At 37.2% G+C, this 144,179-nt stretch overlaps 1 protein-coding gene across 1 annotated transcript; it reads right to left on the bottom strand.

The window, feature by feature from the left end:
* Positions 1–36,352: 36,352 nt before the first annotated feature.
* Positions 36,353–95,992, bottom strand: PPP1R3A (protein phosphatase 1 regulatory subunit 3A). The gene is made up of 4 exons (XM_019743230.2): positions 95,136–95,992; positions 44,491–44,549; positions 44,267–44,391; positions 36,353–42,367 (listed from the first exon to the last, which is right to left on the bottom strand). Exons 1-4 carry the CDS (start codon positions 95,921–95,923, stop codon positions 39,998–40,000), a joined length of 3,342 nt encoding a protein of 1,113 aa, XP_019598789.2. The 5' UTR covers positions 95,924–95,992; the 3' UTR covers positions 36,353–39,997.
* Positions 95,993–144,179: the final 48,187 nt, after the last annotated feature.

Raw genomic sequence — 144,179 nt, 5'->3', positions numbered from 1 at the left:
GCACGAGACTCTGAAGAGACAACGATGGGTACTAGCAAATCAAAATTGTGCTTGAAAGAGCTGAACAGGCAAGGGAGGATTTATTCAAGACTATTGCAACAGGGGCCACTGCTATTGCAATGCAGAAGAGAGACTGAACTCCACTCAGGAGAAGCCAAGTGTGGGAGAGACTTTATCACTGGGGTGAGCTAGTGGGGCGCACTGGCGTATATTAGGGAGAGGCTGTTGAGTAGGACTAGGCCGTCTGTGTTTGCTAATGACTGAATGTAAACTCGTCCCCTCCTACAGACACAGGGAAGGAGGGGCCCAGTTTTCCTTGATGATTACATTTTAAAGGGATGGCTCCCAGTGCTAGAAAAAGACATTTTGGAGTTGTACAACTGGCAAGAGGCTGGGAGATTTACATCTCAAAGGGGCAGAGGAAGAATTTACAAGTCAATGCTCCAAGAGAGGTCTGAGGTTTATAGACTGGAAGAAAACTGTGCAGCAGCCAAGCTGGGGGGGGGGGGGGGGGGGGCACACTAAGGCCATCTTTGTTACCACCTTTCAGAAGAACAGAAGAGAGAAAATGGCAACATCACAGAAGACATGGGCAGCTATGGGTTAGCTGAAGACAGCAAATCTTCAGAGGTCCAGAAATGATTTATTTGATCTATCCATCTGTCTAAGTAGGCACTTAAAAACATGTTTGAATGAATGAAGGAAAACAGTATGAATGAATGAATTTGTCCCTAGAAGTAGATGACACATTTTTTTAGGATTTATCCTGGATGGTTTCTTGCTTCTCTCCTTCCCTTCAGTGAATTATGAAAAGTTCCAGACTGACAAAAGATTTCTGAACGCGTAGACCAATACCTTGCAGAGTGAAGACCACTCAATGCATTTTCTTATGGCGAATGTTCATTGGGCCTACTCTAGCCCCACTGTATCCTAATCACTGAGATGAATAAGGCAGTTTCTGTCCTTTAGCATTAGTGTAGTGGGGAAAAGAGGCAACCAAGCAGAGATTGTCATAACGCAGCATGGCCCTCTGATTGTAATGCCTGCAGAGACTATAGTTTATTGTGGTAAGTGCCATTTACTCATTAAGAATATATTTATTGAGCACCTATTACGTGTCACACACACTTCTATGTGCTGGAATTTAGAAGTTAACAAATCAGACAAGCTTTCATACATTTTACATTATAGTGCATGAGACAGACAGTAAACAACCAAATATGTAATATACTACTAGGATAATGGTAAACACCATGAAGAAATTAAAAAGCCTGGAAAGAAGAAAGAGAGTAATAGGAAAGTCCTATTTTAGATAAGGTGTTTAGGGAAGGCTTTTCAAAGAGGCAAATTTTGAGCAGATACTAGAATGAAGTAAGGAAGTAAGTCATGCCAGTATATAAAAAAAAACATTTCAAGTTGAGACAACAGCAAGTGCAGAGGTCCTGGGGCAGCATATTTGGCATGTGTCAAAACATCAAGTCCAGTGTAACTGGAACAGAAGGAGGAACAAAACTGGAAGGAAATGAACTAGGAAAGTTAGCTAATGGCTGGCTTATACAAAATCCCGTAGAAGCTATGGGAAGTACTCTGGATTTTATTCTGAGCATGATGGATGCCAGTGGAAGATTTTCAGCAAGGAATCAATATAATATATTGTATTAGATTTGCTCAGGACTTGGTGGGGCTGGTGGGTTAGATAGGGAAGGCTTTCTGGTAACAGAAGAGTCTGAATTTCCTCTGCAAACGCACAGAAGAGTTAGTCAGGTGAGTGAGTTCAGTTGGGTTTCAGGGAGTAGGGAATGGGGTAGAAAGTGCGGCAGAGGGGGCAGCATGTGTGTCATTGGGGCACAGGAGTGACACTGTGGGACTGGACTGCTTTACCCAGCAGATAGGACCAGGGCACTGTGACAAGGGCCTATGGCCTTCAAAGGCCAGCAAAAATATATGTGACCTAAAAAAACTAATTTTCTTGGTTTTGAAATTTTAAAAGGGGAAATTTTAAATTCAAATTAACCAATAACTAATTATATTAAAATACAGTTAAAACTAGATTATAGACTCCACAAAAGAAGGAACTTATCTGTTTGGTTCACTGACAAGTTTTAATCCCTAAAATAAGGTAAGCCCTGTAATAGCCACCTAATGAGCATTGAATTCATGAATGAATTTAATTCAGTTTATTAAATGTGGCATTATGTCAACCAGTCAACTACAACTGCTCAAATTTTATATAGTTATCTGTAAACTATTTTTCATGTGGAATGTAGGTTTACTGTAATATGTCTGATAGAATGTGGATCTTCAGAAGGAATTATTTCCAGGTCCTGTGAAAGTCTGTTAAAAAAAGTCTGTGTCCTGGAAACCAGCAAGTAGTTAGAGGCTCTGGCATGAGCAGGTGGAATTGTAAGAAATGAATCTGGAGGCGTCAGCAGGAGCCAGGCTATGAAGGGTTTTGTAATGCCATAACAAGAAGCATCAAATTCATCCTGGAGGGAATATGGAACCATTAAAAAATATTAGGAATGTAAGTCAGAGTCACATGTTAAAAGGGCACTCTGGTTTTCACTTTGACAATGGATTTGATTGAAATAAAACTGTAGTAATTGACTGGAGACAAGGTGAGAAGGTGGTTGTCTCAATCTGATGTAAAATGAAGATGGATTGATCTATAAGATTAGGCCCATGGAATAATGAGGAAGGAATTTACTTAAATCTATTAAGGAGATCATATTAGTAGGAACTGGTAAATAATTAGTTATAGAAGTAAAGAGATAGAGAGGGAAGCATTATGAATGATTCTCAGGTTTGCAGCTGAACCACTCACTAGATGGGCCTCAGTGCCTATCCCAGAGAGGAGGAGGGATGGAAAAAATGTTTACTGAATTAATTAAATGACTGATTGATTAATGAAAAGAAGTTTCTAGTACATCTCCGTAATTTACCATCAATTAGGTCCTGGGTAAATTACATCTCATTTACCTCATCTGTGAAACAAGGGCAACCGTATACCCTCAGCCAGCCTCACAGAGTTGATTTGAAGAACAAATGTAACAATATATACTTTTTTTAATTTTGAAAATATTTCAAATTTTATACATACAAAACACTGCATAAGTTATAAAGCATGGTTTTTAAAATGGACCTTCTTGGTCCTCCATAAACATATTTTCAAAAGGATATTACAAATGCTATTGAATCAGTGTGCTTCTCACCATCCAGTCCTCATCAATAATAGCTATCACGAATTTTATGTTTAACATTTCTTTATTTTAAAATAGTTCTATTTACATATGCATATGTCGTGCGGGAGACCCTGCTCGCTGCGCCATTTGTCGTGCGGGGCAGCCTGCGGGGTCTCTGCTCCCGCTCCCCACACAAGAACGCAGGATATGGTGAGGCCAAAAAGGAACACCCACGGAGCCATAGGTAGGGGAGTCATACCACTATAGGCTCACTGGAGGCTGGGCCCACTGGACGCGCGACCTGCCGTCCACCTTTCCGACAACCGACCGACGACTCCTCCACTCTCCTCCACTCTCTGGACTCTGTTCCTCTCCTCTCTTCCGCTCTCCTCGGCTCTCCTCTTCCACTCTGCTCGGCTCTGCTCGGCTCCTCGGCAATCCTCGGTAGTCCTTGGCTCTCCTCCATAGCCGCAGCAGTTATACCAGCGGCCAATCGGCTAACCGGCCACAGCGGACGGCCAATCAGCCACAGCCGACGGCCATTCACCACCCGAGCCAGCACCCCTCCACGTGAGGCCGAGAGCCTGTAAACTACTCTCTGGGGCTCTGTCCCCACACATATGTCCCAAAAAAAGGTATAACAGAATTTTTAAACTTTATTAAAGTGATATTATCTACTTGTATTTTACGCACCTTGCTTTTATTCATTCAATATTATTTTTTATTATAGTTATAGAAAAATTATTTGTAAAAGCAAAAAAACTATAAACAAAATTAATCTAAAAACAACTCAAATGTTTACCTACAAAATGATAAACTAAACTGTGATATATTCTCCCAAAGGAATATTATATAGTAGGAAAAAGTATAGCCGAGTATAGCAATAGAGAATATGTATTATTACCTATTTTGAAAAACTGCAAATATAATAAGTAGTACTTTTATGAATTCTATGCAGGTAAAAATAAGTAAAAGTAAAATAAAAGTTTACTAAAGACAGTCTTTCTTACTAAAACAGAATGCAACACTCGATAAGGTTTTAGCAGTTATGAACCAGGGAGGAGATTCTTCAGTGATAAGAATTTTGGATGCTTTCCTTCGAAGCTTTTTGTTTAGCCTTTCTGTTGTCCTACTTAGAGTTGCTTGGTTACCAACACCACTAGCTGCCAGGGGTGCCTGCTTTTCTTTTTCTGAGGCCTAACCACGTATTAAGAACTATTTCTGTATGTAGCAGTATTCAGGAGCAGCCAATCTGTTTATTTTGTCCCACTCAAAGACAAAGGCCAATTCCATTAAAATTAAAACATTACCTGACTCAAATTATAAGGGTGACACTGTATATCCTATTTTCAAGATTTAACAGTATAGTTTAGTTTGATTTAACAATATAATTTAGTTTAAAACTAAATTTCTTTGCTTTGCTTCTCTCCCCTCCTACCGGGTTTAATGACCCTGTTTTTTTCAAGGCTGCATGCATATCTCGTCAATCTGTTTAATTGGAAATAACTGTTTCAACCCTCAGACATCAGCTTCAGGATGAGATTCACTCCGACAACAGGATCGGAGATACCTTTATCTCAGAAGGAACCGGACTCTGGGAAGCATTTTTTTTTTCCTCCCAGACATCAGCCCCCAGGAATCGCGTAATTTGCCCTTTCCTTTGTTCTGCCTCTTCTTATGTGCCTATAAAACCTTCTGGCCATTCTAGGAAAGGGGAAAGTGGCCTTTGAGACAGGAGTTCGCCATCTTCCTAGAATGTCAGCATTTTGAATAAATCTCCTTTTCTTTCCACCAACCTTTGTGTCTCCAACATTGGCTCACAAGCGGCAAGCAGCTGAACCTGAGTTCAGTAAAAAAATCCTGGGAGATTTAGTAGTTTATTTCAATAGAATAGGCTGCTCTATTTCTCTGAGGTTTTCTAAAACGTTAAGAATTTTAATGTCTCCTAATTTAGATCCAGAGCTGTAGAACTTATTTTTAAGCTCTGTAGACAGTTCTCAGTGTTGCATCTAAATCCTATAGAGTATAAAATTAATTATATATATATATATATATATATATTAAAAAAAGAAAAAGAGTGTTATAAAACATATATATATATATATATATATATATATATATATATATATATATATATATATATACAAGTTATGGCTAGGAGTTATTCTATGTGATTTAAATCTTTCCTTCCTGTATCCTCAGTCTGGAAGGAGTAGAACATTGCTTATTAAGGCATGCTGACCAAGACAACACAACTTCACTTTAACCCATGTCTGTTATAAAAAGGTAAAGTTCACATTTGGGGTAGAACGACAAAGGGGGAGTCTTGTACATGTCTCTATCTCCACATAAGCAGCCTATTACTCATCTGAGATGTAAGCTTCAGTTTATAAGTAGGACATTGTTCCATTCATCATCTCTATGTATATGTAGATACATAGGTCATCTATATAATATGTGCAATTATCATGTGTTACATTATAAGCATTATAATTACAATTATCACTGTTCATTTAAATAAATACTTTATTCCTGCTGGTAATACTTACCACTTCTATAACTTACACTCTGTCAGGCACTATTCTGAATGCTTTGCTATTAAACCTTACAAACTGTGAGGTGATTACTCTTATTAGCCACATTTTGCAGATGAGAAAACTGAGACCCAAGGAGATGAAGGGATGAGATCAAGGTCACACAGTTCATAGGCATCAGACCTAGTACTGACAGCCACGCGTCTGGCCCCAGGGTCCGTGCTCTCACACCTTACCCTAGATTGCTGTCATTAAGCAGCTCTCTGAAATGAAGTGTCATGTGGGAGACCCTGCTTGCTGCACCATTTGTCATGCGGGGCGGCCTGCTGGGTCTCTGGTCCCGCTCCCCATACAAGAACGCAGGATATGGTGAGGCCAAAAAGGAACACCCACGGAGCCATAAGTAGGGGAGTCATACCACTATATTCTCTCTGGCGGCACTATACTCTCACTGGAGGCTGGATTCACACTGTCCGCAAACCGCCATCCATGCTTGCCAGCCCAGCCGCCATCTCCTTGCTAGCCCCCATCCTTCTCCTCCTCTCTTCTCCTCCGTAGCCACAGCAGTTATATTGGCGGCTAATTGGCTAACTGGCTACAGCTGACGGCCAATCAGCCACAGCTGACGGCCATCTACTACCCGAGCCAGCACTCCTCCACGTGAGGCCGAGAGCCTGTAAACTACTTTCTGGGACTCTGCCCCCACCCACGTAAAATATCAGTGTAAAGAGTTAAGCTAGCAACCCAACCCAAAGAAGATATTGTGATTTAGGCTAGTTACTTAGAAAATTAATCTTTACAGTGTGTGGGAACAGAGTCCCAGAGAGCAGTTTCCAGGCTCTCGGCCTCACATGGAAATGTACTGGCTTGGTTAGTAGATGGCCATCAGCTGTGGCTAGTTGGCTGTCAGCTGTAATCAGTGAGCCATTTGCGACTAATATAACTGCCGTGGCTATGCTACCGGGTTGGTTGGTTGGTTGGTTGGCAGAGAAGCGGACAGTGGATTGCCACTAGCAAGTGGGGTTAGCAAGCGGATTGTGGCTCGCAGATCATGTTGATCCTACTTCCTGTGTCTTGCCTGGCCGCCAGCGAGACTGGGGTGCAGGAAGATCCCCTGTTGGGGTACTGGCGGATGTTTGCTTTTGTGTCTCGACAAGCTACCATCCAGAATATAGTGATATGACTCCCCTATCTATGGCTCGGTTGTTGTTCCTTTTTGGCTTCACCATATCCTGCATTCGTGTGCGGGGAGCAGGACCAGAGACCCTGCATGACACAATGTTTTTGTCTGTGTTAAGTAGGTACATTTTTTTCCCATTAGCACTGCATATGAGGCTGTTTGACTTGTTCCAGCATAAGGACCACTTCTAACTATTTCTACTCTCCTGAACCTGATGTATTGCTGGTCACACACTGGAAAAATTGTTGAAAAGGTAAATGAAGGAGTGATCAATGGAACAAATTGGCAAATTAAAGGAACGGTTTAGGGTAACTGGATGCTTCTGATTGAAATTTTGTTCATGAGGAAGAGTCAAATACTTTGGCCTGAATTAATCAGATGGGTACCCTATATTACTCTATTTCATTGGCTTAAAAAAAAGTGACTAATTATCTTAGGCAATTACTTGTGCCCTTGCATTATAAACTACCAGAGATTATTCTTGTGATTTTTTTAACAGGGTCCAAAATTTGAACTTGAAAATTTGAGTACATAACATACTAATAACACCATAATGTTGTCTAATAGTGCAAACAGCAGTTATATTCAAATATGAACATTTCAGCAAATATTATAGTATATTAAAATATTATAATATATTTTTAAATGTACTAAATTAGTCATTCCCATTGAAAATGAGCTTAAAGGATATAAAGTATTCAAATGAAGAAAAATTGAAACATTTGCTACGTGTACCAAAAAACCCCAAATCTTTGCATTGGTGAAATACAGCCAAATTTTAATGCTCAAAACATTTTAATGGAGGAAAGTATGAGTAAGCATGTGCAGGTTTCCTATCTTTATCACCTGGCACTATCACTACATGTAAGGGCAGTAAGTCAGATTCTTGCCCCATCAGTCTCTGTAAGAAGGCTGGTTCTGTTCATTCAGTTAATGTTTACTGAACACCTGTTACGCAAAAGGCGCTGCACTATGCGCTCTGAAACGGCACGTTATATGCTCATGATACTCTAAAGTACTGCCAGCATTCCCAGTACTGTCTTGTTTGGAATTAAGAGGTATGCAACTTTGGTGTCCTTCTTTCATATTACAAACTGAGGTTCAGCATGTTTCATTATACTACCCAAAGTCAGAGAAGTGGTGGTGAAACTGAGGCTATAGAAGCAGTAAGAATAATAATGAAAAGGAGAGAGGAAACAGAAATAGCCTATCAAAAGGTTCCGCTTCATAAAAGTCTCGATTTGAAAGCAATGTTAAATGGTGTGGCCATACATGGAATACACAGCAAACTTGTTTTGTCATTAAGGGTTGTTTCTTTTGATTAATACAGACCAACTTCCTATAACAATACCGTTTTTAATAGAGTTGGTATATTTTTATATCGTGCTTTCTTCTCTTTTTGCTTAAACTTAATTGAAAAACCAAGCTTAAAAAAAGATACCCTAAGACTCAATATGGTATGTAATGAGCAACCATTATACATGATTTCTTCACTCATGTGGAACCCCTATAACCCACTAATGAGTTCACCACTTGTGAGGTACTAAGGTCTTTTGTTTCAACGAGGTTAATCATACTTTATGACCAACCATTATGTCTCTTCCACTCATGGATACTATTTCATCGCTAGGTACAGTATTCATACTTTATGGTCCGATTTATTATTTGACTGCATATGAAAACCAAGTCTATGTGAATATTTTATTTGACGTGCAAAATACACTAACGTTACTGTTACCTTTATAAACATATAATAAATTGTTTAAAAATATATTTTAGAAAAATAAGAAAATTGAATAAAGTGAATTTAAGCTTTCCATCCTCACTGTCAACAGAGTAAGCATGCAAAAATTCATGTGGCCCATTATTGATGGTAATAATGGCTATAATTTACTGAGCATCTTCTCTGCACCTTACTCTTCATGTACACATTAATATATTCATTATCTCACTTAACTGGATTTTTGAATTGGACACATAAAATAGTTAACTTCATTTTACAGCTTTGAAAACTAACATTCAGCAAGCGTGAGTAAATTTCCAGGTTACAGAATGGCAAATTTGAGCTTTTATTCCATCCTGGTCACACTGTTTACTGTGTCGTAGCTTTTTCCTATCCCAGTTCTCCCACCCTCTTAGAAGAGCAGGCTGAAGGTTCTGTCTTAATTCTTATGCCATCATCTCTGCAACTCATTCTTTTAGTTTATTCATTCAATATACATTTATATTGAACACCTACCTAAGATCAGGCATGGGTTTTAGGAACTGAGGACACATATTTAACAAGACAAAGTCCCTGTTCTCAAGCATTTATAGACTCAGGGCCAAGTCGGGCATAAACAAATAAACAAAACATAAATAAAGAAGATAATTTCAGGAAGTGATAAGTGTTGGTAAAATAAACAAAGTGAAGAGATAGAGAATGCAGGAAGTGGGGCTGGTGGAAATGAAGAGTGTCTATTTTAAATTAGAAGACCTTTCTGAGGAGGTGACATCTTACCTGAACCATGAATGATATGAAAAAGACACCAGGTGATCTGGGGTTGGGCATACCTGTCAGAGGAGGGCACTCTGAGTGCGAATGCTTAAGGCACGAACAAGTTTAGTAGGTTGTAGGAATAGCTAGAATGTCAGTGTGACTGAAATTTAGCTGAGAAGAAAGGGGGAGGAGGAGAGGAGGGTGAAGAAATAAGCAAATTCCTGACCCTGCAGAGCCTTATAGGTCCTGATGAAGGGTTCGGTTTTATTTTCAGGGAAGTGGGAGGTCACTGGAGTATGTGGAACTGTCCCATTCTTAGTGAGGATTGCAGTACAGCCTCCCATCACAGCCAGTTTTCCTCACGGTTCCCTCCAGCCACTGTCTGTAATCCTATTGTTATGGAGCAGCTGCCCCAACATCATCACCCTACTGGAATCTCCTCTATTTCCTTTAGTTTACCTGACAAATTTCACCTCCTGACACCCCCGCTGGACATATATTAGCTTGACACACATTTCTGGACACCTTGGCACTGCTTTCAATCTATTGTACCATTTACTAGAATTGTCTTCACCTTTTGTGTCCCAGTGAAGATCATCCCAGTTAGGTGTTAGAGAAACACCAAGGGGGTAACAGTAGGGAATAACTCACTTTAAAGTATGGCAAACTGATAGTGCTTATTAAACTATATAAGAAAAAAACTCACATTTTTAAAGGATAATTTATGTTAACCCAAATGAAGTTTTAATCTGTAGAGTATTATAGCTTTAACAAAGTGACCTTAATTATAATAAGGTGATTTGGAATCACCACATATACAGGTGTCCCCAGGATTAGCCATTCTAAATTAATGCTGCTTTTCAAAGTTTCTTAACTTTCTTACTTTCTGAACAGTTCTTTAAAAGCTCCAAAATTTTTCCTACCCTCATTTTCATGGCAGTAGAACTGGGGAGGAGGGAATCAATGGGGAGAAGAGAATGAGTCAGAGGCAATTATTTTTAAGTGAAAGTTTGTTTTAAGTTCATGATTTGTTTTGTAGGTGTATACATATAAGTATATATTTATGCTTAGTATGTATACCAAACATTTCTAGACAGAATAAATTTTAATTAAAAAAAGAGCTTTGATATTAATTAAAAGTTGAATCCCAAAACTGTTAATAAAAAAAAGATCCTAAGTAATTTCTATGGTCTTGAAACGTAATTATAATCATTACTCTAGTATTTCGCCCATGATTCAGTTGAATTAGCCAATGGAAAAGAGGTGGGGAAAGCAATTATTCTATTACACATATATTTGAATGTGGTGGCCTAGTAATTACTTCATTATGTTATGTAAAGATTATCATTTAGAAATGTTCATATATGTAAGACTTCAGAAATTTTACTTCTCTTACACCTAACATTAGGAAGTAGCATCAGTGACACCAAAAATCAAGTGTAAATTAAAAGAGAGAGAAAGAGAGAGAGAGAGCTAGGACCCAGGAGAAGTGGACCTAGCCCAGACGAACGATGAAAGGAACTTCCAGGATAATTGCTGGGCAAGAGACCTGGAAAGCAACTAGTCCCAACTGAAACAGAAAAACTGGAAATAAATTTTTTGGGGAAATGTTCATTTGATAGAATTTCTGATATGATATAAAGTTTGAAAAGAGTATATATGACAAAGGCAAATAGTATAAAAAAAAAAAAAAAAAGAAATGCAAGAAGAAATACCATGAAAACCAAAAGACAAAGCAACAAATGAAAAAAATCAAACTGAAAAGATTGGCTCCACAGTGTACGTTTGCAGACTTAATTGTGTAAATATTCTTCATTGATTCAGTTAAAAACAGCTATGTAACTCTATAGGAGAACAGATGATGGAAAACATCATCTCTAACATCTGGTGAGCACAGCTGCTTGGGAACCGTAGACAAAACACCTACTTTAGGGTAGACAAACCTGCATGTGACCCCCTGTCTGCCACTTTTCAGTTATGTGATCTTCGGCAAGTCAGTTAACCTCTGTGGTTCTCAGATACCTCACCTATTAAAAGGAATAATATCATTATGTCCATAGGTTTATTATGGGGGTTAGAGGGAAATATTAAATGAAGAGCTTAGCATTCTTCTTGGACTAGTGCAAGGGCTTAGAAGGTGATGGCTAGTTTCATTATCCCTTGAGTTTAGATACTCTAGCTAATAGGCTATCACCTTGTTATAATTTATCAATCAATGAATACACTAGAATAAATATTTGAAAGTATGAAACAGTACAATCCTACTTCTGAAAAATCCAATGGGATTTTTTATCTATAAAAATGTTGCATTTTTGATTATAGATTTTGTTTTCAATTTGGCCATTTTCCAAATCAGATATATTTACAAGTTAATTAGTTGTGTAAGAGGAAAGAGAATTGGACATTTTGTACATATTAAGCACCTTCACTGGTTTTGACAAGATGAGAGGTATATTGTGCTTAGTTCTTAGGATCCTTTTCTTACTTTCCAGACAAAAGGTTTTCTGCTGCTAATCTGTCAGCCTTAAACCTCATGGGATATGCTCTCTTCAACCCTCCTCTCTCTTGTTTTTTGAGTAAATAATTATATGATGCTTTCTCCCTAATGCATACATTGCTCTAAATCAAAGCTCTCTAAAAGAAAAATTTACATGAAAATGAATCACATAGTAAGTATTAATGGTATTTTGAAATAATAAACAGCAGCTATAATGGCTTTTAGCCAAGTCAAACTGAAAAAAATAAAATTAAATAAAGTAGAGGTTACCGAGTTCAGGCTGATGTTATTTTTCACATCACTTTTAGAGTTACAAAATCCATGAGGAATAACAATAAAGTCACCCAAACTGGAGGCAACAAAAGAATTAGGAGAGTAAACCCAAGACATCACACTTCTAACTTGAAGGTCAAGGAGAAGGACAAACGTAAGCGTAGAGATCAATTTGCATCTATCTTTGTTTGCTTTCCTTTAACCCCCAACATTGCCTGTGAATGTCCATGGTGTTGGTGTCCACATTCCTCAAGGGAAGTGCTGAAGGAGTTCCTGCATGGCATCCCGCCTCCAGGACTCACTCTGAACAAGTCAACAATCACTGTTCACTCTTCTGAGCTGGAAGAACTTTCCTTTAATGTGCTCTGGAAGTGTTGTATAACATTGGAAATTTCCAGGATGTTTATGTTCAAGCACAGATGTAAACAATGAAGAGACATCAGGCTTGGCAGAGTCTCTGAAAACAAAGACAACCTATATCCTGTATGAAGAAAAAACACTATTTGGGAAATGCTGTGAGTGGATGAACCTCAGAACACACACCTCCCTGTAATTATCACTGGCTGGTCCTCCCCGGGCCGTTCGCCTGACTCCTGGGTCTTGAACAGTGCTCACGAGCTGCACTCTGCACTGTGGCTTTCAGGCTGCACCTAACAAGCCACCCATATTTTGGAGACAGTGAGCAGGAGGATTAATGAGTTGCCTGGCCCCCTTGGAATGAGTACTTATTGATTCTGACAGAGGCACGGGGGAGTGAATGAGCAAGGGTAGAGATGCATACCTCGTCTAGCTCTCTGCCTTAATTTGTTTGTGAAAATGGCAAATAAGACTGCGAAGGAAAGACAAGACACAGAAAACTATAATGGCCACAGAAAGAGAGAGCATCCACTAGAAAATCCAGTTTTTAGCAAGATGCTATTTTTATAATCTAGGATTTTAGGCACACATAAGCTATTTTAATATCATGCATATGAATACATTCACAAAGTTATATGCAGTTTACAGCCTTAAAAATGAGGTTTTCCTAACTTGCAGTACTGTAAGCTCAATTTCATGTACCTGGGTCTGAAAAAAAATCAGATTGTGTTCTTTCAGTCTCGTACATCATCACCAATAAAAGATATTTCTGGTGTTCAGCTACAATGGAGACTTTATTAAAGATGCATGAAGTCAAGGAAAATACTTTATACCTCTACAGCTGTGGTGGCGCTGAAGGTCCGGCAGTGATAAATGTGGTCACTGAAATGAGGCGTAAGTGACTCAGGAGAGAACACGCAATTAATGTGGGAGTTGGGGGTGTTTGTCTGTTTACTTTCTTTTTTTTCTTTTTGCTAAGACATGCTGTTGGCCAGAATTAAGGTTGAGAATGAAACACTGTTGGTATCCTCTCATTCCATGTGGTTTTAGCTTCTCCTATTTTGATGGGCTAAAAACTGTAGATTGAAGACTAGGTCTCCATGTGGTTTCACGCTTGTATTACTTTTCTAGGACTGCCTTAACAATGTAGCACAAACTGAGCAGCTTAAAACCACAGAGATTTATGGTGTTATAGTTCTGGAGGCTAGAAGTTAAAATCACGCTGTCAGCAGGGCCATCCTTCCACAGAATCCTGTCCTGCTCTTCTTGCTCTGGGAGTTTCCCAGCAATCCTTGCTGTCCAAATGGCTTGCAGATACATTGTTGCAATCTCTGCCTCTGCTGTTTTCCCTGAGTCTCTCTGTCTGTGTCCGCCTCTTCTTAAAAGGAAACTAGTCATATTGTATTGAGGGCTCATTCTACTCCAGTATGACCTCTTCTCAAATTAATTATATCTGAAAAGACTGTATTTCCAAATAAGTTCACATTCTGAGGTACTAGGGGTTAAGACTTCAACATATCTTTTAGAAGGACACAATTCCACCTATATAATTCTCAGTTGTTGTTTTCCTAAACCTAAATGTTGTATTTACATTTAAGAGGTTGAGAAGCCCATCTCAGCAAGGAACAAAATTGTAAGAGTTCAGTACTTAATTATGTTTGCATTTCAGACTGTGTTACCTTCTCAGTCTAATTACAGCATTCTTCTGACTTTGCTATAATCAAAAAACAAAAACATAATACAAAACAAAACAAAACTGTAGAAGCCATGTTTGAAGAACAGCTTTCTAGTTTATAATTTGTATGATGAAATTTTACAAAATACCCTGAAATTAATGATTCTGTTTACCCACTAACTGCTAATGAATCAGCATAGCTTCCAAGCCCCTAATTCTAGCTGTGATTCACATTCTCCTTAGATGGGCCTGCAACCCTTGCTATAAACCAAATGCCTACTATATGCCAGGCTCTGGGCAAGAAGTGTTCCATACAACTCTCCCTAAAATCTTACTATGTTGGCATTTTTCATTTAACATATAAGTGAACAAAGTAATTGTAGTTATATGAGGTCAACCACTTCTTATAAAGTGTTAAATGCGGAAAAGCCACTCTTTTGATTTGTCCCTTAAGCCAAATACCTGGTGTCGTGTGGGAGATCCTGCTCACTGTGTCATTTGTCATGCGGGGCGGCCTGCAGGGCCTCTGGTCCCACTCCCCACATAAGAATGCAGGTCATGGTGAGGCCAAACAGGAACACCCACGGAGCCATAGGTAGGGGAGTCATACCACTATATTCTCTCTGGCAGCCGGGGGAGACACATGCAGTAGGATCCACAAGATCCGCAGTCCTCCATTCACTTCTCTGCCTTGACGGCCAACCAATCACACTTGATGGTCATTCTCTACCCCAGCCAGCACCTCCCCACACCAGGACGAGAGCCTGGAAACTGCTGTCTGGGACTCTGTCCCCACACCTGGCTTAACTAATTTTTTCCTCATTGACTTGAATGGTTGTTTTAGCATTATGTACAGACTTATTACGGTTTTATACTTGGGCTATGAGAAAAATATCACCCTTACTTTATTTTTTGGGAGATTTGTTTCTCTACCAGTCATTTTGAAAACTGATAAACAAAATTTTTCTGCCTTTTTTTTTTTAATTAAAAGGGATATAATTTTATTTTACTTATTTCTAAAGCACAGTCAGGATTTAAAACCATTAAAATATGACCATGTATTTGTTTAGTTGTTATAACCAATATTCAATTCAATCTACACCAATCTTTTATTTTAGCATTAATGTAACAAGTTGGTATTTTAAAGACAAAATCCCTTGACTTGGTTCATTTACAGGACCCTGAGGAAATAATTGGCTTTGTTCTTAGGGTAAGACTTAGCTTTCATCTATTATAATACCTCCTTTCTTATCTCCGATTCTAGTCGTCTCCCTTCATGATTTATCACTACATAGCAGCAAGACAAGGCCCCCTTAGTCACTATAGTATCTGATGCCCATTACACTTAGATGACATGCAGACTCCCTGTCATGGTTTGTTAAGAGGCTGCAGATCTGAACTCAGTCCCTTTGTCCTGCTGCGCCCCCCCACAGTTGCCCCGCACCCCCCACTATGGCACCTGAGCCCCCACCGACACACCCGCCTCTCGGCAGTTAGGTTCTTAACCAGGGCAGGTTGTTTTCCTCCCTGGATCCTCTACTCCCTGCTCCCTCTTCCCTTTCAGGATGGCCCCGTCCCTTCCTTCACAGGCCTGAGCTCAGATCTGAAACACTTCTCACAAATGCCTGCCCTGGCTTACTCCAATTTGAGTAGATTTCCCATATCTTTCTCTAACCTCTGCACTGCTGATTTCCTTAAGAGCACTTAATGCCCTTCATTACATGTTTATTTGTTCACCTGCTGTTACTGGTTTCCCCTCTAGACTACAAGCTCTGTGAATGCAGAGAATACGTCTGTATTGTTGAACACAATACACCCAATTTGTTATCTCATTGCCTGGCACATACTAGGTGTCCATTAAATATTGATGGGGAAAAATGAATAAGCATTTAATATTTGACTTCTTTGTGAAGTCTTGGTATATTTTTAATATTATTTTTGCTTTTGGGAATGTGCTTACTACCATATGACAGAAATCAAAGAAATACCGAGATATTGGATGTTCTGCTTTTATTTTTGCTTTTTGTTAAGTGGTCTTTGAGTGATAACTTTAAGCTTTTAAGAGTTTTATAGCTAATCGACAGTTTTTTTAAAGACAGTATTTGACAACAATGTGTTGCCATCATTATATTCTAAGAATAACAAAAATCATGATTTTCTTATTTGTGCCTCAAAATTTACATGAGTTAACTAAGTACTTATATCAATTATATATAAATGAAATGGTTCAATTGATGGCTACTGTTTTTATTATCACCAGTTAGAGTATCAAAACTGCATCTGTTTAAACCATTCACATGACACATTGTTCTTTCAAAAAATTCCCCATGCTAATTGCTGGCTATTTTTCATTCTTTTCCGAAGACCTAGGCCATAGTGAAGTATTAAGTAAGCACTCTACATACATTAAATGAGTGAACGGTTGTTAAACACATGCCCTTTAGTTGACAATAAAGTATATGTACTAGTTTTGTGGCCTTTCCCAAACATCACCTTCTCCTTGTAGTAAAAGGCCCAGGAGCAGACTCTTTGGGGCTAATTGCTACTTAACCATCTTTTTCTACAATATGTGGATAATATTACTTACCTTTGTCCAATTACAGTGTCCTTTTTTCTTTAATTTTACCTGTAGAGGTCACTGGTGTCACAGGGCACTCTTTCTCTTTGTTTAGGTTTTGATGGGTTTAGGTCTCTTTGTTTAGGTCTCTGCTGACAGGTAATGCATTACAGGAATAAGGTAATATATTCTTACGATTTACTATTCAGTGAGGAATTCATTAACATAAAGATTATGACCTAGAATATACCCTTGGGAAACTTTCATGTTGATATGCTTTTATTTGGAAGGTGAGTTACTATGTTTGCTGGTGGAAAATAGTTGACAGAAACTTCATTTTTAACTTACTTCTTATTGGATGTAACTGTGGGGTTCAGTCTAATGACAATGAATAAACAAAAAAAGTGAGTCATTCATTTAAAATTTATTAAATGGATATATCCTTGAATGTCATAAGAGGTATGATTGTCATAATAAAAATGCATTATGTAAACTTAGTTAATGGAACTAAATTTACACATTTTATTAAATATGTTAGTAAGTTCTAAACAGTAGCCTTCATTCCACTCAGGTTGTTAATATAATAGCGTCTACAAGAGATGTTTTCCATGAATTATTTAGTTAAAATGGTGACAATAAACCTTAGCATTTTACAATCTAATGCAAATTCAATTTTTGTATTGATATAACTAATTCTTGTATATATGGTATTTACCTACGTATCAAATGTTGATTTTTAAATAACAAGTTTTCTAATTGGTGAAAATGGCTTGATTAGACTTATTGTTGACTCTGATCCTTCTCTTTGAACAAATATTAAGATACGGAGATTAGAGACAAATTGGACTACATCCAATCTACTTCCTTATCTAGAGCAAAAGCAATGTCAGCCCGAGAGACACCTTAAGTACAGGACGTCTGCAGCCTCTCCTGCCTGATGAGACTTCATCATCCACAGCCAGTTGCACTTGGCTGTGTTGGTCAGAGAACAGTTTCCTGTGGAGGAAAAAAACAATAAGTGTGATCAAAATATAAAGGATGTTAGGTAATTTTTCACTAAAACTTAGTGTTAGACCGGCAATACAATCAATTCAGAGTTTATTTGTAAAATTATGATTTTTTTTTCTTTAAAGCCCAATTTGGCAATGGGAGCATCATAAATCTATTAGATAATTGTGTAACTCTAATTGTTAGGACTGGGCTCATTAAGCTTTTGCAAAATTAAAATTGAATATTAAGAGTTAATTTTTTAATTCCTTGGAAATCTCTTCATAACCTTTCTCTGTTTCACAATGAAAGGCAAACACTATTTTGAAGTTGAGATGCAAGTGAATTAATTCTGAAAAAAAAAATGTATTTGTGTTAGAACTGCAAATGTTTGACAGAACTTGGAAAGTGGCTCTTAAAGAAACTCACAGCAGGAAAACCATAATTAGTTTTAAGATTTACTTCTAGTTGCTTCTCAGACAAACAGGAGTTTATTTGCTGTAGCATCTTAAAGTACCTAGGGGGACATTCAGGCTTCAAATATCAAGGCATGAAAATATAGTGTGAAAGTCACAACAAAGGTTACCAAATAGAAGCCACTTAACCTGAGGTCACCTCTCCTTACTCAGAACATAACACTTTTAGACCTCTCATAATATTAAAAATGATCTTTGTATAATTGTCTCTTACTCTAGGATTTGTATATTTATTTTGAGGAAAAAAATATTATCTTCTGCTCTTTTTTGTGGAGGTAAAATATAAAAATACACACAATAAAAATTAATGCTTTTTTTAGTTTACATAAGCAGTGATGATAAAACAAATTATAATTATAATTTTACATATCAAATTTATTCTAAAAGCTGCTAAATTTTCAACTCACTGGAAAAGGACCATAATCAAAGCACAGAACTTCATATTGCCATTAATCAATTTAATAAGTAAATATTATTCGGAGTCTTTATGATATAGCAATCTCTGTTCAGATATAAATATAAAATATGATCTTTCAATTAATTTAAAGTTAATTGAGATCAAATAAAGTAAAAACAATGATCAATAATATAGCATTATGAGCCAAATGAATGTAAATATTAAGTAAAAATAATTATTTACTATGAAAGGGAAGATATTTATATCTATGAACCAACCATCATGAACAAAAATTATTTGTGAAAGAATTTAAGCACTAAGTCAAGTACCGCATGTCTTCCAGAAGCAGGTGATCACATTAAACTCCTTTATTAGGTAAATAAGGAAACAGAAGGAAAATAGTATGTGGCTTGTATGTACAGTGGCTCAATAAATTAATGATAGAGTGTGCTCTTAGAATTATGACGGTGGAACTAGTCGATGTAAGAACATCTGAACCTGTAGTGAATTTGTATAAAAATGTATTTGAGCCAAACAGAGAATGCACCTAGAAAAAGATCTGAACAGACTGAGATAAATTGTTCAGAGAATAAATTTACAGTTTCTTTTATGCATTGAGATTAAGGAGGGAATGTAAGGAAGATTGTATGAAGGTGGTAGAAAGTAAGGGGAAAATCAGATATCAGGACAGTTAAAATTATGTGCTCTCTTTGGAGTGACCATGATGTGCTCTATTGAGGGTCCTAAAGGAGGTGAAGTATTAGAAGGAGGCTCTATCAGGGGGTGTGTCAAAGGTCCTAAAGGAGGTCAAGTATTAGAAGGAGGCTCTATCAGGAGGTGTGTCAGAGGTGTGCTAATCTACATGCACAGAAACAATGGGCAGGCTTGTTTAAGGCAAAGACAGTCATTTTAGTAAAGAAGGCATATACCCACCAAGACCTGCCCAGTTAGGAATTTATGATCAGACACCCTGTGAGGTTACTTTCCATAGCACCCTAGTTTGTCTTCCACAAACTAAACTATGGCAGCAAGTCTGAATTTGTTTTCATGTCTGTAGTCAAAGCCCTGCCTTCCCTCCTCCAGTCTATGCCCTGTTAACCAAAATGATCTTCAAAACATACCTTTGATCTGTGACTGACTTTTTAAAGGCTTCTTCAAGTGTCCATGAGACCTGCTTGCAAACTAAATACAAGCCAAGCAATCTTCCCAACACATTCTGAGTGTTTTTAAAACATCATGCCTTTGTGAACGCTGTCCTTTCACCCCATATGCCTTCGCTTTTAACCCTTCAACTGCAAGCTTAACCATCCTATGTTCTTCTCAAAAAACACTCTGGGCTCTTCCTTAATTTCTTCCAGTTAAAATTAATCTATCCCATATTTAGCCTATTATGTCTCTGGGGTATATATCTATTGTTTCTAAAAATCTGAAAGTTCATTGAGAACTGCGACTTTTCTACTGAACACATTTGTATCATCTGCAGCACATTGAATAACTTACACATAGCCACAGAGAAGCAGAGAAACAGTGATGACATAGCAGTGTATTAGTAATAATAATACACATGATTAAAATGGTTATCATTCACTGGTCCCTTACCAGGTGGCAGGCACTAATCTAACTGCTGTAGAGGGAGTCAGGATTTGGAGCCAGGCTGTCGACTCCAGGATCCTTGCTTTTAGTAGTGTGGGCTCTGAAGTCGGCTGCTCTGGACTGAATTCTAATTCTACCACTTAATAGCTGAGTGATCTCTCTATGGCTCACAGCTACATCTATAAAATGAAAATGTTCATAGTGTCTAACATAATCTATTAAAAACCTACCATAGGTTTTTAATAGATTATGTTAGCTAATTCATGTTAAATATTTAGAGTATTGCCTAACACATAGTTCTGATTATCATTTCTTCTAAGTATTTGTTGAGTTAAATGAATTCAACCCTTTTGGGTAAAACTCTTCTTACTTTCTCACCTTTTACCAAAATCCTATTCTAGCTTTAAGAATACCTTGAAATAACTCCTCTGGGAAATCATTCCCAATGCCATTAGGGTTACTTTTTCACAGTGTTGTGTACTTCTAACCTTACACAGTAGCTAACCACAACATCTGTTAGCTTTTGGAAATAGTTATGGTCCACTATAGTTATTAGGTTGGTGCAAAAGTAATTGAGGTTTAAAAGGTTAAAAATAATTGCAAAAACCGCAAATACTTTTGCACCAACCTAATAGCAATAATGTGGGAAATAACTATAATGAATGATCAACTTTTTCTCATGGTAACAAAAAAATGATTGTCTAAACTTCTGTGCTTTAATCTTTCCACTGACTTGCATAAATATGTAAAAACTTTTCTCATAGTATGCAGGATACTTTAAAAGACTTGAGTGGAAACATAAAACTCTATACTTGGTCACAACTACAGTAAAATTCTAATTTATAAATTGGAAGGAAGAAAAATTTATCAAGGTCCCCAGGTAGTGTTAACATACCAAAGATAAAGTGTTTACTCAATATGCCAGTAAAACCCCAATTTAATTCCATTTTTTCCCTTACAGGAATTGTTTTGGTATCTGAGGAAACTAGTCAATTTCCTAGGTTATATTAAAGCATATTTTCGATAATGTAATCCATATAGATGTATTTTCCTATAATGAAAAGTAAATATATACCAATTATTTCCCCTGAGTAAGATGAAAGGGATTTTACAGTTGTCAGGACTTGATAGCTTGTTAGGTCAGCCATACTCCGTGATGTCGTTCAGGAGAGTGACACGGATAACTAGAAGAGAGGTTGCAATGAGATATTTTGATGTTGTTGTATTTTGGTCATGCATTCTGAAACTGAAACATGAAGTCAATCATTGGCTAATATTTTCAGTGCTGAAATCGTTTTTCATCACTTTTCTCTAGTTATTTGATGGGAACAATCTATATAATATTAGATTTTATTTCATATTTTAGTGGGATCATAGCAAACACTAATCTGCCTCGATTCAATCCTAAAATCTCATGAGACAGTATATATACTGTCTGAAGACTGCTTCAAAGTAATATGAAGAAAAAAGGGGAGAGTGGGATAGAAAAGGAAAGTGGAGAAGAAGAGCTGAGAAATCCAAAGCTGAATTTCCCTCATGTTTCTCAATGGAATTGTGTTCTCTTGTATAGATTACTTTTAGTTTCCCTGCTACAAGTGTGAGGAATAGGAGAAAAATAATATCAACTACTTCAAATGCATGTTCCTTGATGTCATGACAAAGAGAGCTTGATTCTATGAGTCATGTAAACATATAACCTTCACGCCCTAGGGAATCCTTGGATTACAGTGAAACAAGCATTTTATCAAATGTCTAGGAATGTCTAATAATGGATATTTTCCTTCTCTTTGAAACATAATGATTTTCAAACGTAAGTTCTACGTATTTTGAATTCCATAGAAGGACATATGGTAGTGTAATATATGGTTACCGCATAAATATTTGAGAAATTAATTTCACACAGTATCTCTGAACTAAATTCTTATTCATTTTTAAATACTCTTAGCATGTATCAAAGAGAACAAAAGATAACATACTCAACCAATATCTTTTTGTATGGTTAAAATTGGCATTGATCAATTAAGCCTTTTAAATAAAGCCTTTCTTTGGAGTAAACTGAGCTATAAAATAATTCTAACTATGCACTATTAAAACAGAGCCAGTGCACATAATATCTTCCTTCTTCCTTTAACACCTTTTTTTAGCTATTCTGCAGGACTGTTTCCACCTCCAACTCTCATGCCTGCCATTTCCTAGGACATGATATATACAACTCCAGTGTAACTACAAACAACATTTGATAATGTGACTCAAGGCATGTGCACAATTTGAAACCAAGGATTAGAGTGGGGCTCCTCTTCCCATGAAGAAACACAAATTAAAACCTAGAATGCAACTTTAACAAACTCCAGGCCTAAGGAGAGTGCAGACATAGCTTCCCTATTACAAATAGCACAAAAACAATTGACTTTGCAGTTGACAGAATTTGCAATATTTCTATTATTTCCATAGCACAGAAGCCCCCAAATCCGATGATATAATGAGGTTCTTCATGTGAGGATCAAGAAACCAGGTGAAGACAAACACAAAACAGAGTTGAGACAGGGAGAAATAAGCTCAGAAAAAGAGAGAGAGAATAAACTTATAAACAAAAATTCTGAAACACATGAAGAAATCAACTATCGAATATAAGCATACCTAGCAGATATTGTGGGTTCTGTTCCAGACCATCACAATAAAGCAAATACCACAATAAAGCAAATATCACAATAAAGCAAATCCCATGAATTTTTTAGTTTCCCAGTGCATATAAAATTTATGTTTACACTACTACATTGTAGTCTATTAAGTGTGTAATAGCATTATGTCTAAAAAAGTGTACATACCTTAATTAAAACACACCTTATTGCAAAACAATTCTAACCATCAGTGAGTTGTAATCTTTTTGCTGGTAGAGGGTTTTGCTTTGGTGTTGATGAAAATGTATGATGAAAATATATGTGAAGCACAATAAAACAAAGCACAATAAAATGTGGTGTGCCTGTGTGATTAAACCAAATTCTAAAACACATGAAGAAATCAAGTACCAAATACAGCTAAAGAAATAAAAAATTGTCACATTCATTCCAAACTGCATTAGTTTTATGAAATATTCCAGTAAAGACTTTAAACTTCTATATTTAAAATGGTCAATTTGATAAATGGAAGAATAACTTTTACTTTTTAAATAGGAAGAAATTATTTTTTAAAAAGAAGAAAATATGAAAATGATCAGGTATAAAATATAACACATTTTATATCTTTAAATAAAAATAATGGTCATTAAAATTTGAAAAATAATTCTACATTAGACAGAGTAGAAGATATTTAGTGTATTGGAAGGATAATTCAAAGAATCTATTAAGAATGCAGTACAGGGGCCGGCCGGTGGCTCGGGCAGTTGGAGCTCCATGTTCCTAACTCTGAAGGCTGCCGGTTCGATTCCCACATGGGCCAGTGGGCTCTCAACCACAAGGTTGCCGGTTCAACTCCTGGAGTCCCATAAGGGATGGTGGGCAGCGCCCCCTGCAACTAAGATTGAACACGGCACCTTGAGCTGAGCTGCCACTGAGCTCCCAGATGGCTCAGTTGGTTGGAGCACAGGCTCTCAACCACAAGGTTGCCAGTTCGACTCCCGCAAGGGATGGTGGGCTGTGCCCCCTGCAACTAGAAATAGCAACTGGACCTGTAGCTGAGCTGCGCCCTCCACAACTAAGACTGAAAGGACAACAACTTGACTTGAAAAACAGGCCTGGAAGTACACACTGTTCCCAATAAAGTCCTGTTCCCCTTCCCCAATAAAATCTTAAAAAAAAAAAAAAAAAAGAGAATGCAGTACAGATAAAAATGAGATAGAAAAATATAAAACTCAAAATAACATAGTAAAAATAAGTTCAAATATATTAGCTAACCAAAACTGCAAAGGGCTCAAACTCACCTATTGAAAGACAGATTACAGATTGGATTTTTAAAAATATAGCTATAAGTTGCTGGAAAGAGGAATGATTAAATGATGGGGAAAAATATATTATGTGAATACTAACCATAAGAAAATTAATGTAGCAAAATCAACATCAGATGGCATACAATTTAAGGCCAAAATATTAATAAGGATATGATGCACTAATAAAGGGAAAAATTCACAAAAAAATGGTAGTAATATTGACATTATTTGCCACTTAGACCTAAGAGTCTTGAAATATTAAAAGTAAAACTGCACTTACAAGAAGAAATGAATACCTCCATAATACTGTATTTCAAGTAATGATGACTGAACACATTAAATATTAAAATATGGTTTTGAACAACAAACTTAGGAAGCTTGACCTAATAAATACTCATATATACCAACATTGTACCCCCAAAAATAATAGGTATACATGGAATAATAATCAAATTGACAATGTAGTCCATCACAAAGTAAGTGTTATCATATTTCAAATAATTGGCAATAAGTCATATTTTATAATAATTAATGAAATTTGACACTGATAATACAATATCATAAAAACAATTAAATATTCCATTAAATATCTTGTGTTAAATTATAACACGAATTACAGTGGTAAGTAAAAAATAGAAGAGAATAAAAATTAAAAATTTATTATATATGTAAGTTTTGAGGTACAAATAATTTTTTCAAAACAAATTGAATGCAGTTAAAAATGTTAGGTTCATTTGATAGTATTGCATGTTGTTGTGGTTTTTTTTAACAGAAAGGATTAAAAAATAAATGAGCTATGCATTTACCACAAGAAGTCAAGGAAAAGAAAGAAATAAGTGGATTAAAAATACTACAAACTATATAGTTATACTAATGAGTTTATTAATCTGCATAACAGAACATACAACAGTAGAGTACTTATACATTATTAAGTATGGAATAATTACCAAAATATTAAACTAATAACTATCAGAACTAATGAGAAAGTTCAGCAAAATAGTTGAATAAATGACACATAAAAATCAACAACAACAAAAAAATCAAGTGTTACAATAGATCAATAATTTCCCAAAATAAAATATAATAGGAAAATAATGTTTTATTTACAATAGCAACAAAATTCATAAAGCACCTAAAAATAAATCTATTTAGTAAATGTACAATGTATTCATAGAGAATATTATAAATAATAATAGAAGGAACAAACTATTCTCATGGATCGAAAGGCTAAATATTTAATTTTCAACAAAGGAGCCAAAAACATGCAATGGAGAGAAGATAACTTCTTCAATAAATGGTGGGAATAAATGCTGGGAAAATTGGAAAGCCACATGCAAAAGAATGAAAGTAGGCTGCTATCTGTCACCATGTACCAAAATTAATTCAAAATGGATCAAAGACTTAAGCATAAGACCTGACACAATAAACTGCATAGAAGAAAACATAGGTACTAAACTTACGGACCTTGGGTTCAAAGAGGATTTTATGAATTTGACCTCAAACGCAAGGGAAGTGTTTTAAGTGAATGGGACCATGTATATATATACATATATACATATACATATACATATACATATACATATACATATACATATACATATACATATACATATACATATACATATACATATACATATATATATATATATATATATATATATATATATATATATATTTCTGCACAGCAAAAGAAACCATCGACAAAATAAAGAGGCCACCAACTGAATGGGAGAAGATTTTTGCAAACAGTGCCTCCCATAAGGGGCTAATATCCAGAATATACAAGGAACTCATGAAACTCAACAACAAAAAAAACAAACAACCTAATTGAAAAATGGGCAGAGGACCTGAAGAGACATTTCTCCAAACAGGACATACAAATGGCAAATAGACACATGAAAAAATGCTCAACATCACTAATCATCAGACAAATGCAAATAAAAACCACAATGAGATATCACCTCACCCCAGTCAGAATGGTTATCATCAACAAGACAAATAGTAACAAGCGTTAGAGAGGCTGTGGAGAAAAAGGAACCCTCATACACTGTTGGTGAGAATGCAGATTGGTGCAGCCGCTATGGAAGGCAGTGTGGAGGTTTCTCAAAAAAATTAAGAATAGAATTACCATATGACTCAGCAATCCCTCTCCTAGCTATTTACCCAAAAAGTCTGAAAACATTTATCTGTAGAGATATATGTGCTCTGATGTTCATTGTAACGTTATTTACGGATGACTAACTGAATGTATCCTCATAATACAGTTTCCAGCAACATACACCACTAGGATTTTGAGTAACACACAGTGGCCTCCACAACTTTTGCAAGTTTCTTTCATTTTGCTCCACCTTGGCTATCCTGGATAATGGAATTATCATGTCCCAAGTCTTCTGAAGAAGTTATAGGCTATAGTATCCGGTTCCACAATGATATAATTACCTCACATCAGTATGTAAATGACATCTTTCTAATGGATTTTGACCAGTGCATTCTTTACAAAATATCCCTACTTTTTTTTTTCCTTTTTTAACTTTTCCCCTTTTCATTACTGAATCTGCAAAAAAATGTTGCTTTACTGTATCTAGGCTGACCAGGGGCTGGTATATCTGAATTATATTCTATGACTCTAAGGAAAAGAATTCTGTCTGTAAGTTATAGATGACATTCATATTGGAAGCTGCCTCTTTTATTCATGTGACATAGAGTGATTTACACCTACTGGCTAGGATATTTTCTTGAAGTTTTAAGCTGACCTTATCATTTTCATCCAAATCAAGTTACTTTTGAAAGTGAAAGGAGTGCTATTAATAATTACACTGGGACATCAGGCATAAGTAAGCCCTATGCCAATCACATCAAGATGTGTCCTTGTTGCAGTTATTATCTTTGTAAAACTTAATTATAATGAGGCATTTGGAGAGTTTTACTGTGAATTCCTTGATACTTAAAATTATAGTATTAAACATATGGCAAATCTCTGAAATGTAAGTAGCACAGTGCTTACAGGACCAAACAGGTTTTCCTTTGTGCCACTTCTGTTCCTAAATCTTACCCCTATTATTGAACTGGTCACAAGATATTGCAATTATTGGTTTATGTCTTCATCTCCTGGGATGAGGGTATTGTTTTGGCCTGGAAGGGAAACAATGTGTATTTTTAGAATTTAGTTTATTTGAATAAATTGAAAAGAACAGAATATTTTTAGAAACTTTCTTTTTTTAGGTGCATTAATGAAGACAGGATTATCTGCACAAGAGATATGGTGCATTACATGTATGTACTTATATATTAACATAGCTGCATGTGGCATGCTAACACATCACTGTACCATTCATAAGATAACTTGGTATATCTGGATTGAAAGAGCACCATGTTACAATGATTAATAGGATCAACTCTGGAGAAAGACAGTTGGAGTCTGAATCTAGAATTTGCCACTTAACAGCTGTGTGATCTTGGAAAAACTAGCCTTTCTACCTGTAAAATGAGAAAGTAATAGTACTTCTCTCATGGAATTGTAATACATAAGTGAGTTGTTCAACATGAAGAGCTTAAAACAGTGTCAAATTATTGTAAACACACATAAGTAGGCTCTGGTTTTGTTGTTATAATAATAATTAATACTACTAGTATTACAAAAGATTGAGCCTCACATACACAGGTCAGTAGAGATACAGATGTAGAATCAGGGATTCAGACTATAGGTATGTTCTTTGCTTATTCATGTAGTAAAAAATCAAATCAATCTGTTGCACTTAAATACTAATTTAAGAATGGCAATTAGAGCAGGTAGTCAAAGAATTCACATGGCAGATGACGACTGACTTAAATTAAAATCTATAAGACTGACCCCAAATATTAAAGACTACGAAATAAATATGGAGGATATTTATAATCTCTTACTTTCTATTTTCCTATTCAACTTTCAAAGAGTAGATATGTATTTAAAGTATTTCCACTGATATCTGTGAAAGTAGAAAATAAATTATTTTTTTAAAATAACTTCATTTCCTTTCATAAGTAGGATGCAGAACTATTTCTCTTTAACATGATGAAAGTTTATGTGCATAATGAAAAATGATAATTGCAAATGAGCCAAGATTGTGGAGTAGATAAACGCTGTGCTTGCCTCATCTCGTGAACATATCAAAATTACAACTAAATTATAGAAAAACCAACCTGCACAATAATCTCAAGTATAGCTGAATATAAGTTTTATGACTAAGGATATAAAGAAGAAGCCACGTTGAGACTGGTAGGAGGGGTGAAGACATGAAAGGGGCTGGCCCAAATCTCCCTATGACAGATGAAAATTGGGAGGGTATCTCAGCCACAGAGATTCTCCACAGAGAAGCAAGGGACCCCAGCCCCACACCAGGTTCTCCAGCCTGGAGTACTGTAGCCAGAAAGAGGAGCCCCTGCAACATATGGCTGTGAAAAACAGTGGAGATTCAAACTATTTGAGTGAGATGGAAGGCTGTGGGAAACCCAGACATCCTTTTAAAAGGGATTGCACATACTCGCTCACAAGCACTTAGCCTGGGCTCTGGTGAGGGACAGTGACTCGGGGGGCATTGGAAACATGTGGGGGTCAGACTGAGGTGTGTGGCTTCAGGCGAGAGCTGGAAGATAGTTGCCATTTTCCTTGTGTGGGGTCATTCTCCAGTACAGCTGGCAGGCAGGTGCCATCTTTCCTGTGTTGAGCTCGTCCCCCATGCCATGGCCAATTGGTCTGAATTGGTCTGGTGAGCTCTGCTTGCTCCACCCTACTGACTCACTGAGACCTCTCCTCACCCAACTCTGTACTGCACAAGGCTTTATCAGTGGCTGAACCTTATGGGAGCTCGCAGACAGCAGCAGGCTTCAGTGTGTCCTGGCTTTCTGTGGAGCTAACCCAGATTTGGTACTGGTGGCACCTGTCTTGGGTTCACTGTGTAGCCTCTCCAACACGTCTCCAGGTCAAACACAGGCAGCGATCAACTGTGGATAGCTTTTTATCTTCTACCAGGTACTCCCCAGCTGGTCACAGGCAGTGGCTGATCATGGCCTGCACTAGAGCCCCTCCCAAGAGGCCCCAGAAACAACATACTTGGAGGTTGGCTTCAGACCAGAGCAGAGCACTGCTCAATTAGTCCCATAAGTGGCACACCCAAAAGGTAGTCTCAAAAGGCACCAGAGTCCACTGGGGTAAATTCTGCTCCATAGGATAAGTCCCCTCATACAACAGCTCGTAAGCTTTGGATGTAACCAAACCTCACAGCCAGTCAGCCTGAGGGGCAATCCCACCCAGTGACATGTCAAAAGCAATCAAGGCTCAACTGTAACAGGAGGACACATACATCCCACACAAGGGACACTCCTGAAGCAACCAGCACAGGTGACCAGGGAGACTGTGCCAGTAGGCTCTACAGGGCACCCACTGTATTGGCATAGAATTAACCCCTGGACATTTGCAGAACGTGAAAGCATTCATGAGACTCCTCAAAGTGGAAGAGCAAAAAGATTTATTGAAGGTCAGACTGAGAGAGAGAGTTATGTTGGGAACTGGCAAAGGAGTTTTGTCAGGGCAGTCTAATGGACAGAGCTGCCGAGACAGAGGGGTAAGAGAAATACTGACAGAAGAAGTTTGCCAGGACAGAGTCTGATGAAGACAGCTGCAATGGGTTTCTGTTTAGCTCGAGTTTTATATTTTTCAGCTTGCAGGGGACTGCCATTACAATTGTCTTCTCCTGGGAACTGTCCTGTTCCCTTCTATGATGGATGTCAGCTTGCGGGGGGGTTGTTGTTTTGATGGGAACTGTTTTGTTCTGACCTATGATGGACGTAAGTTTCTTGTCAGCTTGCAGGTGCAGTGCTAGCCAGGGGATTCAGAGCCAAGCATTTAAAGTTTAAGTTCGTTCCTGCCAGCTCACCAGCACACTCCTGTTAACTCTGTTTGTCTTATCACCTACTACATAAGGCTGCCTGGCAAGACTGGGAGATACAGCAGATCTACCTAATACATAGAAACAAGTACAAAGAGCCTGCTACAATGAGGAAATAAAGAAATATGTCCCAAATGGAAGAAAAGGAGAAAACTCCAGAAAAAGAACTAAATGAAATTAAGGCAAGCAACCTACTAGATAAAGTTCAAAACAATGGTTATAAAGATGCTAAGGAACTTAGTGAGTACTTCAACAAAGAGATAGCAACCATAAAGCAAGACAGAACCTATAAAAAAGAACCAGTCAAAAGTGAAGACTACAATGACTGAAATGAAGAATTACCATTAGAGGGAATCACCAGCAGACTAGATGAAGCAGAGGATTGAATCAATATTTGGAAGACAGGTAGCAGAAAACAACCAATCATAACAGCAAAGAGAATCCAAAAAAAATGAGGATGGTTTAAGAGACCTCTGGGACAACATCAAGCACAACAATATTCGCTCGTAGGGCTTCCAGGAGGAGAAGAGGGAGAGCAAGGAACTAAAACCCTATCTGAAGAAATAATGACTGAAAATTTTCCTAACCTGGCAAAGGAAATAGATATACAAGCCCAGAAAGTGCAGAAAGTCCCAAAGAAGATGAACCCAAACAGGCCCACACCAAGACACAGAGTAATTAAAATAGCAAAGGTTAAAGAGAAAGAGGGAATCCTAACAGCAGCAAGAGAAAGGCAATTAGTTAATTGTAAAGGAGCTCCCATAAGACTGCCAGCTGATTTCTCAACAGAAACTTTGCAGACTAGAAAGGACTGGCACAAAATATTCAAAGTGATGAAAAGCAAGGATCTACAACCAAGATTACCCATCATTTAAAATTGAAGGACCGATAAAGAGCTTCCCAGACAAGAAAGAGCTAAAGGAGTTCATTAGCACCAAATCAGTATTATAAGGAATGTTAGGACTTCTTTAAGATGGAAAAAAAAAAAAGAAGAAGAAAGAAGAAAGATTAAGAATATGAATAATAAAATGCAACAGTTACTTTCAATATAAATGGATTAAGTGTTGCAATCAAAAACATTGATTGGATAAGAAAAACAATGACCCTTACATATGAAGTGAACCAAGAGATTCACTTAAGATTGAAAGACACACAGAGACTTAAAGTAAAGGGATAGAAAAAGATATTTCATGAGAATGGGGGAAAATAAAAAAAGCTGGGGTAGCTATGCTTATACCAGACAAAATAGACTTTAAAACAAAGGCTATAGCAAGCAACAAAGAAGGACCCAGTAATCCTACTTTTGGGTATTTATCTGAAGAAACCCAAAACACTACTTGAAGGGAACATGTGCATCCATATGTTCATTGAAGCATTGTTTACAATGACCAAGATGTGGAGGCAGCCTCTGTGTCCGTCAATGGATGAATGGATAAAGAGGAGGCGGTACATATATACAATGGAATATTGCTCGGCCAGGGAGGCGAATGAGTTCTTGCCATCTGTGGCAGCATGGATGGACCTGGAGGGTATTGTTCTGAGTGGAGTAGTCAGACAGAGAAAGACAGATACAATGTGATTTTGCTTATATGTGCAATCTAAAGAAAAAAATAAACAAGCAAAACAGAAAAACACATAGATACAGAGAACATGTTAAGGGTTGCCTGATGGGAGGGGAGTTGAGGGGGTGGATGAAAACCAGCAAAGGATTAAGAAGTACAAATTGGTTGTTACATAGTAGTCACAGGGATGTAGGGTATAGCACAGGAATATAGTCAATAATATTGTAATAACTATGTACGGTGTCAGATGGGTACTAGATTTTTAAGGGTGATAGGTAGGAGGGGATTTGGGGAACAGGGTGAAAAAAATGAAGGGATTAAGAGTACAAATTGGTAGTTACAAAACAGCCATGGGGATACAAAGTAAAGCATAGGGAATATAGTCAAAGATATGGTAATAACTGTGTATAGTGTCAGGTGGGAATCACTAGTCAGAGGGAATCACTCCTTAAATTACACAGATGTAACTTTACTAAAAATTGTCACCCCAATAAACTTTAATTTTTAAAAAATTACAAATGTCTAACCACTATGTTGTACAACTGAAATTAATACAAAATAATATTGAATGTTAACTGTAACTGAAAAATTTTAAATGGGCAGAAAAAAGTGCAGGGGAATAAGAAGTTCATATTTCCGAGTATAAAACAAATAAGTCATAGGGCTGTAATGTACAGCATAGAGAATATAGTCAATAATATTGTGATAGCTGGTATGGTGTCAGATGGTTGCTGGACTTATGGTGATCACTTCTTTAGGTATATAAATGTTGAACAACTATGGTGTACACCTGGAACTGATATAATACTGTATTTTAGCTACATTTTTTAAATAAAAATATTTTTAAAAGATCAGAAAAAATAAAATAAAATATTAAAAAAAGAAAAACGACAATTGCATTTCCCAAAGATTTATGAATTAATTGGGAAGAGTCACTACACTTAATGTGTAGAAACAAAATATCCATATCATTTTTAGAGTTTATAAAAATGATTTAAATGTGTAACATTTTCATAAATCTTCCATGCTAAAATATTTTATCAACTGTATATATTGAAAGCCTCTTACATAGAATTATTAAAAGTAGATTATGGGTTAAGTGTTTACAAAGATAATTTTTTACCTCTTCTAGTGGTTTTTAAGCACCATTTCTGCTGTTTGGTATTATGTTTTATAGAGTGTGTCTTTAGGAAATTCTAAATCCGTTTCCACTCAGAGCCAAGTCAACCGATACATGACACTGATGAACCCTACAATATAGCAGACGTGTATCTGGCTTTTCTTTAAGTCTTGAGAGACTAATTGCTAATGGACTTAAGCTGTTATATGACATGCTACTACATTTCCAGGTCATATACTGCTTTCCTTTAGACTCTGCATCAAAAATAGGCATCTTTGTGTTATCAATTTAATTTCACATCTAAATATGATAGAATGAGTCTCTTCAAGGAAAATATAGTTTTAGATATTTTATACATCACTACACATTATATTAATAGACTATGCTCAATGCCATTACTGTCATCCAATGCTGGAATACCATGTCTGCGTGTGTGTACATGCGTGTGTGTGTGTGTGTGTGTGTGTGTGTGTGTTTGTAAATTACATACCTACTTTCTTATATGTTAACCATGCAAATGTTTCCTTTAAAAAAAGTCCACTGACTTTCTGCTAGTTGTTCTATTTGCTTGCCCTAAAAGTTGACATGCAGAACAGGTGCGAAATTAAGAGGTCAGCCATTTTCAAAGGGCATAGCAGCAGTTGGGAAGATTGAGTTTCCTACACTTTATACCTTGTGATGTTTGTTGGTTTTTAAGCTACTGAGCTACTTTTTCTGAAGACACGTCTTGTTCTATTAACTATCACATGAACCAGTGATTTGAGATACGAATTAGTTTTCTTTTCATGTATAATCTGCATATTATTCCCCATGAAATAAAATGAAGAGAATATTTTCTGTGCTAGGAAGAATTAATAAATACAGAAAATCAATTTAATTGTTAAGAGGAATGCAGAGAAAGAATTCTCTCTCTCTCTCTCTCTCTCTCTCTCTCCCCAACACATCCTAAATCCACTCTGTTTTGTTTCCATCTTCTCTTTGCCTTTTGTCTACCTTGTATTTGGTGGCTTACTAAAACATCCTAGCTTTGTTTTGGTTAAGTTTATTCATTATAAAATCAGACCACTGAGTATCCTGTCCACATTTCAGGGATAGGATAGGAAGGACACACACTGCAATTCAATTCTATCTACAAGTATTGACTGACGATTCCTACAAACGAGACCTTGTGAGATTCTAGGAGGGAAGAAGAAATCACTGTCCCTGTCCTAAAGAGGCAGGCTGTCCACTTAAGATAATTAGTCCAATGTCTAGTGCACACAAGAAAATTAGTGTCATAAGAGATCTGAAAACAGAGCAATCCCACCAACTGAAATAGTAGAGACTCTGAGAGGATGCTGTCATGTGGGGAGTCCGGCGGGGTCTCTGCTCCCGCTCCCCACAAGAGAACGCAGGATATGGTGAGGCCAAAAAGGAACACCCACGGAGCCATAGACGGGGGAGTTACACCACTGTAGTCTCGCTGGCGGCTGGACGAGACACAGGAAGCAGGAGCCACACTGTTCTCAACCTCACTGCGCCGCTTGCAGGCTCAGCTACCATCTTCTTGCTAGCCCCATTTTTTTGCTAGTGTAGCCACAGCAGTTATATTAGTGGCCAATGGCTCACTGGTTACAGCTGACAGCCAACTAGCCACAGCTGATGGCCATCTAATCACAGTTGATGGCCATTTACTACCTGAGCCAGCACCTTTCTATGTGAGGCTGAGAGCCTGGAAACTACTTTCTGGGGCTCTGCCCCCACACTCTACCCCTACAGGCTCTCGCCTCACAATCTACGCGACAAGCCTCTTCCGCGAGGGGCCCTGTGCGAGGAGCCTGGAGGTGAATGCAATATCCTGGACACAGCCAGGCTCTCTGGGCACAGCCAGGGTTTCTCAGGGCACCACCAGTGCTTCTGGGCACGGCCAGACTTCCTGGACTTCTTAGGGTACCACCTGTCTTCCCGGACACAGCCAGGGTTTCTCAGGGCACCACCAGTGCTTCTGGGCACAGCCAGACTTCCTGGACTTAGCCAGTGCTCTCAGGGCACTGCCACTCTGTGGGCACAGCCACACTTCGTGGACACAGCCAGGGCTCTCAGGGCACTGCCACTCTCTCTGGGCCTCTCAGGGTACCCTGCTGGAACAACAGCGACTCACAGTCAAGGTGCTTACATATTCTCAATGGCGGCCAGTCAAGACACAAAAGCAAACATCCGCCAGTTCCACTACATGGAGGTATGTTCCCAAACAGTCAAGTGGTCCATTAAATTAGGGATAGAAGGCAATTCCCCATAGTCCATAGTCATTCGCCAGGGCTGTCCTGGGGGTGAGGGACAACCTTGACCTCACCCTCATCTCCCATGGAGGACTCAGCAAGTGTTTCCTCCTGGGACTATAAGTCCTGCATCCGGGCTGCCTGAGCAGGAACTTCCCCGCCCACAGGGCCGCAACGACCTTTGCTTTCTCTGGCCTGTGCTGGTTGGGGAACCGTCCACATCTTTCCAACTCTCCACGGGGCTCCATCTCTCCAGCAGCTGCATGGCTTTGCCTGTGCTGGTGGGAGAACCGTCCACGTCTCCCACCCCTCCACGGGGGTCCAGCTCTCCGGCAGCTGCTCCTCCTGGTCTTCCTGAGACTGAGTGTTCATACACACAAACTGCTCCACCGTCCTTTGGTGAGCTTTGGCCGGCACCATATCCTGCTGACTACGCCATGTGTCGTGGGGGGCATCCGGTGGGGTCTCTGCTCCCGCTTCCCACAAGAGAACTCAGGATATGGTGAGGCCAAAAAGGAACACCCACAGAGCCATAGATAGGGGAGTGAAACAACTGTAGTCTCTCTGGCAGCTGGGCAAGACACAGGAAGCAGGAGCCACACTGTTCTCAACCTCACTGCGCTGCTTGCTAGCTCAGCCACCATTTTCTTGCTAGCCCCATTTTTCTGCTAGCGTAGCCACAGCAGTTATATTAGTGGCCAATGGCTCACTGGTTACAGCTGACGGCCAACTAGCCACAGCTGATGGCCATCCAATCACAGTTGATGGCCATTTACTACCTGAGCCAGCACCTTTCTATGTGAGGCTGAGAGCCTTGAAACTACTTTCTGGGGCTCTGCCCCCACAGATGCAGACTTGAGCTGTACATAGAAAGTGTGCGGAGTTGGATGGGGAGAAAGAAATAAAGATCATTGAAAGTAACCTGTAGACAGAGTGGAGTGTGTGAGCAGTCACGGAGGAACTGATGAGCATGGCATATTCTAGGGACAATGTCACTAGCTGGACTGGCAGAGGACTCAAGGCAGAGAGCAGTGGGACCTAAGCCTGCATGGTTCAGCAGGGTGATAAGAAAGAAAGGATGATGCAAATGCACTATATCCAATCCAGACCAGTAACTTAATTAGGCATTGAAATGTGCTACAGAATCAGATCTTGGAGGCATCTCAGCCAAATAAAAATAAGTTCTCTGTAATCCATTATTGATTTTCCCATGCCCCTCTTCACTTTACCATCACAAATATAAAGAATTGGATATATTGGAAAAAGACTCAGGAAATATTTTCTTAAATTTTCACATATTATATGATTTCACATTTGAAAAATGAAGGCAATATGTATGTATTTAACAAATACAGAAATGAAACAAAATGAAAATGCTAAACTTTTTAGAGTTGTTTAATAAGGTTTTAACACGCTACAATGACATTTCTTGTAAAACATATGATCACTCAAAGCTAGGCTGAAAATCTAGCGAAAATTTAATTTGCTGTTTAAAGAGCTTTGGGTAAAGTTATGGAAACACATTGGATAAATAAATCTACTTTTAAAGATGAAAACTAAATTATGTTGCCATGATTTGTATCATAAATTATTTCTGAAAATAGAAAAAATAATTAGCTTAATCAAATAAATAAAAGTAACTTGTTAGCTGTTCTGTTCATATAGGTGCACAACTGAGGAGCTCCTGGAAGGGCATGGCCCCTCATATTTTTTCGTACGTTGTTGACAATTAGAGTCAATTCTATTCTTCAGTTCCACAAGAACTGGCTAAGACAGGATTCAAGTAACCAAAGACAAGCCTTATTGCACAGTTCAGTTTCTATATTCACTCGGTGAAAATTTCAAAGAAAGGTCAGAGTTCATGATAACAGAAATCAGCAGATGACTTGGCCCCGGAGACAGCCAGGACTCCTGCCTGCATCTTTACTAGTTCTCCGCTAGCTTTTTTTTGTTTTGTTTTATTTTCAGTTTTGATTTATTTATATGCAAAAAGTGAGCCTAACAAATAAGATAATAGGCCCAGTTATACAAAATAATATTAATGACTAAAAAAATTATTAAGAACATACCATGAATGTTATGTGTGAAAAATTAAGTATTTTATTTATTTCTCCAAATTTGGTGTGGATATATTAAAATTTTCCATTTAACCAACAGACTGGTTTAAGGTGACAAATAAAAGATAATCCTGTTTCTCTCACAAAATTGTGAACATATGTATATATATATATATACATATATATGTATATATATATAATATGAAATAATTCACTATCAAAATATTGGAGCTCAGCTGGGAAACACGACTGTATTAATCCAATGTTCTTGAACGTTGAGGGGTAAATGCATTTCAATGATTCATTTCCTCTTACACTGAAAAACATACTGAGATATTGATGGCTTATACAGATTGATTTTTTAAGATAGTTGATTTTACTACTTACACTTGCTTCACTTGCCAATTAATTTTTAGAATTTTGCTTCTAACAGTCAGAAACCCAGCAAGATAAAAGGCGATGGTTATTATATCACATTTCTTACCCACTGTAAGAAGCAAATGCGTAACGCATTTCCCTTGGCTTATCCTCATGCCACGCCCTCTTGTGGTTCTGAATCGATACTTGGGAAGACGATGAAGGCAGCTATGTTTATGGAGATCGTCCTGATGATTCAGCCAAATCTTTATTAACCAGGTGTTGCCAGTTCTTCCTGAGATCTACTTTTCTTGTTCAACATAATGATGTGACTAAAACATGTTTCAAAACTCTATCTCTGTACCTAACAGTAGTTTCCTAAGTTCTTATGACTATTTCAAATTCTTAATAAGTAATGTTTGAAACAGTCAGTTAAATCACCATTTTTTTTCTCATTGCATGCGGATTCATACACATTTGAGTATTTAAATCCTTTGAAACTTCTATCATCATAGTATAAGTATGCATGAGAATGTTTATTAAGTTAATGTTACCAAAAGTCAAATAAAAGAGATAAAAGAAGTTACATTCTTTAATGTATAAGGGAATAACCGCAGTTTGTGCACCTGTGTTCATAAAGTAATGTAGTGTTCTTGGCATTAATAAGATATGGCATATTGACTGAAACTCTTAGAGGTAGAATGAAAAAACCAAGCTATTAAGAACTGAAGAAATGCTAACCTTAACTCCATTGTAATTTAGACCTGTCAACAAAGTTATCAGGACAGCAATTTTAGAGATAATATTCTAGGCCTACAGTATTCCACTTGTATTTAATTAAAATGTGCTTTCTCAATCAAATATTTGCCCTAAGTTCTACTTCAGGATGTTTGTATTTGTTCAACTAAAATGTTAAAGTTCAATTTCAATGGGACTTGAGACAAGCATGCAATTAGGAGATTTGGAAATAGTTCTGTACCTAATGAAAATTAAAGGAATCATTTAGTACCACATGAAAGTCAGTTAAAATTCTTCATTCTCATTTTGTCTTTCCATAAATGCATACTTCTTAGAAGTACGGGATGAAAATGCAAGCTTTAATTGGATTTACCTTTACAGGTAAATAAACAGATTAGTTTTTCTCTCTGAAGAGCAATGCTACATGCTCTGTGAAAGTAGTTCCTATGAAAAAGAAATTGCCCAAATGAGCTCCCTTGATGTGATTCTTTTCCGTATTCCTGGCCAAGTCAAAAGTGTCAAACTGCATACCTATGCTTCCTCCCTGAGGACTACCCATTGGGATATCAAAGGAAGTGTTCTGGCAAAGAACAGAGCTCATGCAGGGTTTTGCGTAAATGGTCATTGAAATCAATTGTATAAGAATCTTTGCATTGCCTGTGTGTGACTAAAATCATGTTTCATTATTTCACAGAGTTAGCTGTAGATAGTAACAGCAGCCAAAATCAATTTTATACTGGATATTTACTTCTCCTTCAGTAGATTTCCATATCGACTTACTTGCCTACTTTAAAATTTGAGGTATCATCTAAAAACCTGATAATTGTATACTAAATACCACCAATGATTGTTTGTTGTCTAAATGCGCCTTGAGGAATAATTCATTGTCTTATGATGAGAAAAAATTAAAAAATTGTTTGAGGTCAAAAAATACGACCAAGTAGAATAGTTCATTTGGAAGTCTTTTTATTATTATTATTATTATTATTATTAATAATTATTAATGCTTTGTAGGTACAAATTCATTGTAATGTAATGCTAGTAGAACTTTTAAAATTTGAACTCTGAATAACAGTTGACATTGAAAATGTCACACAGTCTTACACAGTCTCCCTTTATAAGAGAAAAACTGCTTAAAGACAGGCCACCAACAAAATTTTGTAGAATTGAAAGGTCATCTCCCAATTGTTTTAGTCTTTGTCAGATTTGGCTCATGAATGCCTTGACTTTGTAGGTATAAAGGAGGTAAAAGGTGTATGTGTTTGTGTGTGGATAAAGTATTATTCAAGCAAACAACATGTTTCTTCAGTTTAAGTCTACACATTTTAATATACATGTGCGTTCTTAAAAATATTAAATTGAAACTGAAAGACTTGATCTATCAAAATATGCTGATAAATGATACAGTGGTAAATGCAAAATTCATGGACAATACTAAAAGGCCAAAAAAAGTCCTCTGCCATTGTCCATGTTTTATCTGTTTTTAAAAATGATAGAGGGAAAAATACTCTCAGGGGAAAAAATGAAGCTTTACTGCAAAAGAAATGAATGCAAGCAATGGCACTTAAGCGGTGAGGAGACGTGAAGCATTGCGCCTTCATAGCCTGCTAAGGAGCAACAGCTGTGCCTAATTTCAACCTGACGTGCTTCAGATCTCATATTCATATAGGTATTTAATGATCCAAACATAATGGTCCTATATAGAATAATTACTTATATGAAGGCGCAAACTTCATACGCATTCCTTTTTAAATGATCCTTCAAGAGAAAAACTGCACTGGATCTTTGAACAATGAATAGTCTTTTTCACCAATCCAAATGTTTGGGGCTAAATAGCTTATCTTTGAAGAGAGAATAATAGTAGTGCTGAGGTTACTTCTTTTTGACAGACTCTTTTTGTCTCCCCCCTTCCCAGGATAGCCAGTACAATGAAAAAAGGTAGAATGCCAAGCCGATCATTAAGTCGTATTGGTAGATGGTTACAAGAAATATCAGAAACAAAATGACATAAGGTATTTTAGAGTTGGTGTATTTCAAAAGCAGAGATTCACTGCTTTGAGCTTGACTTTCCTGGCCAGGGAGATTAGCAGAAGTAGAGCTCTCAGATTCTTTGTCACCTGAAAAGCACTGTGATTGTCTGGAGTTGATTAATCCTTCATGTTTATGCTTTTCTTCTTCCATATTCTCAGTAGCTTCGCTGATTAAAATCGTTGGCCCTAGAGATTTTCCTACATTACTGCCTTCTCCTTGCTGGAAAATCTGGTCTCCACGCCTTTCTCTCCTGCTGCCTGACGTCTCTGTTCCTGAACTTGTGGAAACTTCTTCAGGTATAGACCCAGGATGTGGGCACTTCTCAGTCTGATGGGTTTCACTTGCGGGATTACAGTTATGCTCTGATTTAGCAGGACTAGATTGGAGAGTCGTGGTAGTAATTGTATTCTCTCCCGCAATTGCCTGTTCATAGGATGACACTGAAGTTTTAACGTGGTGACTGGAAATGTGAGAGCCTTTCTGAGACGCTCTCTTTGTGTCTGAGTTTAAAGCAGAATGAGTGACAGTATCAATGTCCATTTCCTTTGATAATTCTTGGACTTGCCCATGATCTCTGTTTTCTGGGAATATTTTTTTGTCTGTTGGTAACATTCCCAAGTGCAAATCCAGTTCTGAGGCTGCTGTTTTATTGCTTGTAATGACCTGCAAGGATTCTTCTACAGATGTTCTGTTTCCAATGCCATGTTTCTTCCTGTCATGTGTCTTCCCGGGATTACACATAGATATAGTTTCTTCCTTCTCCATTTCATCTACAGGTACATTACAAATACCTAAACATGATTCCTTTTCAAAATTGTTGTCATAGATTACACCTGCTGTGTCTCCTTGACAAAGGCTATAATGTGAGTCATCATTTCTCCCTTCATGGGGATCAAACACAGTTTCCTTTACCTCGATGGGCCTGTCAGTGCATGCTGTCTCTTGAGGTAGCTTAGCAATTATTGCTTTTTCTCTAGCAGACATGCTTTCTAGAGTATTTTCTGATGTTGTCTTAATTATATAAGCTGTACCTGCTTCTGCTTTCTCAGCAAGACCATGATCAGCTAGAGAAGACAGTTCACAGCTCACTGTATCTTGGCAGGTAAACAATTCTGCAGGCTTAGCTTTCAGACTCTTTGTGTTATTTCTTTTTTCCTGCATGTCTTCACAATCTGTTTGTCCTTTTGTCTTCTCTGTTTTATTTGTCTTATTCTCTCTTGCTTTTGCCTGACTTTCCCAAAAATTCCAGTATTGTTTACTCTGTTTGTTTTTATTGTGATCTTCAGGATTAATCCGATCTAAATTCGTTTCTTCAACTTGGAAAAGATAATCATTCCTCGAAACATTTCCATTTCTTGATGAACAAACTTGACCTCCTAAAGTAGTGCCTTTATTAGTCAAGAGCGCATGCTCTGGGGTTAACACAGCTTCTTCCCAACTTGGATTTCGCTTTGGGGAATGAAATGAATCTGCTCGGATGACCTGTTCAGGAGTCATGCTATCTTGACTCAACGGAATACTTAGTTCTCTACTACTCACTCCTACCCCTTCCACACTTATTTCAGAGTGGCTCGTCTTTTCTTGGTCATGGAGGATTGATTGAAAATTTTTGCTTTGTTTTTCATTATCACCTAAGTATATTCTTTGCTTCTCCTTCTCATTCTTACCATTCCCATAATCTTTCTTGGAAGGTCCCTTTGCTATTGATTCTTCCGAATGGAAATCTCTTCTTGAACAGTCCCAATCTTTTATTTTAATTTTCTCTGCTCCTCCTTCCTGTTTTTTAATAAGGTTGCCTGCCATTAGCTGATCTGAGGAGGGACAAGCTGTCTGCACTCTGCCTCTCGCTTGGGCTGGATTAGCATTATCATCCAATGCTTCTCTGTTGCTGATATGTAGTTGCATGAATTCATCACCACTAGTATTTCCCAATGATGGCTTGAGTTCTCTATTATCTGAAGTAATTTCCTCTGAAGGTTGATGACTACACTCATTTCCCGAGGAATATTTTTCATTGCAGTGAAAATCCCCCTTTAAAGAGCTTTCTGCTGATGAACCTGGAAACAAAGTCCTTTTAAACAAATCAGTGCATACTTCATCATGGGCATGCTTCTTTAACCCCTCTGTTTTCTTTGGAAAATTGACTGAATCTCTTGCAAACATATTCTTTTCATCTCCGGAAGCAGTACTTCTTTTTAAGTGTTGCTTTATCTTAAATAAAAATAACAAAACATAATGACCAAATGATTTACAATATACAAAGTGAATTAGATAGGTTTCACGAACTTGGCTACTAATTATCTTGGCTACTAAGATTTCCTTGACTCATTTCATTTGTGGTTTTAGTACAAATTCTGGAAGCCAGATGTTTTTGGGGGGATCCTTGTAGGCTATGACTTGGGAATGAGATTAATAAGAAAAGGGGCCAAAATTAATCACTCTCCTTCCCAGCTTCCAAATATCACATTGTATTATTCAACTATTCCTGCTTGTCATTGCACTTTTTCCTCACTTAGGATATACACATTGATAGCTCCATGCTAATCAATTAGAGAGCAGCTTCCTGGGTGCCCCTTGCTGCATTCATACTTGCTGTAGGTGTCCCTATTACAGTTTCTCTTATTAATATGTTTTCTGCAAAGCCTCTGCAAACTATTAATAGCAAAACGTCACTCAAAGAAAAGTGAGGGAGTTAATGTCTCTGCAAATTCTGTTTTAATGACCCTCTGCCAACTGGTACTCAAATGTATTTGAGCTCTTCAGTGATGCCAACTGTCAGGATTTAACAGTGTGATGCCTGTGTTTTTTTTTCCTCCTCATAACTGACATTTGCATGATCTCAATAATTATATGCAAATCTTACGTTTTCCCCTTCTTCTCACATAAGGCTCATGTTACTTGTCAACTGCACAGCTGTCTTGTAAGCCAATGCCTGTGGGTTCCACAGATTTGGTTGTATTTCCATCTATTATGGAGCTTCATTGTTTTATGCATTAACGTCAGCATGGAGCAAATTAGCATCTAAATTACAGCTCCCTGTTCATTTATTGGATGTACGATCTCAGTAACTTCTAAACAAACTTTTATTTTTGAAGCTGCTCATTGTAATGAGGTGTATTGGTGAAGTATGTGATTTTTCAGGGCCCTTTCATTATATTCTGTGGTCTGAAAAAAATGGTGATGTTAACTTGCAGCTGGTGAAAATTCTCACAATGGGTGACAACTTTGTAGTTTCTTAAAGGTGGAGCGAAGTAAATTGCATCCTTTAGTGACGCAGCTTCCATATCACTATAGAAAAGGGGGAATGTGTGGGGAAAGAGATGAGCTCTATTTCTTTTCTGTTTCTGCACTGACACTTGAAAAGGAAAATTCCATTTTAATCTTAGATGATTAGGAATCCATACATTCTAATGATGAGAGCTCCAACCAAATACAGTAAAGAATAAATTGCATTATGTGACTCATTTACTCCTATTTCTCCCTTTGTAATAAAAATGCTATCTAAACCATCCCCCCCAAATTCCAAATAGATTGAATGTTCACCAAGTGTGAAATTTATAATAAATTCAATACTAAATTGTACAGTGCTGAACTTGTTTCCTATTTAAAAATATGACATAGGCTATTTTCTCCTCATTTGGTAATTTAATACTTTCCAATGATATAGAACTTCAAGATTCTCATGAAGGTGGAAGTAAAAATAATGCTGGTAAATGCAATATACTCTAGAGCTCGACAGAACCCTAACACTCATCTAGTTCAGGCCTCTCATTTTACAGACAAGTTTATGCTATGTGTGCACTTGTCACAAAGATTAGAAATGCACATCAGGATCGTGCTACCTCTTCTGCAATTCCTACAAACTGTTACTCAGAAGTACTGGTAACAAGATGAGAAATGAATGTCATTAATTTACCACCACAGAGACCAGCAGCAGCATATGAAATCAAAGTGCCTTGTTGATCAAGCTAGAGATGCAAGGACAAAATAGGCTGTGCATTCACATTTGCAAATTATATTAGTCAAAGCTATTGAAAGGCTGGCATTGCAACATCTTTGAAGCATAAATGGATTCATCTTCCCTAATATAGTGGCAACCAGAACACTTACCATCAATTCTAACTCTTTTTCATCATGTTTTTCATGTTTCCTGTTTACGGCTTTTACATTTTGATTACTGGTTTCCAAGTCTTCCTTCTCCTCATGAGTACAAACAATTGTTGGTATATAGGTATCTGGAAAGTTAATATAATTGTACCGATGTAAGATTGTTATAATTGTAAGCTTCAACAAAAGAGACAGATTTTGTTTAAAAATTAAATAAGAAAGATTACCTGTAATCTTTGAATTCTCAAAGTTATTCTCATATGATATTACTGATGATTCTTCTTTACTGTTAAATTTAAAACAAAATGTTATACATTTTTCTGGGACTATATTTTCTAAGTATTTTTACACAGGGGAATTTCAAACCAATAACAAGCCAAATAAATATTATATCAACTTATGTATTTTCTTGTATTACTTTGTATATTTTTTAAACAAAATTAATCTTTTAGTGATACAAAAGTATATATTAGTCATAGAAAAATTTTTAAATAATTTATACAATTTATATAATCTTATTCTAAGATTATGTTACTCATATTAAAACATACATAACCAAAATAAAAATATATGCAAATGTAGATTATTTCATCATTCATGAATTTAAACTTTACAAGTGAGAACATTTTTCTCTTGGTTTAAATGATAAAATTTTATGAACTAACAGTTTACTTGTGGTCATGAAAATTGCTTTCTAACATCCTAATTATTAATTTTTGTGTGTTCCATCTTACTCAAAATTCTTTCAGTTGGACTGATATAACATTAGCTCTCTCTCTGCAGGAAAGAAGAAAAAACCAAACTTACTAAAAACTGAAAGGCAGCTAAATTTATATTCAGTTAAAAGACTTTATGTGTGTATTGCCACAGGCCAATTTTATAAGCAATACTTAAGATTGCTCATATGGAAGCATATATTTTCTTTCTTGAAAATGATTCGGTTACACTCCTTTTTCAACGGTATTCTGCATACTGATTGAGAAAGATAAATACCTTTGCTTTCAAATGTAACCTGTTTGTAGGTATATTTGTGGAATCATTAGAATTTAGATTTGTCCATAACACTCAGCAAGAAAAATGTTAGTGAAAAAGCCGACTTTGTGTATAGTTATGTCACAAGTCAATCTATCAGTAATGATTGCCCCAGTACCCACATTTTTTTTTTGTTTTATTTCAGCTGAATTTTCTTCTAGTGACTTGTCTCAATGATATTTTCTGCAATAAAAGAAACCTAAAGAGTTGGCAACAGCTGATAAATTTGCGTAATAGAGTCTATTCTTCATTGTCTGAACAGTGTTGATCCAAATTTCAGGAAGGCTAATTTTATTTCAACAAATCATGAGAAAACTGCAAATTCTTCATCCTGACTATGTAAGAAAGTAATTCACTACTGTATATATTTATGATGCTTAATGTTAACTTAACCCAAAGTGTTTGGTACCTTCTAGTGGGCCCATGAATGAAAACAATGCTTCTACATAAATATGATTTTGTTAGAAAAACATAGTATTTACACAATTGATACTGACTTAATCTATAAATCTATATTATTTAATGAGGCCAATAATTATGTAAAGATCCATTTTGTGGAATGACACAGTTTTCATTCTCCATGTATATAATATCTATGGGCTTAAAAATATATAAACCCATTAAACATCATTTAATTATTCCTGCTTCCTCTTTATTCCTATAATGATTCAGAAAAAAAATCTCCTTTGTAGAGGGAAAATAATAGCCATTTAAAGCCTTTTGTTTTTGCCTACCAAAATGCTATCAGTCATTTTTCTAATTCAATTCTCTAAAATACTTCCATTTAAAAATTCTATCAAAAGGTAAGGAATATGCTTTAACTCATTTTGGGGAGAAATAATTAAGTACTAAGCTCTGTACTAGTATATTAATATCTTATGAAAACATGCAAATGCAGAAATATAGGGGGGAAATCTTAGATTCAGTGATAAATACAAGAAAGAGAAGCTGAAATAGATAAAATTTAAATATCGTATCAACTGTCTATGGAAAAAAACTAATAAAAGATATGTAGTAAGACTCCTATAGGGAAAAGAATAAAATTGTATCAAGACCTAGAAATGAGAAATATACAATGTTCATAGATAAAAAGAAGGTATTATGAGATATTAATTCTCTCCCAAATTGATCTACAAGTTCAATTCAATTCTAATCAAAATTCCAATGCAGTTTTTCACAAAATTTGAAAATATGATTCTAAAGAGAAGAATAAAAGGCTAAAATATTTCTGAGAAATAACAGGGGGGAGGCAACTGCTCTACCTGATTTCAAGAGTTCTTATGAAGATTTAGTTAAGACAGTTACTTTGGTACAGAGACAGACAAGGATTGAGAACTTGGTAACCAATCCACATATATCCAGCGCTTTGGCATATGACAAACTCAACATGTGAGACGGCAGGGAAATAAGGGACTTTTCCATGAATGAAGATAGGGAAAATGGCTCTCTTATGGAAAAAGATGAAATTAGCACCACATATATTTAAAATATCAACTCCAGGTCATTTATGATCTTAAATGTCAGAAACCTTGAAATTGTTACTAGAAAATATATGTAAATATCTTTCAGATCTCAGAGTAGGACATGTTTTCTTAAATTAGAAATAAAAACAGTGACTATAAAAAAAATATTGTCAATTTACCTCTATTAAAATTTAAAACTTTTGTTCATTAAAATATATCACTGTAATAAAAAAATAAATTACCAACTGGGAGAAGATGCTTGCATTACACAAAATCAACACAAATAAATATCAAGAATATATAAAGGACTCCTACAAATCAGTAAGAAAGCACAAAGATTTCAATTGAATCAGGGGAGAGAGGCAGACATTGCACAGAAAACAAAACACACATAGCCAATAAAAAAATAAAGGAATGCTCAACATTAATTGAGAACGGAGAATTACAAATCAAGACCACAAGGATTTACCATTTTATGCCTATTTAATTGATAAAAATTGCTATCAACTGCATAAACTTGAACCAACACAAATGCCCATCAACAGAACAGTAGACACAGAACTATGGCATAACACAAAAGGAATATTATATAGTACTCAAAAGTAATAAACCACAGAGACCTACAATAATATGGATAAATCTTACCAAAATAATATTAAATGAAGAGTTCGAAAACATTACATCAGAGGATTTTTTAAATTAAACTAAAAATGACTAAAGTAATTTAAAAATATATAACAAGGAATGCACAGAATATTTTTTAAAGTTATACAAACAAGAAAGCTTGATTTTCAAGATTATGGTTTCCTCAGTTGGGGCAAGTTTCAGGAAAGGAGTGAGGAAAGGAAATGGTTAGAAGTCAATTACTGTTTTGAGTGGTAGTTTTACAGGTGCTTATTACATTACTTAAAATACCTAATAGATAAATTCCAGTTTTACATAATTAATTAAGACAAATGGGTTGCTCTCTGGCCTAGATTAGAAGGTATTTATAAATAAAATCCCACTCTGAAAGTGTCCCTCATATGACCAATTACATCTAAAGAGTATAATTAAAACAACTTTAAAAAACTTGAGGGGAAAGATGAACTTGATGTTTGATGATAGGGCCCAGACCATATACAATTGTGATATAAATGATACACATTATTGAATGTTTCTAGTCTCCCCTTTACATTCCCTGGGTCTTTTTTGAGAAAGGGAGTTTCTTATTTATCCGTGTTCCCAGTGACTAGCTCAGTGCTTGACACATAGGAGTGACATAATGAATGCTACTAAGTAAATGCACGGCACACTTCTACACTTCCCTTCTCTCCACCTCTTGTAACATCATCATAACATTGTTCTTCCCTTCCTCCTCATTAAAGTTTAATTTCAGAAAAAGTTATAATAATTTAAATTATGCATATTTTTGTATGTCTTATAATGCTTAAAGTAGCATCCCTTCTAAAGTCCAGGACAATACTTTTAATTATGGGTTCAAACGTCAAACTAATTTTTTAAAATCTAATATAAATTTAGAAATTAAAAAGTAAAAAAAGTATGTGCTTTGTGGAGAAGCAATTAATTTCCAGTGCACTTTAAATCATACAGGGTCAGACAATTAAATTCATGAACTCACCCTAGAAAAAGTGCTACATACCTCATTGCTGAATATCACTATAATCACCTTTGAAGTACTCCCCTTAGGAAGTTATGCACTAGTGCCAGCACCTACTCCACCCTTCAAAGCAATTTTGGAACTCTTATTCTGGAAGGGCCATCAGACCTCTCATTGTATTACCCTTTATGTCCTGAATGTCATCAAAATGTCTTCCTTTCAATATTTCCTTTATCTTCGGGTAAAGAAAGAAGTCATTGGGGGTCAGATCAGGTGAGTAGGGAGGGTGTTCCTATACAGTTATTTGTTTACTGGCTAAAAACTCCCTCACAGACAGTGCTGTGTGAGCTGGTGCATTGTGATGCAAGAGCCATGAATTGGTGACAAGTTCAGGTCATCTAACTTTTTCACACAGCCCCTCTCAGCACTTCCAAATAGTCAACTTGGTTAACTGCTTTTCCAGTTCATACAAATTCATAATGAATAATCCCTCTGATAGCAAAGAAGGTTAGCAACATTATTTTGACTCTTGATTTGGACTGACGAAAATTTTGGTTGTGGACAGTTGGCTGACTTCCATTGTGCACTTTGCTGCTTTGTTTCAGGGTTCTATTTGTACACTCATGTTTCATCACCAGTGATAACATGGCCCAAAACATCATCTTGCCTCTCCAAAAGGTCTTGGCAAACTTTGACTCTTCTTTGCTTTTGTTCACCGGCGAGCTCCTTTGGGACCATTTTTGCACATACCTTTGTCATGCCAAGATATTCAGTTAAGATTTTCCTAACTGTTTCTCTATTGATGTTTACTTGGTCTGATATGCTTCTCACAGTTAGCCGATGATTTTTACACACAATTCAACAAACTTTTGCAATGTTTTCATCAGTTCTGCTCATTACGAGCTGCCCTGACCTCTCTTCATCAATGACACGTTCTCTCCCCTCAGAAAAATGTTTAATCCATTTGTACACTGCCGTTTTCTTCATGGCATTCTCCCTATAAACTTGGACTAACATGTCCCTCTTTTCACTTCCACTCTTGCCAAATTTAACAAGAAATTTAATGTTTGTTCATTGTTCTAATTCAAGCTCAGATGTTCTCGCAATGACACACAAAAACACACAATGAACACCACTCAGCAAGACATCATCACATGTCGGCGTGAACACAGCTGTGAGACATTGATAGACCAAGGTTATGAAACCTTACTAAGCTGTTTCTACAGTGGTGCTAATGTAAGCACATAGTGGCAAGTTCGCGAACTTAATTGTCACACTTCGTAGAATGTAGTCACTTGTGTTATTTAATCATAAGAGGGTCATTCATTCTTCTAATAGAAATTTGAACATACACTATGTGCTATAAATTATAATAAGCACTGGGAAATCACAGATGACGAACCTATAGCCTCTTACCTCAAGGAAGCTATAATATAATGATGGAAATAAACACATCAACAGGCAATAATTATAATAAATGATAAATATTATGATGAACAATTAGATATTATAGATATTCTCTTAGGAAAAAGAGAGGACAGAAATGAGGGGGGACAGACACTCTTTTGAGGGACTCATGGAATTTTTCACAAACAGAGTAACATTCTGAATTAAATTTTAGGGAAAGTAGGAGTTCCCCAATTAGAAAAGAGTGGTAAGGTCATTTCAGTCAGAGGCAATAATGAGTGGACAAAGATTCAAGGGTTAGAAAGCCCAAAAGAAAATGACACAGTTAGGAACAATGAGGTTAAAGGTGACAGCAATGAGGAAAGAGAAAAGGAATAAAATTTGAATGACAATTCTTGATGTAGCATCAATATGATTTGTTGATCAATTTCCTATAAATAGACTTTAAAAACACCTCTCTCTGCCTGACCTTGGTTGCAGTCATGAGAGTTAGAAATCTAGTATTTTCCCTTCCAAGATCTAAGCCAGGGAGTTAAGTCTGGTGGTTAACTGGGGCTCCTGCACTACAAGTCAGCAAGGTCTTAAATTAGTCTGCTTTCTGATGTCTTGTGGGCTGTGTGATCTGCTTCTCAGGTGCCCAGGAAAAGCACCTTCCTCCCTAATCTACTGTGACTGCAGAGTGTAATAAATGTGGGCTTTATGAGGTGCAGGGCGGGGCAGGAAAAACTCCCAGGAGAACATGCCCTCTAAGTTAAAACCTAAGCAAAAAATAACATTAGTTAGAGAAGAGGGGAGCAGCAATTCCAAGATTAAGGCATCGTTAGCAAATATCTTATCAGTAAAAAAGAATTATTTTTAACATATCAAGTAACTGAAGATACAATTTAGGAAGAATGAAAGACCAAAAGCCAGGGCACCACATGGTAGTTGGCGAGCTTCAAGAGGCACAAACTTAGATCCTAATACTGCCTCTTAAAACGTGGCTCACAGACCTTTTAGGTACTTTTTATGCATCATGCTGCTTCAGGGAACTGAATCCACATCTCTAGAGTGGAGAGTGGGAATCTGCATTTTTACTGTAAGCTCAGGGGTATCTCAGTGCACTAGTGTTTAGAAACACTGGGATCTAACTGCACATATAAAAGGGCAACAGGCAGATACTTTGACTCCAGGAAAGTGGTGCCCTTTGTATGGCTCAGACTTTTTAGCCAGTCACATCCAGTTATGTAAAACCAGCTGCAACTCTATGCACAGAAGAAAATAGTTATGTATTACATATATATACCCAGAGAAAAAGAAATACGTTGAAGACTAGACCAGTCTATACTTACCACAGAATGAAATGATGAAACATTGATGAAGTAGGAATTGAAAGGTATTTGCAAACTATCAAATTAATAAGCAAACAATAATTCGTGTTTCTGAGTCAGCTGTTAATCACCAAAAAATTGAATCTTAGAGACTCTATCTCTGAGCCTCACATAACTTACAGAAAGTTTATTTTACTTTTTAATGTCAAATTCCTCCAATTCGTCAGATCTGTAAGGAACTTTATGCTTGAATAGTTCTATTCCGTCATCATATTATAGAGAAAGAAATTAAACCTAGTTAATCAATATGGCAGAAGTTGCACAAGCTAATTAGTAGCCAGGTTAGAACTAGATTCACATTTCTTGAGCACCATGTCAGTGTTTGTTCCATAGCGGGTCAATCCATAGTGAAAAAAGGGCAGAGAGACCTGGACACAAATCTCAGTTTTTCCTGTTATTTACCGCTTACTAAGCCATTTACTAGCCATGTGACCACATACAAGATACTTAACCTTTCTGTCTCCTTTTTCTCCAAATATTGCCTACTACTTACAGAGGACAATTGTTTAGCACAATTCTCAATATGTGGAAGTGCTTAATAAATATATTGTTATTATCACTATGGTAAGTATCATTATCATTACAGACATGTGGTAAATACCACACTGATCGTTAGTTCTAAACTACCACAGTACCCAATCCCCATGCTCCTCCTTTTACTTGGAATTATCTATATTTTTAATGTTTATTCTATTCTCAGATATCTTTAATTCACAAGCTACTTTGAGGATTAAAATTTGCAACCCATAATAGCATACTTGGTTAGTCTTTTAAAATATGCCATTATTATCAGAGGATCACTCTCTGAAGAAAAATCACTAGATCTTCAGTAAAAGTAACTTCTGATTTAAAGTGTCCTCTCCAAATGCAGCATGCCCAGGAATGCTAATTTACACTTTCTGTCATTATGCAACTGATTTATTCAGTGTCCGAATTTAGGCAGCATGTTAATATAACTGTAGTCTCTGGGTACATGGCACTTCTTCTTCTGAAGTTATGGTTAATTTTAACACTGTCAACATGTAGTAAATACAAAATGTAGTCGTGGGACAACTAAGATAGTATAGTAGGTAAACGCTGAACTTACCTTATCTCACAACCACATCAAAATTACAATGAATCTACAAAACAACAATTATTGAGAATCGGCTAAAATGAAGTTGAACTGAAGCCTTTCAACTAAGGACGCACAGGAGAAGCCACCTCCAGACTGGTAGGAAGGGCAGAGATGCGTAACGGGCTGGTCCCACACCCGCGTGTGTCCATTAAAGATCGGGAGGGATATTTCAGCTGTGGGGGTCCTCCGCACCCCCATAGGAGTGAGAGGTCCCAGCCCCATCCCAACCCAGGGTTCCAGTGGCAGGGAGAGAAGTTCCTGTAATTTCTGGTTGTGAAAACTAGCAGAGATTGTGACTCAGTGAGACTGTGTGTAGCTGCACTCCCAGGCACTTCCCTTAAAGGGACCACGCACGGAATTACCCACCAATGGAATCACTCACTCTGAGCTCCGGCCGAGAGGTGGCAGGGACAACTGGTGGGGAACTGAGTTGTCTGGCAGGGGATGACGGCTGGAGAGGCAGTTTTCTCCTGGACAGGAGAGCTGGCAGAGGCCGTTGTTTCTTTGCTGAGCCCTCCCCCTTACCAGTGTGTGAACACAGGTGGCTGCCATATCTGAGTCTCCACCTTTAGTTCTTTAGTTCCCCACACCCTGGTGATTGGAGACCTAGCCCCGCCCAACTTTCAGGCACACCCAAGCCGCTTCCAGGGGCTTTTTCAAACAAACTGCTTGCCTTGGCTTAAGCTGCACTTTCCTAGGGTCTCTCAAAGGTTCATGAAACCCAGACAATCAGCATCTGGTTTGAGCATGTCCTGTATCTCTGGCTGAGCAGCCCTAAGCTGGCACTAGTGGCAGCCGGCCTTAGTTTGCAGCTTGGCCTCTCAAGGCACTTCTAAGCACAGCATGGGTGGCAGCCATCTGCAGATTTATTTCTGGCTCCCCCTGGGTGGCCCCAGATGGGGCACAGGCTGTGACTGAAGTAGACCTACAGTGATCCCCTCCGAGGTGGTTCTGGGGCTGGCGCTCCCCGTGGCCAGCTTCAAAACAAGTTGGAGCATCACCCATCAGCTCCAAGTATAACAAACCCAAGGGATGGACTGGGCAGACACCAGAGCCCTGCTGAGGCTGATCCTGCTCTGTAGGGTCAGCCCTGCACAACAACTCTTCCACTGTAGTCACGGCCAGTCCTCACAACCAGTGAGCCCAAAGGTCAGTTCCTTACAGTGATGTGCAGTTATCAACCAAGGCTCAACTACAAGAAGAGGGCACACACAACCCACACAAGGGACACATCTGTGCCACTGAACCCCACAGCATACTTACTACATAATGCCATTCTACTAAGACCAGGAGACACAGCAGCCTTACCTAATACATAGAAACAAACACAGGGAGGCAGCCAAAATGGGGAGACAAAGTAACATGTCCCAAATGAAAGAACAGACTAAAGCTCCAGAAAAAGAACTAAGCAAAATGGAGATAAGCAATCTATTAGATGCAGAGTTCCAAACACTGGTTATAAGAATGCTCACTGATCTCAGGGAGAACTTCAACAGAGAGCTAGGAAACATAAAACTGGAGATGGAAACTATGAAAAAGAACCAGTCATAACTAAAGGATACATTAATGGAAATGAAAAATATATTACATGGAATTAACAGTAGATTAGGTGAAGCAGAGGATACAACCAGCAATGTAAAAAATAAGGTAGCAGAAAACACCCAACCAGAACAGAAAAAAGAAAAAAGAATCCAAAAATTTGAGGAGAGTTTAAGGGGCCTCCAGGACAATATCAAGCGTACCAATATTCACATTATAGGGGTAACAGAAGGAGAAGAGAGAGAGTAAGGAATTGAAAACCTATTTGAAGAAATAATGGAGACGTCATCAAAATGGCGGCATGAGGTGAGCCTCTGTAAAGCTCCCTTGGAATTTACAACTAATTGAACAACAATAACTCCACAAAGGACTCCCTGCACAGCAGACAGGCAAAATGAAGAGGTCCACTACTGTATTCACCTACAGGTGGGTGAATCGTGGGAGCCTGGGAGGGGGGGAAGGAAGAAGTGGGGTGATAGCGCAACGTGGGCGCAGGACGCAGACCTAGCTCAGTGCTCCGAGTTCGCTGCATCCCAGAATTACCACAGCTGCAGGAGAGGGAAGAACTCGGACTGCTAGGGCTCCGCTTATGGCCCACAGGGCTGAGGGGGCAGCATATAACACGGCTGAACCCAACGCTCACAGCAGAGACCTTGGACAAAAGACTGAGGGAAAAAGCCTGAAAACGGTGGTTTAAGCCCTCACTGATGAGTAGACAATGGAAGACTTAGGTATTGAGACTAGCCGCACCCTCCCTACAGTCCCAGAGCTTGCCCCGCCCCTGCCTGCTGGGAGATAGAAGCAGAACAGTAGCAGTGTCAGATCAAAAGAACAGAATATTTGCTGTTCTGAGAACTGTGGACTGCAGACACAGATTCGCAGCTCAACTAGTTCTGACAAAGGGGAGGGAGCTGTGGAAGCAGGACCGGCTGTGGTGGTGGTCGCCGCCATTGCTCTGGGCCAACTCTCACAACTCACCCTGCCCCCGGCCCCACCTATCTGGGTGGGTCCCTGCAGGAGTAAACAGAACAGCTGAAACATACGGGCTCTAAATCTGGTGCGGGAAGAGCTTTGGAACTTCAAAACCTCTCCACATACCCACACGGACACTGCGCCCCGTGACCCTGGTGAACTACTAACAGAGGAGAAGCCCGTCTCCCAGGGAATCCCCCCATTGTGTGAGAAGCTGGAATAGTGCAGAGAAAACATAGCACTACCGTGTGAGAGGGAAAAAAAAGGCTGCAGTCGGAGAGAAAATAAAACATTCTACCGACAAGTACTGGAAAACAAAAGAAAGACCCCTTCCTATCAACCTGTTGCAGAAGCCACTCCTGTAGATGTCTAGGAAGAGAAATAATAAATCAGTAATTGCCATGAATAACCAAGGCAACAAGACAGCTCAGAAAGAAAGTGAAAAGTCTCCAGAAAAGGAACTTAAAGATATGGAAATATGTGACTTAAATGACAGAGCATTCAAGATTGCAGTTCTGAAAAAACTCAATGAGATGCAAGAAAACACAGAAAGGCAGTTTAATGAACTCAGAAACACAATCAAAGAACAACATGAGCATTTTATGAAAGAGATTGAAATTTTAAAAAAGAACCAAATAGAATTTCTGGAGATTAAGAACTCAATAGAAGAAATTAAGAATGAAATAACCAGCTTAGGTAGTAGAGTTGACCAGATGGAGGAAAGAATCAGTGACATCGAAGATAGAAACCTGGAAATGACACAGATGGAAGAAGAAAGAGACTTGAGACTTAAAAGAAATGAAAGAACTCTACAAGAACTTTCTGACTCCATCAGAAAGAGCAATATAAGAATAATGGGCATACCAGAAGAAGAAGAAAAAGAAGTAAACAGAGAATATATTCAAACAAATGGTTGATGAGAACTTCCCAAACTTGTGGACAGAACTGGACCCTCAAATCCAAGAAGCAAATAGAACACCTAATTAGCTCAATCCCATCAGGCCTTCTCCAAGGCACCTTGTATTGAAGCTGTCTAAAATCAACGACAAAGGAAGAATCTTCAAGGCAGCCAGGGAAAAGAAGACGGTAACCTACAAAGGAAAGCCCATTAGATTATCATCAGATTTTTCAGCAGAAACTCTACAAGCCAGGAGGGAGTGGAACCAAATATTTAAACTATTGAAAGAGAGAAATTGTGAGCCAAGAATAACATATCCAGCAAAGATATCCTTTAGATATAAAGGAGGAATAAAGACCTTTCCAGACATACAGAAGCTGAGGGAATTTTCTAATACACGACCTGCACTACAAGAAATACTAAAGGAGGCTATTCGACCACCATCAACAGGGACAATTTGTGGCAACCGAAACATAAAAAGAGGGAGAGTAAAGGCCTGAACCAGAATATGGGAATGGAGAAAGTAAGCGTGCTGAAGAAAATGGAATACTCTAAATATCAAACTGTCTTTTACATAAGCTTAAGGGTAACGACTCAAAAAAATCCAGAACTGAAATACATACTGTAATAAAGAAGAAACAGAGGGAAACATCATAGAATACTACCGCAGAAATTATACACAACAACAAAAAGGCAAAGAAACAATGGAGACACAGCCTTACTGGAAAACTAAAGATAGAATGACAGAAAATCCTCACATAATAATAATCACCCTAAATGTAAATGGACTGAACTCACCAATAAAAAGGCACAGAGTAGCAGATGAAGGAATATATGCCACCAAATTCAATAACCTAGAAGAAATGGACAAGTTCTTAGAAACATATAGCCTGCCAAGGCTCAACCATGAAGAAGTGGAAAATCTAAACAGACCGATAACCAATAACGAAATTGAATCAGTCATCCAAAACCTTCCCAAAGCAAAAGTCCGGGACCAGATGGCTTTACTAGTGAATTCTACCAACCCTTCAAAGAGGATCTAATACCAATCCTGCTCAAACTCTTCCAAAAAATTGAAAAAGAGACAGCACTCCCTAACTCATTTTATGAGGCCAACATTACCCTGATACCAAAACCTCGTAAGGACAACACAAAAAGAAAACTACAGACCAATATCTCTGATGAATACAGATGCAAAAATCCTAAACAAAATTCTAGCAAATCGAATACAACAATGCATTAAAAAGATTATTCATCATGACCAAGTGGGGTTCATCCCCGGGGCACAAGGATGGTTCAACATCCGCAAATCCATCAATGTGATATATCACATAAACAAAATAAAGGACAAAAATCATATAATTATATCAATTGATGCAGAAAAAGCATTTAACAAGATACAACATCCGTTTATGATTAAAACACTTAATAGGTATAGAAGAAAAATAACTTAACATAATAAAGGCCGTATATGACAAGTCCAGAGCTAATGTTATACTTAATGGTGAAAAACTGAAGCCCTTTGCTCTACGTTCAGGAACACAACAGGGCTGTCCCCTATCACCTCTGCTTTTCAACATCGTGTTGGAAGTCCTAGCCAGAGCAATCAGGCAAGAGAAAGAAATAAAAGGCATCCAAATTGGGAATGAAGTAGTTAAATTATAACTCTTTGCAGATGACATGATGCTATATATAGAAAATCCTAAAGATTCCACCAAAAAGCTATTAGAAACAATCCACGAATACAGTAAAGTTGCTGGCTACAAAATCAACATACAAAAGTCCATTGCATTCCTATATACTAACAATGAAATCTCAGAGAAAGAAATACAAAAAACAATTCCTTTTGCAATTGCAGCAAAAAGAATAAAATACCTAGGAATAAACTTAACCAAGGATGTGAAGGGCCTATATGCTTAAAACTGGAAGACATTTTTGAAAGAAATTGAAGAAGACACAAAGAAATGGAAAGACATTCTGTGCTCATGGATTGGAAGAATCAACATAGTTTAAATGGCCATATTACCCAAAGCAATATACAGATTTAATGCAATCCCCATCCAAATCCCAATGGCATTTTTTAAAGAAATAGAACAAAAATCATCAGATTTGTTTGGAACCACAAAAGACTCCGAATACCCAAAGCAATCTTAAGAAAAAGAACAATACTGGAGGTATCACACTCACTGACTTTAGCTTGTACTACAGGGTTACAATAATCAAAACAGCATGGTACTGGCAGAAAAACAGACACATAGACCAATGGAATAGAATTGAGAACCCAGAAATAAAACCACATAAATATGGACAGATAATTTTTGACAAAGAAGCTAAAAACATACAATGGAGGAAAGACAGCCTCTTCAAGAAATGGTGCTGGGAGAATTGGATAGCCACGTGCAAAAGAATGAAACTGGACTGCTATTTGTCACCATGTACCAAAATTAATTCAAAATGGATCAAAGACTTAAGCATAAGACCTGACACAATAAACTGTATAGAAGAAAACATAGGTACTAAATAAATATATGGACCTTGGGTTCAAAGAACATTTTATGAATTTGACTCCAACGGCAATGGAAGTAAAAACTAAAATAAACGAACGGGACTATATGAAACTTAAAAGCTTCTGCACAGCAAAAGAAACCATCAATAAAATAAAGAGGCAACCAACTGAATGGGAGATTTTTGCAAACAGTGCCTCTGATAAGGGGCTGATATCGAAAATATACAAGGAACTCATGCAACTCAACAACAAAAAAACAAACAACCCAATTGAAAAATGGGCACAGGACCTGCAGAGACATTTCTCCAAAGAGGACATACAAATGGGAACTAGACATATGAAAAAATGCTCAACATCACTAATCATCAGAGAAATGCAAATAAAAACCACAATGAGATATCACCTCACCCCAGTCAGAATGTCGATCATCAACAAGACAAATAGTAACAAGTGTTGGAGAGGCTGTGGAGAAAAAGGAACCCTCATACACTGTTGGTGGGAATGCAGACTGGTGCAGCCATTATGGAAGGCAATGTGGAGGTTCCGCAAAAAATTACGAATAGAATTACCATATGACCCAGCAATCCCTCTCCTGGGTATCTACCCAAAAAATCTGAAAACTTTTATCCATAAAGACACGTGTGCTCCAATGTTCATTGCAGCTTTGTTTACGGTAGCCAAGACATGGAAACAACCAAAATGTCCTTCGATAGATGAATGGATAAAGAAGTTGTGGTATATATACACAATGGAATACTATTCAGTGGTAAGAGAAGATGATATAGGACCATTTGTGACAACATGGATGGATCTTGAGAGAGTAATGCTGAGCGAAATAAGTCAGACAGAAAAAGCAGAGAACCATGTGATTTCACTGATATGTGGTATATAAACCAAAAACAACAAAAGAACAAGACAAACAAATGAGAAACAAAAACTCACAGACACAGACAATAGTTTAGTGGTTATCCGAGAGTAAGGGGGTGGGGGGTGGGAGATGAGGGTAAGGGGGATAAATATATGGTGATGGAAGGAGAACTGACTCTGGGTGGTAAACACACAGTGGGATTTATAGATACTGTAATACAGAATTGTACACCTAAAATCTATGTAATTTTACTAACAATTGTCACCCCAATAAATTTAAAAAGAAAGAAAGAAAGAAAGAAAGAAAGAAAGAAAGAAAGAAAGAAAGAAAGAAAGAAAGAAAGAAAGAAAGAAAGAAAGACAGAAAACTTTCCTAACCTGATGAAGGAAATAGACATACAAGCCCAGGTAGCACAGAGATTCCCAAACAAGATAAATCCAAACAGGCCAACACCAAGACACATCATAATTAAAATGCCAAAGATTAAAGACAAAGAGAGAATCTTAAAAGCAGCAAGAGAAAAGCAGTTAGTTATCTACAAGGGAGCCCCCATAAGACTGGCAGCTGATTTCTCAAAAAAACTTGCAGGCAAGAAGACAGTGGCAGGAAATATTCTAAGTGAATGAAAAGCAACGACATACAACCAAGACTGCTGTACCCAGCAAGGCCATCATTTAGAATTGAAGAATAGATAAAGAGCTTCCCAGACAAGAAAAATTTGAAGGAGTTCATCACCACCAAACCAAAATTACAAGGATTCTTAGAGAGAGTTGTTTAAGATGGGAGGGGGTTAAGGATGGGTGAAAGGGGAAGGGATTAAGTACAAATTGGTTGTTACACAATAGTCATGGGGATGTAGGGTATAGCATAAGGCATACAGTCAATAATATTGTAATAACTAGGTATGTGCCAGATAGGTATTAGATCTATCAGGGTGATAGAAGGGAATGAGGCTGGGGGCAGGGTGGAAAAGATGAAGGTATAAAGGAATACAAATTGGTAGTTAATACAGTATGGGGAATATAATCAACAATGTTGTAAAGATCACGTAAGGTGTCAGATGGGCACTGGACATATCAGGGGATCACGTCATAGACTGTGTAGATGCCTGACCAATGCACTATACACCTGAAGCTGAAGTAGAATAACATTGAATGTCAACTATCACTAAATACATAGGTGTATATATAGTCACGGGATGTGGGGTACAACATAGAGAAGATAGTCAATGGTATTGTAACAGCTATATGTCAGAGGATTAGTAGCTTGGGGGTGGGTTATCACTTTATGAGGGGTTTAAATGTCTAAATATTACATTGCTTTGTTCACCTGAAACTAATTTTTTAAAAATGGAAAAAATGTAGTAGTTTTCGTATAAGAAAAAATATGTTTTTTTCTAAGGTCCTATAACGCCATTGTGCTAAAAACCCATGATCTTCTTAAAATATGAGTGAAACCTCTCAGAAACTAGGTCCAAACAATCTAAGTGTGATGTGATGTAATTACCCAGCCAGTCAGGATAAATGTCAGGATTAGGTTGTAGGCAGCAAAAATGTCACTCTATTTTAAGAGGAATCAAAAAGTTGGCATAAAAAAAGGTATTTCCAAAGTGAGTCATGACTGCTGTATTTGTGAATGCTTAGCATTCTGCTTGAAAGCACTCAGCACTGCCTAAGGGGAATCAAAGTCATAGTTCTTGGGTATCACCTCCCACTCTATCATAAACAACTAAAAAGTGAATGTGGAACTCCTCAAGAAGTTTGGGTTTGTTGTCTTTGTTCATACTGTGGTCTCATTTGATATCTTCTATCCTCCTCCCCTAAAGAAAAAAGGAAAATAAATGAATGGAGAGCTTTTAAATTAGAAACAATATGCACCTCATTGGAGAATTTTTTTAAAGACACTAAGAAGAATATATTAGCATTGACACTAATAAGTAGATACTTAAAAAGTATCAAAAAGGTTTTCCTAAGGGAAATAATTACATATTGTGTATTATTTTCAAAAGTTTATGGAGCTATTTCTCTAAAAATTGACTTTCTAGTATTCTGACATTTTATATCCACTTATAAATTGGAGGATGGAGAAAAGCAGAAACTTGTACTTAACGAGAGGAAAAGTTCATAGTACATTAACCAACTACTAGAGCTTAATATCTAACCCTTTGGTGTTACAATCCTTAGTCTTCTCTTGATCAGGAATAAAACCGAAAACCAAAGAGAAATATTTGATCAAAAGAGAGACAAAGAGATAAATGTTTACTTGTGAACAGAAGTGTCTAAGGAAAAAAATTTGAAGGCACAATACGGAAATAATTTAGGATGAAAAGATGAATTATCCTTGATGATAATTCCAGGAAGGAAAACAAAAAGAAGACAGTTCTGTATTACTAATGGGTGTTGTAAGAAGGAAGAAATAATCTTAAATAAAAAAAATATCAAAAATTTTAAATGACTTTATAGTTCTCTTACATGCTGAGTATGGAGGCTAAATAACGACCATGGAAAGGAACGTGGCGATTGCGGCACCACATTTCTCCTTTTCAAGGTGAAAGCTCTGGTTTAGATTGGGGATATCCAATGCAAGACCTTCATGCTGATCTCCTTCTCTAGCACCCCTGGCAAGCACTGATAACAGGTCAAGGGAGTTCCTTGCTGAAACCAGACTGAGCCTGCTGACCCTTCTCTGAACAGACAGGCAGCCCCTACATGTCTATCGCCACTGTGGCTCAAAAACACCAAGGTGCTCTTCTCAGTTCTGATATTAAATAGCACGCCTTCCAGTTTTGGAGTTCTATATCTATATAACTGATAGGAGTATTCTATAAATATAATTTTGAAATGTTTAATTACAAATTTCTTGAAATTTTTTTCAGATGAAAATGTAAATGCTGCTAGGATCAATAGAAATAAATGTTAAAATTGCAATATAGTCAAAGATGAATTCAAAATTGAACTTTATGATCAGCATTATCAGTTCAGATTGGTAGAAATCTTACCTGCATGCTTTGTGAGCTAATCTTACATCGTTTGTAATACAGATTATGGAATAATTTATTCCCACGTTATTTTACTTATGTCCAGGTAAAACTTTTCAAATAGTGGAACGTTATATATATATATCAGCAACTGCTTGGGATAAACAAATGTATTGGATAATACATATTATGTAAGATGATTTATTCCTTTTAGAATGCAATCATATACCACGGCAAACCATAAGTCCCCTGAGAAAACTTTAGTGAACTGTTCAGCATTCATGTTTTTCCATGTATAATGTCCACCCACGTTTTTGGCCCAAACTTTCAGGGAAAAAAATCTTTTGTTTTAATTTTTTAATTCAAAATTTTATTTGTTTACATTTAGGTACTTGTTTTTTGAATTATAAAGGAATTTCAGCATTAATTTTTTAACACATTATGGTACAAAAAATTTTGTGTAACAAATAATTACAAAACACAAGAATAGATACAAGGTACAAGAAACTTTATGTACTGGTAACACATTTATGATATTTAGGCATCATAGAACGCCAAGAACTCTTCATCTTTGCTAGTTTGTTGTAAGTTCAATAAAACCAATTATTTTATTCCAGGGTATTATTTTGCATACGGATATCGTTATTCATTTCTAGAGTTACACTTTTAACTCATAAGCATAAATAAAAGAATTAAAAACATTTATATAGATATGGAATTATTACTACCCATGTATAACGTGCATCCTTATTTTACCCTCACAAATTTGGGCAAAATAGTGCCCTTTATACATGGCAAAATATGGTAAGAACATTACCATCATGTTAGTGACCAGATTATTTTATTGAGCCATTTTCTTGTTTTCCATGAAGCTGAATTTCTATGTCCCTAAAAATCCTCTCTATTTCTATTTCAAAATTAGAACATTGCACATTACCTTGGCACTTGATCCTGAAAATGTACTGGAAATGATGATACTATGCCTTCTTGATGCAGGAAATTTCGATAACAGAAGAAGAAGCAACGGAAATCAAATCTTGTTTAAGAATTCTTTGGTGTTTTTTCCAAAGTCTCTTCATTTCTTAACTCTTTGTTTCCTACCAAGGATTGCCCATTCATATCTGCTTTGTCATGTCAAAGTGGTAGGTGCATTTTTTCTTGTTCATCCCACAGGGACCAGAAGACTACTTAAATTTAATTTTGTGATTGAATCTGGGTACCATGTGTAATTTTGTAGAGATGTATATTTTCTCAAGAAGCACTAAATTGTGAGAATCTAGTACATAATTAAGTAGAATCTTGATGGTTCAAGTGTGAACCAAAAAAAAAAAAAAAAGTACTTTGCTTTGGAATGAGATGTAATTACTAACAGAATCCATCAATGTTAAGTGGAAGAAGATTTATATGTAAACATGGCCCAGGAGACTCCTCTGACACAACCTGCCAATTATATTCTATTGAGAGAGAAATGTAAATATTTGTAAGTGATTGGTACTGGGGGAGGGGGGAAATGAAGAATATACATCAGAGAGATATCAGAAACAAATTCTTAAATTTATTGGCCTCAAGTTCTTATTTTACCTGAGTTCTTAAAGGAAGTAATTGTCACCCATAGAGCAGGTGGGTGACAAGGAACTAGTGATTCTTGCTACCTTAGAAAGCTGACATTCCTATTCCTCACAATTCCTCTAAAAAGTGATTGCTGAGAGGTTTACACTCTCTTCATCTTTTGAAAATTATCAGAGTATCATTATGTCTACTTTTTTCCTAAGGATACTAAATTTCAGGCTTTATTTCTTCACAACGATATTGATGTGTTTGTGGTTGTGTAAAAGTCATTATCACAGAGCCATGAACTACTGATCTGTTAATTGCAGATAAAGATCCTGATTAAAAATGTTTTCTTTGTAGAATCTACATTAAGGCTCATCTAAGTTATTTGGTTTGTTAAATACTGAAATTTGACATTCAAGCTCTAAAGTATCTGTGTTATACATTATCTTGAAAACTATTTTAAGAAAAAGGTAATTTAAAATGTAAATTGATAGTCCTAGTGTATGTTTGGAAGGGTAAGAAAATGGAGAGAATGCAAAGGAGCATGAGACTTCCAGATCCTGGAATCAAGTCATTCAGAAGTGACGCCTCTCAGAAGATGAATCTGTTGCCCAATGAGGGTGCAGGGTGTGAGGCCAGAGGGCCAACCTGCAGCCATTCACCTGAGCATCTGTGCCCTCAATCGTTTCTTAGTAGGGTAATGTTTACCTGTGCTTGTTTATTTTGTTATTTTTTATGGGGAACAAAGCACCAAACATCTCCAACTTTTTCTCCAGCTTCTGTCCCATTCCTGTCTTTTGACAAAGAATTTCAAGCATGTGTCAGTACTTCTCCCTTTATCTGGAGAGTAAATCAGGTGAAATATTGTACAATTCAATACAAATACTGGAAGAGCAACTCTTCAGTATTTGTTATAGAAGATCATAGATTTTATGTTTATAAAAAATCATCTTAAATATAATAGTTGGGACTAATAAAAGTCAGAGCATGTTAGAAATGTTAAGATACTCAATGCTATCCTGGGACTACTTTTAATTAAATATTACATTTAGAAGTTATAAAGGCTTTCTTTTTCATCCTGGGACCATTTGTTTATTGCTATGCAATCAATATATATCTAGTATCTCCTCTATATTCTTAAATTGACTAATATTAGTTACTGCCTTTTAGCTTTAATAAGTATTTAGTAACTTCTATAATATGAAATTGGTTGGAATACATTTCCATTTTCAAGTAATTCAGTTTCAAAAACCTATGTTAAAACTCGCTGTTCTACTTATGTTAATCAAGCATAAATTGATTTATCAAGGGAAAGAGAAATATGGTAAATTGGCTAGGATGTTTCTGTTAACATCCAAATAAGAACGCTATTACCAAACTGGATTTATATTTCACTGCATTTGAAAAGTTTTCTAGGCAGACCCAGTAAGACTTAAAGGATTATTTCTAAATTTAATTCTTTTGTGAATTTAACATTAAAATCATCTGACTGCACCTTTTTGTCAAGTCTTCACAATAGTGTTATAAAAGGAGGGGGGAAGGATACATTTAAAAAGCAAATGAAAAAGAACTCAATGGAAGCCTCTTAGGCTACCTGTTGATGTGCCTGTAAGAGTCATTAATCCAGGATCACTGACAGGATGGGCCCTAATGACTCCTCCAGGGACAGTTCAGTCTATTGTGTCAGAGCTGGTTAGGGACTCATTAACATGAAGACTTGGAACTCCTTAATATGCAAATTACTCCTGCAAGGCACTGAGGCACACCTCACAAACATCCACATTTTGTTACACACTTTCTTTGCCACCCTTCATCCACACCTTTTGTGTACTTTTTTCTTTCTTCCATTCTCTGTTACAAATTTCTTCACAAGAGATTCAAGACCCCTGTAATCGACCACTTCACAATCAGAGACTCGTCCCCTTCAGCCCCATTTCTTTAAGGTTTATATATGCAAACCACTTGAACATTCTGACTAAACCAGTCAAAATTTAGCAAAAATCCTGATAGGATATATTTCTCCAGTGTCAAACTGGCTTTTAGCTAAAGGCAGAGCATTGTGAACAAAGTACTTATTTTTAAAAGGCTCTGAAACATGGATGTTATGATCATGTATGGACTGAAGGTGGGTGAGGAAAGAGTATTGGAGTAAAGAAAAATGGAGCAGAGAATGGCTCAAAAGAGAGAACATAAGAAAAAAAGTGCAATTAAACCAAGTAAGAAAAGAGTAAGTAGTCGTATCTGTATAACACATTAAATGAGGAAATTTAAACCACTCAATGTCTGACATACAGCAAGTAATCAAGAAGTATTAGCTATCTTTATTGTGTTGACATTGTGCACTTAGGCAAAAGTTGAAGTTCATACCCACATACCCTATTCATAGGGGCCAAGCGAAAAGCTTTTAAGTTTTCTTTCCTATAGGGATTTTAAGTTTCCCTGTCCTTAAGTTTCCTTTCCCCTAGTTTCTTCACCTTTCAAATCAGCTTTTTAATCTTAAACAGAATATTGTTCCTAGCCTGAATCATAGGAAGTCCCCTGCCCCCTGCTCCAGGCCATTCCAGGCCCAGCTCCTGGGTGAACACCGCCACCTGAATGACCAGATTAACCAGAGGAAAAGACCACAGGCTCCACGAAGCTAAACGGAATTTCTATCACACGGCCACCTTGCGTCAATGGCTTTGGGTCCTGCTTTTTGGGCCAACACTTTGAACTCTGTTTAGCTAAAATCTATGTTTCCTCATTTAGGGGCCTTCAGGATACATATGATACCCCAGCAAGATTACCAGTTCCAACCAAAGAAGCCAATATGGCCTTCCAAGCAGATCTTGAGACCCTGTCATTTGAGATCAGATAGGATGAGAGTTCCATGAATCTCCCAATAGGTAGGAACAGTCTACGTCCCTGCCCAGCAGGAAGCAGATACAGAAGAAAAGACCTTCTGTCCTTCAACTTCCCATAGAGATTTTATGGGGATCACATCTTTCAAGGTGAATACAAAGCAGGCAGTTAGAGACAGGCATCAGATCTCTGCATTCCTGCATAATCCACAGAATGCAACCGCCCAAAAGACCTCCCTCTCTGCCCCAAAAACTTCCCCTTTTCACTATAATTATCTATCCCTATGAGGAACAAATGAGTACAAAATACCCAACTACATTAAACCGGCCACTCACACCTGTGCAGTAAAGTCCTCAACAACCTTCATTTCACCTGGGCCTCATTATACCATTATTATGATATCATATATATGCACAGAAGTTCATTAATATTATTATAACAGACTGTATTCTGGGAAGGAACATTCCACAGTTTACAAAGATGAGGTAATAGCCTCTTGTCAATCACAGGTGTCAATCATGTGGTCCCACACCCAGAAAGGAATAGCCCATTCTAGAGAAAAAAAAGGGATAAAAACGCCAAGTCTTCCCAATCAGTCTCTCTTGAGCTTTCCCTTTGCTTGGGGCCCACTCCAAACCCTTTGGAGTGTATTTTTTCTTTTAATAATGAGCCCTTGAGCCATTCTCTACTGCTGGGGTCCTCTCCTATTTCTTTGAAGTGTACTATCTTTTGTAATAAACTATTCTTTCACCACTTTATTTCCGTGTCTTGTTCAATTCTTTGCTCAAGACACCAAGAACCTGGACATTGCACAGAGAAGGGCCCGCTCTCTGGTAATATTATTGAAATAATAAAAAAAAATGTTACGGAGTGAAAGTTGTTAAGTCTTTGAATCAATATACTATGAAGAAGGGAACCAAACTTATATTCCTTATTCCTGCAGTAGAATTAGCTATAGAATTCATGGAAAGTTACTCAAGCATCATTTGAAGCTTATCCACATACCAGGTATGTAAAATATGTTATAGTACAACTTTTCATTTGGGACTTTATATGCTACCTGTATTTATTTTTTTGCCACTTTATTATTCTAGCCTCATCTGAAATACAATACAATCTTTTATTACTATTTCTTTACAAAATTTCAGAAAAAACAGAGCCATATTTCTAAACTTATAAACTCCATGGACCCTAAATTCTGTAGTAGTTCTACAGAAGTCTGTATCTATTTATCATAAATATTTATATCCTCATACAAAATCCGTAATGTAATTTTTTTAAGTTAACAGCTTTATTGAGGTATAACTTACTGTCATGCAGGGTCTCTGGTCAAAAAAAATAACACCAATGGAGCCATAGATAGGGGAGTCATACCACTATATTCTCGCTGGCGGCTGGATTGAAGACAGAGGAAGCAGGAGCCACACGATCTGCAATCTGCCGGCCGCTTCTCTGCCAACCAACCAACCAACCCCCTAGCATAGCCATGGCAATTATATTAGTGGCTAATGGCTAACCAGTAACAGCTGATAGCCAACCAGCCACAGCAGATGGCCATCTGATTACAACTGTTAGCCATCTAATAACCGAGCTAGCACATTTCCATGTGAGGCTGAGAGCCTGGAAACTGTTCTCTGGTACTCTGTCCCCACACTTCCATACCAAAAAATCCACCCATTTCAGTGTTCAAAGATTTTTAGTATATGTATTCACAGAGTTGTACAACCATCACCAAAATCTAAGTTTAGAACATTTCCAACTCCCCAAAAAGAAACCTCGTGCCCATTAGACCCATTCCTCATTCCCACCTTTAGTCCTAGGCAACCACCAATCTTTTTTCTGTCTCTATATTTGCCTATTCTGGAAATTTGATATAAAGGGAATGATCCAATATGTGTGTTTTGTGTCTGGCATCTTGTGAGGAGCATAATGTTTTTCAGGTTAATCAATGTTGTAGATTGTATCAGTACTGCCTTTATTTGACTGAATAGTATTCCACACTTTGTTTTTTCATTCACTAGTTGACGGGCATTTGCATTTTTTCCACCTTTTGGCTCTTGGGGATAGTACTTGGTAAACATTTACATACAAGTATTTGTGTGGACATGTATTTAATTTTTCCTGTGTAGATACCTAAGGAGTTGATTTGCTAGATTTATGATGATTCTATAACTTTGATTTCTCCACATCCTCGCTAACACTTATTATCTGTCTTATTGATTATAGTCATTCCAGTTGGTGTGAAGTGATACCTACTGTGGTTTTGAATTGCATTTTCCTAGTTACTAATGTTGCTGAATAATTTTATATGGGCTTATTGGTCATTAATGTATCTTCTTTGGAGAAATGTCTATTTAAACCCTTCAGCCATTTTAAAATTGCGTTATTTGTCTTTTTATTATTGAGCTGTGAGGGTTCTTCTGACACAAGTCACTTATTAAATGTGTAATTTGAAAATATTTTCTCCCATTCTATGGGTTGTCTTTTAACTTTCTTGATTGTATGTTTTGAAGTACAAGAGATTTTAATTTGGATGCTGCCCAAGTAATATAATTTTTTAATTGGCTTTAAGGTCTTTGTTACCTTGAGGAGATCCTACATAGATTTATTTGATTAAAACACTTTAAATAGGGGGCAATATTCTTTTTAACATAAATATTCTTTATTAATATAATTATCACAAACCACTAATTACATTTCACAGTCTTGCTCATGTTAGTTTCAATACTAAATGCTAGAAAACACCCACCAGGTGTTGGTCCTACGAAGTTCTAAGCTGGAGTAGCTTAAACAGATTCAGAGATGACACAAATGAACACACAGATTCAGGAGAAGAAGTCCAAATGACGTAGGATGCTTACAGTGCAAACACTATCTTATTTTCTCTGGAGCCTACCACTGGTAAAGGGGGAAGGCAGGGAGGAGCTCATCAGTGCCAAGATGGCTCTCTCGGATGAAGGCTTTCAGACCCCTGATTAAAAATAGCGAATTTCATTACGAGGAAAACCTAAGAAGATAAAGTGAGAAGGGCTCACTGAGATAGACTATGGTTGGAGATTAGTACAAGAGCAATATAGTGCTTGGGAAGGACAACCAGAGAACCAAATATGAACTAAATGCAAGAAGCAGGTGACTGAAGAAGGTGGGCCACAGACTGGGATTGATGAAGCAGTCAGGTGCGAGAGCCAAATTCTGCTGAGTTGCAGGTACACTGTTGAAGGTGGGGTCTCTCCCCCGCTTAACAAGGCAGCACTCTGGAGAATACTTCTACCAACACATTCAAAGGGACTCAGTCCTTATACTGGACAGCATACTAATTCTGAATAACATTGAACAAAATGCTCTGTGTATTCATTCAACAAATATTTAATATGTGCTACGCATCACGTTAGAAGTTAAACGATAGCACAAGCTCAGACTAAACAAACTCTGCCTTCATAAAGTGTACAGTCTAAAGAAGGATAAATGCAAACGGGCAGTTTAAAATTACAATTGTATCTTTCATGGTTGGGGAAGTAGGGGTCCTATAGAAGAAAATAATGAGAGTGCTAACTCACACTCAGGGAAGCGATAGCACCTGCATGTACATGCACAGGCTTGTGGAGAGGTCACAGGAGGGGGAGGTCAGATCTGGTCATGTGACTGCAGATCGTAGTAAAACGTTCCATTTTCTGAATCAAAATATACAGTTTTCAAAAAGAAAAATGAATACTTTCTAAAGGTTTACGTCATTCTAAATGGAAATTAGCTTCACCATGCTCTTTAATGTCCTCCTTGTCTCTTCCCCAAGTCAACAGAAGCAAAAGGCCTTCCATACATATTTTTGAGAAGCTTACCTTTTGTATCCCAGTACCCCACAGTCCTTAATGCTGCTGTTGTTTTCTAAAAAACTCTCATGCCATATTTGCAAAAGCGTTATTTTGTTTAGATTTAATAATTTTCCTTTATTTAGTATTATTTTTCTGGTAGATACTGCGACTAGATGACTTTCAATTTAAAAAATAACTATAACTCTGTTTATACCAGTCATTCTCAGCCCTTGTGCACTTCTGAATCACCTGGGAAGCTTTTTTAAAAATACCTGTGCCTTGGTGTATATATATATATATATATATACATATACATGTGCATGTATATGTATATATATACATATACATATACATGTATATATATGTATATATACATATACATACATATATATCAAGGGTGCCAAAAAAAAATGTGTACACATTTTAAGAAAGGAAAAAACTATTAAAATTGTAATACTCAATATATATCAATAACAAAAGATGAATTCAAGTCACCCTTGACTTCTGCAATTACAAGAGGTGCTCAAAGTGGTTACCATCAGCGTCCAGACACTTCTGGTTATGGCGAACTACTGCTTGAGCAACATTGACCAAAGTGTCCACTTGTATATACATTTTTTGGCACCGCCACTGTGTGTATATATATATATATATATATATATGACTGGGATCTGCTCCAGACTAATTAAATTAGTCTTTGTACAGGGATGTGGGTATGGGTGCCTTATTTTCCCTCTCCTATATACACCAAATTTTGAGAAACCCTGGTTACACTACTATTCTACACTGGCTTTTACTATATGAAGGAAGGCATGTTGGTGCGAAATTAAGTCCTGCAGTAAAAATACTCTGCTATTAATATTTTCCATAGGGAGTGGGAAGGAGAGCGTACACATAATCAAACAGACTAGCATTAATGTAAATTTTATATGGATTGTACTTCTGCTATTGTTAGGTCTATAAAACAATTAATTCTCATACATCATGGGGATTACATGTCCATACCTCAGTAAATTTAAATTTGTTATTTTTTAATTTTACTTTTTAAAAATTTATTGGGTAACGATGATTAGTAAAATTACATGGGTTTCAAGTGTACAATTCTGTAATACATCATCTATATATCACATTGTGTGTTCACCACCCAGAGTCAGTTCTCCTTCCATCAACATATATTTGATCCCAGTTATCATCATATATCACCCCCCACCCCCCTTACCCTCTGGTAACCATTAAACTATTGTCTGTATCTATGAGTTTTTGTTTCTTTATTTGTTTGTTTTATTCCTTTGTTGCTTTCAGTTTTATATCCCACATATCAGTGAAGTCATATGGTTCTCGACTTTTTCTGTGTGACTTATTTCCCTTAGCATAATAATCGCAAGATCCATCCATTTTGTCACAAATGGCACTATTTCATGTTTTTTTCTCTCATGAATTTTTAACTGAAAGGAAACCCAGTGTTGTTTGGGGTAAGAGACAGTCATCATTTCTACATTAACAATTATATTGCTCATCATAAAAATGATCATGTTTGTGAATATTTAGACCTGCACTAGTAACATGTTGTCCAGGAGCACTACTTGGCAAATTGCTCAAACAATTATTGTAAGTGCGAGCAACATAAAGTATATTGTCAAGGACACTAGTAGGTTAGATCCCATAAAAGAAGCAATTAGAGTCTTGAGAGGTGAAAATAATACATATGAGGAGACAGTTACTGAAAAAGGAAGAATATGCAATTTAATGGTTAAAATGTAAGTTCATGAATAATGTTGATAATTTAATGTATTTGGAGTTTATCATATGTAAAAGAATGTTTTATATAAAAATACCATGACCACATATATTATGGTCTTCTTTTTTCCTGATTTGGTAAGTGAAGGCACTTGCAAAATTACACTTACTATCTTTCAGAATTATCATTTTACAATATTTTGCTTGATTTATATGAATACGGTGTTGATTTTATGGCAAAAATTTTTCTTCTCACAAGTACCAATTTACATAAACTTATCTGACATGTACAATACTAGTAGTCTATATTCAGAATAATCAAAACATTTTTAAAATAAAAATAATGATAGGTACAATTATCTGGTGCTCATTAAGATAACTCAAATGTGGCATTTTTTTTTTAGATTAACTAAAACTCAACTCTACCTTCACTAAAACAAAATTGCAACTGGGTCATTCATTGGAAAAGATGATCCTGGAAGATAGCATATGGGGATCTGAGCAGCCAGAGAATGGAGAAAGGGATCCTAAAAGATATTGGTGTCAAAGACAAACTGGTGATTGCATGTTTTTCTTTTTTTTTTGTTTAGAATTTTTTTTTAATTAAAATTTATTGGGTGACAATGGTTAGTAAAATTACATAGGTTTCAAGTGTACAGTTCTGTAATACATTATCTATATATCACATTGTTTGTCCACCACCCAGAGTCAGTTCTCTTTCCATCACCATATATTTGATACCACTTACCCTCATCTCCCACCCCTCACCCCCCTTACCCTCTGGTAACCACTAAACTATTATCTGTGTCTATGAGTTTTTGTTTCTTTGTCTTATTTCTTCATTGCTTTTAGTTTTATATCCTATATATCACTGAAATCATATAGTCAAAATGGCCATATTACCCAAAATGATATACAGATTTAATGCAATCCTCATCAGAATTCCAATAGCATTTTTTAAAGAAATAGAACAAAAAATCATCAGCTATGTATGGAACAACAAAAGACCCTGAATAACTAAAGCAATTCTAAGAAAAAAGAACAATGCTGGAGGTATCACACTCCCTGACTTTAGCTTGTCTACGGGGCAACAATAATCAAAACAGCATGGTGTTGGCAGAAAAACAGACACACAGTCCAATGGAATAGAATTGACACAGAAATAAACCCACATAAAAATGAACAGATAATTTTTAACAAAGGAGCCAAAAACATGCAATGGAGAAAAAGAAAGCCTCTTTAATTAGTGGTCCTGAGAGAATTGGAAAGCCATGTGCAAAAGAATGAAACTAGACGGCTATTTGTCACAGTGTACCAAACTTAACTCAAAATGGATCAAAGACCTAAACATAAGGCCTGAAACGATAAACTTCATAGAAGAAAACATAGGTACTAAATTTATGGACCTTGGGTTCAAAGAGGATTTTTATGAATTTGACCTCAAAGGTAAGGGAAGTAAAAGCTAAAATAAATGAATGGGAAAAGCTAAAATAAATGATGGAATTACATTCCATCAAACTAAACAGCTGCTGCACAGCAAAAGAAACCATCGACTAAATAATAAGGCAACCAACTGAATGGGAAAAGATATTTGCAAACAACACCCCTCATAAGGGGCTAATGTTCAAAATATATAAGGAACTCATGCAACTCAACAACAAAAAAACAAACAACCCAATTAAAAAACAGGCAAAGAATCTGAATAGACATTTCTCCAAAGAGGACATACAAATGGCCAATAGATATATGAAAAGATGCTCAACATCACTAATCATCAAAGAAATGCAAATACAAACCACAATGAGATATCACCTCACCCCAGTCAGAATGGCTATCATCAACAAGACAAATAGTAACAAGTGTTGGAGAGGCTGTGGAGGAAAAGGAACCCTCATACACTGTTGGTGGGAATGCAGACTGGTGCAGCCGCTATAGAAGGCAGTGTGGAGGTTCCTCAAAAAATTACGAATAGAATTACCATATGGTCCAGCAATCCCTCTTCTGGGTATTTACCAAAAAAATAAAAAAAAATAAAAACATTTATCCATAAAGATGTATGTGCTCTGAGGTTCATTGCAGCTTTATTTACGGTGGCCAAGACATGGAAACAACCAAAGTGTCCTTCGATAGATGATTGGATAAAGAAGTTGTGGTATATATACACCATGGAATACTATTCTGCTATAAGAAACAATGAAATAGTACCATTTCCGACAACATGGTTGAATCTTGAGATTATTATGCTAAGTGAAATAAGTCAGACAGAAAAAGTCAAGAACCACATGATTTCACTGATATATGGGATTTCATGTTTTTATCTATGCCTTTCCTGCACTCCCCCTTTTTCTCAAGGACACTGTGAGTAGTGACTTGTCCTATGGGAGTCTGTAGGAGACTTAAGGAGCAGGAGAAGCCCCTGTAAACAGAAGGAACTTGCTTAGTGTATTTGCACTGGTTGCTTCATTCAGCATGGAACTCTCATCCCCCAAATTTCTTCATGACTGATTCTCTTCAAGTCTCTGATCAATTGTCTTCTTCTAATGAAATACAGTCTTTACTCCTCTCTCTTTTTATGCTGCTCTGCATTTTATAGTCTCACTTCCATGTATCATCTTCTAACATAAATTATGTCTTCTTTATGTTTATTACTTATTAGTCTTCTCTCCATTACAATGTGAGCTACAGGAGAACAGGGATTGTCATTTTTCCACAAATTTATACCTAGTCCTTAGAACAGTACCCGGCACATAGTATGTGTTCAATAAATATTTGTTGAATGCATAAAGATTCTACATTCATTTCTTCAAGTCATTGATTTTTCTTTTACTTCCCATCAATGAACAAGCAAAAGAGCATAGTAACAGTTTTTTCATTGATATTTTGATTATTTTTATTTTATGTCAACCAAGACCCATACCTTCTCAATCTTGAAGTCATTGGTATTATAGAAGAAAACATACTAGTGTAATTTTTATGTATCCATCCAAGAGGAAAAAGATTCAGATATCTGGGCTAATCTTTTTCACTAAATTGAAATATAAACCTTAGATTTTTAGAGGAATATTAGGATCAAAAATAAATACAAACGTAAATTCTTCTAAGCATGATGAAAGTAGTAGAATGAATCACCCATGAAATAAGTATAGAAATATATAAAAATCTGTGGCATAATTCATATCTACTTATTTATGTTAAAGATGACCGATAGCAGAATTTAATAATTAATATTGATAATGAACAAAAGATAAAATCTGTGTTTTAAACATTCCAGAGGCAATAAATAAAAAATCATTATGAACATAGAACAGATTATTTAATCCATGATACACCCAAAATAGAGCCATAAATATGGTGGTATTCACAAATGTCATAAGCGGTTTTTCAAGGTAATGAGAATCTTTAATTTAACATAATTAATGGAACAAATAAAGAAAAAAACAATAGGAAAATAATACTCAACATTTACAATTACATTCAATTTCCCTTTTTACAGTTAGCAACCTAATTCATATCTTTATCTCCACTCTAACTTACCCTGCATACGTTTTCTGGATTAAAATAACTAGAGTACTACTTTGTCCTTGAGCATAGAGACCAAAGTTCAAAATTCTCAGCCTAGCAAGACTATACAATTCTTTTCCAACTTTGCTTTTCAAGTTTGAGTTCCACAGTTCTTTACATTCCAAGCAGTGGATGAGTGACACCAAGGGGGCTGGATCCCAGGCATTCCTCTTAAAGGGCCACCCATGGACTAACTCATGGTTGGACTTACTTGCTTTGAGCTCCAGCACTGCAGCAGCTTGAAAGGCACCAAGGACAGATGGGGAGGAACTGAGTTGTCTGGGTTCAGGGTGAGGTGGGGGAGGAGCATCATTCTCCCAGACAGAGGAGCCAGCGAAGCCATTGTTTCTTTGTTGAGCCCTCATCCTTCCTGACATGCAGATGCAGGCAGCTGTTTGCCATATCTGAGTCTCCATCAACCTGACTAACTCGTTAGGTACTGCCTTGGTGATTCCCTGAGACACCCCTCTACCTCCAACACTCAGGCCCACCTAAGCAACTTCCAGTGACTCTTCCATACAAATGGCCTGACTTGGCACATACTGCAGATTTTCCTAATATCTCTCAAAGGTTCACAAACCCCAAACAAGCAGCATCTGGCTTCAGCATATCCTGTACCTCTTGCTGAGCAGTCCCAAGTCAGCTAGGCTTTGTTCTCAGCCTGGCATCGTAAGGCACCTCAAATCCCAGTTTGGGTGGCAGCCATCTGCTGATTGCTTTGTGGCTTATGCCAGGGACCCCTGAGCAGGGCATAGGCTGTGGCTGAAATTTGCCTATGGTGGGACCCTCCCCAGGAGGCCCTAGAGTGTAGTTTGGTGGCCAGCTTTGGACAGCACCTGAGCACCACCTGGCCACCCACACAGATGACACACTCAAAGGGCCACCTGGACAGGCACCAGAGCCCTGCTAAAGTGAATCCTGCTCTGAAGTGTCAGACCCTACACAACTGCTTCCCAACTATAGTCATGGTCAGTCCTCACAAATAATCAGTCCAAGAGTCACTACCTCCCATTGATGTGCAAACAGCAACCAAGGTTCAACTACAACAGGAGGACACCCACAACCCATCAAGAGACACCTGGAGGACCCAGCTCTGTTGACCAGGGAGACTGTCATTAGGCCTCACAGGACACCTGTTACATAAGGCCATTCTATTAAAGACCCAGAGACATAGCAGCCCTACCTAATACATAGAAACACAAACAGAGAGGCAGCCAAAATGGAGAGACAAATAAACATGTCCCAAATGAAAAAAACAGACCAAAGCTCTGAAATGAACTAAACAAAATGGAGAAAAGCAATCTAACAGACATAGAATTCAGAACACTGGTTATAAAGATACTAAGTGATTCCAGGGAGAACTTCAACAAAAAGATAGGAAGCATAAAAATGGAGATAGAAAACGTAAAAAAAAAGAACCAGTCAGAAAAGAAGAACACAATAACAGAAATAAAGAATATATTGATTTATTGGGAGAGAGTAGATGAAGCAGAGAATCAAATCAGCAATTTAGAAGATAGGGTAGCAGAAAATCAGAACAAAGAAAAAAAATCTAAAACAATGTAAATAGTTTAAGGGCCCCCTGGGACAATATCAAGGGTACCAACATTCTCATCATAGTGGTACCCGAAGGAGAAGAGAGGGAGCAAGGAATTGAACACCTATTTGAAGGAATAATGATGGAAAACTTCCCTAATCTGGTGAAGGAAACATATGTACAAGCCCACGAGGTGCAGAGAGTCCCCAGCAACATGAGCCCAAAGAGCCCACAGCAAGAAGCATCGTGATTAAAACGCCAAAAGTTAATGACAAAGAGAGAATCTTAAAAGCAGCAAAAGAAGAGCACTTAGTTACCTACAAGGGAGCTCTCATAAGACTGTCAGCTGATTTCTCAACAGAAACTGTGCAGGCCAGAAGAGACAGGCAGGAAATATTCAAAGTGATGAAAAGCAAGCAAGGACCTACAGTCAAGATTACTCTGTCCAGCAAAGCTGTCGTTTAAAATTGAAGGACAGATTAAAAAGCTTTCCAGACAAGAAAAAGCTAAAGGAGTTTATCACTACCAAGCTAGTATTACAAAAAAATGTTAGACTGACTTCTTTGAGAAGAAAAAGGGAAAAAAAAGATCAGAAATATGAATAATAAAATGGCAATAATTACATGTCTATCAACAATTACTTTCAATGTAAATGGATTAAATGCTCCAATCAAAAGATAGGGTGGCTGAATGGATAAGAAAACAAGACCCTTCGATATGCTTCTTACAAGAGACTCACTTCAGATCGAAAGACCCACACAGACTGAAAGTAAGAGGATGGAAGAAGATATTTCCTGTAAATTGAAACAAACAAACAAGAATGCTGAGGTAACAATACTTATACTAGACAAAATAGACTTAAAACAAAGGTTATAACGAGACAAAGAAGGACCCAGGATTTCCACTTGTGGGTATTTATCCAAAGAAACCCAAAATGCTACTTCAAAAGGACCTGTGCATCCATATGTTCATTGCAGCATTATTTACAATAACCAAGACATAGAGGCAACCTGAGTGTCCATCAATGGATGAATGGATAAAAAGGAGGTGGTACATATATACAAATAGAATATTACTCAGCCATAAGAAAGAATGAAATCTTGCCATCTGTGGCAGCATGGAAGGACCTGAAGGGTATTGTGCTGAGTAGAGTATCAGACAGAGAAAGACAGATGCAATGTGGTTTTGCTTATATGTGGAATCTAAAAAACAAAATAAACAAACAAACAAAGCAGAAAGAAATTCATAGATACAGAGAATATTTTGATGGTTGCCAGATGTGAGAGGGGTGGGGAGCAGTGGGTGAAAAAGGTGAAGGGAATAAGAAGTAGAAATTGGTAATTACAAAATTATCATGGGGATGTAAAGTATAGCATAAGGACTTTAGTCAATAATATTGTAATAACTCTGTATGATATCAGATGGGTACTAGATTTATTGGGGTGATCACTCTGTAAGTTATATAAATGTCTAATCACTATGTTGTACACCTGAAACTAATATAAACTAATATATGTCATCTGTAACTGAAAGCTTAAAAATAATATTTTAAGAAATGAATTAATGGATCATTATAGATAGAATGTATTATTTTTACCATGTGAAATATATAATTATTTTGCTAATTTCTTAAAATATATATTTGTTTTCCAAATCTTATCATCATAAAAAACTAATATAATTTTAAAAGTTTTAAAAGCATTATATGTCTGATGTTAGAGCTATTTCTATTTGAGTTTGTTAATATTTTCAGAAAACATTTTAAATGTGTTTTATATTGTGCAAAATAGGCAATTAGCAGCAAATTAGTAACTTACCACTTCTTAAAGTTTTCAAAAGTAAAAGCTTTTGCCTACATGCATCAATGCAACTGGATCCCTCTGTTATATGATTTTAAAACATTTGTATACAGGAATATGGGAAGTCTTCATATTCTTCATATTCTTCCTGTTATTTTCTTTAAATATAAAATTATATCAAAATAAACAAGATTGTAGCAGATTGATCACACTACCTTTTTTTTAGATTTTAGGGTTAAACATTTAGATGCATTGCAGTGCTCCCCTTTGTTTTTGTTGTTTGGTTTCACGTAAGGGAAAACCAAGACTGCAATCTGAAGAGAGAGATGACAGTGTATACAAGTTAATAGTGCTTAGGTACACAGGAGGAATCTGGTAGAGGCAAAATGCAAGTCAAGGGAAGTCAGGAAGGTAAGGAAAGCAGATAGGACAACAGCCAGGCCCAGATCCACTGGTGTCAGAATCTGTGAGTACCACCAGAGCAGGGCACTAACAGGAGTACTGCCCCTGGTGCTGGCCCTGGTGGTACTGACCCTGGTGCTGGCCCTGGTGCTGGCCCTGGTGGTACTGGCCCTAGTGGTGCTGGCCCTGGTGGTACTGACCCTAGTGGTGCTGGCCCTGGTGGTACTGACCCTGGTACTGACCCTGGTGCTGGCCCTGGTGCTGGCCCTGGTGGTACTGGCCCTAGTGGTGCTGGCCCTGGTGGTACTGACCCTGGTGCTGGCCCTGGTGGTACTGACCCGGGTGGTGGACCTGGTGCTGGCCCTGGTGGTGCTGGCCCTGGTGGTACTGACCCTGGTGCTGGCCCTGGTGGTACTGACCCGGGTGGTGGACCTGGTGCTGGCCCTGGTGGTACTGGCCCTAGTGGTGCTGGCTCTGGTGGTACTGACCCTGGTGCTGGCCCTGGTGCTGGCCCTGGTGGTGCTGGCCCTGGTGGTGCTGGCCCTGGTGCTGGCCCTGGTACTGGCCCTGGTGGTGCTGGCCCTGGTGGTGCTGGCCCTAGTGGTGCTGGCCCTGGTGGTACTGGTCCTAGTGCTGGCCCTGGTGGTGCTGGCCCTAGTGGTGCTGGCCCTGGTGGTACTGACCCTGGTGCTGGCCCTGGTACTGGCCCTGGTGGTGCTGGCCCTGGTGGTGCTGGCCCTGGTGCTGGTCCTGGTGGTGCTGGCCCTGGTGGTGCTGGCCCTGGTGCTGGTCCTGGTGGTGCTGGCCCTGGTGGTGCTGGCTCTGGTACTGGTCCTGGTGGTACTGGCCCTGGTGGTACTGGCCCTGGTGGTGCTGGCCCTGGTGGTACTGACCCTGGTGCTGGCCCTGGTACTGGCCCTGGTGGTGCTGGCCCTGGTGGTGCTGGCCCTGATGCTGGCCCTGGTGCTACTGGCCCTGGTGGTGCTGGCCCTGGTGGTGCTGGCCCTGGTGCTACTGGCCCTGGTGCTGGCTCTGGTGGTACTGACCCAGGTGGTGGCCCTGGTGCTGGCCCTGGTGGTGCTGGCCCTGGTGGTGCTGGCCCTAGTGGTGCTGGCCCTGGTGGTACTGACCCTGGTGCTGGCCCTGGTACTGGCCCTGGTGGTGCTGGCCCTGGTGGTGCTGGCCCTGGTGCTGGTCCTGGTGGTGCTGGCCCTGGTGCTACTGGCCCTGGTGCTGGCTCTGGTGGTACTGACCCTGGTGCTGGCCCTGGTGCTGGCCCTGGTGGTACTGGCCCTGGTGGTGGCCCTGGTACTGGCCCTGGTGGTGCTGGCCCTGGTGGTGCTGGCCCTGGTGCTGGTCCTGGTGGTGCTGGCCCTGGTGGTGCTGGCTCTGGTACTGGTCCTGGTGGTACTGGCCCTGGTGGTACTGGCCCTGGTGGTGCTGGCCCTGGTGGTACTGACCCTGGTGCTGGCCCTGGTACTGGCCCTGGTGGTGCTGGCCCTGGTGGTGCTGGCCCTGGTGCTGGCCCTGGTGCTACTGGCCCTGGTGGTGCTGGCCCTGGTGCTACTGGCCCTGGTGCTGGCTCTGGTGGTACTGACCCGGGTGGTGGCCCTGGTGCTGGCCCTGGTGGTGCTGGCCCTGGTGGTGCTGGTCCTGGTGATGCTGGTCCTGATGGTGCTGTCCCTGGTGGTGCTGGCCCTGGTGGTACTGGCCCTGGTGCTGGCCCTGGTGGTGCTGGCCCTGGTGGTACTGGCCCTGGTGCTGGCCCTGGTGGTGCTGGCCCTGTTGGTGCTGGTCCTGGTGCTGGCCCTGGTGGTGCTGGCCCTGGTGGTGCTGGCCCTGGTGGTACTGGCCCTGGTGCTGGCCCTGGTGGTGCTGGCCCTGGTGGTGCTGGCCCTGGTGGTGCTGGCCCTGGTGCTGGCCCTTGCAAGAAGAAAGAATGAATGACTCAGTTCTGATCAGTGGATACACAATATTTGCTTTTGGTCTTATATCACTCAGCCTGTTGGTTTTTTCTGGCTCTGGTCCCATTGATCTGGACCACAGTATAAAGGATGTCAAAGGCTGAGTAATGAGTATTTCTTTTATGTGAGATGTTAAGATTACCTGACATTACCTAACAGTAAAATTATAGTGACTCAATTTATTAGCTCTTTAGAAGACACTGGAAAGGAGGAAAGACAATAATGAGAGTATCGTATAGTAGACTATATTAATTTATTTCTCAATTTGATCCTTCATTGATACCTTGGTAACTGAAAGCAACATCTAAATTCAGACTGTCTACAAGATGTCACATGGTTAATGTGTTGAGTTCTATATTTAATTTTGAGTCAATTTAAAGAACAAATATGTGGTTATTGCAGTGAAAATTTTCCCTTTTATCTGTTCTTATAATATGTAAATATAGTCTTTGTACATTCTGTTCTATTCTTGATTTTTTAAATAATTTTTATTTTTCATCAAATGAACAATCGTTACCTTCACAGAATGGTGGCTGTAGAATGGATAGGAATTGGCAAAGGAGAATCCATTTTTATGCCGAAGTTTCTTATTTGCATGACAGGAAGGATGACTATGACTTGAACAAAAGATGAAGAGAAGGCAGAAGAACTAAGATTGGAGGAGAAATGCAACTTTGTTTGGGGACATTAAGGGAGTTAATTTGCCACTTGGATATCTAGACGGCGATGTCCAGAAGGCATCTGATTTTAAAGATTTTGAAAACAATAAAAGTACTCATTATTAAAACTATAATAAACATAATTCATTCTTTAATTATTCAGAAGTTACTTTTACGTTTTACCAGGCCTCAGCATTATCAATGAGAAAAACGAGTTGCCTTTAATGTTTTTTCAGAGCTTTTCATGTGCAAAACTGTGTATGGGTCACTGTGGGGAATGATCTTAGAGTAATATACCGTTTTCACCTCAAGGAGCTTGCAGTCCACTTAGGAAGATCGCACATACATAAAAGTTATGCAAAAGTGCAGGAAAAGGCCACCATATTGTAAATACCACCATTGTAAATATTTTGACTAACCAGATACAGAGGGCTGTATGGCAAAAGTCCTTTTCTTTCCAGACAGAAAAATATCTTATAAACATTCAGTCTTTTGCTAATAAATTAATTATATCAGATGCAAATATGGCAAACAGCAACCTTTGTTTAGGGAAAGCTTTTTTTTTTTTTTTTTGTACCCTAGGAGTAGCCACTCCATGGATGGGAAAATATTGCTAGAAATACTGGTAATTTAAAGAAAGTATAACAAAGATTGAAAGGGCAAAAGCAAGTCCTACAATATGGGTAAATCACCAATAGGAATCGGGGTCCTGTTGAACTACATGAGTTGTATGGGATTTATAAACCAATGCTTTGTATGTTCATTGAACTAGATTGTCTAAAAACTTAAGTTGGTTTGCCAAAGTTAGCTTTGAGTGAGATACTACTAACAGAAAATATAAAATACTAGGAAAACATGAACTAACTGAAGAATGTCTTTTTTATATTTATTACATACACATATATACTAATTTTAAGTAAAGCTCATGTATACATGTGTGTATTTTTTTCACAAGAAAATCAATGCATCAGGGATAATTTGAATGTAGATGGGCCGTATTAATTATACTGCTCCCTATGTTCAATTTACTAAATTGGTTGCGGTACCAGTCCTCTGCACGTATTCATTGACAAGAACACAGAGCTCTTAGTTCAAATTGTACACATGCTCACACAATGACACACACACTCACGCACTCACATACACACATGCACACTCACACACACACATACACACATCAAGAAATTTAGCATATAGTCAAGTGCATTCTCCTTATAGACACAGCATTAACCTTTCTACAATAGTATACATTTGTAACCAATTTTCAACTGGTCTACATTATATTTGAATTTTACAAATCGATTCGAGATTTAAAAGATACTCATACAATTACATTCTTGAGTGAAATTAGATATCTAGAAAATGGTGTAACTAGTATTTTTAATTATTCATTATTAGTCTGAGAGGGTTTCAAAAATTCTAACACAGCTATCTTTTTAGTTGGAATTGAGAAATAAACTGAGTGATATTCTGAAGTACTTTAAATTTTGTAATTTTTGTAAAGGAGTCTGCTTCCGTTCTCTGACTCACATAGGAGGTACAGCGACAATATTAATACTGCCAATACTCAGACCTAAAGCCAAAGACGTAGAGCTCCTTAGCTGGCCTGCCATTAACCTACTGCCCTGCCCCTGATAGATCAGTGCCGGCAAAGCACAGGCCTCATAATAGCGATATAATTCACCCCTTAAGAGAATTCAGTCGGTGATGAGCTTTTCCTTCTCTGAATTTTGCATTAAAATACTACAGATTATTTTATTAGTTTACTAGTTAGGATCTCAGGGGAAAAAATTAAAGTTATTGGGGTCATTTGACATAGAAAATAGAAATCAGTGACAGAAACAAAATAATTCTACTTAGCTTTAAAGTATAAGGAAAGGGACTCCAACATTTAACTCAAGTGAGAATCAGAGTAAACAAATGACAAGGCTAAGACATAGAATAATATGGATGGCTACATAAAGACATAGAATTTCCTACAGAATACATTCCCGAAGAACACAATTTTCCCAGGATATGATTAAGAAGAGAATTTATAGCCATTTGGCTTGAGTAATTTTCAGAATCATCTGCCTGAAAGCAAAGGATAAAATTAGATGGTCTCTTCTACAACAATACAATTTAGTGAAAATTGTTCAGAAACCATCGGAAACAATGATTAAAACTTTATTTACAATAAATGCAACAGTTTTATACACCTACTTAAGATTATATGTGAAGATTATATTCTTTTTCTGCTGTACCTGATGTGATTTTTTAAAATCTGTGCAATTTTTCTATTGGTAAGTACTCAGAAAATTTAAGTTGTAACAATATATCATGAAATTATAATTATAAACATTAATTCTCAAAAGAAGATATTAGCGAACTATGACCATTTTGCTCAGCTTCATTTTACATATGGCTTATGAAGCTGAAATTTACCTAAGCAATTCTATGTGATTTGTAATTGTGTGAAGACATCCACAGTACTTTTTAAGAATGAAAATCAGCTTGGAATTTTTCTTATAGATTTAGAACGTTTAGGTTTGCATCATGGTATTATCCTGTTAAACAAATCAGAATACCATCAGTATTGAATGGGCTATAAAATCTTTTTCACATAGTTAAGAAAAGCATCTACTGTTCGGCATGCTTTACAAATATAAATTTTAGGGTGGGGTGTATTTTGATCATTTTGACTACCGCAAATTTCAAAAGGACTAAGTAAAATTCAAATCCACAACCAAACATAGGATAGTCCTTGTCTTATAATGTTAAAATTCCATTTCTGGTTGTGCTTTGAATAGCACTGAACACAGACAGACCATTTTCAGAGTAACTTGAGGGGAAGAGAATAGTAAAATCTACTAAGACAGGTTTGTTTAATGTACAATTAGTCTCTCACTAAACAATGAAGTAGAACAGTCCAATTTAGCTATTTATCATAAAATCTTTAAACAGCAGAACAGTATGATGAAGTTTCAAAACCAGTTATTATTTATAAAATAGATAATAACACGACCATGCCAATTACCAAGTAAAGCTATTAGAGAAGCAGAATACAAATGTGAAAAGATTTGAGAGATATGTTCTGAGAAGCCTTTTCATTTTCATATAGTTGTGGGGTACAGAAAATGGTTTAAAGCAAAGGAACGGCAGAAATACAATAGTATGTAATATATTTCCTTGGAGGAAAAGAATTATATAATATTCAATTTTATCTTTTATTCATAGATATACAGGGATGATAAAGTGAAATTGTGTGTAGCCAACTCAATTATTTAATGAAAAGGATCATCCTTAGAAGAACTATCTTAAGAAAAAACATGTTGTAGTTTATTAAGAAAAAGTACCTAGTGTCCAACTCATGAATAGTTGATATTCCAAAATCTTTTTGTAACCTAGAGGTTGCTAGAATTTGGAAATAATTTCCCCCATAGAAGCAATGCCATAAATATTAGTTAGTTTCCCTGGTTAGTGACCAAAAGCTTATTGAACCTGTAACATAACTAATTTTGAAACTATTTGTATTAGCCTGGGTTCTCACAGCAGGAATGATATTGAGGGGGAAAAAGCATTTCTTTCTCCATTAGTCTTGGGCATAGGACTGGCCACACACAAGATTTTAAAATGTGGAATTTATCACCTATGCAGTCTACAAAGTGTCAGCAACTGGAATAGATGCTTATATATGTTAGCTAATGTATTTCTTATAGCAATTCTGCCAAGTAGAAATTGCTATCCCTATTTTATGCCTGAATAAAATGGATACAAAATATAAGTTATCCAAGCTTACATAGTTAGTAATTAGAATGAAAGCTCAAATTTGCCCTATTTAAAAGCCGGTGCTGTTTCCATTATGCCTCATTGTTTTAGCAATCCGCCACGCTCCCAAATACACCAAACGCTCACACACACACACACACACACACACACACACACACACACATGCACACACACTCCAGACCCTCAGGGTCCTCACTCTTCTGCAGAGGCCTTACCACATCTATGCACTCAAATCTGCCTCCAGCCTCCTACTGGTTTCTGCTCTGAAATTATCCATTTCCATTGTCTCAATCCGCAGACAAAGTAAATTCGTAAAGCTGATATTAATCTGTGTAAGACAGAGATAGCCCCTGACATCCTAAAGGTGTCTGCATTTAAAGAGGGGATTTTATGTGTATGTGTGTGTTACACGTGAGTGTGCATACACATAAACACACATATATACACACACATATATAAACACACACATATATATCTATACACACACACATATATGTGTGTGTGTATAGATATATATACATTTTTTTTTTCAGGCAGTTTCTAAGTGAGGTGTCAGAGTAGAGAGGATCTTCTAAGTCTGATAGGGCATGGGCACTTGGGCTCGCCTCAGGTGTGTGCCCTGAGGTCACTCTCCTTGTTATTCCTGTTGGGTGTTAAGTAAAAACTTAGAACAGGGACAAGAGTCACAGTCAGCAGAATTGGAAGAAGGTGGAAACCTGTCCCACTTCACAATCACTTTTTTGCCCAGAGCTTTGTGGGCTCAGAGTTCTTGCGCCCTGCTCCATGGTTTACAGGCTGCAGATGGGCTTAGGTGGACAGTTAGGTTCAGACGATCCCAGACGATGCATGAGGCATGGCATCCATACTGACTCCTGTCAGCTAGAGCTTGAGAGAAACCCTGAATGACGAGACCCTGTTCTCTCAGAAAAATTTCAAAACTCCTCCAGGGAAAGTCTAGGCTGAACGGTATGGATTTTCAGAAAACCAGGAAGCCAGGAAGCCCTGGTAGACCTCCAAGGAAACTCTAAGCTATTTGGCTCTTTGCTGTCAACCAGCTGGCAGCTTCCAAAGTCTTCCTGACGGGTCCTGTGCAGCTGTGTTTTTTATTTCCATATGGCCTTGCCAGAGCTCTCTTCCTTAAACAGACCCAGCTTCCACAATTAGTGTGGACTCAAAACAAGTTAGCTATGGAATACATTAAGTCGGAAAGGCCTCATGGTGCTATTTACACCTCTTTGGACTATTTCCAGGACCCCAGATTATACTGTAAGTGTAAATGAAGGACTCTCACAGCCCAGTCAGTGGCTGTCACCAGAACATGCAGCACAACCATACCTCATGCCCCATTTTCCAGTGCTTTTCTTGGCCACATATTTACGATTTTGCCACCCTGAAAGATAAACTCTGTGTAATCTCAAAATCATGTCTTAGAAGGTATTTCTCTCTTTCCCTAGTTCTAATCCACTAGTACAAAAATTGACCACTCATCAATTTTCTCCTTTGACATTAAAATCTTTCAGGAATTTATCTGCGTTCACCTGGCCAAGTTATAAATACCACGCAACACCTACACCATGTCGTGTCTTTACTTAAAATAATAACTTGATTTCACTTAATAAAATACAAAACCAGATGAAGTCAGTCTGTGGACCCAGTGGTTGGGAATGTACATTTAGCTGCTGTTGCGGGTAAAAAAAACAGATGCTGAAAAGCTAACTCCCCTACCCAATACACAAGATCAGTTATAGATCCCATATTCTGGAAAACCCAAAATGTAAATGGTCCTTATTTCCTTTTCGCTATTGCTTCCCTTGTGCTCCCTAGGAATCAGCACTGGGCTGTGGTACTCTCTCTCCCTGCTCTGCTCTCAGCCCCTGAGAGGCGCGTCCCCTCAGGTCCTCTCGGGTCTTCTCAGGGTCATGTTTCCAGCTCTGTTTCCCAGGGCGTACTGGTGCCTAACAACATAGCACCTGACACACAAGCCCTTAATAAACACTTGTAAAATGAGTTTTAGAACCTGAACAAGAGTAACTGTGATGTCTGGGAAGTGATGCAAGTTCAAGAACCAGGAAATTAGCTGAACAAGATTTGATAATGAATATGATGAAAATTATAGTTGGGTTTTGATGACTACTGTATATGCCCAACACTGTACCAAAAACTTTAAAATATAATCCCACTTACTTTAATTTAACCATCACAACATCAGGCATACATCATTACCCCATTTTACAGATGAATAAACTGAGGCTTTGAGAAATAAAGTAATATACATGGACACGTAGCTACTAAGTTTATATTTCCTGGAAATAATGCACATCTGTCCCAGTAAATTTTGCCAAAAAAGGCAAAATTGATGCCTTTTTTACTGCTTCTGATCTGGACCTCCACTTTTTCATCTATTAAATACGGAAATTTTAACAGTCATTAAGATTTCTTCCATTGAAATCATACCAAGCATATTCTCTGATCACAAGGCTTTGAAATTGGATATCAACTGCAAAAACAAAGCAGGAAAAAACACAAATACATGGAGATTAAACAACATACTTTTAAAGAACGACTGGGTCAAAGAAGAAGTTAGAGGAGAAATCAAAAGATACATAGAAACAAATGACAATGAAAATACATCCTACCAAAATTTTTGGGATGCAGCGAAAGCAGTTTTAAGAGGGAAATTTATCTCATTACAGGCCTATCTCAAGAAACAAGAAAACTCCCAAATAAATAGCTTCATGTTACACCTTAAAGAACTAGAAAAAGAAGAACAAGTGAAACCCAAGGTCAGCAGAAGAAAGGAAATAACAAAAATTAGAGCAGAACTAAATGAAATAGAAAACAAAAAGACAATAGAAAAAAATGTAACAAACAGCTGGTTCTTTGAAAAGATTAACAAAATTGACAAACCCTTGGCTAGACTCAGTAAGATAAAAAAAGAGAATACATTAATTAACAAAATCAGAAACGAAAAAGGGGAAGTTATCACGGACACCACAGAAATACAAAGGATCATCCAAGAATACTATGAAGGACTATATGCCACCAAATTCAATAACCTAGAAGAAATGGACAAGTTCTTAGAAACATATAGCCTCCCAAGGCTGAACCATGAAGAACTGGAAAATCTAAACAGACTGATCACCAGTAACGAAATTGAATCAGTCATCCAAAACCTTCCCAAAAGCAAAAGTCCAGGACCAGATGGCTTCACTAGTGAATTCTACCAAACCTTCAAAGAGGATCTAATACCAATCCTGCTCAAACTCTTCCAAAAAATTGAAGAAGAGACAGTACTCCCTAACTCATTTTATGAGGCCAACATTACCCTGATACCAAAACCTGGTAAGGACAGCACAAAAAAAGAAAACTACAGACCAATATCTCTGATGAATACCGATGCAAAAATCCTAAATAAAATTCTAGCAAATCGAATACAACAATGCATTAAAAAGATTATTCATCACGACCAAGTTGGGTTCATCCCCGGGGCACAAGGATGGTTCAACATCCGCAAATCCATCAATGTGATACATTACATAAGCAAAATAAAGGACAAAAATCATATGATTATATCAATTGATGCAGAAAAGGCATTTGACAAGATACAACATCCATTTATGATTAAAACACTTAATAAAATAGGTATAGAAGGAAAATACCTTAACATAATAAAGGCCATATATGACAAGCCCTCTGCTAATCTCATAATTAATGGTGAAAAACTGAAGCCCTTTGCTCTACGTTCAGGAACACGACAGGGCTGTCCCCTATCACCTCTGCTTTTCAACATAGTGTTGGAAGTCCTTGCCAGAGCAATCAGGCAAGAGAAAGAAATAAAAGGCATCCAAATTGGGAATGAAGAAGTTAAATTATCACTCTTTGCAGATGACATGATGCTATATATAGAAAATCCTAAAGATTCCACCAAAAAGCTATTAGAAACAATCAACGAATACAGTAAAGTTGCTGGCTACAAAATCAACGTACAAAAGTCCATTGCATTCCTATATACTAACAATGAAATCTCAGAAAAAGAAATACATAAAACAATTCCTTTTGCAATTGCAGCAAAAAAAATAAAATACCTAGGAATAAACTTAACCAAGGATGTGAAAGACCTATATGCTGAAAACTATAAGACATTCTGAAAGAAATTGAAGAAGACACAAAGAAATGGAAAGACATTCCGTGCTCATGGATTGGAAGAATCAACATAGTTAAAATGGCCATATTACCCAAAGCAATATACAGATTCAATGCAATCCCCATCAAAATCCCAATGGCATTTTTTAAAGAAATAGAACAAAAAATCATCAGATTTGTTTGGAACCACAAAAGACCCCGAATAGCCAAAGCAATCTTAAGAAAAAAGAACAATAATGAGGTATCACACTTCCTGACTTTAGCTTGTACTACAGGGCTACAATAATCAAAACAGCATGGTGTTGGCAGAAAAACAGACACATAGACCAATGGAATAGAATTGAGAACCCAGAAATAAAACCACATAAATATGGACAGATAATTTTTGACAAAGAAGCTAAAAACTTACAATGGAGGAAAGACAGCCTCTTCAATAAATGGTGCTGGGAAAATTGGATAACCACGTGCAAAAGAATGAAACTGGACTGCTATTTGTCACCATGTACCAAAGTTAATTCAAAATGGATCAAAGACTTAAGCATAAGACCTGACACAATAAACTGCATAGAAGAAAACATAGGTACTAAACTTATGGACCTTGGGTTCAAAGAGCATTTTATGAATTTGACTCCAAAGGCAATGGAAGTAAAAGCTAAAATAAATGAATGGGACTATATGAAACTTAAAAGCTTCTGCACAGCAAAAGAAACCATCGACAAAATAAAGAGGCCACCAACTGAATGGGAGAAGATTTTTGCAAACAGTGCCTCTGATAAGGGGCTAATATCCAGAATATATAAGGAACTCATGAAACTCAACAACAAAAAAACAAACAACCCAATTGAAAAATGGGCAGAGGACCTGAAGAGACATTTCTCCAAAGAGACATACAAATGGCAAATAGACATATGAAAAAATGCTCAACATCACTAATCGTCAGACAAATGCAAATAAAAACCACAATGAGATATCACCTCACCCCAGTCAGAATGGCTATCACCAACAAGACAAATAGTAACAAGTGTTGGAGAGGCTGTGGAGAAAAAGGAACCCTCATACACTGTTGGTGGGAATGCAGACTGGTGCAGCCATTATGGAAGGCAGTGTGGAGGTTCCTCAAAAAATTACGAATAGAATTACCATATGACCAAGCAATCTCTCTCCTGGGTATCTACCCAAAGAATCTGAAAATATTTATACATAAAGACACGTGTGCTCACTGCAGCTTTGTTTATGGTGGCCAAGACATGGAAACAACCAAAATGCCCTTCGATAGATGAATGGATAAAGAAGTTGTGGTATATATACACAATGGAATACTATTCGGCAGTAAGAAAAGATGATATAGGAACATTTGTGACAACATGGATGGATCTTGAGAGTGTAATGCTGAGCGAAATAAGTCAGACAGAAAAAGCAGAGAACCATGTGATTTCACTGATATGTGGTATATAAACCAAAAACAACAAAAGAACAAGACAAACAAATGAGAAACAAAAACTCATAGACACAGACAATAGTTTAGTGGTTACCAGAGGGTAAGGGGGGTGGGGAGGTGGAAGATGAGGGTAAGGGGGATCAAATATATGGTGATGGAAGGAGAACTGAATCTGGGTGGTGAACACACAATGGGATTTATAGATGCTGTAATACAGAATTGTACACCTGAAATCTATGTAATTTTACTAACAATTGTCACCCCAATAAATTTTTAAAATAAATAAAAAAAATATTTCTTCCAAATTTAAGATTCTCCAGATTAAGACACACATATCAGAAAATCTGCAATTCAATTGGTTTTACTTATTAAAATCCTGCAAAAGACAGAGAAATGGCTCTCCAAAGATAAAAATTTAGGAACGCTGAAAGAGGAGAGGAATTTTGGGCCTGGTTGAACCTTTCTAGGGTTTTTCAGATCCACTTAAATTAAGCTAGATATAGTGTTGTATTTTTACAACAGTTAACATTTACTGACAACTTACTATGTGCCAGACACTGTTAAAAGTTTATGTGCATTAGCTCATGTAAATCTCAAACAACCCCCATGAGGTAGTACTATTATTATTCCCAATTAACAGATGAGGAAACAAAATTTAACTTGCTCAAGGCTGTAGAGCTAGCATGTATGAAGCTTGGACTCAGATCCAGATATATTAAACTGAAACCCATAATTTTAACTTTGAGATTATACTGCTCCTGCATGCTACTTTTAGCTTCTTTATCTATGTACACTTAATGTTAATTATATCAACATCATTTCTTTTGGGTCATTTCTTTTGAAATAAAGCCCACAGGATGCAGATCAGAAATCTGCTTAGTTTGCTAACACATACCCCAGTGCCATATATGTGGTGACCCTTATTAAGTATCTCATGATCATGCCTTATTGGTTAATTAAATACCTCTGGTCACTCAGTCACATGTCTATGAGTTACAAACTCTTTTTCTTCTCCCTCTAGATATTTCTTTTTGTTCAAAGTAAATAGATTAACAAACATCAAAGAAAATAGATGACCACGTCAACATGGGTGGAGGTTTGCGATCTCTGACCTGAAAAACAATCTCCATAGAAAAAAACACAGTGCCTAGGGAGATTGACATAACTGAAGTCCCACATTACTGAGTGTGTCTTCACAGTTCGTTCTGTCCTTATTAGAAGGGATTATTGACACTTTCAGAACATATGATCTCCAGGAATCAGATAGCAAATTAATTTTGGTATCAAGAATTAAGTTAAATGTTACTCTCTACTTTAAGACTTTATTTTCATTTTAACTCTGACAAATTATATTCTATTTTAATCTACTTGCATGTATGAAGCAAAAATTCACATAAATTTCTGTTCTGTATTTATCTTCCGAAAGAAGTGATCTCCAAATTAAGCTACCCAGGAAATATGAAAATGCTCATCAAAACCCCGTTTAGATTCTGTAAGTCTTTAGAGGGAGGAGGAAATTTAGGAAGCTGAAATTTTTTGTAAAATAAGTATTAGTCCATTTTTATTTTAGCCAAGTACACATTTTGTAAAATAACACTAATAAGGTGTGTTATTTTTCCCTAACCAAATTCTTCACAATGAAATTCAACTGCAATATTCATTTAGAAATTTGATAATGCTCTCTTGTGTGAGTTTTGGGAATATGTGAAACCCCATTGCATATAAATTATACGATGGAAAAGCTGTATAAATATTCTATTATGGCACATGCTGTTCTAAGTATCTGTCAGGATTTCCTTTATACACTCCATTTTGAGTGGTATATAAATCAGATGTAAAAATTCAAGTTGGACTGAAACTCAACACAAAAGGCCTCCTCCAGAGGCAAATGCTTTTTGCAAAATGTGGTTTGAATTATGTTGGTCATTTTTAACTTATAGAAGTGCAGAAAATGTATTTGTGGTTTTGAAGGAGAGAGATTTTTTCCATTTTTATAACTCATTAGGAAACTTTACAGGCTTTTAGCCCATTTCGTGGTTTAGTTCTCAGGTTTTTTTCCCCAAAGCAATATTAAAACTTGAATGGTGTCCGCTATTAGTCCAATGATTACTGTTCTGAATACAAATGTGTGTATGGTTATATATATAGTCATAAGTTATCTTCGACTGAAAGTTCCAGTGATATCTTAACTGGGGCAGATTAGGCCTATTAGTTGCCCATGTTGTTCTTGATATCTGGTCAACTTTGGTCCATCAAAGGAATCCCCTATCTATAGTATAGTTCAGTACGATTGCTTGTAATTTTAAAACTGCATCTTTAACTTGCAGAAAAATCCCGAGTTAAACACTGCTTCTTTTATGAGCTCTTTGATAATAAGGTTGTGCCTTTTCTAAATTTTGCTTCCTCTAAAATAGAGCAAGGTGCAGCATGTTTAATAGATGCTCATGATGATCTTGTTTGTAATGTGTATGTTTATGTGCTATATAAATTAGTTTGTTGAATAGTGTTGCACTTATTTTGTCTATCTAGTTATCATGATGCTGAGTAATTTCATAAACATCTAGATTATTATTTTAGCACATGTAGAGATTACGATTATATTATTTCTCTTAACAGCATCAGTTAAAATCTGAGAGAGGTTTCTTTGGACTTAGAAAGTTAGCATAATACACAAAGTTAAGTAAACCAATCTTTCAAATGACTTTAAAGGATAATGAAAATAGAAATATTTTATATGATTGACTTGCTTCCACCTATATTAAATTTAGTTCATTAATGTGTTAGAATTGTACATTTAGTAGTTATTATTTATTGCCATATAATAGAGCAAGGCATTAAAGCACAAAGTTAAAAATTTCCCAATGTCATTCCTTAGGTTAGTATTTAATTGTGCTCAGAAGCTGGATGTCTTGACTCCTTTTCATAATATTACACTATTTCTGGTGCAGTTACTAGAATCTTTGGGCATAGTGGCAGGGCAGACAACCCAGAGGATAATCAAACATTTGCCTATGGTTAGGTGAGCATTGGGAAGCAGGAGGGACTTAAGTTTTCCCAGATGTTTTATCCACTAACCTAGTGCCATGGAAATCAGCCAACTCTGCAATAGAGAGATTTGAATGCCAGTTTTCTTTATTTTTCATATTAACAGGAGAGCAGGGTTACTAATGAGGAGTCATATCCCAAATCTCTAACCTATAAAGCTGAATATCCTCGTTTCTATTTAGGTCATTTTCTTTTTATTCTGCTCCATTTACTTTAACTAAGTTACACTACTTTGTGTTCCATGTTACCTTTGGTTGTATTTATTTATATTATATAGTTTACCTGTAATTCATACATCACTCAGATGCTTACGTCTTTCTCTTAGTTCATCATTAAAGTAATAGTTCTAATGACTAACTTAACATGTATCGCTCCAAACATCCCTGTATGACTCAATCAGTCAGTAACAGTTTCTTGCAGCTTTTGGGGAAGTCTAAGAATTTCTGAACACTAGGTACATTGAAACACAATTTTATGTTAGTCAGACATGTTTTGAAGTACAGCAAAGACATTTAAAAACCACTAAAAATCAATGTACTTTAAATGGCAAAGTAAATAGTTTTACATGTTAAGAATGTAGATTCCATGGTTTGAACTTAAGCAGTTTATTCTACTCATTCAGCAAGCATTGTACTCCCTCCTCAGTTAGTAAGTTATACCATGTTTTTCCTTATATTTGGAGGAGAGATAACACAGTGCTGTGACTTGAATAGCATTGGCCTTGGCAAGGCCTAGCAGCACTGTTTTATACATCACAAGCAATATATTTTAAACAGAATGGCTATCTCTTACAGCACATGAAATAAAGAACAGCATTAAAAAACTTTAAGATTATGAAGAGTAAAGAATGTAAGATACATCCTCACCTTGATTTTACCTTTAAGCAGCCTCTTATTTGTCTATTAGGAACTTCTTCCCGAGGTTTTACAGACTTCGGCTCTTGTTCTTTCTTTTGACAAAGCAATATATAATTTGTGCCATTATTATTTGACCAAAATGTGCCAACAGAAGTTTCATAACGTATACAAAACTCAACTTTACTGCCATCTTTTTGATAAGGAGGAACCAATGAAATCTTAAAGGAGAATTGGTCAGTTTCACCATCACAAGAATTCGGGACATATTCTGCTAAAATGTCATAATATGTCTGCCAGTCATCTAAGGACATTCTCACATATACTAACTTCTCAAAAGAAATATTTAAAACTCGAATAATGCCCTTCATACATGTAGACCCGGGAAGACACTCGGCTGATTCCAGTATCGCTTTCCGTATTTGAAGTTGTTGCATAAGATCTTCTTTTGAGGAAGGTAAGTCAAACAGTGGAGATAAAACATAATCTTCTGGGTGGAAAATGTCCTTCCTTATGTCAAAATTGGTTGAAGTACTCGGTAAATCCCAGCAATCAAATTCTTTGACAGATACAAGATTGAATCCAAAGGTGTCAGCAAAGGAAACTCTTCTCACACCGGAAGATGGAGTGTCCAGGTACATGTCTTCAGAAGAATCAGAACCCCGTCTTCTAGGCTGAGGGGAGAAGCCAGGCTTGAAGTTAGCTTTAACGTCTTCATCTTCAGAAAGGGAATCAGATAAATGAGGAACTTCTAAAAAGTTATCTTTGTTGATCTGACTAGGTTCTTCAGAAGGCTCCATTGGGCTCTCTGATATCAAATACAAGAGAACTGTACAACTGCTAGAGGCTGATACTTGAGATGTGGAGACTAAAATAAGTATAACGTTACTGTTGACATTGCAAGGAGTCAGCTCTATAAATAGGTCCGCGGCGTGTAAACTATGCGAGCTGGCCTCCAAAGGCCTTTAACATGATAGCATCCGTGGTACTCTCACCAGTATGTTTCAGATTTAACTCTCAGGTTTAATGTGTCTTTGAGCTGAGTTCCAAAGAGACATTTTAAATCATTTTTTGCTGTGCTAGAAAATCTGAAATCTTAAGAATAAAAATATTATTTTAACCAGTTGGTATTAAAAAATAAAAACTTGGACCATTTGTTTTAAAAGAAAATAACAGTAGTGTCAGAATACTAAATGTACAGTTAGAGTTATCCCAGCCCATTGGAGCAGGTAAGTGCAGCAGGAGAGAAGAAGACGATTCCTGGAACTAGGAACATCCTGTGCCTAATAATAATAATAGCTCCCATCTATCAGAAACTGACCGTGTAAAATGTAAACTGTAAAAGGGTTAAATAGAAGTGCTGGGAGTTCTGAAGAAGGAAACAAGATTTAGATGGAGAAGGTAACATTTGAAATAAACCACATGGGCAGGTAACACATAGACATGCAGAGTGGAAGTGAGGTGGATTTTCTAGGTGGGAGACAGTGTAAACCAAAGCCTAGAACAAATAATTAGTCAAATCCATTATTTTAAACATTAGTACATTTATTTTAATTAAGCCTGGAAATTAAGCCTTTTAATTAAGCATAGAAAAATATGCACAAGTAATGTGTTATTGACTTGAAAATATAAATGAGCAATACTAAGCCTGGCTGAGCAATAAATTATTTATCTAGAATAAAATGTTTGTGGCAAATGGCCATTTTACGCCCACACAGCAGAAGTTGATACCGTGATATCTTGGAGTTCAGTGTGAGTTTTAAAGTGTGAGCATCCTGTTTACACTCGTGTGTGTGTGTGTGTGTGTGTGTGTGTGTTAATGTAAAAACCTATAAAAAATTTAAATACACATAGGCCTTGACCCTGAAGCACTACAGCTAAAAATCTACCCTAACAGTATGGGATAAGTATGCAAAGATAAATGTCAGAATTATTTTTAAAACTCTACAAACTATTTAAATATCCATTAATAGGGAACTGAATAAATAATGTTACACCCATGTATGTAAACATGTATCATACAATGTTTACAGTCATTAAAAAAATAAAGGAGCACTTTATGTGTTGATATGGAAAGATAACCAAGACAAATGGTAAAGTAAAATAAAAAAAAAGGTGTGCACAGATATATGCATAGAAAATTCCTGGAAAGACAAAAGGAACTATTAGCAGTGGTTATCTCAAGCACAGAGGCTGAAGGCTGTAGGGAAAAGGTACTCATTCATTTCACTTCATAATCTTCGTACTGTTTGAAATGTTAGCCATAAGCAAGGTTGTCTTTCAATTTAGATTCAACTCAAATGAATTAAATTAAGTTTGAGAGGTGATTAATTTTTAAAGAGAACCCAATAGCATAATTTCTTTAAAATTACAGCCTTGTAAATACATCACAACTTATTGGATAATTTGAAGTACATAAAATAGTGGATAAAGATATTATTTTTCAAATTTAAAAATGAGTAGTGTTTAGAATAAGAAGATGAAATTATTTAGGCTTTACCTCATCCACATAGCTAGAATGGGTGGTGATAATATGAATTTTCCAAGCCTTGAAAATGGCTGTGGAAATGGCTATCCCTTGCAAATATAATAACCATGAGCCATGAGTAGCCATATTCCAAGGTACCTAAAATATATTGTTAGGTATTCAAGGGAATTAGTAATAAAATACTTAATAGAATTAGTAAATAATACCTACAGTCATGTAAATAATGGAATAATGAAAATTTACAGATATAATAATGTTCTAATGTAATTTAACTATCCAGGGGGTTACAACAGAGGAATGGAGATAAAGACCCCTGCGTTCCTCTCCTGGATCTGGAACTTACTAGCTGAGTGACCTTCAGAATGTTGTCAAAATTTCTCAATTTCCTTAATTGTTAACATGGAATATTAACAATTATATGAAATGCCTGTTAAATTTCTAGTACAAAACCTGTAGTGTAGTAGCAATCATTATTTTTATTTCTATATGTGCTTGTGAAAAGCTGATTTTCTAAGATACATCAATAGGTAGATGATTGACAGGTAAACATAGTATAGAGAATCCACACATAGAATATTAAGTAATGATTTGTAATTTGTTTCATTTTTGTCTTTTTCAAAGGCTTTATAATATGTAACACTTAGCTTTACAAGACATAAAATACATTAGAAAATTGTCCTGTTATTTGAGCTAAACTTTCCCCTCCTTAATTTGTCCTATACACAGAGCATGACTCCCTTGATTTGTGGTAATCACTGCCTATCTTTTGGCATTTCTAACCTTCACATAATTGTAGATAGTTGACATGTTCCCTCTAAGTCACCACTTAGCTATAGCAGAGTAATTTCATCTTTTTAATCTCTTCTCACATGTCAATCCTCAGTGCTTTTTGTCATTTTGTTAGTCCTCTATGAACTCCTTCCAGCTTGCCTATATTATTCTGTTAATGAGCTGCCCCCAGATAAATGCAATATCACAGATCAAACATCTCTGAAGCATGTAAGGAAACCCTACCAGCCTTGTGACTGGTGTTCATATTTAGTTAAAATTCACATCGCCTTGCTTCTTTTCCATATCACAGATCAGACCAACATCCCATTTTCCACGTCCACTACTACCTCCATTTTAACATGACTTTTACCACACTCTTCCTCAAGTGCTTAGGTATACTGTTTCTATCAGAGTTTGCTGTTGTTGTTTTGGTTTTTAGTTAGTTTTTTTGTTTTATAAATTATAGCTCAAGGTTGCACACATTACTTCTTTTTTTCTATTACTCAAAGATTCTCAAAGTTACATTTAATGTAAAAGATGGTACCAATCAGGACCCCAGTAAATAGGAACTAGATGGCATGTTCAAAATAAGGTAACTCCAGGCGGGCTTATTTACAAGAGTCTATTTATAAAGCGTAAATGCAGAAAAGCCAGATGGGCTAGTGCAGTAAACTGGGGGCCAGGTGCCTAAGAGCTGTTACCATTTCTCAAGGGATGATGAAGGGGAGCAATTATCAGAACTTGAAAGCAGAGTGCCATAAACTGCTTACCAGCTGCAGAAGATCAAGGGGAACAGCCAGCTGAGGATGACCTTGCCAGGAGTGATCCAGGGGCAAAGTACACTGAATTCACTTTTCTTTCCTCCGATGTCCTGCTCTGGCCACCATTGTCTTGAGGCTATGGGGACTGTTACAATTCATTCAGGTCAGTCACCTGGAGCAGAGAGGAGAGTGGGGAAGGGTGACCAGAGTGCCGAGTAGATTTGGTGGAGCAAATAATGCCAAATGAGTTTCCATTACCTGACCTTTTATTGTTACAGCAAAAAAAGTTCAAATGTCTCAGATTTGTAAGCTCTGACCCTGTGGAAGTCATAAATAAGAAATACCGAGTTCATCCATAGATGGCTAAGAAAGAACTGAACTTTGGTGTAATTAATTATAACTTTGCATTTGTTTCCATTTTGGCATAAGTCTTTGCAACATCAACTCAAGAAACATTTTGTCAAAAGAGAACCTGGAACAGTGATTCTTAACCCGGGATACATATAAAAATCACTGAGAGAGATGTTCAGACTACACGGGCTCAGGTGCACTATCCCATCTACTGAATAAGAGCTTCCAGGTTAATGGTGCTCCACAAGTAATTCTAGTATACAGATTCATCAAGATGCATGATCTGCTAGTCTGTGGGATGTAGAGTCAGGGACCTATGCTCTAGTTAGAAAGAATTGTAGCTATCATTCTTTATGTGCTATGTGATTTTTTTATATGGAAGCTATAAAATTCTTTTATAAAAATGACATAAAAATGTAGTAGAGTTATAGAGTAGCATAACTTTAAGGCAGTTAGCAATCAACTAGACTGGCCCCTTAATTTGCATGAAAGAAAACTGGAATCCATCACAATGAAAGACCCCATCAATTAATAACAAAGCTGGGACTTGAACTCAGCTCTCTCTTGATTTTAGTCTAGTATTCTCCATATTATACCATCTACACTTTTAGCTTTAGAATTAATAATTAACAAATTAATCATTCTTTGAAAAACAGTCATTAAAATTTACTTGTTCTAGATTTAGTTTATTTTTTAATCAATTAACTTTTGTGAACTTTCTTTTTTTCCACTTGATGAAAGATCTCCAGAGGTGTCCAAATAATTTTCTTTGTGACAGAGTAGCTCAACCTTTTTAAACTTATGCCCCCGATAGTAAATATAATATCTTACACTGCCCTCTCTCTCCCTTGGCAACTCTGCTATACTCCTATTTGGGAATTACTTGTCTAAATTATAAAGATGAGTTATGTGATGTCTTTAGAATTAATATTGATACTTAGTATTTTAAAGGACTATTAGTTAAAGGACAGTATTTTCAAACATATTTTGAGACACAGATTTGTTCATCAGATGCCAATCATTGGGGGAAAAATCCTCTGAAATGTTTATATCTACCAATAGAAAATATGAGGTGTGATCAAACAATGCAGTAAATGTTTAAATTAAAAAATATATATATATTAGAGTAAAAGACACCCTCAAAATACTCCCCCACACATATCCCATCATTCTTGCCACTTTCTGAAGCAGTCCTGGAAGTCCTCTTTTGTGAGTGTCTTTAGTTGTTCTGTCCTGGCTACCTTGATGTCCTGAATCATTTTGACATTGGGGAAGAGCCAGAAGTCATCCAATGCCAGATCCAGTGAATAAGGTGGATGAGGACACACCATAATGTTCTTATTTGACAGAAATTGCCATGTACCAGAAGTGAAGTGTGAAACAAAGCGTTGTCATGATGGAGGATGATTTACGGCACACTTTAAAACCCACCTTCTCTCAACTGTAGCTCACACCCGACTGACTGCGCCGAATAAGTTGAAACTTGTCACACAAGGTTACTAAGATTCCATGTGCCGCTTCCTGTATTGAAGATCCCTGCCTTTCTGTTGGATGGCACTTGGCAGCAGCACTCACTGTATTTTGTGATCACAATGGAGAGGCTCCATGTCACTCATCACTTCCAGTATGGCAATTTTTGTCAAATAAGAATATGATGGTGTGTCCTTATTCACTTTATTCATCAGACCTGGCGCTGTGCGATACTGGCTCTTCCCCAAAGTCAAAATGATTCAGGACATCGAGGCAGCCATGAGAGGGCAACTAAAGACACTCACAAAAGAAGACTTGCAGAACTGCTTCAGAAAGTGGCAAGAATGATGGGATAAGTGTGTTTGAAGTGAGGAGGAGTATTTTGAGGGAGATTAATGGCAATGTCTTTTACTATAATACATTATTTTAATTTAAACATTCATTGTGTTGTTTGGTCATACCTCGTACACAGACAAATCAGTGGAAAATGGAAATTTTGCCAGATGAAAGTAAATTTTTAAAGGGATGTGTCATTTATTCCACAGAGAGATGAATGATCCAATGTAAGTAACTGATCGTGTTATAGCAGAAGCGTTTGCCACCAAAGGGAGCATCCAGATTCTTCTGCTTAATTTACAAAAGAAAAACAATTATAATACTCAAGCATCAAATGTTTATTTTATAAGAATTGTATCATGTGCTTTTACCTCCTTTGATCAAAATAAGGCATATAAGTATATAGGTATAGAAATCTAGAGCTCTCAGTGAACTTAGCAAGCAAGCATCAGGGCTGATTCCTTCATTTTACTTGTAAGAACATTGAAATCTTATATGGTCAACTGGCTTCTTGTCTTTGTTGTAGATGATTCCAGTATTAGTCCTAGGGGGAAAATATATTATAAACTTCTCAAAGACAGATATCACCTGATAATATCTTAGTAAATTTTTAATTGACCTATAAAAATCATGCTCTAATATAATATTACATACCAACTCTACTTACATTTTTTTTTCTAATTTTTACCAAGAAATTTAAATGAAGTAAGAATTTTTAATGCAGGATGCAAGACTATTATACAATGTGGTCTCAGCTATGTAAAAGTAGGCAACAATCATTAACAAAGAATAAAGATTGTCTATAAAAAATGCTCACAGTATGTGCATTTTGACATTAAAAAAATATATTAAGCACACTGCATTAGGAGTCAGCACATCTAAATTCTGGAGTCATGTTTGTCATTAAGAAACTGTATGATAGAAATCATTGTATACATTTCTGGATATTTATTATTTAAGATCGCCTCAAAACTGGGGAATCTGCAAACACTCAAGCCTTATGTTACGAAAGTTGCCATTTATTTGTGAAGCAAACATTTACTGACTTCCTTCTCTGTGCCAGGCACTGTATTAGATCCTAGGGCTACAAAGTTAAATATAAAATACATAATCTGTTCTCAATAGACTGGCATCCAGTGGAGAGATAGGCAACAAGAGAAACTCTCTATCATGATATAGCTCACTTTCTTGCCCTAATAGCCTTAGTCATTGATTGGGAAATATTGGGAATTATCCTTGTAAGATTGGCTTCAGGGGTTCTTCCCATATTCTCCCCTTTCTTGTATTAGAATTGTATTGTGTTGAAATTGTACTCTTATTTCGTAGAAAACTTTGTGAATTCTGTTATCTACAGTCAGGGCCCTTTCATCCCTTTTTAAAGAAGTTCAGACTACAAATCCTACAAAATACTGGTTCTTGTGACTGCTATTTATTTTGTTAATTTTATTGACTGTTTAATAACAGGAGCTCTCGTGTTAGAATGCTAACCAAAAATGCTCTGCTCATTTTCCATGCCCCATTGTCACAGTAGGTGAGGGCATCAGCTAAGAAATACTCTTAAGAGTCCATGTCAGAGGGTATTATCCCTTGGTATGATATAAATAGCCCTAGCCTAGCTGTTGTACACAATTTAAAAAAACGTAAAAATTAATGTTTTTCCAATTATATTGGTGTGAATTATCAAGTGTATTTTAAATGTTAACCTAATATTTTAAGTTACAATTTCCAATACTTGAATTTTAAATAATGTTTATTTGGATTCTTATTTATTTACTTAATTTATTGGGTAACATTTGTTAATAAAATTATATAGGTTTCAAGTGTACATTTCTATAATAAATCATCTATATATTGCATTGTGTGTTCACCACCCAGGTAAAGGGGGAGGGGACAGTAGAAGAAGGAAAAGGGGATCAAATATATAATGATGGAAGGAGAACTGGATTCACTTTTGAACATGTTCATCATATTTTCCAGACACAAAATTTATTTCGTTTAACATATTTAAATGGAGGAAGTTTAATAAAGTGGTTAAGAGTTTTGGAGTCAAATAGACCTGGTTCAAATACCTACTGGTGTTCTAAGAAGCTGTTTGATCTTTAGCAAGATATTTAACTACTCTGTGCCTCATTTTTCATTCTATAAATGGAGCACAGTAGTGCTTAAGTCATTAAGTTTTTATAAGGATTAAACTAGAGCATATGTATGAGCAATTGCCAATAGTGACAAGTGTACATAAATGATAAAAATGGTGTATATTATTATTGTTATTTTTCTGATGATAATATTGCTATATTGTTTATTAACATACTTCCATTACTGAGAGACAATATAGCTAGGGGTTTTGAGAAGAGAGTGTCTGGAGATGTACTACCTATGCTCAAATCCTGCTTCCATTTATTAGCTAAGTAACTTTAGGTAATTATTTAGCCCTTCTGTGATTTTTATTTCCCCATCTATGAATAGGAATACTAACAGTTCCTACCTGCAGGGTTGTTACAGGATCAAAAGAGTTCATACATGGAAAGCTTTCAAAACAATAAAAATATATAAATATAAGTTATAATTACAATGGTTAAAAATTTACAAGAAAGAATATCACTTAAAATCCCATCATCTAAATTATGTGATGTGATAGAGGTATTAGTTAATATAATGGCAATCATATTGCTATATATACATGTATCAAATCAGCATGTTGTAAACCTTAAACTTGCACAATGTTATATATCAATAAATTTTTTAAAATCCCATCATCCAGTATAGTCATTGTGTATTTTTCCTAAATTTTTTTTGTGTGAAAGTTCCTTGAGAAACAGTATTCATTTTGTGTGACATTGTAGTCCCATATATACCAAAGTACATAAAGTGGATGAATGGGTGGAGGCATGGATGCATGGATGGATGGGCGGATGGGTGGATGGATGGGTGGATGGATGGATGGATGAATAGATGAGCAGGAGGGTGGTAGACAAATGAATGAATTTAACATATGCCATCATCTTCCTAGTATTCTATTAAATACCCTTGTTATTACTATTGCTATACTCTGCGATACAGTAAAAATCAATGTTTATAATGTAAGATCCTGAAGGAACTTGATTACAAAGTGACTCTTCATGTGATACATATACATATATATATATATATATATATATATATATATATATATATATATATATATATATAGATAGATAGATAGATAGATAGATAGATAGATAGATATCGATATAGATATATCAATTATGCACTTGCCAAAATATTTTGTTAAGCAGAACACTATTCTTTGTTCAGGAAAATATTTTCCATAGTAAACACAGTGTAAGTGTCAATGCATGTGACATCCAGATAAGCGCAGAAGAAAGAATTGCACTAGTTGTTTCAGATTCACTTTATGAGTCATGTATTTTCTTTACACTGAGTCACCACAAGTTCAGATCACAGGAACACGTTTGTCTTCTCCACTCCATACTAGTCCTTCCTTGTTGTCACTGAATTCAATGAATGATTTACGATTGGATAAAACAACATAGAGCATGGAAGGGAAGTAAGATCTGATTTTGGAAAATCAAGAGTTTCTGGGATTTTATTATGGGATCTTACATAAATAAGCATGCAGGATTACTTTTTTTTTCCAATCTACTTACAGGATAGTATTGTAATATATGTGACACTTTTTTTAAAGGTCTTCTGTCATTTTGGTTAGTTAATATATGCAAAACTGCAGCATTAACTATGGATCTCTCCCAAAGTTTCAAAGATATGTACATGATTTATGCAATTCTTGACACAGATTTGTGTGATGATAAATCTTAATACCTCTGCAATGACTTAAAGACTCTTAAACTGAATTTGGCATGCAGGGTAGGACGCCTAATAGTGTTTAATATTATAGCAAGGCCAGCAACATTGTCAGTTATACTTAGTTGTCTCAACTGTACATTTGTTTACCAGGTCAAGAACTTGTAACCTGTGATACATGGACCCTGCAGGGTATGTGGGTGGAAAACAAAGGGTCTGAAAATTATCTAAAATTATATGTTAAATTTGTGCATGTCTACATTTTACTGTGTTGAGTATACAAAAATGTTGTCTTAGGTCCCTGAACCAAAAATTTAGGAATTATTGATATCCATAATTAATTATTTCACAATCAGGAGGACTTAGCCCTATAAATTAAAAGTAGGATATGTGCCAGTCTCTCCCTTTTATGCAACTAAAGTTCAGCCCAAACTAAATCAGTATCCATCATAAAAATCTCTTTGCTACATAATATGAAAAATACATGATGAGATTTATATGAACATCACACACATTATACATATTGAACCTGACTATTTAGGTGAGAAATAAATAGAACTTGCTTAATTTTTCATAAGCCATTCCTGGTTCAGTGAACAGATATATTTAGCATCATTCTAAACTTCCCCATGACAAATAGTCTTCTACTAACAGAGCAGTCAACAGTTTTTAGATTATTTGGTATTTTTCTTAAGAATAGAAAATAAATTTAGGTATAATCGCTTGCTTAACCCAATAGCTTAGTTATATAATTATTTAAATCCTATAACAAAATGTTGTCAAAAATATAAGGAAGTGAGAAATATATTTCTTTCAAGTGGAATCAGCTTGAAAGTTTAAATGATTTGCTCACTGATGAACAGTGTTTGGCAAATTGATTGGTATACCCCATTTGGGAGTTTATATTTGTTCATTATAACATTACAATTATATTGTCCTAGAGATGGAAAGCTCTTTGAAAGTCATTTTTTCCAAATATCATCCTTAAAGATTCCCTTTAGCATTTATTAATAGGAACACTTCTATCGTTACCTTGGAGAAATCCAGAGACGGCAAACTCACTGTTTCATAAAACAGCACGTACACTTTTGAAAAAGTTAATGAAAAGTTCTTTATTATTTTGTGCCACAATCTAATTTATGTCAGTTTTAGTATTTTGGTTTTTTTTCCCAGAAGCATTTGACATTCTTACAAAAACTTACTATGTTAACCAAAGTCATCATAAAAATTTGTGTCAACTGAGGAAAAACTTAAAGTATTACATTCATATAGAAAAATTCACAAATTGTAAATGTACAGCTCACTGAATTTTTCCTAAAATGAACGTAGCTGTTTTACCACCAACTGGTTTCAAAAACAAATCACCAGTACTCCAGCCAGTAATTCATTTCAAACCCATTCCCAGTAGCTACCTCTCAAAGATAACTGCTGTCTTGACTTCTATCATCACTGATTAGTTTTTCTGGTTTTTAAACTTAATTTAAATGAAACCAACCCTTTGGTATCTGGCTTCTTTTGCTTAATATAGTGTTTGTGAGATTCATTGATTCTCTTTGCTGTGTAGTATTTTATTTTATGAATAGATCAGGACTTATTTTCCATTCTACTGTTGAAAGAAATATTTGTTTTGTTTAGATGTGAACCACTAAAGACAGTTATGCAATGACATTCTTGTCATTTGGTGCACAGGTATACGCATTTCGGTAAGTTTATGCTCAAGAGTGCATTTGCTGGATCATAAGCTATGTATACATTCTGCTTTAATACCTACTATCAGTTTTCAAAGTGTTGTAACAAATATACACTCCCAGACAGTAAATAATGTATAAGAGCTTGAGCTGCTCCATATCCTTGCAAACACTTACTATTTACAGTAGAATTATTTGTCACTCTCATAGTTGTACAATGGTATCTTACTATGGTTCTTACTTGAGTTTTCCTAATTCTAATAAAGATAAGCATCTTCTCACTTTTTGGCCATTTGGATATCTACTTTTGTGAACTGACTGTTCAAATCAGATAGCTAGATAATAGATAGATGATAGATAGATAGAGATAGATAGATAAATAGATAGATAGATAGATAGATAGATAGATAGATAGATAGATAGATAGATAGATAGATAGATATGAATATGAGTCTTTTGTCATAAATACATGTTTACATGTCTCTGTGTGTACTATTTCTCCAATTATGTGACTTGCCTTTTCACTTTTAGTGGTATCTTTTCATAAATCGAATTTATTTTACAAGATGTGATCACAAAATACAGTGAATACTGCTGCTGAGTGCCATCCAACAAAAAGGCAGGGATCTTTAATACAGGAAGTGGTGTGTTAAATCTGAGTAACAGGATGTGATAAGTTTCAACTTGTTTGGTGCAGTCAGTTGGGTGTGAGCTACGGTTGAGAGAAGGTGTTTTTTAAAGTGTGCTGTAATCATCCTCCATCATGACAATGCTCTGTGTCACACATCACTTCTGGTACATCAATTTCTGACAAATAAAAAATTACAGTCTGTCCTCGTCCACGTTATTCACTAGGTCTGGCACCATGCAACTTCTGGCTCTTCCCCAAAGTCAAAATGATTCAGGACATTGAGGCAGCCAGGATAGCGCAACTAAAGACACTCACGAAAGAGGATTTCCAGAACTGCTTCAGAAAGTGGCAAGAATGCTGGGATAGGTGTGTTTGAAGAGAGGGGGACTATTTTGAGGGAGATTAATGGCAATGTGTCTTTTACTGTAACAACGTTTTTTATTTAAACATTCACCTTATCTTTTGATCACACATCAAATGTACCACATCTTCTTTATCCAACCATCTATTCATAGGCACTTGGGTTGCTCCATACCTTGGCTATTGTGAACAGTGTTACAGTAAACATAGTGGTGCACACATATTTTCAAATAGTGTTTTGGTTTCTTCAGATGCATACCCAGAAGTGGAATTGCTGGGTCACAAGGTAGTTCTATTTTTCATATTTTGAGGAACCTCCATACTGTTTTCTATAGTGGCTGCACCAAGATGCAATCCCACCAACAGTGCTCGAGGGTTCCCTTTTCTCCACATCCTTGCCAGCACTTGATTTTTGTTGATTTATTGATGATGGCCATCCTGACATGTGTGAGGTAATATCTCATTGTGATTTTTATTTGCATTTCTCTGATGATTAATGACATTGAGCATCTTTTCACATGTCTATTGGCCATCTGTATGTCCTCTTTGGATAAATGTCTATTCAGGTCCTCTGCCCATTTTTCAAAATTGGATTGTTTGTGTTTTTGGTGTTGAGTTGTATGAGTTTTTTATAAATGTTGGATATTAATGCCTAATCATATGTATCATTGGTGAATATCTTCTCCCATTCAGTAAGCTCTTTTCATTTTGTTGATGGCTTCCTTTGCTGTGCAAAACCTTTTTAGTTTGATGTAGTCCCACTTGTTTATTAAGCATTTCATTTCCTATGTTCCTATTTGTTGATATAATGAAATACGGTTGATTCTTGCATAATGATCTTGTATCTAGTGAACTTACTAAATTCATTTATTAATTATAGTTATTTGCAGTTTATTTTGTGTTTTACCACTAATTATCATGTCATCTATGAATAATGCCAGTTTATTTCTTAGTTTATCATTTTTATATCTATTGTTTTACTTTCTTGCTCTGTTGGAATATAACCTAGTACAATGTTCAATAGTAGTGGCTGTAACTAGCATTAATAGCTAAATCCACATCTATGAGATAAAGTTTCACAATTCACCATTAGGTAAGACATTTAATCTTGGTTAAACTGGATATCCACATACAGAAGAATTAAGTGTGACTCCATCTCCCACTACTCTAGGTCTGACAATTAACTTTGCAACTTGCCATGATTCACTATTGACAACACTGTAGAAACAGCTCAGTAAAGTTTCATAACCTAGGTATATCAGTGTCTCACAGCTGTGCTCATGTCAACATGTGGTGGTGTCTTGCTGAGTGGCATTCATTATTATTGTTGCATGTTTTTGTGTGCCCTCACGAGAATGTCTGAGCTTGAATTAGAACAACAAACAAACATTAAATTTCTTGTTAAACTTGGCAAGAGTGGAAGTGAAATCAGGGTTATGTTAGTCCAAGTTTATGGGGATAATGCCATGAAGAAAACAGCAGTGTTCAAATGGATTAAACATTTTTCTGAGGGAAGAAAATGCATCACTGATGAAGAGAGGTCAGGGTGGCCAGTAACGAACAGAACTGATGAAAACATTGCAAAAATTTATCAAATTGTGGGTCAAAATTGTCAGCTGACTGTGAGAACCAAGTAAACATCAATAGAGAAACAGGAAACTCTTAACTGAAAATCTTGGCATGAAAAAGATGTGTGCAAAAATGGTCCCGAAGGAGCTCACCGATGAACAAAAGCAAAGGAGAGTCGAAGTTTGCCAACACCTTTTGGAGAGGCAAGATGATGTTTTGGGCCATGTTATCACTGGTGATGAAACATGAGTGTACAAATAGGACCTTGGAACAAAGCAGCAAAGTGCACAATGGAAGTCAGCCAATTCTCCATGACCAAAAAATATTCCGTCAGTCCAAATCAAGAGTCAAAAAGATGTTGCTAACCTTTTTGACATCAGAGGAATTATTCATTATGAATTTATACGAACTGGATAAAAAGTTAACCAAGTTGACTATTTGGAAGTGCTGAAAAGGCTGCGTGAAAAAGTTAGACGAAAACGACCTGAACGTTTCACCAGCAATTCATGGCTCTTGCATCACGACAATGCACCAGCTCACACAGCACTGTCTGTGAGGGAGTTTTTAGCCACTAAACAAATAACTGTATTGGAACACCCACCCTACTCACCTGATCTGACCCCCAATGACTTCTTTCTTTACCCAAAGATAAAGGAAATATTGAAAGGAAGACAGTTTGATGACATTCAGGACATCAAGGGTAATACGATGACAGCTATGATGGCCATTCCAGAAAAAGAGTTCCAAAATTGCTTTGAAGGGTGGACTAGGTGCTGGTGTCAGTATGTAACTTCCATGGGGAGTATGTCGCAGGTGACCGTAGTGATATTCAGCAAAGAGGTATGTAGCAGTTTTTTCTAGGATGAATTTGAGAACTTAATTGTCAGACCTCATATACAGAAAGTAATTCATGAAGTGAAATCAAAGACTTAAATTCTAAGAACTCAAACAATAAAACTTTTATACAAAATCCTCATGAGCTTGTATTAGACAATAGTTTCTTAATATGAAACCAAAAGCACAAGTGACAAAAGAATATAAAATAAATTTGACTTCCACAAAATTAAAGACTTTTGTTTCTCAAAAGACACTATCAAGAAAGTGCAAAGACTACCTACAGAATGAGAAAATATTTGGAAATAACATATATGATAAAGCACACAAGGTGATATATAGATGATGTACTATAGAAATGTACACTTGAAACCTATGTGTTTTACTAACCATTGTCACCCCAATAAATTTAATTAAAAAAAAAACCTCAAACATAGAATATATAAAGAGTCTCCACAACTCAACAATAAAAAGACAAATAACCCAATTCAAAAGTGGTCAAAAGATTTGAATAAACATTTCTCCAAAGAAGACTTATGAATGGCCAATAAGCACATGAAAATATGCTTAGCCTTATTAGTAACTAAGGTAATATGAATCAAAAAATACCCTACCACTTCATACCCACTAGGATGCCTATAATCAAAAAGCAGACAATAACAAGCGGTGTTTAGGTTTTAAAGAAATAAGAACCCTCATACGTTGTTGGTGGGAATGCGAAATGTTACAGCTGCTTTGGAAAACAGTTTCGCAGTTCCTTAATAGTTAAACATGAGTTACCATGTGAGCCAGAATTTCACTCCTAGGTATACATATCCAAGAGAAATGAAACGTGTATCAACACAAAAACTCCTACACGAATATTTATAGCAGCATATTTATGATAGCCAAAGTGGAAAAAACCCAAATGTCCACCACCAGATGAGTGGATTAAAACAAAAAAGTGATATATCCATACAATGAAATGTCATTCAGTGATAGAAAGGAAAGAAGTACTGATACATGTTACAACATAAATGAACCTTAAAAACATTACGCTAAGTAAAAGAAGTCAAGCAGAAAAGGCCACATAGTTGTATGATTCCAATTATATGCAATGTCCAGAATAAGCAAGTCCATAGAGAGGGAGAGTAGATTAGTGGTTGTCAGAGACTGAGGGAAAGGGGATGAGATGTGACTGCTAATGAGTATTAGATTTCTTTTTGTGGTGAAGAAAACGTTTGGGAATTAGATAGTGGCGATGTGTCACATATCTGTGAATATACTAAGAAACCATTGATCTATAAACTTTAAAAGGGTGAATTTTAAGGTATGTGAATTATATCTCAATTTTTAAAAATCAAATTCTCTGGTATAATTCTCCATCTTGCACTACTTTCTTAAAATTATTGATCACAGTGATTTTAAAATCCATGTCTGATAAATATTTTTCTGCCTTTTTCATGTTTTTGTCAGGATAATTACTCTGCCACAGCTATGACGTCATAACAGAAAGGGAAGTCACTTTCTCTGTCTTTTAAATTGTGTCAATTCTCCCTAAATTCATATTTGTGAACTTAGTTCTTTGAACCTAAATGTAAGATATTATTCTTGTCAGCTTCTTTCAACTGCTACAGCTTGCCAGCTTTCATATTAGTTATAGCACTCAGTTCTATTACAACAAGCATTTCTAGGTAGGATATAATTTTCTATAACTTAAATTCTTTAAAGACCCTTAAACACAATATTTCCAAATTTCCTCACCTGTGCGTGTACAAATTTCCAATATTCTATGTAATGATAATCGATGAGATTGTTCAGATGAAAAGAAAATAATTAAAAGCTGTTTCCCTATCTTTTAGATGGTCTCACAGTAAGAACATCTTTGAAAAAATAAAATAGAACATATTTCTAGAGCAATAAGAACTTCAACTAAAACCTCCTCTTTTTACATATGTAGCTATTAAAGGGCAGGGAGATGGAGTACCTTGACCCCATACAGCTAATTAGTAATGGGACATCGTTTGTTCCAGAGCTAGTACCCTTCACCTACTCACTACCACTTTACAATAATTTCAGTTCAACTACAAATCCACTGGGGGAAGAGCAGCATGTTATAAAAAGAGCATTTGAGTCAAAGAAGTTCTATTGAAACTATGGTGCATACATTACCAGGCATGTGACCACGGAAAAGTATTTGATTTTTCTAAAGCATCCTCACTTTCTTTACATATGTGTAAAACACAGATAACAGCACTGTTAAGAATGTTAAATGCAATGATACATTTTTGTAAAGGCCAAGCACAGTCCCTAGCACGTAGCAGGTGTTCAGTTAGCAGTAACACATACAGAAATTAAAAATAAGGTAATGTATTGTCTTAAACTTGTGTAAAATATCATATTTTTCGAAGCACAATATTTATTAGATATTATTGTTTTTTAACAAATGTTTTCTTCTGTTTAACTTTAAAAAATATTTTGTTAAACTATAGCTAACATAAAATATTGTTAGTTTCAGGTGTACACCATGGTTCTTCAACATTTTTATTTCTAAAGAAGTGATCACCACGATAAATCCAGCAAACATCTGACACCATATCCTGCTATCACAATGTTATTGATTATATTCTCTATGGTGTACATTACATAAAGACAGTAACTTACAGTGTTCGATTTGCTCTTGAACAACCAAAGAAGAGAAAAAAGAGTTGTAACTATTATATCTTATTCCGTTGAAGTTATCGACTCCCAATCATCCTCTCTCTCCCTCCCCTAAATCCCACAAGTACATCTGAAAACTCCTCACCTATACTCCCAAACCACACAAAAATAACCCAACAGAACACAACACATTCCTAGAGGCCGAAAGAGTAAAAAGGTGGCCATGGGAAGGATCTGATACTACCTTTTCTATACTTCTGGAATTTAAACTTATTTTAATTTGATAATTCACTCAGAAAGATTAAACACAGATTATTTAAGTTAAATATAAATAATTTTTTATCAGCAGCTCTCACAGAATCAGAATGTGATTACAGTCATGTTCTCTCATTACAACAAAATCTCACTATCATATAACAATTAGATGATCTCCAAGGTCCTTTATAATTTTCTAATTCTAATTCTATACCCCCTGAAGCTGATTGCAACGTCCTTACACATGTATATTGAATTGTGGCTGTTTGTTCATTGTATGTGCACGTGTACGTGTTGGGATAGTCACTATTGATTGACCCCAAAACTTTCATTTTATAAGATTCACTTCAGTAAATATATATTAATAGTCTTACCTTGTGCCAGGTTGAATGAGGAAGTGCCCTTGCCTTCAAGGGGACTACAATTTATCACAAAAAAATGTAATTTAAATAACTTCTCTATTGTGAATTAGAGAAATATTTTTAGATACAGTAATTAGAGTACATTCTTTTACTTTCTTAAAAGTTTATCAACTTGTGACCTTTTTAATTTAAAAACTTTAGCTGATAGATTTCCACATGCTATTTAGGTAATTTGCCTACATGAAATATGCATCACATTGAACCACAGTGGATTGCTGTGGTGAACTGTGTTTCGTTCTTATTAATCTGCATGCCCAAGAAACAGACCGTGAAGATGGTATCATAGTTGTCACCAGGATCAGCTCAAACAGCATTAAAGTATGCCATTATTGTAGGATTGGCTTAAAATTCTGTTCAATTTTCTCTATTATTTTCACATACAATGATGCAAGAAATAGCTATTAAAGGGCTAGAAAAACATTTCTATGACATGTCTCCCATAGCAACAGTACACAGCCTTACCAGAAGGTGTTTGTATACTAGAACATATTTACACTGAAAGGGATTCTAGAGAGCATTTAGATCCTCTGCTTCATTTTATTGTAAAAACAAACTAGATGTATAGGTAAGAAGGGAATTATTTCCCCTCCTCTGATTAGTACACTAGCAGCAGGGGCAAATCCAGAACTTGATCAACCAGCTCACAATTCGATGATCCTTTCCTTCAAATTCATTACTGTAGCTCTTGTTTAATAATGACGAGAACTGCTCACAATGTGTACCTGTGCCACTCCTGAAGGTGTCCTCCTGAACATTAGCAGCTGAACCTTCTTTTCTAGACATTTTTATTGTATCCATACTTAAGACTGGGATGGTTCAGAAAATCCCACTCTGAGAATCAATCAAGTCTCCTAAAAGAAAGCGGTATCTAACCTCTTCATCCAAGCAAACCACGCTGGGATTATTACCGCACTCTATGAGAAGAGAAAGTTAAATGATTCCTCAACTGAGAAAGGATTCCTACACACAGATATGTTATCATTTCTCTGTTTCTCCTGCTAGGAGGTGATTTCTCCATTGCCTATCTGGAATCTGAAGGAGAGTGCTCTCTGTCTTTCTGAAGAATCCCTTTAGAAAACAACTAAACAGATTTTAATGTATTAAGCAGTCACCACAGAAGGCCTCATATATATGAAGCTATTCACCATACTCATTTATGTAAGAAATCCAATGGGATAAATTTGCATCATGTGTTACACAGATTTCTCAAAAAAAAAACTTTAAAGAACAATAAAGTACAAAAGGAAACAGAATTATGAATCCATAAACAAGTACACTAGCATTAGATGGTTTTCAAGTACAGTTTCATATAAAATATAAAGATATGAAGGAAATGCCCCATTAAAAACCGATATCAGGAAATTAGAATTGTTAAGAGGAGATGTGATATATACATACTGTTACACTTTCACCTGACTGTAAAAAATTTTAATTTAGAAATGGCCTATTTCCTTCCCCCAAGAGACAAATCAGAATTTAAATCATGGGTGGGGAGGTGACTTAGAAGGTTTCTGATCCAGAACTTTCCAAGACAGGCAGAGAAGGGCCCCCCCCCAAAAAAAAAAAAAATGTCCTAGCTTACTTGGAAGGTGATATCTTCTTCCATATTTTAAATAGTTGAAATTATAATCACTGCAATAAAGAATAAGGATTAACCATCTTATATTATATAATTATAAGTTTAGTCTTCTGAGCACAGGTGAAGTGAAAATGGAATATGAATAGAGTTCATTTGCCCAGTCTAAAATTCAGAAGTGGCATAGCAATCTCTGTTTCAAAATGCAATGATCATAGCATACTTGGCCCAACACTGCAAATTCCAAAAAGGAAACCAGAATATACAGTCACTTTATTCTGCTCAATGGGTCCAGGTATGACTCACTCACCCTCTCCTGAAAGTTGAGGAGTTTCAAGGCCAGGTAGGTGAATTTACTTTCCACACCATCCCTATGAGATTTTATTTAAATTATCTAGCTACAAAAAAGATCAGCTTGAAACTTATTGCTCAACTCTTATCTATTTAGTGGTTTGACAGAACAGTAAGGAATATCATTAAAGACAATGAGGCATCAACTCCTCTAATTATTCTCTCTTAAGAATCTGCCAGTTCAGGCCATCTATTTCAGATTTGGAAGCCTGACATTTTAACCTCTTCTTGATTAAAGTTTTCTGTCTCCATTTCAAATAATGCTTACTTATATGTGGCTTCTCACAAATGGCTTAACCTTTCTGCATCTCAGTTTCATCCTTTGTAAAATACAGATAATTACAGTAGGTATATGTCAGGCATGCTCCTTGCATGGACTCCCTGTAAGTTCTTAATATGGCTTTCCAAATATGTCTGTCATAAAAACAAACAGAACTGAAAACAAAATTGAAAGTAAAAGCAAGGCAGGACTCAAGGACTGAATGTTGGTGTTCTAGAGTACTTTGGTATCCTTCTGCCATTTACACATTTAATTCATCTACCTGAAATGCACACCTGAAATATATATATATATATATATATATATATATATATATTTAACAATAAGCAAATAGAACTTTACAACAAGTATAAATTAAAAGTTTCAAAATGTTTTATCAAGCTTACAAATAATATAGTACTTTTTCTTTTTAAGAGTTATAGAAACACAAAGTTCAGAACAGATATGGTTTTTATTTCAGTTATCTTTCTAAGGGAGATAAAAGATACGGGATACTGATATTTTAATGAAGAAGTGAATTATTATCCTATGATTTCTTCATTAAGAATGAAAACAGCCTGCACTTGCAGAAGGGTTTGTATTAATTTTTCAGTATATTTAATTTTCAATGACATTTATCCTCCCATTTTTTAATTATAAAATTTTTGTTTTATCATTGGAAAGGACAATTTTCTCCATTAATAATTAGTGATTAATGGTTTCAGTGAATATCAGTAATTTTGGAAATGTTTCTCCCATAGCATAGATAATAAATAGTCAATAAATTCCAATAACTATGAACTTATCCTTGAAGAATTTTTTTCTTTCCCTGTATTAGAACACTATGTACAGTTGTTACTAACATACTATCAAAATATGGTCCATAATTAGACGTTAATGCAATACTATTGACAAACACTGAGGAACATTGATATGACTTCAGATTTTTTTGACCACAGTATTCACCGTCACCAAAATGTTGGGAGCCTTAAAATGTCTCTTTTATGAGTTACCTTTAGTTGAATAGAAAATCTTACCAATTAATTTAAAAGCATGTACTGAAAACAAAATGTTTTCACAAGGTAATATCTCCATGCTTTAGGTAAACTAGTAAGGCCAAGACAAGAGACTGATTCTATATGTGAATAGATTATGGCTTTATTTCTCTTTCAATAAGTGGTGAAATGGAATGTTCGCATTCATTTTATGTGAAGGAGGTTGAAATGGAAAAAGTTGTTCATTAAATTATTACTGATTTATGTATTATTTTTAGTAGGCTTAGAAAATCAGATTTGAATAGAATTTTGATGGGAAGAAATTATTTTCCAATAAATAAATCCTAGTATATGAAGGATACTTATTCTTTAGTTTGGTTGATGAGACAAAATTCTAATATCTTGATATTTTCTTCTAAAAATAGTACTTTGTGATATTAGACATGTACAGTTTATATGGTTATATGTTTTGCAATATATCTTCTAAGAAAAATGGATAAAATCCTCTATACAAGTCCCAGCTGTTTGAACAAATAGTACTATTTTCAGATTTTATTATGACTATTTATTTATTCTGGTTTCATTATTCTTTCTTGACCAGGTAATCTTGTGTTCTCATTTCTTTCCTGCATCAAAGCTACTAGCAAATAAAGTAATCTTATTAGGGTCTCCATGCATAAAGGTATCACATAATGGGGATAGCAGCTGATCATTTCTACAGACTTTTCCACGTAACCCTGAAAGACTCTCACTCTAGAATAATGGTAGTCTGAGTCTTCTTAATTGATCAAAAGGGACCCCAGCATCTTCTTCAGAAAGGGCTGTTTCCTCAGTATGTCCCTGAATGTGGTCAGAGCGCCCCTAGCCATGTACACATGGATAGAAGAGAAATAGAATTACATACACATAAAAGTAAATAGCAAGATTAATATTGCCCAAAATTTAAAAACAGTGAAATTATTTACTTTGAAGCAAAGGTCTGTAACACTTAGAAACATTATAATAGTGTCAAATACTTTTAAAATAATTTAAACTAAATGAAGATTTAAAAAGAATTCCATAATCTTTAAAACAGTGGTCAGTAAATTAACTTCTCCAGTGGAAACTGTGGAAGGACACCATCTTGGAATTATTTCCTGAATAAAAGGAAATAATTCCTGAATAAAAACCATAAAAAACAAGGTTATTTCTATATCTATCAAAACAATTGATTCAACATAATGTGACTTGGAATATTTAGTATTATTTTACTCTTACATTTATTTAGACACAACTGTTGATAGGAATTGGCTGTCTTTCCTACATTAAAATAGTGTTTTTGATCTGTTATCAACTCAATAGAATATGATTTATTTATTTATTTATTTATTTATTTATTTATTTATTTATTTTTATTTATTTATTTTTAGGTACCAGTGATAGTTTTGATCTGATTTGTAGACGTCTTATTACATTTATTCTTTTTTTGAAGTAGTAAAACATTACGTATTTACAGACGACAACATTGTCTATTTAGAAAATTTTATGAAATGTACAAAAACTACTAAAACAAATAAATGAGTTTAGCAACTTTGCAGGATAGAAGATTAATATACAAATATCAATTGTATTTCCATACCCTTTCAGTGAACAATTAGAAGTTGAATTCAAGAGTTTAATTTATAAAAGCATCAAAATATGAAATTCTTTAGGTAAAACTTAAAATAGGTGTCGAAATTTGTATGCTGAAAGCTACAAAACATTGCTGAGAGAAATGAAGACCTAAATAAGGAGAAATATGTGATGTCATTTCTCCCCATGTTGGTCTTTAGATTCAAAGTGATCTCAGTTGAAATCCCAATAGTCTCCGTTTTTTTTTTCTTTTTAGAAATTGACACTCTTATTCTAAAATTCACATGGAAATGCAAAAACCAAGAATAGCAGATTATCTTTGAAAAAATGAACAGAGCTGTATTTACACAACCTGACTTTATGATTTATTATAGAGTCATGGCAACCTAGACAGCGTGGCATTGGCATAAAGATGGACACATAGATCAATGTAACCTAATACAGAGTCCAGAAAAATACTCACACATATAGTCAATTAATTTTTGAAAAAGTTGCAAATATAATTTGGTGGAGAGAGGAATAATTATCTTTTCAACAAATGGTGCCAAAACAATTGCATATGTATATGAAAAAAGTAAACTTTGATTCTCCTCGGTATTTATCCTATAGAAATGAAAACTTATATGCATACAAAAACTTGCACATAAATGTTTATGAAAGTTAATTTTGTAATAGCCCAAAACTGGGGGGAAATCCATCAACATGTGAATGGATAAAAAAAGTTGTGATATATACATACCTTTAAGTTTATGTAAAAGAAAGTTTGATATTTAGAGTATTCCATTTTCTTCAGCACGCTTACTTTCTCCATTCCCATATTCCGATTCAGGCCTTTACTCTCCCCCTTTTTATGTTTCGGTTGCCACAAATTGTCCCTGTTGATGGTGGTCAAATAGCCTCCTTTAGTATTTCTTGTAGTGCAGGTCGTGTATTAGAAAATTCCCTCAGCTTCTGTATGTCTGGAAAGGTCTTTATTCCTCCTTCATATCTAAAGGATATCTTTGCTGGATATATTATTCTTGGCTCATGATTTCTCTCTTTCAATAGTTTGAATATTTGGTTCCACTCCCTCCTGGCTTGTAGAGTTTCTGCTGAAAAATCTGATGATAATCTAATGGGCTTTTCTTTGTAAGTTACCGTCTTCTTTTCCCTGGCTGCCTTGAGGATTCTTTCTTTGTCGTTGATTTTAGACAGCTTCAATACAATGTGCCTTGTACAAGGCCTGTTGGAATTGAGGTAACTAGGTGTTCTATTTGCTTCTTGGATTCGAGGGTCCAGTTCTGTCCACAAATTTGGGAAGTTCTCATCGACAATTTGTTTGAATATATTCTCTGTTCCCTTCTTTCTTTCTTCTCCTTCTGGTATGCCCATTATTCTTATATTGCTCTTTCTGATGGAGTCAGAAAGTTCTTGTAGAGTTCTTTCATTTCTTTTATGTCTCAAGTCTCTTTCTTCTTCCATCTGTGTACTTTCCAGGTTTCTGTCTTCGATGTCACTGATTCTTTCCTCCATCTGGTCAACTCTACTACCTAAGCTGGTTATTTCATTCTTAATTTCTTCTACTGAGTTCTTAATCTCCAGAAATTCTATTTGGTTCGTTTTAAAAATTTCAATCTCTTTTGTAAAATGCTCATGTTGTGTTTCTGAGTTCATTAAACTGCCTTTCTGTGTTTTCTTGCATCTCGTTGAGTTTTTTCAGTAATGCAATCTTGAATTCTCTGTCATTTAAGTCACATATTTCCATATCTTTAAGTTCCTTTTCTGGAGGCTTTTCACTTTCTTTCTTAGCTGTCTTGTTGCCTTGGTTATTCATGGCAATTACTGATTTATTATTTCTCTTCCTAGACATCTACAGGAGTGACTTCTGCAACAGGTTGATAGGAAGGGGTCTTTCTTTTGTTTTCCAGTACTTGTTGGTAGAATGTTTGATTTTCTCTCTGACTGCAGCCTTTTTTTTCTCTCTCACACGGTAGTGCTATGTTTTCTCTGCACTATTCCAGCTTCTCACACAATGGGGGGATTCCCTGGGAGACGGGCTTCTCCTCTGTTAATAGTTCGCCTGGGTCACAGGGCACACTGTCTGTGTGGGTATGCAGAGAGCTTTTGAAGTTCCAAAGCTCTTCCTGCACCAGATTCAGAGCCCATATGTTTCAGCAGTTCTGTTTACTCCCGCAGGGATCCATCCAGATAGGTGGGGCTGGGGGCAGGGTGAGTTGTGAGAGTTGGCCCAGAGCAATGGCGGCGACCACCACTACAGCCGGTCCTGCTTCCACAGCTCCCTCACCTTTGCCGGAACTAGTTGGGCTGCGAATCTGTGTCTGTGGTCCACAGTTCTCAGAACAGCAAATATTCTGTTCTTTTGATCTGACACTGCTACTGTTCTGCTTCTAGCACCAGGCAGGTGGGGGGCAGGGCGAGCTCTAGGAGGGTAGGGAGGGGGCGGCTAGTCTCAGTGCCTAAGGCTTCCATTGTCTGCTCAGTAGTGAGGGTTTAAACCACTGTTTTCAGTCTTCTTCCCTCAGTCTTTTCTCTGAGGTCTCTGTCGTGAGCGTTGGGTCCAGCCATGTTATATGCTGCCCCCTCAGCCCTGAGGGCCATAAGCGGAGCCCTAGCAGTAGGAGTTCTTCCCTCTCCTGCAGCTGCGGTAGCTCCGGGATGCAGTGAGCTGGGAGCACCGAGCTGGGTCTGCGTCCTGTGCCCGCGCGGCTCCGTCTCCGCACTTCTCCCTTCCCTCCTCCCTCGCTCACACGATTCGCCCACCTGTAGTGTTAAGGCCTGGAATTGTCCACCCCTCAGACAGACAGAGGACACACACGATAATGCAAGTCACACCGAGGTTTATTTCCAGCCAGTTGGGGTCCCAGTCTCTGCCCGACACAGCGAGTTTTAACAAGGACCCCAAACCCTTACAGCTAAGGGTTTTTTATAGCGTTCTTAAGGCACTCAGTAATTTTCCATAGTCTTAGGGAGTACAAGATAAACTACAGGACTTACATAGCTTTAAGGAGTATAAGATAAATTACAGAACTTACATAGCTTCAAAGAGTATAAGATAAGCTACAGGACTTCTGGTCTCTGTGCTGCAACTGCCCACATCCTGGAATTTACAATTAGGTTGTTTTAAGCTAAGGGCTGTTAAACCTGACCTTAAGGTAGCAGTTCTTATGCTAATGGTCTTTTACAGTAAGTGAATTCAGTAGTGGGCCCCTTTGTCGTGCCTGTCTGCTATGTAGGGAGTCCTTTCTGGAGTTATTGTTGTTCGATTAGTTGTAAATTCCAGGGGAGCTTTACAGAGGCTCACCTCATGCCACCATTTTGATCACATTTATTCTTAATAAGGACCTAGATGAGTGATTAGAATTCAGGGTAAATCTCTGGGTGGAAACTCAAGTGCCAGAAGAGCAAAGCAATTTCATTCTCATACCAAGCATAGCTGAGATAGCAGCTCCCTGGAGCACTGTGATTAGAAAAAATTTAAGCCCAAGTCCAACTCAGTAGGGAAAATGTTATGATGTTATGGTAGAATCTTGAATAGCAACAAAAAGCAGGGAGTGGAGGCTGCATACATGCAGGTTACATTGGATTATATTACTATTTACTCAGCACCTAACAAGTGTATGATTCAGTGAACCTCACTGCAAGAGATACAAGAATAGTCAGTTACCCCTTGAATTCAAGGAAGATAGCAGAGTGAGGGAAGAAGAGACAAAACAAACCATAACACCCTGCATGTTCAAAGTGACATATGAGAAATACAGATAAAGTGCTGATTGGGATTTAAGGGAGACAATTTAGTTCAATGGATTAAAAAAAAAAAGATTCATGGAGGAAATGGTAAAATATTTCAAAATACTATTTTGTGGCCAAGAATGAGTCTTATACCAATCCCTTCAAGTTAAGCAAATGAACTTAAATTTTAAAATTCAAATTTGACAAGTAAATATAATTCAACGTAATTAAAACTTGCACAAATTTCTATTTATTTGATAGCTATTCTGTAAGAGTCAAAATTTGACTTTTCTTTGTTTTGGGTTTTGATTCCCCAACCAGACTACAGCATGTTTTCCTTTCTCCCCTCTCCAAACTGCTAGATTTCCAGCAACATCCAAGGGTTAAGGATTTAACTAATATTTTCAATCTGTCAAGAACCACTCACTTGGACTCTTGAGCCTCTTGGTCCTATTTTGAGAGCAGCCTGCCCCATATAAGCCATAACATAGTTTGTAAATTGTCCAACTTAGGTGTTCAAACTGCCGTAGTCTAAGTTTTAAAAATATGTAAGTGGGTCAGTTCTAAAATTAATTTAGCCTAACTTTGCCTGAAAGCACTAAGAATATTACCCATCAGGAGGGCCAACATATCGCCCCCAAGTAAATAGAATCAATCTCTGGAGAACAACTACCCAGGTTGACAGTTCTGTGATGGGCTGACTACTCCCAGGTCTATAGCCCTTGATTACAGCGTAGGGTTGCTCTGATCCTGTTTATCAGACAAGAAAGGGGTCAGTTTGAGCTGACATGCAATGAAAACAGGGTGATCAAATGAAGAAGTTAAATGTCAAAAATCACAACTAACATTTATTGAACACTTATACTTGACCGAATAATCATTTAATCTTCTAACAATTGAAAAAGAGAGACATTGCTATGCCTACTTTACAGATTTAAAAACTGGGTCTGGATAAGAGTTATAGCTGGAACTTGAACACATGCCTCAAAAGTATGTGCTTTAATTGCCGCATTATACTGCGTTGTGCATATATTACTATTAATCATTTATGAAGCATTTACTATGTGTCAATCACCATGCTAGGGACTAGAGATCTAATGACAAAGTCCTTGTCTTCATATAAATCATATAATGATGGAGACATCTATGAATCATGTCCCCCCCAAATCCATATGTTAAAGCCCTACCCCTCAATATGACCATATTTGGAGTCAGGGTCTTTAAGGAAGTAATTCAGGTTAAATGAGGTCACAAGGGCGCGGCTCTAATCCAATAGGACTGGTGTCCATGTAAGAAGAGGAAGAGACACCACGGGTGCGCATGCAGAGAGCAAAGGCCATGTGAGGCCCTCTGCAGGCCGAGGAGAGAGGCCTCACCAGAAATCAATCTGTATCTTGGACTTCCAGCCTCTAGAACTGTGTGAAAATAGATTTATTTTTAAGCCACTCAGTCTGTGGTATTCTTTAGGGAAGCCCTAGAATACCAATACAGAAACAGATACATATACCTTTTTTATAAAATAACGTGAAGAAATCTAATAGATGTACAAATTATATATACTTGGAAAGAATAAATTTCAATTTTCTTTAATAAAAATATGAAGGTGGGTTATAAAATGTAATTCCTAGAGGGCATACAGTTTTTTACTTTTATTTGCAGCTGACATGGTCTTTTCAAGAGGCCCCATCTCTCGTTTATTGGAATAAGCATTAATTGTTCAATCCTGTTAACCCAATATGACAACTGAAATAACATGTTTGGGTAATATTTAGTAAGTCCAAGAAACTGTTTTCAGTCTCTCAGATTTCTAACTCTTTGCACTGCCTTCCAAGTTCTTCACCAATAGAGCATGTGGGTGTGGGGTAAGGGTGGCAGGGGTGGGAGTTTCCTTCAATGGGGTAGTTTGGCTCCTCAACCTCCTGGCAATGTTCCTTGATTGCCTAGTTTCTGGATGCTCTGTGACCTTCCAGTGTTGAAATCTGAGTGAGAAAACTGAACAATTCTTTCAGCTTCTACAATGTGCAGAATGCTCCCCTAGCAGGCTCAGCCTCACTTTGGTTCATTTTGCTGCTATAAACATGAAGTTGAGTGTCCCATTCAACACCAGCCTAGGTGGTCCACTCACCAAAGTGCACATCACTGCTAAATCTTGTTATGCCATCAACCAGACTCTTAGCTACCCAGGGACCTACAGTACACAGGAAAGCATAAGAGTGAATTGGAAAAATAAAATTTCAAGCTGTGCCTTTAAAAGGTCTCTGTTATGACTGAGACCCAGCCAGAGTAGTACAAGAAAAAGTATAAGGGAGTTTCTACAACACTCCCAAATTGGGGTGGGGATAAGGCCTCACTCTGCTCCCAGTGATATTGTTACTCACAGAAAGGATACAGACCTGTTCATCATATTTTCCCACCTCTCTCTTTTTGCCACATTTCTCTAGGACTAGAAAGGGACAAGCTTTTTTTCCATCTTCTTCCTGTCTTGAATGCTTATGTAAAAATTTATGGGCTAGGATCCTAAGTCAATACTAATGATAAGCACAATGGAAATTAGAAAGTCTAATACCCAGTCACTGAAATCTAGACTATTGCCTTGCTGCAAATTCTATTCTTGAATAATAATTATTACCTCAGACTTTTTATTTTCATTCCTTTTGTAAGAAATCTTAAGCTACATTGAATCAGAAGGATCTCTTCAATGGAATATAGTTTGGAAAGTCAAAAGAGCAAGCATGTTAATAATGTTCAAGATATAGATCCTATTAACTCTTGCTGAATAGCTAGAGGTGAATGATTGATTCTGATTTTAAAATGCTTCCCAAGATTTCTGGTCAAGATAGTGAAGTAGGTAAATGCTGTGCTTACCTCCTCTCATGACCACATTAAAATTACAACTAAACTACAGAAGAACAATCATTGAGAATCACCTGAAGTCTAGCTGAACTGAAGCCCTATAACTATGAACGTACAGAAGAAGCCACCTCGAGACTGGTTGGAGGCGCAGAGACAGAGAACCTACGTGTGACCATTAATAACTGGGAGGGTATCTCAACTGCAGAGGTCCCCCCTGAAGGAGTGAGAGGTCCCAGCCCCACATCAGGATCCCCAGCCCAGAGTTTCAGAGCTGGGGAGAAAAGTCTCCATAACTCTCGCTGTGAAAACCAGCAGAGATTGTGGCTGAGTGAGACAGAGGACAGCTGGAGTCCCAGGAGCTCCTCTTAAAGGGACCACACACAGACTTACTCACTGATGGACACTTGCTTTGAGCTCCAGTTCTGGGGCAGCAGCTCAAAATGTGTCAGGGACATACGGGGAGAAACAGAGTTCTCTGGCTACAGGGCAAGTGTTGAAGGGGCAGCTTTCTCCTGGATGGTGGAGCTGGCAGAAGCCATTGCTTCTTTGTTGAGCCCTCCCCTTTCCAGGCATACAGAAAAATGCAGCCACCATATGTGAGTCTCCATCAATCTAGCTAACACCATTTGTTTGTCATGCCCTGGTGGTTCTGAGACCCTTTCCTCCCAAGTTTCTGGCACACCCAAGCTGCTTCTAGTGGGTTTCTGGACAAAGGCCTGTGCCTGGCTCATGGTACAAACTTTCCTAAAATCTCTCAAAGGTTCACAAAAATCCAAACAAGCAGCATCTGGCTTCAGTGTAACCCTAATGCTGACTGAGCAGCCCTAAGCCCAGAGCTACCAACAGCAGGTTTTTTTTTTTCCCATGCTTGGACCCTCAAGGCACCTAAAAGCACAGAGTGGGCAGTGGCCATCTGTGGATTGCTTTGTGGCTCATTCCAGGTGGCCCCAGGTGGGCAGGGCATAGGTTGCAGTTGGACTTGGCCTGCAATGGGTCCTCTCCCAGGAGGATCTGGGGCTGGAACACCCAGTGGCAAGCTTCAGACCAAGCTAAATCATCACCTGACCACCTCTAAGGATGACATCCAAAGGGCAGACTGGGCAGGCTTAGAGCCCTGCTAAAGTGAATCCAGCTCCTCCACTGTAGTCATGGCTACTCCTCAAAACTAATCAGCCTGAGGGTCAATCCCTCCTATTGACATGCAAACAGCAACCAAGGGTCAACTACAACAGGAGGGCACACACAACCCCCACCAGGGACACACTGGAGGAACCAGTTCTGTTGACCAGGCAGAATGCGCCACTGGGCCCCACAGGATACCTACTACGTAAGGCCACTCTACTAAGACCAGGAGGCTTAGCAGCTCTACCTAATACAAACAAACAAAGGGAGACAGCCATAATGGGGAGACAAAGAAGTACATCCCAAATGAAAAACAGAACAAAGCTCCAAGAAAAGAACTAAACAAAATGGAGACAAGCAATCTACCAGACACTGAGTTCAAAACACTGGTTGTAATCTTTGAACTCAGTGAATTTAGGGGAAGAGATGATGAACTCAGTGAGAACTTTAACAAAGAGACAGGAAACTTAAAAATGGAGATAGAAAACATAAAAAAGCACCAGTCAGAAATGAAAAATACAGTAACTGAATGAAGGTTATATTGGAAGGAATGAACCATACATTAGATGAAGCAGAGGATAGAATCAGTGATTTAGAAGATAAGATAGCAGAAAACTGTCAATCAGAAGAGCAAAAAGAAAATAGAATCCAAAAAAATGAGGATCATTGAAGAGGCCTCTGGGACAACATCAAGCGTAACATTATTCACATCATAGGGGTACCAGAACGAGAAGAGAGAGAGAAGGAATGGAAAACCTCACGCTCAAATGTTGGATAACTATGGTGTACCCCTGAAACTGATATCATATTGTATGTTAGCTATATTTTAATAAAAATCTTTTAAAGCATGTTTCCCAAAGGAGATAATATGTGAGCTGAATCTAGAAGGAAAAAAAGGAGTATTTGTTAAAATATTTTTAGGAGTGGCTTCACTTTTAAAATGTATAGCCAGTGGTTCCTTACTAAACTGGGCACATTTTTAAATCATCAGAGAATACACCAAAAGAATAACAAGAAAACCGGAGAATTATGGATCATATTCAATAAATCTGAAAAAAACAAACTCTTCCATTAGTTGACAGACACTATAAAGCACATATTACATGCTAGGAATTGTGCCAGATTGAAAATGAAAAAGACACACTCCCCAGTCTCAAGGAACACATAAGCATACTATTGAAAATGTTTAACTTGCAGTGGGACATACACATTTTAAAAGGGATGGAGAATTGTAATCACTAAGTAGTGTTAAAAATAATTTTCAAATGATGAAAGTCAAATATTTCATGGTAAATTTGGAGTAATCTTTACGCTGATGTCCCAGCTAGCCAGTTGGTCAGAGCGTCATAGTGGCAGCTTAGAGAGCACCTTGCCTGCATTCCATGGGAAAAAAGATGCTGAAATATTATGACCAAGGAAAGTTTATTGAAAAAAAAAGAAAGAAAGAAAGACTATAGGTAGAGTAGGATATATTTTAGCACAAATATTTATTATTGAAATTATGTTTATAATAGTTCCTAAAACTTTTAAGCACCTGCCAATAAATATTTTAAGTTCATAAGAAACAATTTACATGCTTATTATTTTTTAATTGCATAGCATGCTAAGAAAAGTTCACAAAATACAATTCTGAAAATATAATATATAAGTAATCATTATCTAATCATAAAGTAAGGAGTCTTCTTTCCCTTAGTCTATAATACTAATTTTTAATGTAAATTTCATTTTATTGAAAATAAAGTAATACATTGTAAATGGAATTGAGGCAAGTAGAAAAACTAGCATATATAGTAATAGTGTTATGACTAAATACAAATATTGTCTTTGATTAACTGGTCAATACAGTATTAAAATTATCATCTATAAATATTTTTAAATTGATGACATTTTATAAGTTCTACCATTACTGCAAATGGTGGGCACAAGATTGGGTTTCAGCAACACATAATGCTTTATTTCTGTTCTGTTGACTATAATTTTAGGGAGAAATTACTTATTGTTTTCATGAATTATCACATACAAGTATACTGTCCAACAGTAAATAAAAGTAAAACCTCCTCTTAAAACATATTGAGTTTGTATTCAGCAAATCTTGAATATCTTAACCAAAGTAGTGTCCAGAAATTTATGTATTAGGTATATAATGATGGCTTCAAAACTTTACATAAGTGGGGCTTTAGAGTAGAAATCTGGTTAAGCCATGGGTCTTGTGTTGAAGCTACGTTTGCATAGCAAATACAATGGTTTTATTTAGTTTGCATACTATATCAAAAATATCGATATTTTATGAAATTTTATTTGGTCTTTATCTAAGTGTAAGAAAGCACAAATCTTTCACATGAAAAATGTTATTATTATTTTTATTTAAGATAGTTAAAAATATTATTAGGAATTAACACGCTTTCCCTCTCCTAAGCCATCGTTGTCACTGACTGCCACTGTAGGCAAACCAAATCTATGTGGATAACTCCCATGTATTTCTAATGCCAACCCTCTCCTAAACTCAGGAGTTACATATTTATCTTTATTCTCAGAGGCTTATTAAAATTACTCTATCCAAAATTATGTACCTAATTAACTACACTCTCCAAACATTTTTCTCTTTCTATTTTAGTTGATAGCAGCAGCACCACCAGTCAGCAGATTGAATGCATTCTTAGTCTTTTTCTTGGCCTCATCTTCAATCATTAATTCCTTAGCATCCCATATGGAGGCATTAGCATCCGTCCAATGATTCAGGCCAGATATGTGGACCAGGCTCATGTCCCATATTCCATTTATCAATCTAAAGGGAAAGTGACAGCAGCAATGTAGATAGTACTCCCTCACCCCCGATGCAATCCATCACCAAGGTCAGTAGATGCTACCACCTGAAAAGTGTCTGGGGTTTATTCTCTCAGGTGGTAGAATTTCACTTCATGTAAACTTGGGTGCCTGGAAGACTCAAGTGTTCAAGTTCACACATCTTGAATACTGTACTTTAATTTCATAGTACTACAGCATGCAATGGGCTGAACTGGAATGTTTGCCCATGTAACCAAATTGGAAATATATAAGGACAAAAAGATCCTGGAAGTGGATCACCAGCCCCTAAAATTAGGTGTAAGACCTGAATGAGTCACAAATAGAAGAAAGCAGTGTTGAACCGCTGTGCTGTGTGCCTAGGATCTTATCAATTCCTCTTACTAGAGACAACATTAGTTAAAGATCAGAGGCAGAACCAAACAAACATCTATATATCTATACATGTATACGTATGCACATACAGAAAACAAATTCACAATACACAAAATTGCAGAAGCCACCAGTCATTAGTTTTCTTTGCACAAGTTCTGAAGCCCAAATTCTTAGGTTCTAAATGAATCTTAACCATATTCTGTATGACCTTGGAAAAGTAACCATGTGCTCTAAGCCTTATCTCTAAAACAGAGATTATAATATGATCTACCTCATAAAATTGTTGAGTTTAAATGAGATAACTTCAGTGGAGTTAATAAATAACAGATTTTATTTTTACCATTGTTACTTATTTAAATCTCATGCAGTTTAATCTTCAAGTAGAACTAATTTCCTTTGAAATATCAACTACTCTTTTTTTTCTCTCTCATCACTATACAGATGACACCCTAATCTGCATTTCAAGTTAAAAGAGCTCACATATTCCTCACTTGTCTTTATTATTTATTTGGACATCTCCACTTGAATGGCCTTTCATACATTTTACAAATCTGAAACGTTTAATACATCACCTTCTTTTCGTTCAGCAATAGCCTAAGCAAATGATTGAGAACTCGGGGTGAAAAGACTCCAAAGGCAGTGTCCCTTCCCTTAAAGTAACTTTATTTTAGTCTTCTTAATTAGGTTATAAACGCCTTAAAATTCCTTCTACTACTCCTTAAGAGATGAAATTTGTGTGTTTGGGAGGGGGAGGGGGCTGTGTGGGGACAGAGCCAGGAGCAGTTTCCAGGCTCTCGGCCTCACCTGGAAAGGTGCTGGCTTGGGTAGTAAATGGCCATCAACTGTGATTGGATGGCCATCAGCTGTGGCTAGTTGGCCGTCAGCTGTCACCAGTGAGCCATTGGCCACTAATATAACTGTCGTGGCTACACTAGCAGAGGATGGCATCTGGCAAGTGCAGATTGCAGTTAGTAAGTGAGGTTGGTTGGCAGAGAAGCGGATGGCGGACAGCAGATCGTGTGGCTCCTGCTTCCTGTGTCTCTAACCCAGTCTCTAGCGAGAATATAGTGGTATGATCCCCCTATCCATGGCTCCCTGGGTGTTCCTTTTTGACCTCACCATATCCTGTGTTATGTGGGGAACGGGAGATGAGACCCCGCATGACACCCCACGTGACAAGCTGTGTGTTTGGGTGGGGGAGGGGAGGATGGCGCGCTCATTTTCTCAGCTGAGAGAGTTGCCCTAGAGTGTCCTTGAACACATTCTTCTCCCTAGAACCTCCCTTAGCAGACAAATCACCATGGAGTCCTTCTAAGGGTAGCCTATCTGAGTAAAGCAGTCAAGCAATCCATTAACTAGGGGGAAATTATAAGTGTTTTAAAACGGAAAATCATTTTCCTCCAAGGGGCTTGTACCCGGACAGGTATCAGATTCTGGAAGGAGCCCTAACTCAGTATTGCCGAGATCGGCCAGCACCCTGGAAATGCTGGCAAAGCCGAGCATAAAGTCCTCCGCTGGCCTCCTGGGAGGAGAGGGCCTGTCTTCACCCGAATCAGTGGAGCTGAGACGTGGAGCAGCTGGTTGTGGCTGCGGCTGCCCAGCCTGAGTGCGTCACCAGAGCAGCTCCGTGTGGCCCGAAAAGTGAGTCGGGGTCCTGAGCAGATCCCTCCACCCCCCACACGGTCAGCAACTGCGGGGCCGGAGCCCGGAGGCCGTGCGCGGTCCAGAGAGGGTGGAGGTCGGAGTCGGTCAGGAAAAGACTGTGCCATCCATCGTGTAGGTGATAGATGAAGATCTAATCCAAGTAAGGGGGATGGGAATGATCAAAGGCTGGCAGTGATACACCGATGTGGCCAGAAAAGTGAGGGACCTGTACATCAAGCGTGTCGCTGAGAGAGTACAACAGTCACAGAAGTTGACAGAGGAATCCGTTTCGAGAGATACAGAAATCTAGAGTCAAAAATGACGAGCAGAGGGAGATGAGGTGGGCTGAGAACGGATGAGATTCCTAGAAGAGAGCGTGTACATAACAGTACTTTTAATGAAGCACCAACGGCCTGAGGAGCAAAGTGGGGAGACGATGCAAAGGCCGCTGGTGTACACGCGTGTGAAGAGGCAGTTCAAGGCGAGGCTGACATTCTCAAAAGCATTAAGGAAGTAATTTCAGTGTTTCATCATTCCTTTTGAAATTCCTCTTTCTTTTCACCCTCACGAGATTATCCAGTGCGGTTGGCTAATTCCTCTGCATGAAGGATCTTCCCCACAGATGTCTGATGGCTCACGCACTCTGTGGCTTCCTTTTATCTTCACCATAAAATAGCCCTCTTACCTATAATTACACACACACGCGCGCGCGCGCACACATACACACACACACACACATTACCCCTTTTCTGCTTTCCTTTTCTCCCTAGCATATGTCAATATTTAAGGTACTGTACATTTTGCTCATTTATCACTGTTTATTGTCTGTTTTTCCCATTCGAATTTAAGGTCTATGAGGACAGGGATTGTTGTCTGTTTTAGTAACTACTCTAGCACCAGCACCAAGGACAGTATCTGGTGCATTATATGGGCTCAGTAAACATTTGTTGAATGAATAATTCAATTTCTGGATGTGTTATATTATCTCAAAAGCATAAAAACTATGAGCAGTATTTTGAGAAAATATAATTATCTCTTGAGGGAGACTCCATAAAGTAAAATAATAAAAGAAACAAACAGAAACTATATCATAACAAATGACATATGTTTGATACTCTCCACAGCATCACTCTAAGGCAGGAAACTAAGTTATAGAGAATTCAGACGACTTACTTCTCTTGGCAAAGTTAGTATAATAGCATTCAGGACTCCAACCCAGGTCTTTGGAATCCATGCTCAGTCATCTTTCTACTTTGTTAGTCTGTATATTTTCTGACCTGTGTGCCAGTGAGAAAAAAAAAAAAAAAAGTATCAGAAAGTTAAAATTAATCCCTTCCTATCTTGGATGAATACTTGCCTTTTATTTTATTACAGTATAAAGTGTACAATGCAAGTCATGTGTTTCAGGTAAATTTCTATTACAATAAATATCACAAAGAGGAGTCTTGACTAACCAATTTATTTCCTTGATACATAAAACAGCCACATTGGTCTGATTATATTAAATTTTGCACAACGTTTAAGTGCTTCCTCTGGTGCAACTTTCTCAGTCACCACAGAAAACAGACATCATTACACACGATACATATTGGATATAGGAACAGAAAGAAACATGAACTGCAGCTGAATTCTTTATACTCCTGTGTCCTAAAAATCAAGGGTCAATTTATTATTGTTTTGTCTCAGTAGTCCCTCTTTAGACCTGTCAAACGCCTTAAGGAAATGTATCTAAATTCTTAAGTTTTAACCAAAACATAATTTCCCTAAGAACTATGATTAGCAAAAAAGCAAAGAACTGATTTCTGATGTTTCACCCCTACTAGGGATATTTTAGAAATATTAGTGTACACCCAATATCCACTATATCTTCCTAATAGCATTGTTATTACTTTTGGAAAATTACATCTTCCCTATTATCCCTGTAATCTTGATGGTCCATGAAACACTGGAGGCTGGCCCCCTACTACAAAACCTCAGGGGTACTTTCTTTCATTGACCCCATACAACAAGAATAAGGGCACATGATCTAAATTTGGCCACACTAAAAAGTTGTAATCTTGGACAAGTGAAGCAAAAAAGAAAGAAAAGAAAAAGAATAATGGGAATTTTTTTTTTTTAATTAAATTTATTGGGGTGACAATTGTTAGTAAAATTACATAGATTTCAGGTGTACAATTCTGTATTACATCATCTATAAATCCCATTGTGTGTTCATCACCCAGAGTCAGTTCTCCTTCCATCACCATATATTTGATCCCCCTTACCCTCATCTCCCACCCCCCACCCCCCACCCCCGTTACCCTCTGGCAACCACTAAACTATTGTCTGTGTCTATGAGTTTCTGTTTCTCATTTGTTTGTCTTGTTCTTTTGTTGTTTTCGGTTTATATACCACATATCAGTGAAATCACATGGTTCTCTGCTTTTTCTGTCTGACTTGTTTCGCTCAGCCCAGTCAGAATGGCTGTCATCAACAAGACAAATAATAACAAATGTTGGAGAGGCTGTGGAGAAAAAGGAACCCTCATACACTGTTGGTGGGAATGCAGACTGGTGCAGCCGCTATGGAAGGCAGTGTGGAGGTTTCTCAAAGAATTACGAATAGAATTGCCATATGACCCAGCAATCCCTCTTCTGGGTATCTACCCAAAAAAATAATGGGAATTTTATTCCTACCTGAGTAGCCCCAACCAGTATTTTCTTTTTGTAATTGAGATAAAAATTTTGTAAGGTTAACATATTGTTAACCATTTCAAAGCGTGCAGCTAATTGGCACTTAATACACTCACCACATTGTACAACAATCAGTTCTATCTTGTTCCAAGACATATTCATCACACTAAAAGGAAACTCCATGCCAATTAAGCAGTTACTCCCCATATTCCCCTCTTCCCAGCCCCTGGCAGCCACTGGTCTGCTTTCTGTCAGCATAGATTGGCACATGATGGCTATTTCCTATAAATGGAAGCATGCAACATGTGGCCTTTTGCATGTGACTTCTTTCACTTAGCGTAATATTTTCAAATTCCATCCATATTGCACCATTTACCAGTGCTGTGTTCCTGTTTCTATTTCTCTGCTCTTGCCTGTGTTTCTGTACCTCACAAGCCCAGCCCTTCAATTATCCTAGCTGTTCTGTTAGAGTTCTTCTTGCAGGCCATCACCTTTCCCATAGTTAACCAGTCATTGGTTTGTTTTTCTTACAATTGATAACGAATTAGCACACTTCCTTCCTGGACACAGTAACTATTAGTTTCTAACTGAATAACAAAAGTCCAAAGGTTTTTTTTTTTCCATGTTCTACTTTCTTTTCTTGTATCAAATTAAAATGTGAAAATAACAGAGATCTATTTACCTTCTATATCATTCAGTACCACTGCTGGTGAGCACTTGATTTCATGCAAAGGCACTGCAAACATAAAAAGGAACAGATCTGGGGGTCCTGGTGACTCATTTCCTCCCTGTTGATAACCTAGCAAGAAATTGTCTCCACAAGCCTTAGCTCTAGGGGGAAGAGATTGATGTCAGAGGCTGCAATCCCTCTGGGTCTCAGAAAATCTCCTACTTTCTAACAAGTCCTGCTCCTTTAGCAGGGAATTTACACTTGACTGGATGTATCCTAATACTGAAGCCATTTCAACTGGGCCATTTCCAGGGTGCCTAGGCACAATCTAAATCCACTTCTATTGGGATTGTGAGAATTTAGAGGATGATACACACTCTGTTATTTCTTTGCTTAAAAGTTCTTTGATTAATGAAATCTATTTTACACATATACCATATGGTACCAGTGGTATGTGTGTCCATATCCCTTTTACTTAAAAAAGCCAACCCAGTCAGTTGCCCCAGAACCTTCGCTGGGGAAGCTCTAGTTGTCCTGCAGCTGCTGGGACTGATACAACTGGGCGAGCTGGAGGGGGCACAACTGGCACTGTGGGTCTCACAGGCTGCCATACGGGAGGGGTGGCAGAGAGGACAGAGCACGAGGAGATGGAAAAGGAAGAGACGTGGTGCTGTTGCTGCATCCAGGAAGTGGCTGCAGGACAGCAGCATCTCTGGAACACCAGCTGCAGCGTCACTGTGGCCACAGGACAGCCTAGTGGAGGGAAGCCAAGTGTGCCACAGACTAGTAGAGACACTTTAAGAACTGCTCAGTCCCAGAGTGGAGGGACTGTGTGAACACATAGATGTTTCACCCTGAGACAGTACAGTAGTTTTCATTATAAAAGTAATCACTGGATGATAGAGTTCTATCTATCTGTTCAGATAATTATGGAAAACTATTAAAGATTTACCATATATGAGCATTTCTAGTCAAGATGGCTGAGTAGATAAATGCTGTGCTCCACCTCCCATGACCACATCAAAATTACAACTGAACTACAACACAACCATCATTGAGAATCATCTGAAGTCTAGTTGAATAGAAGTGTTACTCCTAAAGACATACAGAAGAGGCCACCTTCAGAATGGCAGGAGGGGCAGGGAATAGGCAGGTGTGACCAACCGTGTGTAACCAATAAAAATCAGTAGGGATATCTCTGCTGCAGAGTTCCCCCCCGAGGGGTCCCAGCACTATACCAGGCTCCCCAGCCCAGGGTTCCAGTGCTGGGGAGAGAAGTCCTCATGACTTCTGGCTGTGAAAACCATCAGAGATTGTGGCTGAGTGAGACAAGGGTGGCTGGGGTCCCAGGCACTCCTGTTAAAAGACCTGTGCAGGACTTACTCGCTCTGAGCTCTAGCACTGGGGCAGCAGCATCTCAAAAGCCTCCAGGGACATACAGGGAGGAACTGAATTGTCTGTCTTCAGAGCAAGGGTTGGAGGGGCAGCTTTCTCCTGGATGAAGGAGTTGGCAGAATCCATTGTTTCTTTGTTGAGCTCTCACCCCTCCCGGCATGCAGATGCAGGAGACTGTCATATCTGAGTCTCCGTTAACCTGGCCAACACCATTCACCCTGCCCTGGTGAGTCCCTGAAACCCCACACCACCCAACGTTTGGGCCCACGCAAGCCACTTCCAGTGGCTTTTTTTATACAAACAGCTTGTTTTGACTCATGCTGTGGACCATTCTAAAATCTCTCAAAGGTTCACAAAACCCAAACAAGCAACATCTGGCTTTAGCATGCCCCATACGTCTTGCTGAGTGCCCCAAGCCTGGTCTAGTGGCAGCTGTCATCAGTTCATGGCTTGGCCTATTGAGGCACCTCCAAGACCAGTATGGGTGGTGGCAATCTGCAGATTACTTTGTGGCTCAAGCCAGATGGTGCTGGGCAGGGCGCAGGCTGCTACTGAATTTGGCCTGTGGCAGGACCATCTCCCAGGAGGCCCCAGGGCTGGCACGCCAAGTGGCCAGCTTCCGACTAAGACAGAAAACTGCCTGGCCAACTGCAAGGATGACACGACAAAAGGTAAGACTGGGCAGGCACCTGCTATAGTGAATACTGCTCCCCAGGAGTATTGATAGCAGTTGCTCCACTGTAGTCACAGCCAGTTCTCACAACCAATAAACCTGTTTTTTGTACTGATGTGCAAAAAACAACTAAAAACAGGCTCAAATATAATTGGAGAGCTTACACAAAACACACAAGGGACACATCTGGAGCCCCTGGCTCAGGTGTTCAGTGAAACTGCACTACTGGGCCCCACAGCACACCTACTACATAAGGTAACTCTACTAAGACCAGGAGACATAGAAGAGAGACAGCTAATACTTAGAAAGAAACACAGGGAGACAGCCAAAATGGGGCTATAAAGAAACATGTCCCCAATGAAAGAACAGAAAAAAGCATCAGAAAAATAACTAAACAAAATGGAGATAGGCAATCCACCAGAAGCAGAGTTCAAAACATTGGTTATAAGGAGGCTTAATGATCTCAGGGAGAACTTCACTGAAGAGATAGGCAACATAAAAGAGATAGAAAACATAAAAAAGAACCAGTCAGAAATGAAGAATAAAATAACCAAAATAAAGAATATATTAGAGGGAATCAACAGTAGATTAGATGAAACGAAGGATCAAATCAGCAATTTAGGAGATAAGGTAGCAGAAAATCAGAACAAAAATAAAAAGGAATAAAAAAAAAATGAGGAGAGTTTAAGGGACCTCTGGGACACCATCCAGCATACCAACATTCACATCATAGGGGTACCAGTGGGAAAAGAGAAAGAACAAGGAATTGAAAACTTTTTTGAGTAAATAATGAAGGAAAACTTACTAACTTGATGAAGGAAATAGACAAACAAGCCTAGGACGCACAAAGAGTCCCAAACAAGATGAACCAAAAGAGGCCCACACCAAGATACACCATAATTAAAATGACAAAGTTTAGAGACAAAGAGAGTATCTCAAAAGTAGCAAGAGAAAAGCAGTTAGTTACCTACAAGGCAGCTCCCATAAGACTGTCAGCTAATTTCTCAACAGAAACTGCAGGTCAGGAGGGATTGTCATGAAATATTCAAAGTGATGAAAAGCAAAGACATGCAGCCAAGATTATTCTACACAGCCCACAGCCAAGTTATCATTTAGAATCAAAGGACAGACAAATAGTTTCTCAGATAAGAAAAAGCTAAAGGAGTTCATCACAACCAACCCAGTATTACAAGAAATGTTAGAGGGACTTTTTTAAGAAGAAGAAGGAGGAGGAGAAGGACGAGAAGAAGGATAAAAGATATGAATAATAAAATGGCAATAACCACATATCTATCAATAATTGATTTCAATGTAATTGGATTAATGCTCCAATCAAAAGATAGGGAGGCTAAACGGATAAGAAAACAATATGCATACATATGCTATCCATAAGAGACCCACTTCAGATCAAAAGACACATACAGATGGAAAGTAAAGGGATGGAAAAAGATATTTCATGAAAATGGAAATGAAAACAAAAGTTGGGGTAGCAATACATATACCAGACAAAAACAACTTTTTAAAAAAAGCTATAATAAGAGACAAAGAGGTACATTACTTAATGATAAAGGGATCAATCCAACAAGAGGATACAACTCTTTTAAACATACACCCAACATAGTAGCACCTAAATATATAAAGCAGGGCCGGCCCGGTGGCTCAGGCTATTGGAGTTCCGTGCTCCAAATGCAGAAGACTGCCGGTTCGATCCCACATGGGTCAGTGCCAGATGACTCAGTTGGTTGGAGCATGGGCTCTCAACCACAAAGTTGCCGATTCGACTCCTCAACTCCCGTAAGGGATGGCGGGCTGCACCCCCTGCAACTAACAATGGCAACTGGACCTGTAGCTGAGCTGCACCCTCCACAACTAAGATGAAAGGACAACAACTTAACTTGGAAAAAGTCCTGGAAGTACACACTGTTCCCCAATAAAGTCCTGTTCCCCTTCCCCAATACACACACACACACACACACACACACACACACACACACGGCAAATGTTGACTGACAATCAACAGTAATACAGTCATACTAGGGGACTTTAACCACCCATTGACACCAATAGACAGATCTACCAGAGAGAAAATCAACAAGGAAACAGTGGCCTTAAATGACATACTAGACCATATGGATTTAATCGATATTTTTAGGGCATTTCACCCCAAAGCAGCAGAATATACATTCTTTTCAAGAGCACATGAACCATTTTCTGAGAGAGATCACATGTGAGACCACAAAACAAGATTCAATAAGTTTAGAAGACTGAAATCATAGCAAGTGTCTTCTCTGACCACAATGGTATGAAATAGAAATCAATTACAGAAAAAAAAAACCCTGAAAAACATATGGAAGTTAATAAACATGTTACTAAACGATGAATAGGTCAGTACGAGATCAAGGAAGAAATAAAAAACTACCTTGAGACAAATGAAAATGAAAACACAATGACCCAAAATCTATGGGACACAACAAAAGCAATCCTAAAAGGGAAATTCATAGCAATGCTGGCCTACCTCAAGAAACACAGAAAATCTCAAATAAACAATCTAAGCTTATGCTTGAAGGAATGAGGAAAAAGAAGAGAAAAACCCGAAGTGAGTAGAATGAAGGAAACAATAAAGTTGAAAGTGGAAATAAACAAAATAAAGTGTAAAAAAAAAAAAAATACAAAAGATCAATGAAACCAGGAGCTAGTTGGTGAAAAGATAAAGAAAAAAAAAATGATAAAGCTTTAATCAGAGTCATCAAGAAAAAAAAAAAAACAGAGAGAGAGGACCCAAATAAATAAAATCAGAAATGAAAGAGGGGAAGGGACAACTGACACCACAGAAATACAAGGCATTATGAGAAAATATTATGAACAATTATATGTCAACAAGTTGGACTGTCTGAGAAATGGATAAATACCTGGAAACATACAATCTTCTGAGACTGAATCAAGAAGAAACAGAAAATCTGAACCAACTGATTACTACTAAGGAAATGGAATCAGTAACCTAAAACCCCCAAAAAACAAAAGTACTGGACCAGATGCCTTCACAGGTGAATTTTACTAAACATTCAAAGAATTAACACCTATCTTTCTCAAATTATTCCAAAAAATTCAAGAGGAAGGAACACTCCCAAGCTCATTTTATGAGGCTGCCATTACCCTGATACCAACATCAGACAAAGGCATTGCAAAAATGAAAATTATAGGTCAATATCCCTAATGAACATAGATGCAAAAATTCAACAAAATATTAACAAACCAAAGTCAGCAATACATTAAAAAGGTCATATGCCAGCCATTATCAAGTGGGATTTATTCCTGAGATGCAAGGATTTTTCAACATCAGCAAATCAATTGTGATATACTATGTAAACAAAATGAAAGATAAAAATTATATGACCATATGAATAGAGTAGAAAAAGCATTTGACAAAATCCAGTGAATATTTATGATAAAAATTCTCAGCAAAGTGGTAATAGAGGAACATAGCTCAATATAGTGAAGGTCATATATAACAAACCTACAGTTAACATCATACTCAATGGCGAAAAGCTAAAATTGTTCTCCTTAAGATCAGGAACAAGACAAGGATATCCACTTGCACCACTTTTATTCAACACAGTATTGGAAGTCCTAACCACAACAATCAGACAAGGAAAAGAAATAAAAGGCAACCAAATGGAAAATAAAAAGTAAAACTCTATTTGCAGATGACATGATACTATATGTAGAGAACACAAAAGATTCCACCAAAAAACTATTACAAGTGATAAATGAATTCAGTAAAGTAAGAGGACACAAAATTAATATTCAAAAATTGGTTGCATTTTTATATACCAATAATGAACTGTCAGAAAGAGAAATTAAAGAAAATAATCTAATTTACAATTGCATAAAAAAAAAAATACCTACGAATAAGCTTAACAAAGGAGGTAGAAGTCCTGTACTCAGAAAGCTATGAGATACTGAAGAAATATTGAAGAAGATACAAATAAATGGAAGCATATACTGTACTCATGGATAGGAAGAATTAACATCATTAAAATGATCATACTACTCAAAGCAATCTATAGATTCAATGCAATCCCTTTGAAAATGCCAGGCAGTTTTCACAGAACTGGAAAAAGTTATCTTAGAATTTATATGGAACCTCAAAAGACCCCAAATAGCAACAGCAATCTTAAGAAAGAGGAACAAAATTGGAGGTATCACGCTAACTGATATCAAACTGTACTACAAAGTTATAGTAATCAAAACAGCATGATACTGGCATAGAAACAGACACATATTTCAAAGAAATAGAATAGAGAGCCCCCAAAATAAACCCACACCTGTATGGTCACTTAATCTATGACAAAGGATGCAAGAACATACAGTGGGGTAAAGACAGTCAATTCAATAAATGGTGTGGGGAAAACTGAACAGACACACGTTAAAAAAAAAAAAAATGAAATTGGACCACCTTCTTACACCATATATAAGGACAAATTCAAAATGGCTTAAAAACTGTAATGTAAGCCCTGAAACCATAAAATTCCCAGAAGTAAACATACACAGTAAATTCTCTGACATTGTTCTCAGTGATATTTTTTCTGACCTAGCTCCTCAGGCAAAGGAAACAAAAGAAAAAGTACACAAATGGGACTATATCAAACTGAATAGTTTTGTACAGCAAAGGAAACCACCAACCGCTGAATGGAAGAAGATGTTTGCTAATGGTACATCGGATATGGGCTTAGCATTTAAAATTTATAAAAAACAAAATTGACAAACCCTTGGCTAGACTTACTAAGATAAAAAGAGAGAAGACACTGATTAACAAAATCAGAAATGTAAAAGGGGAAGTTATAACAGACACCACAGAAATACAAAGGATCATCCAAGAATACTATGAAGGACTATATGCCACCAAATTCAACAACCTAGAAGAAATGGATAAGTTCTTAGAAACATATAGCCTTCCAAGGCTGAACCATGAAGAACTGGAAAGTCTAAACAGACCGATCACCAGTAACGAAATTGAATCAGTCATCCAAAACCTTCCCAAAAGCAAAAGTCCGGGACCAGATGGCTTCACTAGTGAATTCTACCAAACCTTCAAAGAGGATCTAATACCAATTCTGCACAAACTCTTCCAAAAAATTGAAGAAGAAACAGTACTCCCCAACTCATTTTATGAGGCCAACATTACCCTGATACCAAAACCTGGTAAGGACAGCACAAAAAAAGAAAACTACAGACCAATATCTCTGATGAATACCGATACAAAAATCCTAAATAAAATTCTAGCAAGTCGAATACAACAATGCATTAAAAAGGTTATTCTTCACGACCAAGTGGGGTTCATCCCCGGGACACAAGGATGGTTCAACATACGCAAATCCATCAATGTGATACATCATATAAACAAAATAAAGGACAAAAATCATATGATTATATCAATTGATGCAGAAAAAGCATTTGACAAGATACAGCATCCATTTATGATTAGAAGGAAAATACCTTAACATAATAAAGGCCATATATGACAAGCCCTCTGCTAATCTCATAATTAATGGTGAAAAACTGAAGCCCTTTGCTCTACGTTCAGGAACACGACAGGGATGTCCCCTATCACCTCTGCTTTTCAACATCGTGTTGGAAGTCCTTGCCAGAGCAATCAGGCAAGAGAAAGAAACAAAAGGCATCCAAATTGGGAATGAAGAAGTTAAATTATCACTCTTTGCTGATGACATGATGCTATATATAGAAAACCATAAAGACTCCACCAAAGCTATTAGAAACAATCAACGAATACAGTAAAGTTGCTGGCTACAAAATCAACACACAAAAGTCCATTGCCTTCCTATATACTAACAATGAAATCTCAGAAAAAGAAATACAAAAAACAATTCCTTTTGCAATTGCAACAAAAAGAATAAAATACCTAGGAATAAACTTAACCAAGGATGTGAAAGACCTATATGCTGAAAACTATAAGACTTTTTTGAAAGAAATTGAAGAAGACACAAAGAAATGGAAAGACATTCTGTGCTCATGGATTGGAAGAATCAACATAGTTAAAATGGCCATATTACCCAAAGCAATATACAGATTCAATGCAATCCCCATCAAAATCCCAATGGCATATTTTAAAGAAATAGAACAAAAAATCATCAGATTTGTTTGGAACCACAAAAGACCCCGAATAGCCAAAGCAATCTTAAGAAAAAAGAACTATAATGGAGGTATCACACTTCCTGACTTTGGCTTGTACTACAGGGCCACAATAATCAAAACAGCATGGTATTGGCAGAAAAACAGACACATAGACCAATGGAATAGAATTGAGAACCCAGAAATAAAACCACATAAATATGGACAGATAATTTTTGACAAAGAAGCTAAAACATACAATGGAGCAAAGACAGCCTCTTCAATAAATGGTGCTGGGAGAATTGGATAGCCACGTGCAAAAGAATGAAACTGGACTGCTATTTGTCACCATGTACCAAAGTTAATTCAAAATGGATCAAAGACTTAAGCATAAGACCTGACACAATAAACTGCATAGAAGAAAACATAGGTACTAAACTTATGGACCTTGGGTTCAAAGAGCATTTTATGAATTTGACTCCAAAGGCAATGGAAGTAAAAGCTAAAATAAACGAATGGGACTATATGAAACTTAAAAGCTTCTGCACAGCAAAAGAAACCATTGACAAAATAAAGAGGCCACCAACTGAATGGGAGAAGATTTTTGCAAACAGTGCCTCCGATAAGGGGCTAGTGTCCAGAATATACAAGGAACTCATGCAACTCAACAACAAAAAAACAAACAACCCAATTGAAAAATGGGCAGAGGACTTGAAGAGACATTTCTCCAAAGAGGACATACAAATGGCAAATAGACATATGAAAAAATGCTCAACATCACTAATCATCAGAGAAATGCAAATCAAAACCACAATGAGATATCACCTCACCCCAGTCAGAATGGCTATCATCAACAAGACAAATAGTAACAAATGTTGGAGAGGCTGTGGAGAAAAAGGAACCCTCATACACTGTTGGTGGGAATGCAGACTGGTGCAGCCGTTATGGAAGGCAGTGTGGAGGTTCCTCAAAAAATTACGAATAGAATTGCCATATGACCCAGCAATCCCTCTCCTGGGTATCTACCCAAAAAATCTGAAAACATTTAGAGATAAAGACACGTGTGCTCCAATGTTCATTGCAGCTTTGTTTACGGTGGCCAAGACATGGAAACAACCAAAATGTCCTTCGATAGATGAATGGATGAAGAAGTTGTGGTATATATACACAATGGAATACTATTCGCCAGTAAGAAAAGATGATATAGGAACATTTGTGACAACATGGATGGATCTTGAGAGAGTAATGCTGAGCGAAATAAGTCAGACAGAAAAAGCAGAGAACCATGTGATTTCACTGATATGTGGTATATAAACCAAAAGCAACAAAAGAACAAGACAAACAAATGAGAAACAGAAACTCATAGACACAGACAATGGTTTGGTGGTTGCCAGAGGGTAAGGGGGGTGGGGGGTGGGGGGTGGGAGATGAGGGTAAGGGGGATCGAATATATGGTGATGGAAGGAGAACTGACTCTGGGTGATGAACACACAATGGGATTTATAGATGCTGTAATACAGAATTGTACACCTGAAATCTATGTAATTTTACTAACAATTGTCACCCCAATAAATTTAATAAAATAAAAAAAATAAAATAAGTATTTGTTGAGTAAATGACTCCAAGGTCATTCAAAAGTTCCAAAAGTCATGCTGAGTTTAGCTTTTATCCTGATGAATATTAAGGGCCATTAAAAATTTTGAGTGAAGGAATAAGATAAAGTGCATCTCAGAAAAATTATTATAGCAGCAATACAGAATGACTTGGAAGGAGAAAAACAACACACTCTCTCTTACTGATTCTGCTTGTGTGAAATCTGAAAC

Source organism: Rhinolophus sinicus, linkage group LG11 (assembly GCF_036562045.2).
Source record: "Rhinolophus sinicus isolate RSC01 linkage group LG11, ASM3656204v1, whole genome shotgun sequence".
NCBI classification, from domain to species: Eukaryota; Metazoa; Chordata; class Mammalia; order Chiroptera; family Rhinolophidae; genus Rhinolophus; species Rhinolophus sinicus.
The sequence above is the reverse complement of the archived record's forward strand: the minus strand, read 5'-3'. Positions and strand labels throughout refer to the sequence as shown.

Bases quoted from the DNA above. Each gene is read 5' to 3' on its own strand.
- PPP1R3A (XM_019743230.2), bottom strand. From the start codon at position 95,923: ATGGAGCCTTCTGAAGAACCTAGTCAGATCAACAAAGATAACTTTTTA. The intron at 44,550-95,135 runs GTGAGGATGTAT...TAAATTTAACAG, and splicing joins TGCTTAAAGGTAAAATCAAG to TAAAGAAGAATCATCAGTAA. The intron at 42,368-44,266 runs GTAAGTGTTCTG...TTTTTATTTAAG, and splicing joins AAAAAGAGTTAGAATTGATG to ATAAAGCAACACTTAAAAAG.